This window comes from Rhinolophus hipposideros, assembly GCF_964194185.1.
Source record: "Rhinolophus hipposideros genome assembly, chromosome: 25".
Classification (NCBI taxonomy): Eukaryota; Metazoa; Chordata; class Mammalia; order Chiroptera; family Rhinolophidae; genus Rhinolophus; species Rhinolophus hipposideros.
Genome location: NC_138071.1, coordinates 20727088 through 20851393, shown reverse-complemented (window position 1 = coordinate 20851393; position 124306 = coordinate 20727088). Strand labels below are relative to the sequence as shown.

Sequence of the window (124306 nt, the reverse complement as noted above, 5' to 3'; positions counted from 1 at the left end):
CCTGGTCTTCTGGTCATTGAACGTGCTCCCATCAAGATCTTTCCGAGTTTTGAGCCTGTGAACCAGAGAGGTCAGCTAAGGGGGTGCCACATCCACAGGAGAGGAAGGTCTGCCCCATATGTTACTGACTGGGGCTGTCTATTCACACATGTTAGTTACTCACAATCCCTGCATCCGACAGGAATGAATTCTAGGAGTGCAGCACCCAACACGAGAGGGTCAGTGTTGGGACTTGTATCCGACAAGCTGCGGGTGACTCAGGGAGACATTTTCCCGCCCTGTTATGGCTCTTCTACAAGTCTCCTTGGGTGAGTTTGCACACATCTAGGTGGAATGTTTTTCAGTCCCTGTTGCAGGCTTACCTACACCCCTGACCCAATGCCACCATTTGTTCCTCTCCTGGAGCTCTGTTTGTCTCTTCCCTAGCTGCAAGCAGATCCTCCACTAAATGAGTGAGGCAGAAACAGGAAATCCTGCCCCTCCCAATCTCCGGCTATCGTCTCAAAGCAGCAGCACCCATAAGGGTGAGGAGTGGGGGTGTGGCTGGAGGAACGTGAAAGTGAAGCCTAGTCCCGTGAGTAACTGGGTGGACACCTCCACTGTGGCCCCAACCCATGATTTGCATGGACCAGCCCAGCCAGAGACTGGGAATGAAACCTCCAGGGAACCAAGAGGATGAGGGGAGTAAGATGTAGGAAAGGGGGAAAAAGACGCGTTTGGTGTCACAGACACACAATTGCATCTTAACTTTCCCGTCTTGGATTCATGTGATTCTGGCAAGTTCCTCCATCTCCTGAATCTCACCTTCCTCACCTGTAATGTAGGCATTTTAGTGCCTTCCTCACAGTTATTATGAAGAGTAAATAGACATAACAGCCAAATGCAATGTATGAGACTTGATGAGGTCCTTGTTTTTAAAAAGGGGGAAATTTAAATATGGCCTCTGAATGGCTTGCACTTGGGTAGAATATGTGTATTCGTAGGAGACACTTGTTGAAGCGAGAAAAAGTTGCACCAGATCTGCAGCACACTGAGGGTTCAACCACAACACAATTATGTTTGCACGGAGATGAGGCAAATTAAGGAAAGGCTAACTGTGGAATCTAAGTGGAAGTTATTCAACTGTTCACAACTTGTTCTTTTCATTTTGCTTAATGTTTAAAATTTGTCAAGTAAAAATTGAGGGGGAAAAAGAATAACGACAAGGCATGTCAAACACCCCACACAATGCTCTGTTCGGCAGTATTTTTTTGTAAATATTCACTAAGCCACTGGGCTTAAGCTAAGTATCAGCTAAGCACCAGGATGGCCATGCCAGCTATGATTCCAGGGATACAGCAATGATTTCCAGAGGGCTAAAGACAAACATTAAACAACAAGACAAGTATGTGAACATGTTGGCAGAACACAGTGCTGAGTGCTATGAGGACACTCCACAGGTGAGGGACAAGGGTCTGGGGGGTGAGACTGCCGCCGAGCCTCTGAGCAGATGGAATGTGAGCTGAGGATGGACCATGCCAGGGAGCTGGCCAGGCAGAACCCTTTCCCTTCCTTCACCTGTTTGTCCAGGGGCCCTAGAAAGGCCCAAGATGCCAGAGGGGTTGGTATCAGCCAAGAGCCAGGGGTGGGCATGTCTGTTTCCTGTCTGGAGCAGCCAGCCATGGTTAAGTTTACGCTCTTAGCACTCACCCAGATAGCATCATCTTCCCTGAACCAGTGAACTCTGTGGTGCGGGGGCAGGAGAGGGTGACGGGGGCGCCAGCTGAACCACTTCCTGGAACCAGCTGGTGATCTGGAGCCGGCCTTAGAGGGAATCGCCTTAGAGGGAATCGCAGTGACCCTTTACACAGGCCCTGAGAACGGCAAAGACATAACATAAGTAACAAATGAAAAGATTTGTTAACCTCATTTATACCTAAAATAAATGCAAGCTGAAATTTCGTATTTTCACCCGCCAGATTGGGAAAGACTAAGAGATTGATAATATCGAGGGCGGGTGAGGCTGTGGGAAACAACGCTCTCTCCTCCATTGTTCACTCGGCCTCTTGTGAGTAATTTGTGTAATTGTGGCTTCGTCCATCAGATGTGAAACTGGCAGCATCCTTTGGCTCCATTTTAATGAATCTAGTCTCAAGATATCATCAGAGATGTGAGTTATAAAAAACAATGTACAAGAATGGTCATTGAATTATAACTGTGGAAGAAAGAAGCAAAAGAAAAAAAGGAAAGAAAGAGAAAAAGGAAATGATAACTGTGGCATTTGCAGCATTGCAGTAATGATGTCACGCAAATGGAAAGGACTCAAATGTCTATCAGTAGGAGACTGCTTAAATAAATTAGGTCTAGGTATACATTTCATAGTGAGTAAAGTTTTGGAAATAAAAATATGTCCATATCAGAACAATATAGTTTAGGGTATGCATAGAAAAAAACACCCAGAAGAATGTACACTGAATCATTAATAACAGATCTCTGGGGCATAAAATACTGGGAACTTTTACTTTCTACAGCATGTATTTCTGTAATATTTAAATTTTGTATCACAGCACGTATTGCTGTTGTAAGTAGAAAAAAAGGATTTTAAAGAGAGAGAAGGAAGGAAAGAAAAAATGCAGTAGATATTTGTTCTTTTTTGCTGGCCAGGATCTGAGCCCCCTTGAAACGTTTTGGTAATTTACCTGCCTCAGGGTCTCCCACCACAGAAGTTGTAAATGACCTACCGTTGCCAGGGCCTCGGTAACTCTGTCACGAAAGGCGCAATGGAGACTGCTCCAAAAGCTGCTTCTCATCCCCGGAGAGCCCCGGGGAGCCCAAGACAGCCAGGTTGGAATTGGAGTTTTTTTTACCACTTGCAATCTGAGGGTTAAATGCTATGCTAACTTAAGACAAAAAGAGGGAGGTAGGGAAAGGATACTTCTGGGTTTCATGAAACCCACAGAATTGAACAAGCAAGTTTTAGGAAGGGCTGAAACCAGAGAGACTCCAGGGACCTAAGGAGGAGCTTGCGGGTCTTCTTGCTAGACAGCTGCCCTATTGTGAGTTGTGACAACTTTCAGCCCTGCATCTCTCAGATCAAGTGCTAAATTCCTGCCAGGGAGAAATCTGATTGGCCCAGGTGAGTCAGTGATGGTGAATGGTGGGGGTGCAGAGACCACCAGTGTCTGGAGAGCCATCCCCAGCGCAAGCAACCAACCGCTCTCCGCCCAAACTGTAACTCTCCAAAACAGCACAACGGCAGACGGCTGGGGGTGGGGGGAGAATGTGCGGGACCGGGGACAAGTCAGGCGGGCTCTGGGTGCTCCTTCACCCGTCTGCTCCCAGCTCTGCCTTTCGGGGTAACCACTCATCCAGGCCCTCCTGGCCCTCTCTTTCCCCCTGTGCCTGTGAAGGCGGAGCTGATGGCCTGGAGGGGAAAGGCCGACAGAACCCCAAACACGGCCAGTCCCAGCGGGTGGGTGGGCGGGCGGGTGGGCGGGGCCTGACGCAGAGGGGTGTGGCTTGACAACCACAGCGACTCCGCGGGACCGATCCTGACCAGAGACGCAAAACTGATTCTCCACCTGGGCCCAGGTGAGCTCCACGCTGACTCAGCCGGTTGCTCGGCGCCCAGGATGGAAAGGGCCGGGACGGTCCCCGGAGGAGACCAAGCCGGGGCCGAGTTCCCGATGCAGCCCTTGGAAAACCAGGTCCCGCGCCCGGAGCAACCGCAGGTCCCCGCAGAGGAGCGACGCCCGGAGAGCCCCGAGAGCAGCCCGGCTACCGCCGTGCAGGAGGCGCCCGGCGGAAAGAAGCCGCCCTCGCCGCTCCCCGCGCGCCTGCGGCTGCTGCCGCCCACCCTGGGCTACGGCGCCTTCCGCCGCCAGGCGTCCACCAGCCGGGAGCTGCCGTCCCCGGGCCCCGCCGCAGCCGAGCAGCCCCGGGAAGGCGAGGCTCCGGGGGCCGAGCTGGTGCCCTGGGCCGCCCCGGGGGAGCCGGCGCCCGCAGCCTGGGCGCCCGTGGAACTGCAGGTGGACGTGCGCGTGAAACCCATGGGCTCGGCGGGCGGCAGCCATGCCCCCTCGCCCGCGCCCTCCACGCGCTTCATCACCGTGCCGGTGCCCGAGTCCCCCGCCTTCTCCCGCCACGCCGCCCCCGCGTACCCGCTCCTGCCGCGGACCGCGTCCACGGGCAGCACGTGGGGCCGGGGCGCGCAGCCGGCTGCTGCCCCCCCGGAGCGCGGCCTGAGTGCTGAGGGCCACGCCGGCCCCGCCGAGGGGGGCGCGGAGCCCCCCGGCTCCCCCACGTGCCGCTGCCGCTGCAAGGAGCAGGAGCAGGAGGACGCCGCGCTGCTGCACCGCGCCCGGGGGGACGGCGACAAGAAGCTGCCCCGGGCGATTAAGCTCATAGGTAAGGCGCACGGGCGCGGGGAATCGGCGCCTCAGGGTCCGGATCCTCGCATCCTGAGGCCCCCCAACATTCACCCAGCGCTGGGCCTCGCAGCCTGAGGCCCCCCAACATTCACCCAGCGCTGGGCCTCGCAGCCTGAGGCCCCCCAACATTCACCCAGCGCTGGGCCTCGCAGCCCGAGGACCCCCCCCCAACATTCACCCAGCGCTGGGCCTCGCAGCCTGAGGACCCCCAACATTCACCCAGCGCTGGGCCTCGCAGCCTGAGCCCCCCCAACATTCACCCAGCGCTGGGCCTCGCAGCCCGAGGACCCCCCCCAACATTCACCCAGCGCTGGGCCTCGCAGCCCGAGGACCCCCCCAACATTCACCCAGCGCTGGGCCTCGCAGCCTGAGGACCCCCAACATTCACCCAGCGCTGGGCCTCGCAGCCTGAGGCCCCCCAACATTCACCCAGCGCTGGGCCTCGCAGCCCGAGGACCCCCCCCAACATTCACCCAGCGCTGGGCCTCGCAGCCTGAGGACCCCCAACATTCACCCAGCGCTGGGCCTCGCAGCCTGAGCCCCCCCAACATTCACCCAGCGCTGGGCCTCGCAGCCCGAGGACCCCCCCCCCAACATTCACCCAGCGCTGGGCCTCGCAGCCCGAGGACCCCCCCAACATTCACCCAGCGCTGGGCCTCGCAGCCCGAGGACCCCCCCAACATTCACCCAGCGCTGGGCCTCGCAGCCTGAGGACCCCCAACATTCACCCAGCGCTGGGCCTCGCAGCCTGAGGCCCCCCAACATTCACCCAGCGCTGGGCCTCGCAGCCCGAGGACCCCCCCCCAACATTCACCCAGCGCTGGGCCTCGCAGCCTGAGGACCCCCAACATTCACCCAGCGCTGGGCCTCGCAGCCTAAGCCCCCCCAACATTCACCCAGCGCTGGGCCTCGCAGCCCGAGGACCCCCCCCCCAACATTCACCCAGCGCTGGGCCTCGCAGCCCGAGGACCCCCCCCAACATTCACCCAGCGCTGGGCCTCGCAGCCCGAGGACCCCCCCCCAACATTCACCCAGCGCTGGGCCTCGCAGCCCGAGGACCCCCCAACATTCACCCAGCGCTGGGCCTCGCAGCCTGAGGCCCCCCAACATTCACCCAGCGCTGGGCCTCGCAGCCTGAGACCCCCCAACATTCACCCAGCGCTGGGCCTCGCAGCCTGAGCCCCCCCCCCCCAACATTCACCCAGCGGAGGGACTAGGAGACTCAGACGACCATCCCAATGCCCGACCCCACCTGGCCTCTCTCTGGCCTGGAACCAATATGACATTCTGGTCTATAATTATAATTCAAATTGTTTGCGATAAAATAATAAAACCACTATTCTTCCCCTTCCCGAGAACTTTCACATTCCCTCTTATCGTGCACAACATCTTTGAGAAGTAGAGGTGGAAGGAAATTCCAGGCGAGGGGTAGTCTTTCAGGGTCACCTGACACCCCCCACACACACACACCCACATACCCACATCCCCTGGCAGGAACACAGGGTCCTACCTGGGTCCAGGGCGGCGGGACCGCGACTCTACCCAGTGCCTACTTCTCACAGGCTCAGGCTGCCTGTCTCTCCGCGGAATACCTTTGGCCCCACACTCTCATCCATTCAGCAGCTTCTGCGTGGCGAGCAGGAACCAAACTGTGCTGGGTGTGTGTGGGTTTTTCTTTGGTGGGAGGGGCAGTAGGCAGGGAAAAAAGGAAGAGCATGAAATAGATAATAAACAACTAAATAATCCTGGACAAGGAACCCAGCAGGGAATGTTTGGTGAACTTGGTGGCATGGGAAAGTTTCCTGGAGTTAAGTAGGAATTGGGGGTGGGAGAGGTCCCTTCTACCTGTTGCTGCAGGAACAGGCCAGGAGAGGTGAGTGGTCTGCCCAGAGAGGAAGAACAAGCCAGCTAGACAGGCCCCCAATCCCAAGGGCCCATATGCCAGGGGTTCTTAAACACGGGTAGAATACAGGGACTCAGATCACTTAGGAACTTTTGCAAAGTTTGGTGTGAACACATTTTCTGCAGGATGGTGTATGATTTGTCTATGGCTGCTGTAACAAACTGCACAAACTTAGTGGCTTAAAATGACGCAAATGTATTATCTTACAGTTATGTAGGTCAGGAGTCTGCCATGGGCTCAGTGGTCTAAAGTCCAGTTGTCAGCAGCCCTGTGTTCCTTTCTGGGGGCTCTAGGATTTCCTTTCCGGGGTTTCCTTGCCTTTTCTATCTTCTAGAGGCCACTGCGTTCCTTAACTCATGGCCCGTCTGTAATCAAAACTGCAATGTCAGGTTGAATCCTTCTCCCACTGCCATCTCTCTGACTCTCCTGCTCTTCTGCCTGTCTTCCATTTTTAAGGACCCTTGTGATTACATCCGACCCACCCAGAAAATCCTAAGTAATCTCCCCATCTCAAGGTCAACGGATTAGCAATCTTAATTCTATCTGCAACTTTAATTCCCCGGTGCCATATTACCTAACACGGACATCTTAAGATGTGGACATCTTTAGGGGGACATTATTCTGCCCACCTCAATGAGTCTATAGCTTTTTAAAAATCAGGTTAATAATGAGAGAGTCTGTGACTAAAAAGAGTGGGATGAAAAGGAAGTAAGGAGGAAGTGGGGAGGTGACAAGTTCCGGTTTTTATTCTAGAAAGTGAGTCCTGATAGCATTGTGGAGGAAGGATAGGACAGGCATAGATTGAAGGAGGGCAGTTAGGAGATGATAGCTAGTTCAACGAGATAATGAAGACGTGTGGCAGAGGTGGGAGGGAGGAGGATTCGGTTAATTAGTGAGCTGGGCCACTGAACTGCTAAAGGTGTGCTACTGGGAGGAGTGGGGAAAGCTCCTATGTTGTTGCCTAGGGTAAAGGTATGATGGACCGCGTTATCCATCCAAGAGGGAGAACGGGGGAAGAGGTATGAGAGACATAAATAGGAAGGTGCTTTGGGGAGTTCCAGGTAGAGAAGTCATCTAAAGGAAGAGGAGCCAGCCACGGGCTGGGAAAAAAAAAATGCAGGTGGTAGGAAGAGACACGTGGAAGCAGGAAAAGGAGAATTTCTAGAAGAGTGTGGTCAACAGCGTCAAATGCTTGTGGAGGCATCAGGGGAGAGGCAGGTTTGGGACTGGACAATTAGTGCTATCACATTGAAACAGTGCTGGGGGATGGAACAGGAACCAGGATGTGAAGAAGAATGCGTGGGAGAGCGAGGTGTCAGAACACAATAGAGGGTGCATGCTGATGCTGGGTGCTTTGGGCTTGCGCTCTGGGATTAAGGAAGCTTGGGGTTCCCAGTGGCGGGCTGAGGCTTGGTGTGAGGATTGCTGCTTGGATGAGGAGCTCTGCAGGGTGGTTTCTGCCAATCGTGGCTGTTACCACCTGGGATCAAGCTGGTTTATCTGAACAACAGGGCAAACCAAGGCACAGGCTCCATAATCTGCCCAAGCCCACGCAGGAATGCCCTAACCCAGCTGTTTCACAGCCCCCTCCACGTGAACCGGAAAGGGAAGCCACTATGGAGAGGGTTGGAAACATCGCTGCTTTGTCTCTTCCCCTGCTCATTTGGCCAAGTGTCCAAAGGTACTGTCCAGCTGTCAGCTGGATCAAAGACTCAGAGAATGTTTTCAATGGCAGCACTTAGTCCAGGGGAGACATCTGTTTGCAGAGAGTCTAAAACTGGGGGGAAAGCCAGATCCTCAGAGGCGCTGGTTAGAGTCATTTCCTCTGGTCCCCAAGGCTGGATTACGTGTCCTTCTTCCATGCTCCCATCAGCACTGGCCCTTGGACTGCTTACTGTGGCATTCCTGGTCCCTCTTTGTAAATATCCTCCCCTGGATTCTGAAACCCCTGGCAGCATGGAAGGGGACAGTCTAGACTTTCACTGAAACTCCAACACCTGGCACATAAGTGCTTTGTAAATAATTACTAAATTAACGGCCCTAACCATCTCAAGGCACACATCAGAAATTCTTCGCCTCCAGCCCTCCCTGGGGAAGGTGAGAGGGAGTTGGATCTCAGTGGTTGTCCATCCCACTGGACCGAGGGGATGGGTGCTCAGGGGTGCGTGGTGCTGATGGATAAGTCAGGGATTCTGAGCTGGGCACGGTTGGGATGGTCTCCTTCTAACGCGTTTCCTGTTGTCTCCTCCCTCCCCAGGGCTGCCCATGTACATGAAGTCCCTGCGCTGGGCCCTGGCAGTCATGGCCGTGTTCCTGGCGGTGTCCACAGTCACCATTGTGGCCTTGGCCTCTAGAGCAGGTATGGTGCCTCCTCCCAGCCCCCTCTCTTCCCTGGCTCCACCGCCGGGGTGTCTAGTCCTTACAGCACCTTTGTGAGAAGTACAAAAGGACATCCCCACTGGGCAGAGGCAGAACGAAGCCATGGGCCTGCTGAGCAAAGATCAGGAAAAGAGCTTCTTCCTCCTGTTGGATACAGCCTGTGCTCTGACATCAATCGGATGCCAGCCCCATGGGGGCGCTTTGTGCACTGCACACATTGTACAGCCTTCCGGGGACCCTGCCCACCCTGCTCGCCACCCAAAGGCTTGCCAACTCCATGCCTCCAGATTTGCCCGTCAAGGCAATGGCCAGGTTTTGATTTTTTAACTTCCAGTTTACCCCACAGCTCACCAGTGGTCTCTGCTTGCAGGGGCCAGGTGCCGGCCATGCCCCCAGGGCTGGCTGTGGTCCGGGGAGCATTGCTACTACCTCTCTGCTGAAGCTCAGGCCTGGGAGGCCAGCCAGGCTTTCTGCTCTGCCCAGCACGCTACCCTACCCCTGCTGGTCCACACCCAGGTGAGGAGGGAGGGTGGCTGGGCAGCCTAGGCGTGTGGGTAGTACAGATTAGATTGCTAGCCTGGGAAGGAATTGGTCAAATCGCGTCCAATTCCACATTACAGAGAAAGTCACCAAGGCCTGCAGAAGTAAAGTGACATGCAGGGGGACCAGACTTCAAGTCGCCAAGGTCTTCAATTTACTCCTCATTCTAAGAAGTGGAGGTGGAGCTGGGACAGCTGGAGCAGGGACGGACGCATCCAGCCTTGTGGCCACGCACTTCACAGGGAGCTCAGAAACCTGTGCTGGCAGGTCTGTGAGGGAGACACATGTACCCTCTGGGAGGTCGTATGGAACAGAAATTAGATGTAGTGCTCATGCTAGCCAGCTACTGCGATGAGAATGCTGGGGAACAAGTCACTGCTGAAGTCGGTGATATTCAGTGAAGGCCAGAAACGTTTCTTGCTCGTTGATCTGTGGGAGGGCTGTTGACAGGCTCATCTTGGCTGGGTCTGGCAGACAGCTCAACTGCAGGGTGCCGATTAGCTGGGCTTGGCTTGAGCCTCCTGGTTGGCTTTGCTCCGGGAGCCTCTCCTCCTTCTACCTGAGAGAAAGTCTTCATGAGAAAAATGGCAGAATCAAGCACCACTTAAGGCTTCTGTTATATCTGCTAACAACCCACTGGCCAAAGCAAATAGCACAGCCAAGTCCAACATCAAAGGAATACAGTAGTATACTCCATCCCAGGGGGGGGGGGGGAGAGGAATGAATGTTTGCTGAATAACAATCCAGCCAAGGGGTTGGAGAGTAATTACAAAAAAGGATCTACAACCTGGATCCAGCTCTTGGCTTCCTTTTACTTAACTTAGGGCAGGTGCCAAGAATTTCTGTTAGCTGTTCTGATATGCATGAAAAGACAGCATTCCTTCAGTGCTTTCATAAATATTCATTGAGCACTTACTCTGTGTTTTATTTTTTGGGGGTGGGGGAGTACAGTGATGAGCCCCAACAGCCCAGCCTCCACATTTGCACAGCTAACAGAGCAGTGAGACAGATGTTAATCAAGAAATCATAGAAGTAGGTATTTAAGTACTGTACTGATCTGTGCTATGAAGGGAAGGTGGACAGTGTTCTGAGAGTATATGACAGTAGGACGTGACCTAAAGGTCAACGTGGGTGAGGCAATATGGATCTTTTAAGGAAAGGAAAAAAAAACAAAGGCCTGGGAGACTGAGCCAGGCAGCCTTCAGGGGAAACTATTGTCTCTAATAGTTGAGCCTTTTGGTGCTTTGTAATAGAAATTGGTGTATTTTCAGCTTCCTTCCACCCCCCCTCCTTGAAAACCCACTGAGCCCTCTTGGGTCTGCTAAGCCAATCACAGTTGTCCAGCTTCCAAAATTTTGTTGACATTTCTCATCTACTATTATCTCCTCCCATTCTTGTTGTCCTTACCCCCTGCCCCCTTATATTATCCTTTAAGGAAGTTCCCCTCTGTTTGTTTTGCTGAGAGTTTTAAACATGAATGAGTTTAATTTCATTGGATGCTTTTTCTTCTGTACACTGAGATGATAAAATCTCCTTTTGTTTCCTCTTTTAATCTCTTCTTGTGAATTATAGTTGATTGTTTCAGTCTTGGCCTTTTGTGATCAAGTTTACTTAGCCATGATTTTTTTCTTCCCCAAATACTTCCAGATTTGACTTGTTAATATTTTACTTAAGGTTTTCACATGCATGAAATTTTGTTTTCTTGGACTGCTCCTGCCCAGTCCTGAAATAAGGGAATTCTGTCCCATAAAGTAGGGAGGGCAATTTCTGTCTTTTTCTTTTCTCTGGGAGATGTCCCGGGAGTAGATATGAAAATCTGTTGGAGAAAATATTTTACAATAAACATAGGTTATTTTATTACCAGGAATAACGTTTATTTTTCCAAAAAAAATATGAAATGAAATTTTTTTCATTTCATTTCTGGGGAAATGAAAAGGACGCATTGTAGACTGAGAAAAATTAAGTCTGTGATCCCAATATGATAAATGTGTATGTAAAGAAAAAACACTGCAAGGAAATACACTAGTAATAATACTACTGGGAGGCAAGATTATGGTATGTTTTTCTTCTTTAAAGCTTTTTCAAACTGTTCTAAATGTTCTACAAATAATATTAGCTAGAAGTAGGGGGAAATGCTAGAGGCATGGTAGCTCATGGAGGCAAGAGATTAGGATATAACAGTTTCTGCCCAGGGCCTGGGCTGGGCCCTGAATTCTTAACATTGTGAGATGAGAACAGGCTGGGCAGAGAAACCTTCCCAGGCCCCTGCGTCAGACGTCAAACGACCCAGCCTGGTTTCATCTGCAAATTGAAGACCAGTGGTGGGGTCTGTAGAGAGTGCTTGGAGCTGGGGATGGGGCTTCGCAGGGCAGGGACTTAGCAGACCAGCATCATTTTTTCATCTCCTGAGACAGACCCACTGAGCACAGCAAATGGCATCAGGAAGCCAGTGACAGAACGGGTCCCTGTCCTCTAGGCCGGTTCAATCCAGAATGACCTTGGACCTGGGCTGAGCAAATGGCCTCCTTCTGGCTGGTGGGTGCTCACAGGTGGGGCCGGGTTTAGGAAAAAACAAACAACTAACTAAACACAGGGGATCCATCATTTGAAACACAAGTAAACATCCAGAGACTATATCACAGAGTCTGGATAAGCTTCTTCTATAAAAGCTTCCAAAAATCTCCTTGCAAGAAGATCCAAATTAAGATTTGGGTCCTGAGCGGTTGAAATCCGGAATATGACCGTGAAGCTCTGCTTCTCACCTAGGTCTGGATGAGGACCAGAAGCTCTAGGGGGTGCCAAGCCAGGGATGGTGGGGGGAATACAGGCTGGCGAAGGCCAGGCTCCATGAGCTGGGACGCAGGGACATGCCAAGGTGCCAGGAACACACGCAGCTCCAGGATAAACACGGCTCAGCCTCCCCCAGGGCTGGTTTTGCTCAGTTAGCAAAACAAAGAAAGTTTAAGGGCCACCTGTGCCATCTAAGATTCACATGCCATGGGTATAATGACAGCTTTGTTTTGTAGGGTGGAGGAAAGAAGCTACCTTAAATGTATATGTTGACTAGAAGCCACACCTTGATTTCAGAAAGATTAAAATGACTGAATACATGTCATGCAATTAAGAAAATCAAGTAATTCGGAGCAATTAAATATTAAAGCAGAAATGTATGAAGACAGAAAGTAGGTGGTTGATGGGGGAAAGGGAATGAGGAGTTAGCGTTTAATGGGTAGTTTCAATTGGGGAGGATGAAAAAATTCGAGAGATGGATGGGGGTGATGGTTGCACAATATGAATGTACTTAAAAATGCTTAAAATGGTAAATTTTATGATGTGTATATTTCTACCATAATTTTTTTTAAAGAAATGTATGAAGGCAGAGAAAATAATTTACCTGAATTTTAGGATGTAAAATATGAGATTTCAAGTAAATTCTGCTCTGGATCAGAATATCCCCCCTACACTGGTAGGGAAGTTGGAGACACACAAGCTGAAGGCGGTGAGGCCCCACGATCTCTGTGCCATCATTGCAGAGCAGTCCGTTGAGTCGGAAGTTTCTGGAATTTATAACTCTAGACATTGTTTTTCCCACACCATGACTTTTGCCGACAGTGAGAACAGGTTAATGGAGTCTGAGCTGCAAGAAGAACCGAATGGAGTGGGTATTGCTGGGTGGGGACAGCCCAAGGCTCCTGTCACTAGTATACCCAGAGTGGAAGAGAGCCAGATGGCCTGGGGCTGGGAGAGAAAGAAGGGTAGCAAGCTCTGGGCAGGCATTGCATCAAATGAGGTCACGTGTGGGGGCAGGGCACGCAGCTTTGCATACCGCCCAGCAGTTTCCCTCAGCAGAATGGACATTTAACAAGTGTGTATTATGGCTTTATACATACCAGGGGTGCCAAAAAAATGGACACGCATGACTTGCATCAGTACACATTATCACAATTTCAATCCAGTTTTTTCCTTTCTTAAAATGTGTATACACTTTTTTGGCACCTTCTGTATTAGTATCTCAGACCTCATTACAAACACCCCCATTTTACAGAGGACCATGCTGAAGCTCTGAAAGGTTGGGTCACCTGCTTAAGGTCACAGAGCTTACAAGTCACAGGACCAGAATTTGAACAGGAGGCAATCTGGCTTCAAAGCTCTACTACTCTCCGCAGTGGCAGCCGTGCTCTGAGTCCCAAGAGAAGCTCTCGGCCCTGAACCAGCAGCTGATTGCTCCCAGGAGGGCGGTGCTGGCCAGCAGGAGCCCCAAATCTGCTGCAGTCAAGGCAGCAAGACCTTGGGGCTGCCCTGCCTTCTGACTCACACCGCAGGGCCAGCCCAGGTTCCTTCTCCTCTCCAAAGCGCCCGCCCAGCCCTGCCCGCAGGCCCCAGCCTGTGGCATGGAGCCAGAGAGGAAATGGCCAGCCAAGGCAGGGCCGTATGAGCCTTACCTGTCCTGGCCACCACTCTCCACTTTCATGTGCATTCTGATCTTCGGGATCTCAGGTGGTAGGTTAGCAAGGGTAGTCCGGAGGCTGCTTTTGGCTTCACTCGGCTGTGCTCCCTTGGGAAGACACCTCTGGGGCACATCTCTGATCGGCCTGCTGGCCTGGGTGTTACCTGGGGCCCGTGGTGGTTACTGGCAGTTTTGCTGAGCTGGCCTACTGTGTGCTAGGCTCTCATGCTCCATGGTGAGAAAGACTGGCCCCCGGTCCTCTCCAAGTTCACTAATATAATCGACAAGCAAGCAAGCCATTGAAATGCTGCACGCCAAGCTCTCGACTCTGAGGGTTATGGCAGCACAGGGAAGGGCACGCATCTTGGAAGGGTCAGCACGGTGTCCTTACAGGAGGGGACCTTTAAGCTGGGACCTGAAGGATGAATGGGAGTGGCACCAAGACACAGTCATCACTCCAGTGCTTGCTTGTAATTCCCAGGGTTAAATACAGAGGTTGCATCAACTAAACAATTTTCTGGGGAAGAACGGAGCATAATGTTTATGTACACCGTCCCGCTTCTGATCTTCGCTAACATGAATCTAAGCTTCTTGGCATCAACTTGCTGGTGTGGACTGCCTTTTTTTCACTTGGCATGATCTTGGATTTCCGTTTTCTTGCGTAACTACATTTTCTATGTACTTGTCATCTTAACCAGCACTGTACTTTTCCATCTTGTTGCTGTCCCACAATTTGCCTAGTATATTTCACGGGGGTGGTTTCCACTTTTTCTTTATAAATGGCACTGTGTTATCTCTGGGTAAACTCCTCTTGTCCCCTTTATGCTACTGGCTTTACTCCTCAAAGTGGAATCATCCATCCAAGAGCGACAAGAACGATGTTACCACTAGTTATATATGTAGCACCAACATATGTTCCAGAAAGACTGGACTGGTGTGGACTGGGTCCCTGCATCAGGAGGTACTTTGTTGAGACATCTTTTAAATACAATTGAAATGCACTTTCCAAGCAAGGTGAAAATTTTAAATACACTCTTCTGCTTTACTTCCTTGTTAAAAGCAACATGATATCAAGGACAAAGAGAAGAAATAACCATCTCTAATAGCTCTCTAACGTACTTGTTTTGGTTCCTGTTCCTGTGTCTGCGTGCATGGACGTAAAAAATAATATTTGTTTTCATTGTTATAGTCCAGTCCCGACTTCGGTTCAGTTTCGTCACTTACTGTAACTATACTATACCTTCCCCCGTATCGCTCCATGGTCTTCAGACTTTAAGTGGCCTTACAGGATTGTACTGACCTGATACAACGTACTCGATGTTCTTGCCGGCAAGTGTACTGTTGGCCATCTGCTCCCAGGCCATCTCTACAGCCTAATGTACCCCGTCCCTCGCCTCCTGCCCAGTTAGGCTGTGTGCTCTTACCTGCGTGTGCTTTGTAGCCGCCCAGCTTTGCTCATGCCTTCCCTGCCTCTTCAGAGCCCCTTTGTTCCTCTGTCCACTCAGTGTGAATACCCATCGTGCATTGCTCCGTGGGGCCTGGCATTCACATCCTCTCCCCTTCAGGGCTGATAGGATCACCCCCATTTCTGGTCTCCATTCCTGAGACCAGTGCCTGGCAACCAGCAACCATCCCCCAGAGCTTTCCAATTCCTATGTTTGGGAAGAGTTGGGTTGAGCTGGATTGCCTCTCTGGCCTGGCAAGCTGGGAACTTGCACCAGGTGAGCTGTGCCAGCGTCCGGAGAATGACCAGCTGCTTTTCTCCCTCAGGACTTCCTGACCAGATACCCAGTCACCAAGTACTCCTGGGTGGGAGCCCGGCGAGGCCCCCAGGGCTGGCACTGGATCGACGGGGCCCCCCTGCCGCCCCAGCTGTGAGTGACTGGGGCTAGGGGGCCCCTCCCTCCCCAATACATTAGCCTGGGCTCCCCAATGTGAGCAGTGACATCACAGCAGCCGCCAAAAGGCTGCAGGCCTTCCCCTCCTCTGCAGACACCTCCTCCCTCACTGCTGTCCCAGGTCCTCCATCTCATCCCAACTTCAGTTCCCCAGCTCCACCCCCGGCCTGGGGCGCCTGTGGGCGCCTGAGGCCACACCCATGCTAAGGGCCTGGTTTTGTTTAGTCCCTATCACCCCATCCCTTGTTTGGGACCCCCAGCACATTCACCCAAGCAGGACTGTCATCCTGTTCTACAGATAAGGGGTGTGCCACTCAGAGAGGTTTGGTGGTTGGCCCAGCACCTCAGCTGATGAGTCGGGGCGTCCTCAGGACTCCTACCCCAGAGCTCTTCCCAAACCCCCGCCCTGTGTCATGATTCAAACAGTACCCAGGCCAGCAGAGGCAGGCAAGCAGGCTGGAGGGCCCAGGACGCCAGGAAGCCCCTTCACCCTGAGCACCCCCTTTCCGTCCTTCCCCAGACTCCCAGAGGAAGCTGAGGACCAGCCGCATCTCGAGTGTGGGGGCTTGGAGGGAGGCAAGCTCGTGGCTTTGGACTGCGCCTCCTCAAGACCCTGGGCCTGTGCCAAGGAGACCAAGTGACTTGGGTCCCAACCCACCCCGAGCCTGTTGGGGCGTGCAGCCCCCCCAGGGGACCGAGTGAAGAACTGGGGCAGCCTCTTCCCTGGACCCAGGCTGCCACGTCCCCCTACGCCATGCTCATGGGGCTCTGCCTGAGTGACCCAGGGAGCCAGGTGTTCTGTGGCCCTGGGGCCGAGTGCCCGTTTTAGTCTCCAGCTGCTGACGAGGATTTGTTTGGTGACCTTGGGATGGTTTTAAGCATTTCTGAGCCTTGGTCTCTCCTTCATTAAAACGACCGCTTCCCATTCCCTTACATGCTTAAATCACACACCCTTTCAGTCCTAGAGGAACAGAATGAATTAGCCATCACGGGTGAGCCCAACCTGGGTTCTCATCGAGCCCGTGACATGAGTTTTCCATTGTTCTGTGGCAATGGGGTTTGGCAGCAGTAACGTCATTGTTCTAAATACCATTTCCAGGCAGCTGAGCAGCAGTGCCATGGCAGATGAGACGTGGTGGGCCCGAGGAGGAAGAGGGTGTGCCCTGATGGCCAAGCCTGGAGCAATGCAGAGGATAGGAACGCCTGGGCAGGAGCCAAGGGAACATATCCACCCTCCTCCCCACACTTGGGAAGTGCAAGGTGCTGCAGAACAGGGTCCAAGAAAGGAAACTTGAGAAATGTGGGGGGGTTCAAGGCAATTCTTCCACTGCAGATGTGGGGAACCAGCGTGGAGATGTCTGTGTTGGGGTTCAGTGAAGGGCCTCAGGGCTAGAGGGAGTGCCACCAGTGGACTTGAAGGGCTTGTTTAGTCTCCCCTGTCTGTACAGACCTCTCCGATGCAGGGGACTGGATCTGCATCTTACCCCGGAGCCGAGCATGTGACACAATTGTCCAATACAAACCAATTTCCCTCTTTAAACTCAGACCATGCGTCCCAATTCCCCTTGAAAAAACCCAAATTGGTCCATTGAAAACAGTAGCTTGTACAGACTGTACAGGCATCTGGGAGAAAGGGTTATTAGAAGGTTGTAAAGGGCACACTTGACAAGCAATAAACACTTTAGAAACACGTTGGTCTTTCTTGTGGCTTTCTTATTGCAACCAATTAACCCCCGAGCTTAACAGTATGTTCGATTTTAACTCACCTCAAAGCCCTTCTCAGCAGACGTCCTGTGTGGGGGGCATCAAGCTGGTTTACTACCAGGAGCCCTTCGGCAGCTTAAGGCCAAGGATCGCTGGCTTGGGGCTCCTCGGGGCCCAGGTCCCACTTAGAGCACCTGTGGAGGTGCCCAGGGTGCGGTGTTGTGGCCTGGAAATCTGGAAGTTTTTTATCTTCACTTGGTGAGGATAGGGACTGAGAGTGAACTTCTGACTTACCACACTAGGAAGCTACTGGTTACTGTCCAAAGCTGGCAAACCAAGAAATAGCAGTATAAGCTTATTATTTACAAATACGGAAACAAATACAAGAATAAACAGCAAAAATGATTTTAAGTGGTTGCCTTAAAAATAATCATTGGTAACAGAAGACAGGATAGTGGCTATCCTGGCGAAGGGGCACCGGGGACAGACAGTCTAGGGTGCTGGAAGTGGTCTAGGTCTTGACCAGGGTGGGGTTGGGTGCATACACGTAAAACCTCATCAAGCTGTTACACCTAAGATTCAAAACTAAAACGTCTGTCTCCAAGGAACAGGAATGAGGTTACAGAGAGACTGATATTTTTTTTCTTTTTCACTGAGGTACATACGTTCTCACACAAGTTTCGGTCTCGCCTTCACAGCATGTCTTTCCCTTTCTACAAAACAAAAGCTGGAAAAGTTACAGAGCAGGTTGGTCTGCATGGAATTCCTCTGAGTAGATTTTCTAGTCTCTGCCCAGCAGGCACTGCCAAGTGCTATTGTTTGAAATCAACATCTAGTAACTCTGCCACTGGCACCGGCTTGTTTCATGGAGCTTGGAGACCAGCCTCTGACAGCGGCTGGCCCAGCAGCCACTGAACAGCAGCTCTGGACACCCAGTTTGTTAAGTACAAGGAACTCAGTCCCTCAAGTCCTGAGATTCTGATCCAGTGGGTCAGGGACCCCAATCAGGTTTCTATCAGCTTTCTTGGTGATGATTCTGATGCAGGTGGTCCAGAAACTACATTGGGAGAACCCTTGTCTAAGAGAGCCCAGATTGCCACCAGGGGGGAGAAAAGCATATGTTATTTTAAATCAACTTTTAGGTATAATTTGCACCAAAGAAAATGCACTGATCTCAGAGTACCTTTTGACAAATGTAGGCACCTGTGTAATCATTGCCAATCGAGATATGGAATAGTGCCTACACTCTAGAAAGTTCCCTTGCGCCCCTCTGTAGTTGACCCACCCTCCTCCAGCCCCAAGCAAATCTGTATTATCTCCATGGCTCAAGCTCAGCTTATTCTAGGACTTCACATGAAAGAGAAGTACTCTTTTGTATCTGTTTTTTTAGCTGAGTCTAAGGTTTTCACAACTGAACTCATGTTGCTGTGCGTTATCAGTTGGTTTGTGGGACTGGGTTAGGATTTATCTTGTCTAGTTGGTGATTACGGTTGTCTCCAATTTGTGCCTATTATGAATACAGCTGCTATGGACATTTGCATACGAGTCTTTGTGTGGACATAGGTTTTCATCTCTTGTGGGTACCTGGGAGTGGGATTACTGGGTTTTATGGTAAGGATATATTTAATTTATAAGAAACTGCCAAACTGTTTTTCAAAGCAGCTGCACCATTTTACAGTCCTACCAAACAAAACCCAAGAGTACCTGTTGCTCCACATTTTCATCAACACTTGGTGTTGCCAGTGTTATTACATTTAGCCATTCCTGTGGGTGTTTGTTGGTAACTCAGGGTTTGCATGTGCATTTTCCTGATGACTGATAATACTGAGCTTCCTTCATGAGACTCTTGGAGGGAAAACTGGGAAGTTGGAAAATTTAAACATTAGTTTTAGGGTTGATTATCAGAGAGGCAAGAAAGTTTTTAAAAAATAAAGCCTACTTAGAAATGGAGGGGTTTTACTTCAGTTTCGGTGGCTGCTGCTGATACAGCTTGGCAAAGCAGCTTTGGGGAAAATGCCTGAAGAGAGGAAAACGAAGGCCTTACTGAAGGAGAAACTAAGCAGGACATCCCAGAGGGTTACGTGCTTCTGCAAGTATGTGATTAAACTTACACTTTCCTCTATAGTCACCAGCTAACACAAAAGTATCAAAAACTGTAGGAAAAACAGAGCTATTAAGATGGAAATTTTAGCATTCTTCTTACTCCAAGCGGCTGCCCTGGTGGTTTAAGGATGACTAGATTGTTTACCCCAAAGTCTAAATACTGGAAGTATCTAAGCAACACAATTGTTCAGAAGGGTTTTTAAAGTGGGATTATGCATGTAAAGAACCACACAGTGAAGGGATCCGCCATGGTGATCACGTCCAACACTGGCCACCACTGACCCGTTGGTCCGGCAGCCTGTACTGCCCACAAAGCATGACTGCAGTAACAGCTGATAATACAGATATTTGCACAGTTAGGCAGAAAATGAGTACTACGTGCCAATTATACAAACACAATGTCGAAACCGATTTTCCATCATGTCTGAGTTTGGTGTCCAACTCCGGACGTGTCACTAACCGTAACAGGTCAGGTACCAGTCTTCCTTGTACCCACCAGCTTAACCTTTTCACCCGACTCTACATCCCAAGGCACTAAGCCCAAAGTGCCTGTAAGGATTTAGGAGAATAGTGCAGACCACTGGGAACAGAGCAGACACCAAGCAATTTCTCAGCCACCAAAGAGAGAAGGGAATGGGGCCACAGATGCACGTTGAGTCTCAGATTAAACTGTAAGTTCAATGTGTGGAACCAAATATAGCATAAAAACCTTCAATTAATGAGGTGAGTGTCCCTTTTAGATGTAAATCTGACATCACTTAGAATATTAGTTTCCATTTCTGAGGCCCACATTCCTCTGTAACATCAAATATGTCACTTAGGGGAACAAAGACAAAAATAGTTCTTGAAAGGTGATCTTCGTTAACTACACTCATACACTAATTCCATTACTTAATGTATATTTTTGTTCCTCAGATTTTCTAGAATCACAAGTGATACCTGCCAACTACTGTTTAAATCACTGGGTATACAGCTCTTCAATGCAGAAATCGTTAGTCTCATTAAGTTGGTTATACCATGTTTTTATTTCAGTTTGCTGAATGAGAAGAAATACAAAACAGAAAACAAATGAAAACCCAGTTTCTTCTGCAGGTCCAGTTCTTCTCTATAGCGGTTGTTACAGATGGCCCCAAAGTAGCTGGAATATAATCAGCAAGGGACCCCAGTGGGACAACAGTTCACCTGGAATCTTTGCAAGCATGTATTTATTCCTTTGGTGCCTTGCACGGTAAGGCACTATTAATGATGTAACAGAATAGAAGAAATGCCCACAGCAAATAGTTCTAGTGACAATTTACTAGACAAGTTACAGTTTAATGATGGTGGTAGTGATTGTTTCTTCCATTTTATTATTATTTTTTACAATAAGGGTGTAGCCTTTATACTCCACACACACAAAAATAAAACAAGAAGTGCTTATGAAAAAGTCCCTGCCCCCACCCCCCTTTTCAAAACACCCTGAACATAGCAATTCAATAGAACAGAAAAATCAAGACTTGTTTGATTTCAAATTTTCAATAAAAAAGCAAAGTATATAATGCAGTAGCTGTTCAACTTCCAACTCTAAGTAGGCACCGTTAAACAAACAAAAAAACTCCCAGTATTTAAATTCCTCCAGCACACATTCCAGTATAAATGCTCCGAACTGTAATCAGCTAGTTAATTAATAATGGGAATAGAAGTTACATTGCTTCCTGCCCCTCTTCTCTTATCATTAGAGGGTGGAGGTTCTAGGGGATACAAAAGTCAGAGGAAGAAGAATTAAAAAGGAAAATTCCCAAAGCTTCTGCTGTTTGGACTAGAAACAAAGACAGCATTTTACAAATGTTCAAAAAATCCCAACGCAGGTAACAATTCATTCACTATCACTCCTACTAGAAAGAATAAAGACATCAGCGTTGTATATAAAATGGTACGTTCAGAATTGTATTATAGGTTCACCAGAAACTATGGATGTAGTTTTAGGCTTCATCAAGGAAAGCAAGTTCAGTTCAGATCCACTGAGATACTGTGCATCTAGCCTAGCTGGACCGGTGTCTGGAACTGCTCACTGTGTCACCCCGAACAGCTGTAAACTAAACAATAGTATGTAACTCCATTGGAAGCTTAAGGATTGAGGATATGTACACAGCTAATTATATCTCCCCTGCTTCGCGCTCTTCAGAGCTCCTCCTGTCTTCTGATCTGCCATTAGCGCTCTCATAGGACCGCTTCTTATCTTTTCGATCTCTGTCACGAGGTGATCTGTCTCTTGAATTCCTGTCTCTGTCACGTGATGCTAAGTCTTGGTCTCTGAATCTTTCTTTTGAGGATCTGAAAAATATTAATTTGAGGAGCAAAATGTGTTGGGAAACCCAAAATCCAAATGAGAGAATCGGATAAATATTAAGGTATTGATAGCTGAAGATATATAGAATACATCCAAGAAAGCCAGGAGTCAGTGTTCTGACAGAAGCGCACTACCGTATCGGGTAAGGTACTAAAACCTGGAGATGGGTGAAAGCAAATAGCTAAGGGTCAAAACCATATGCTAAACTACTGATTTATAGAATATTTTCACTATCTCAGAAGCAATCATAAAGCTTCTCCGATTCATAACAAATGTATTTAATATAAAAATAATATATAGACAATACCTTAAAAAAGTAAAAGGTATGATTCAATTAAAAAACAGAATATAGATCCCAAATTGGATGGAAATCAATGCCTTACACATAGGGTCAGCAAACCTTTTTTTCTTTGTTGTCTGGCCAGAGTGTAAATATTTTCAGTGTTGAGGTCACATACAGTCTCTGTGGTATATGCTTTCTTTTCTCTTTTCTTTTCATCAACCCTTTAACAATGTGAAAACCACTCATAACTCGCTGTCTATACAAAAATAATATAGGGGGCCAGATGTGGCCTGCAGGCAACAGTTTCCCAACACTTGACTTAGATAGATAAGAGAACTACTCAATTAATGACATGGTTTTAAAGAACCATTTATTATTTTAAAAATCTGCTTTACTCCGCCTGAGTTAGCTCATTCAACCAACAGAAAAAAAAATCAGAATGGAAAACAGAGAAAGATGACCACATTATAATAAATCGATTAACCAAAACTGTTTGTTAATGTACCTTCTCTGTTCCCACACCCAACTTCAATAAGGCAAATAATAACAAAACAAGCTCATATCAAAGATTCAATCAGAAGGAAAACCAAAGGACATTATGGGGTCAGAATTAATATGGAATCTTCTATATTTTCAACATCTAGAATAAATCAGTAACATATATTACATTTATTTTGTTCTTTACAGGTGACACGGTTCTTTTACATAATTATCTCATTTAACCCATGTTCAGAATTTGGATCTCAGGCCTGATTCAGTAATACTTGCAACTTCTAAGGCAGGAAAAAACTACTACTACGATACTCAGTTTTAGAAATATAGTAAAGGAGGATTAAAACAAAAAGATTGAAAGATTAAATAATGTCAAGTTTGAGCATTCTACTTAAGGTTTTAATAACCTTAATTTAAAAATTATGTGTGAAAAAGAAAAAGCACGCAGTGCACATCTGGTTATAGCAATCCTACCCACGAGTCTTTGTAAGAATGGCACATGAAGAGAGATATAGATGCTGACGAAGACTAAGGACATGAGCTGCTGGTAAGTCCCAGAGGTCAGTAATAATAATTGAGAAAGTGACTATGAGATGAGCATCAATTAATGTTTTGAGAGAGATTAGAATGTCCTATACATAAGCAGTTCCCATTCACCATTTCACGCAAACTATCAATAATCCTAACAGAGCAGGTACTTTCACTGTCTCTACTTAGATGGGGAAAGAAAGGTCGAATAATTAGATTACTTGGCCAAAGGCCACTGAACCCAAGAAATCTGACTCTGGAGTCTGCACTGTATGTGTCTGAACAGAGCAGGAAGCAGAAAAATGCAAATGGCCCTCATTTACCAAGGGTAACTGCTGCCAGAGAAAGGTCACAAACAGAAACTACTTACATCAGAGACCAATATTTCAGTTGGGACAGGAGAACAGTAAATCATAAATGGCTACAACTAGGACTTTTACCTTGAAAATTAAACTCAAATATGTAGCAATACCTTTGTTATCTTATATGTAACAACATAGGTTTTAATAGCAATTGTTTGATAATTTTTAGTAAAAACAAAGAATGTTGCTTTGAAAGAGTAATTTGAATATCAAGATTAGAAGTGCTCTTGAGAAAAACAAAACTTTCAATAGTTTCACAAAAATAATCTCTTTATGAACATGCTGAAAAGATCAGCTTAGAGGCATTATGTAGTAAGGTGGAAAAACTTCCTACACAACTTCGCAAATGCAGGAAGCATTAGGGACTGGGATGACACAATCTCAGAGGGGCATCCTCTCCATCCTCACCACGAGCAAAGACATTTAAGAGGTCACAGACACCAGAAACAATGACAGGTGGGCAGGCTCTCAAGACGAATTGTCCAGACCTTTCATCATCCCGCAGAATGAATCCCAAAATGTGCAGTGCAGTTAAGACTCACGGATAATTTTTTTTTTTGAGTTTTCTGGGCACTGCACTGTGTGCCCAGTTTTAAGAATATGAAACAAGTGGCCCACAATCACACTGTCAGGAATTCTGTCCCGTCTAAAGTCCCTGCTCATTCTCTGTATGTGCCTGATATGCACTCTGTAGCATCTTTCTCCTCCCTGGTTTTACCTATTCAAATGTTACCTACTTTATTCAAGCTTTACCTACTACCTGAAGCCATTTTTCATTACTCTGGCATTTCCCTCATCTAAACTCCTGTCTTACTTGCTCTATGACATACCGTTTAGCACTTCATAATGTGCTACATCTTCTACCAGTCTGATTATTGTCAGAGATGTTGGTCTTGTGTTCTAGCTCATGTGAAAAAAGTCACTCGACTATGTTATATTTCCTTGTTATTTTTTACTAGGCCTTGTACAGTAGAAAGTATACAATTCTTATTGATTAAAGTCACCTTAAGAACTACTGGTTTGCTAAGAGTAGAACTTAAATGTTCTCACTAAAAAAAAGAGGTAAGTATGTGAGGTGATGGATGTGTTAATTAACTAATGGTGGGAATCCTTTCATAATGCATACGTACACCGAATCACCACAATGTACACTTTAAATATCTTAGAATTTTATTTGTCAATTAAACCTCGAAAAAGAAAAAAAAGGACCTATTTAGAATAAGGCAAGAATATAAGAAATAAAATAGTCTGTTAACCAACTTAGCTTGTGAGTGGTTTCAGAGAATGGCTAGTTGAGGGTCAAAAAAAAAAAATTTAAATGGCTTTCTGTGGATTCTGTCATGGGCTTTCTGTGGAGTAATCCATAGAAAATTTAAGACTAGTAGGTACCAGGCACTCAAAAAATGTTTATCATATATATGCTTAAGAAGAGTTGTCAAGAAAAAAATCAATGTTAAATATGGTTTATGTTCCACAGAAATGAACTAGCTTAAGGGCTATCATCTGACCTGAGTTTTAGGAATTTGGTCTATACAATTTGAGTGCTAAGATTCCACCACATTCTAATTCTTGGCCTGATTAAATATTCAGGTCCTTAAATATACTTTAGCTTGGGTCTGCCCTCCATGCACCTTTTGAATTTTCAGGCCAAGGAAGCCTAACTTCCTTAAGATTCTGAATCTGTCCTGTCAAGCTAACTGTATATAATAATGCAAATCTACAGTGTAGATTAAACAAGAATACACTAGAATGTGTCTGCTTTGAAAAAGTGCACCAGCTCAAAGAAGTTTGGAAAACAGTAAGTCAAACAAAGCCGAACAATTCTTTTAATGAAAGGACTTCTCAGAGCCCCTAATTCATCAATACATACGGAAAAGACTATTGGTACCTAAATTATTTGCCCATAAAGTACTTTCTTTTTCCAAGACACACTAAGAAGAGAAAGGCAACAACCTCTGCACAAGTTTGTTCCAATTTCTTACTCTGGCTCATAAGTATATTCCTTCTGAACTACCCATATAATCAGGGGAAAAAAATGTTATACACCCACACACAAATGTGTACATATTACCAGATGCAAGTTTCAAACCAACAGCATTCCAATTCTAAACCATAAAGGTAGTTCATTATCCTTTTACGGACACTTCAGTACCTCCTCCTGGATCGCTCTCTGCTCCTGTCTCTAGAACTGTGTCCACTTCTCTGATGGCTGCGGCTTCGGCTTCGGCTGCTAGAGCGAGATCTGTGGCGATGGCGTTTCTCCCGAGATTTGGATCGAGTTCTCCTCTTCCGTTCCCGTGACATGGAGCGAGACCGATGTCGGCGATGCTCTCTGGACCTGGATCTACAAAAGACATTAAGTTTTCAGCTTTGTCAGCACTACATTTCTCAACTACTGACGCCTCTTATTTTAAGAGAAACCATCCCTCAGTAGCTTTACTTAATGATAGTTCTATTTCAGGTCAGCTAAATCTACACTAAAATAAATTGATAGTATATTAAATAACTACACAAATTTCAAAATAAAAATTAAGCACTAGCTCTCAAAGGTTAATCAATATTGTGTAAATTTACATCAAGGATATAAAAAAATTAAGGAAACAATCTATACCACAACTACACACCAGGGCTTCTATTATCTAGAATGCTGTATGGATTTAATTTCATTTCAACTTCTAAGATTTTTAGTATGCTTTAGACAAAGTATGTACCTGATGGACATGGATAGAAGGGAGGAGAAGTATGAGAAAGACTATTGTTTAGAATAAGTTACTAATTCTCTCTGAATTACAGAGGTCACGTGACCATCAGAATAAGTTCGAATGTTCACAATATGTCTAGTCACAGTATAATCAAAACACAGTTAAGACAGTTCTCTATTCAACTGGTACATAGTTTAATTGGAAGTAAAAAACTAACATGCATATACCATTTTAGACAATTTTACTTAAATTGAAAAAAATGCATTTACGACGAGTGTATATGAGTACAGAGAGGGAAAATTATTTTGAAGAAGCGAGAAGGAAAAACACTTCTGTAGCCTCCACTGAGTCACAAAAGTAATCGTTGTACCGTGTGTGTGTGTGAGGTGGGGAACGGCATATGCACAGAACAGAGAACATTTGAGGAAAAACAATGGGGAAGAAAGGTATGCAATTTTGTTAAAAGAGTTACTTAATTTGACAGTAAGTTCAAAAGCATGTGATTCAGGTGATACAATTTACAAACAGATTATTTTCAAATGATTATTTTGTTAAGTGAAGTTTAAAAGCATTCAGCATATGTCAACATTATAGTCAACGAAAGGCCCATTTTGAGGACATAATATCAACGAGAGTTGAATAGAATATTTCCATAACTGAATACAATATTTCTGAAAAAAGGCAGGGGTAAAAGAACATAAAATTTATTCAATACAAGTTTTTCCAAATGATAATTTAACCACTCATTCTGAGCTATTATAATTAATCTATTGCTTGCAATGTATAATTTCATTTTTTAAAATTTTAGACAAGTTATTCATTTATTCAAAAAATATTTACTGGGTGCCTATTGTGTTGTTCTAGGTACTAGGGAGACTGAGTAGCAAACCAAGTCCTTAACCTCATGGTGCTTATACGCCAGAAAGATGTATACACAGTTATATAGGCAGTAAATAAAGATAGGCCAGGTAAAGAAATGATATATTAAGAAGGGTAAAAAAGGAGAGAGAAACGAGGTGGTAATCTTTTATCTAGAATAGGCAGGGTAGGCTTTCCTGACAGGACAGCATAAAGCGATGAAGTACAGGAATCAGCTCATCAGTCACCTCAGACAAGAATGCTTCAGGTAGAGGGCACACAGGTGCAAAGGCCCTGCGGTGGGAGAAAGCTCAGCATGTTGAAGGGAGAGACCTGTGAGGCACGAATGAAGTGAGGAATGGGGAGTAATTCCGGGTGTCCTACAGACAAAATGACCAAGTACTTTATCATTCAAACCATGATGTTCTCAATGATAAATTACACACAGGGAAAAAGAGCTATAAATAAATGTGCAGAGACAAGACACACACCGTGACTACCCCGGGCAAATGGATCACTACTTAAAAGCTACAGTGAGTTTTGTTCCACCTTGGGCCAGGCAGAACAACTCCTACAAAGAAGGGTAGTGAGAAGCAGAGGGCCGTTCTGCCATCAACGAGGTAGTGACCAGAGAATACACCATCAACATTCACAAGTGTCTCCATGGAGTGGGTTTCAAGAAGTGTGCCCCTGGGGCACTCCATATGTACGCATTAACAGCAGGCTCAACAAAGCCATCTGGACCAAAGGAATAAGGAATGTCCCACACTGTATCCAGGTGTGTTTGTCCAAAAAAAGTCACAAAGATGAAGAGTCACCAAACAAGCTCTATACGCTGGTAACCTATGTACAGTGGTGCCTCGGGTTTCGAATGTAATCCATGTATTTTTGAGTTCTGTTTGAGTTCTGAAACGTTCGAAAACAGCCAACAGCCAACAGGATCTTGCACGCAGCGGAAGCCGAGTGACATGTTCGACTTCCGAGGCATGTCTGAAACCGAAGCATTTACTTCCAGGTTTACGATGTTCATAAACTGAAATGTTCGTCAACGGAGACGTTTGAAAACCGAGGTACTACTGTACCTGCTACCACTTTCAAAAATCTACGAACAGTTAATGTGGATAAGAACTGCTGATTGTCACATAAAAATTACAACCGCTCCCCCCCGCCCCAAATGCTATGGGAAGAAGACTTCTGTTCAAGATAGGGGAGTAGGTAAACTCCTCCCGCGATAACATCAAAATTACAACTACATTACAGAACAACCATCACTGACAACCATCTGAAGACACGCTCAACAGAGTCCTATAAACAAGGATACAAAAGCCACTTCAAACCTAGTAGTAGGGATGGAGACTTAGCACGCGCAGGTTCCACACCTATGGTGTGGCAATTATGAAACAGAAAGGTATCTCAGCTGCAGAGATTCCTTCTGAGGAGAGAGGGCTCCCAGCCTGACATTAGGCTCCCCATAACATCTGGCTGTGAAAACCAGCGAGGATATTATGTCCAAGAAAGACAAAGGGCTACTAGAGACCAAGGCACTGCTCTTAAAGGGCCTGCAGACTCACTAACTCTGAGCTCCAGTGCAGGAGCAGCAGCTTGAAAAGCACCAGGGACACACAGAGAGGAACTGAAGTGACTACCTTCAGGGTGAGCGCTGGAGGGGCAGGGGTTGGGGGAAACTCTCTCCAGGGGTGGAAACACTAGCAGGCGCCATTTCTGTGCTCTCCATTAACCTGGCTAGCACTGTTCACCCTTGTCACCTCGACCCACCCAACATACTCACAAGCCCAAGCCTCTTCCAGCGCTTCCTCCACAGGAGTGGCCTGCATCAACTCGTGCTGCAGACTCACTCAAAAGACCACAAATCCTACACGAGTGGTGGATGCCCTAGGCTTGCGCTACAGACTTCCTCAAAAGCCTGCAAACCCCACACAGCAGCAGGCAGTCTTGATGTGCATTGTAGCTCCCAGAAAGCAGGCCTCAAGCCCAGCACAAGGGGCGACCGGTCTCAGCTTGCATTGTTACTCCCATCAGGTGGCCCCAAATCTGGCATAAGCAGTGGCCAGGATTGGCCTGTAACGTAGCTCCAACTAAGCACCTGCAAGCCTGGCAGAAGCGGCAGCCGGCCCTCGTCCACAGTCCAGCTTCCAAGAGCCTCCAAGCCCAGTACAACCTACTATGTATCAGTTTGTAGCTCCTACCAAGTGGCTTCAAAGCTGGCAAAAACAGCAGCTGACCATGGTCTAAAATGGAGCTTCTCCCAAGAGGCTCCAGACCCAACATACCCAGCGACCCGGCTTCAGACAGCACCAGAGCCCCACTAAAGCAACTCCTGCTCTGAGGGGTCAGCTTCCGAATAACAGCTTGTCGGCTGTAATCACAGGCAGCCCTCACAGCCAGTCAGCCCCACCAACTGATGTCCTAGCAGCAATTGAGACCCAGCTACAAGAAGGCGGCACCCAACCCACACAGGGGACACACCAGGAGCACCCAGATCAAGTAACCAGGGAGACGGTGCCACGGGGCCCCACAGGTCTAAAGGCCACTCTCTCAACACCGTGAGACACAGCAGATCTACCTAATATACAGAAACAAAGACAGGGAGTCAGCCAAAATGAGGAGACAAAGAAACATGTCCCAAAGGAAAGAACAGGACAAAACTCCATATGAAGAATGAAATGAAATGGAGACGAGCAATCTACCATATACGGAGTTCAAAACACTGGTTATAAGGATGTTCAACGAACTTTGGAGAAGAATATATGGATGCAGTTAGAACTTCAAGTGCTAAAAAACATAAAAAAGGGTATAGGAAACAAAAAAAATAAGAAGTCAGAAACGAAGAAAATAATCACTGAAATGAAGAATACAGAAAACACCCAATCAAAAATACAAGAAGAAAAATGAATTTTAAAAAATGAGAATAGTTTAAGGGACCTTTGGGACAATATCACGCGTAGCAACATTTGTATTATAGGGGCACCAGAAGAGAGAAAGAGAGAGAAAGGAATTGAAATCCTAGTCGAAGAAGTAAGGACTGAAAAATTCTAATCTGGCAAAGCCCAGGAAGTAGAGAATCCCAAACAAGGTGAACCCCAAGAGGCCCACACCAAGCCACACCATAATTAAAATGAAAGGTTAAAGACAGAGAGAGGTCTTTAAAAAAAAATTTTGTTTTAAAAATTTTCAGTTACAATTGATATACACACTATTATGTTAGTTTCAGATAGAAAGAGCATCTTAAAAGTTAAGAGAAAAGCAGTTCATTACATACACAGAAGCTCCCATAAGACTATCAGGTAATTTTTCAACAAACTTTGCAGGACAAAAGTGAATGGCACAAAATATTCAAAATGAAGAAATGTAAAAACTGAAATTATTCTGCTCAGCAAGGCTATCATTTACAATCAAAGGATAGAGTTTCCCAGACAAGGCAAAGCTAAAGTGCATCAACACTAAACTAGTACTACAAGAAATATTAAAGGGACTTCTTTAAGTAGAAAAAGATTAATATGAATAAGAAAATATAGGAAAGAAAAAAAAAATTCTCACTGACAGAGGCAAATAATAAAAGCAGTGGATCAACCAACTGTAAAGCTAGTATCAAGGTTGAAAGACAAAAGTAGGAAGATCATATGTAATTACAACAATAAAATAAGGGACGTACACACATACACACAAGAAGTAAAAAATAATGACAGAAACAAATGTGAAGGGGGTGAATGAAAATTGTAGTGATTTTACAATGTGTTCAAACTTAAGTGACCATCAACTTAAAATGTTTGGTATACATGAAACAAATGGTAACCACAAACCAAAAATCTACGAGATATACAAGAAATAAAGAGAAAAGAATCCAAATGCAACACTATGAAAAGTTATCAACATACAAGAGAACACAACAAGAGAATAAGAGAGGAACTACAGAAACAATCAGAAAACAATTACTAAAATGCCAATAACTTCATACTTATTGATAGTTACCTTAAATGTAAACGGACCAAATCCTCCAATCAAAAGACATAGCATGGCTGAATGGGTATAAAAACAAGACCTGTACATATGCTGCCTACAAGAAACCCACTTCAGATCAAAAGACACACCCAGACTGAAAGTAAAGGGATGGAAAAAGATAGTTCATGTAAACAGAAATGGAAAAAAAAAAAAAGCTGGGGTAGCAATACTTGTATCAGACAAAATAGACTTTAAAACAAAGATTGTAGTAAAAGACAAAGAAGGGCATTTCATAATAATAAAGGGATCAATCCTACAAGAGTATATGTAACTCTTGTAAACATCTATGTACCCAACGTAGGAACATCTAAATATATAAAGCAAATATTGATGAATGTAAAGGGAGAGATCAACAGTAAGACAACAGTAGGGGACTTTAACATCCCACTGACATCAATGGATAGATCATCCAGACAGAAAATCAACAAGGAAACAGTGGTCTTAAATGATACATTAGACTAGATGGACTTAATAGGTATTTTTAGAACATTTCACTCAAAAGCAGAATATACATTCTTTTCAAGTGCACACAGAACATTTTCCAGGATAGACCCTGTCAGGCCACAAAACAAGCTTACATAAATTTTCTTCGATCACAATGTAATGAAACTAGAAATCAATTACAAGAAGAAAACGGAAAAATATACAAACACATACAGGTTAAATAACATGCTCCTAAACAATGACTGGGTTAACAATGAGATCAAGGAAGAAATCAAAACATATCTTGAGACAAATGAAAATGAATACACAACAACCCAAAATCTATGCAACACAGCCAAGCAATTCTAAAAGAGAAATTTATTGGAATACAGGAGTACCTCAAGAAACAAGAAAAATCTCATATAAACAATCTAACCTTACACCTAAAGGAACTACAAAAAGAACAAATGAAGCCAAAGTGAGTACAAGAAAAGAAATAACATAGATTAGAGAGGAAATAAATGAAACAGTCTGAAAAAACAATAGAAAAGATCAATGAAACCAAAAACTGGTTCTTTGAAAAGATAAATTGATAAACCTTTAGCCAGGCTCATCAAAAAAAAAAAGAGGGCCCAAATAAATAAAATCACAAGGGAAAGGAAAGTGACACCACCACAGAAGTACTAAGGAGTATAAGGAAATACTATGAACAATTATATTCCAACAAATTGGACAACCTGGAAGAAATACATAAACTGCTAGAAACATACAATCTCCCAAGGCTAATCAGGAAGAAACAAAAAATCTTAACAGAGCAATAACTACTAACAAAATCAAACCAGCAATAAAAAAACTCCTAACAAACAAAAACCCTGGAAAATTTTACCAAATATTCAAATAAGAATTAATACTTATCTTTTTCAAATTATTAAAAAAAAAAAAACTGAAGAGGGAAGATTCTCAAACTCATTTTACGAGGCCTTCATTACCCTGAAACCAAAACCAGGCAAAGACACTGCAAAAAAGAAAAGTACAGGCCAATATCCCTGATGGACCAGATACAAAAATTCTCAACAAAATATTAGCAAACCAAATTCAGCAATACATTAAAAAGATCCTACACCATGATCAAGTGGAATTTATTCCAGGGATGCAAGGCTGATTCAAAACCCACAAATCAATTAACATGACACACCATATAAACAAAATGAAGGATAGAAACATGATCATATCAACAGATGCAGAAAAAGCATTTGACAAAATCCAACATCCGTTATGATAAAAACTCTCTCAGTACAGTATTAGAAGTCCTGACCACAGAAATCAGACAAGAAAAAGAAATAAAGAGCATCTCAATTAGAAGGAAGTAAAACTGTCATTATTTGAAGATAACATGATACTATATATTGATAACCCTAAAGATTACACACAGAAAAACTATTAGAATAAATGAATTCAGTAAAGTAGCAGAATACAAAATCAATATTCAGTAATCAGTTGTATTTTTATACACCAATAACAAACTATCAGAAAGGTAAATTAAGAAAATCCCATTTCTAATTGCATCAAAAAGAATAAAATACCTAGGAATAAATTTAACCAAGGAGGTTAAAAATCTGTACTCAGAAAACTGTTAAGACACTGAAGAAAGAAACTGATGTAAAAAAGTGGAAGTATATACTGCGCTCATGAATAGGAAGAATTAACATTGTTAAAGTGTCCACACTACTCAAAGCAATCTACAGATTCAATGCAATCCCTATCAAACTACCAATGGCATTTTTCACAGAACTAGAACAAATAATCCTAAAATTTATATGGAACCACAAAAGATAGCCACAGCAATCTTGAGAAAGAACAAAGTTGGAGGTATTATGCTATCTGATAAAGAGACCCCCAAAATAAACTCATGCCTATATGGTCAATTTATGAGGAAGGAGGCAAGACTATACAAAGGGGTAAAGACAGTCTATTCAATAAATGGTGCTGGGAAAACTGTATAATTACATGCAAAAAAATGAAACCGGACTACTCCCTTACACCGCATACAAAAATAAACTCAAAGTGTATTAAAGACTTAAATGTAAGACCTGAAACCATATAACTCCAAGAAGAAAATTTGGCAGTAAACTCTTTGACATTGCTCTTAGCAGTATTTTCTGAATATGTCTCCTGGCAAGGGAAACAAAAGAAAAAACAAACAAATAATCATAATAAAAAGTTTTTGCATAGCAAAGGAAACCACCAACAAATGAAAAGACAACTTACTGAATGGGAGAATACACTCCCCAATGATACATCTAATAAGGGGATAATATACAAAATATATAAAGACTTCATACAACTTAACACCAAAAAAACCAAACAATCTAATTATCATAATAAAAAGTTTTTGCATAGCAAAGGAAACCACCAACAAATGAAAAGACAACTTACTGAATGGGAGAATACACTCCCCAATGATACATCTAATAAGGGGATAATATACAAAATATATAAAGACTTCATACAACTTAACACCAAAAAAACCAAACAATCTAATTTAAAAAATGGACAGAAAGCTTGAATATACATTTCTTCAAAGAGGGCATACAGATGGCCAATAAACATGTGAGAACCTGTTTTCACTAATCATCAGGAAAATGCAAATTAAAATCACAATGAAACATCACCTCACACCTATCAAAATGGCTATCATCAATAAATAAACAAGTGTTGGAGAGGATGTGGAGAAAAGGGAACCCTTGTGCACTGCTGGTGAGATTATAAATTGGTGTAGCCACTATGGAAAACAGTATGAAGGGTCCTCAAAAAATTAAAAATAGAATTACCGGATGACCCAACAATCCCCCTTTTGGGTACTGATCTGAAGAAATTCAAAACACTAATTTGAAAAGATATATGTGCCCCTATGTTCACTGCAGCACTATTTACAACAGCCAAGATATGGAAGCCACCTAAGTGTCCACTGACATACATGGATAAAAGATGTGGTACGTATATACAATGGAATATTACTCAGCCACATAAAAGAACGAAATATTACCGTTTGTGACAACATGGATGAACCCAGAGAGTATTATGTTAAGTGAAATAAGTCAGAAAAAGACAAATACCATATGATTTCACTTACATGTGGATTGTAAAATGAACAAAACAGAAACAATCTCATAGATACAGAGAACAAATTGATGGTTGCCAGATGAGAGGAGGGTTGAGGGGGGTGGGTAAAAAAGATGACAGGATAAGAAAGTATACAAATTGCGAGTTATAAGAACAGTCATGGGGATGTAAAGTACAGCATACGGAATATAGTCAATAATACTGTAATAACTACATATAGCGTCAGATGGGTACTAGACTTACCGGGGTGATCACTTCGTAAGGTATATAAATGTCTAATCATTATGTTGTACACCTGAAACTAATATAATATGTAAACTGTAATTGAAAAGTAAAAATTATTTTTTAAAAAAAAGCTATGGTGAGGATTTCAGCTTCTATGACTGAAATGGAATACCTCTGGAAGGGCTGACATGATTTATTTCAATTTTTAAAAATCTCATTCTGATTGATGTAATGAAAAACAGACTGAGGTGAAGAAGGGGAGTGGGTAAGCACAGAAATTATGAGACCAGTTAAGAGGCTATCGTAACACCAAGAAGTGACAAAAATTAAATTTCTGGGTTGAATATCTAAATAGATTCTATGTACAAATATTTTAAACACCTTTGTCAACAAAGGGACCAGACTGCAGTAATCAACCAGTAAATAAGAAGTGTCACCACTTAATGTTTCTACTTCTCTTTCTAGATTTGAGAAACTCAACAACAATATAAATTTGCTAACACAACTGAACATATTTACTAATATCTTAGATTTTTTTTTAGTGTTTTAAGCAGAAAAACCATTGAAAGATTCTGAAAAGCACTAAGGGGCAGGCATCTAACAGAAATGGGCATCTAACAGAAATATAAGGTTTTTCAGAAGGACAAATGCTTTAGTTTACAGGGCAAAGTTCTTGTGAAATAGTTACTCTTTAGAGTTAAGTATACTCAGAAGTTTCAAAATGATGTGATTTACATAAGAGGAATGGTAAGATTTGAAAAAGAATGAGAAAGGGCATTCTAGGTGGGAATAAATTCATGAGAAAGGCTTAATCATAAGAATGAGAATGGCAAGTGAAGAATCAACATGAAGCACACCATGTTTTCCCACCTTAGATAGAGAAAAAAAAATTACCAGTTGCTAGTATAAACTATAAAAAAAGATGTTAAAAATCCCCCAAATATTAAAGGCAAAGATCAAAAGAAAGCATTATCTTTTCTTACTCTTTAAAGCTATAAATGACCCCTTTGAAGATTTTGTGATCAAAAAGCTTTATAACTTATAAAGAGATAAGTAATAAACTCATATAATATCAAGATCGGGACATAAACTAAACATTTTAGTTTCCCTAACAGTCCACCATGGAGCCCTCATTCAAAAATGTATGCCACCATTCAACCTCCTTATTCTCAACAGGTACAAACTCTTAGAATGTGTTTCTTAGATGCACCACCCAAAGTGATTTTTAAAAATCTCGTCACATATTTACAGTGAGCTTCTAAAAAAGATTTTAAAGAAATATTCTGAAATATTTTTAGCTTTCCTTCTAATTCCAGGGCGCTGTATAATTTTACTCTTTATCAGAGTAAAATTACAGCTAAACTATAGTTCATGCATATCTGCTAACCAATTTCTTTTCAAATGACAATGCTCAAATCTGAACTACAAAAGAAGAGTACTAATCCATTAATTCTCATTCATTTTATAAAGATATTTAGTCTACAAAAACGACCTTTGAAAAACACAGCTTCACTAGTTAATACTTGTATAACACCTACCTTTTGGGATTCTTGCTATGTGATCGAGACCTAAGGGGGGAAAAAAATCTATTTTTAGAATAAATAAGTGAGAATGGGTACAATGTGCTGTTAAAATTCAATTCTTCTGATACCTATTTTTTATATTAATGTTTAAATATAAGGCACGTATTATAAATATAAGGCACACAAATTTTTCCTAAATGCACCACAAATTCTACAGACTTCCCCACCTTGGCATATGAGCTCCCTTAACTAGGATACCTAGCTCTTAAAAAAGAATATGCTTTTAGAAGACTGAGAAACAGTACATTACAACTCACTAATTCTCCAGAAACCACTTCCCAGCTTGGAAAAAATTCTTTGTTATGTATATGTCTGTCATTCTTTCTTTCCCTCTGGGAACAGAGTAAAATTTCTAGGAATTGAGATGCACACACTTTGGATCGACAACTTCATACTATAATCCCTAGAACACCCAGTTCTATCTTACAACATGTTTCTTAACACAACACATGACACTCTTATATAAATACTCTTCATATTTCCTGCACACAATTAACACTCAATAAATAGTAATAGCTAATATTATGGTTACTAGGAAGTCACAGGGCTTTTTTTGTGTGGAGAACATATAGCATGGCTGTGGGCTCAGCCTGAAGTATGTTTTAACTGGTTCCTCCACTAATATCTGTGACCTAGGTAGATTGTATTATCTTCCCTCAGCTTAGCTTGTCATTTGTTTAAAAAAAAAAGGGATAGTAATGTAAATTTTACAGGGGAACGGTAAGGATTAGATGAACTAATATAGTAAATCCTTCGCTCAGTGTATTATGGCACATATTAAGCACTCAGTGACAGTAATTTTTATCATTACCTTTTTCACTACCATAGGTGGAATCCCATCTTGTCTAATTTTTAACTCATTTGTAATTTCGTCTTCCATACTTAGTTACAATATTTCCTCAAGTTACAGGTAAATTTAAAATATTTTTAAAAAAATCATTTCTGAAATACATTACATTTTATAATCAATGTTGAAAGAAATTTGCCAGATGGTAACAAAGGACTAATGACATCTACAGTTGTGAAAATGTAGTTTGGCAAAGACTTTTTATTCTAATTTGACTCATTTCAATTAAATTTTAACTTTAAGCTGAGATTTCCAATGCCATTTACACTGTCTTAAATATTACAATACTGGGCAATATTACCATAGAATCTTAGTATACACAAAACAGAACAGAGATAAAACTGTGAGGTAAAATTTACGGCAAATGAACAAACAGAATAACCGCAATTCTCCTAAAAAGGAAGATGTCCACATACAGCTTTGTTTCATTTTGTCATTTCAGTGCAAAAAAATTACCTGCTATAAGTCATGAAACACAAAAGAAGTCAGTTTAAACATCTCAGAATAGACTGACTATATAATGCTCAAAGCTTGGAGGAAGTTGGGCATGACCTATCACATATTATAAAGGGTTTTGATTAGCTTAGGCACAACATCTGCTAAAGAGAAGTTATTTAAATTTCAGAGATACAATTAAGGAAACACTAGAAATTAGTATAGGTAAATCTTGTGTGGCATACCTGTCCATCTTAATGTTGTTAAAGATATGAACATAAGGTACAAAGAATGTGGCCATCACATAGCCATGCAATTTGTTGCCAATGGGTAAATGTCACTCAGAACATTCAAACATTCTAAATATGAAGATTTATAGGATTCTATCAACTAGTGAATAGCAATATAAAATAATTATGTACATTTATCTATTATTAAATTAATAAAATTTTTAATAGTTTATAGATCCTAGAATTGAAGAAGTATAGAATGGAAATACAATATAAAATAATCAAACCCTTTATCAAGTATAACATATACCATAAAAATACAGTTCTATGCCAACCTGGTCCAAATATAGCCCGCTATGAAAATCAGAGGGCTAGAAAAGGGTTTGTTATTTATCTCACAAAACAAAGATGTAAAGCACTCTTTATTACCTCTTCCATACATTCTGAAGGAAATCACCTGGACTTCCATGGCCACAAGCTAACTTACTTGTATAAACATTGTTTGGCATGGTAACATTTTAAAGAGTAAACAAAAATTTCCCATGTCCAGATTTTTTAACATCTTGTGCCTATCACATCTCTTTTTAGAACCAAGGGATATTCAACTTCAGATAAGTGGACTATTCAACTCATTACTCCATACCTCCTCAGCTTCTCCCTTTCTTCTCTCTCCCTTTCTTCTCTTCTCTTCAGGCGTTCTTGGTTTCTTTTCTCCTGCTTCTCAGCTACAACTCTCTTCAAAAACAATGACAGTTTAAATAATATAAATGAGGAGCATTATTTACTGGGCCTATTCTTAGTGAGCATTATCCTAAACTTTACCATATCTGGTTTCCCATATTGCACCAGTAACATTAAAATCTATTTACGAACAATTCAATTTGAAGTTTTGACAGTTGTAATCATTAGGCTTATGAGTCTGGTTTTCAAAATCTTTTTCCCTTTTGGGGAACATTTTAAAAATTTCATTACCTATGACTTTTTAATATTTTTAAATCACTTCTGCAAGATTTTTCTCCTCTGAATGTTTTCTAGTATTATTTTGTATTTTTATAAGAAATCAACCGTTACATATCACTACAAATTCCCATGCTCTATGATTTCCAATATAGAAATATTTTCTGCCACTTCCAATTATCATCCTGATGTTGCTTTTAAAAACACTAGTAAAACATCAACAGTTTTGTTGCTAGGTTTATATTTGCAAAGACGCCCAAAAAGGTACCTTTTTTGAGTTTTAACTTAAGAGTCCAATAACCATTTGCTGTAGTAAAAGTTATTTAAAAATACTTACCTGAAGATCATTCTAGCTACTCAGAATACTGAGAACTCACTGTTAACTACAATATCCACTGACTCTGCTTGTGTATGCCTCCTCAGAAATACCTTTTTTTGTTTGCTTTTCTCTTCTCAAAAGCACTCAGCAGATGAGTAAGAACTGTGCTGCCTTTCTCACAACAGCCTACATATTTAAGTGACAGTGACTGTCCTTTTTTAAAATAGGTTTCATTCTAAATCCTTCTGAAATGGGGGCAGAAATGCAAAATAAAACTGTAAGTCATACAAGCTTGCTATTTAGTGAATAACTGCAAAATATTTCAAATAAATATTGGACTCATTTTTCTCAATCTTCCTTTAAAGTACTATATTATTAATGTCACAGAAAAAGATAAAAAGTTTAGGGGACTCTGTGGAAAAGAATTAGTTTACAACTCAGTTTGCAAGATTCCTAATTTAACATATCCAACACAAATTACTGCCTCCACGATAAAGGGGTTAAGTATTTAAAGGTCTGTTTCTTAGATATCCATTAAGCCAGCTATCATTGCCATTAAAATCCTACACTACTTAACATGAATTGTTAAGAGAATCACAGTCAAGAATACTATACAAAAAGACAATACAGATCAAAAGCATGAGTGGCTAAGTTGGATAAAGTGAGGGATATTAATTTACCAATGTACCTTTAATTCTTCAAGCTTCTCTCTTATTTCAATAAATCCCAGGTGCAGTTTACCCCCAAAATGATCAGCCAGTCGCCTATCATTATCATGAAGACCTAAATATGCAGAGCAGACTTCACAGACTCGGAGTTTCTGCTGTTGGAAACTGGAAGCTGGCATAGAATTCCGATAAACTTCCTAAACAAAAGTGAGAAAAACAATGTTCATGTAAACCTCACTGAAAGTCATATAATTAAAGAAAATATACTATGTTTACACCAAAAATATTTTCTCATGAATACACTAAAGCATGGCTATTTTGTCATGCAAATTATAGATTTCCCATTACCCTCATCTTCTGTCTTCAGGACTGCTCCACGGGAGATAAAATATCAGAGCCTCAAATATCTTTTGCCAAGAACTACCATAACAATTCCACCATGATACAGAGCATGACTTCCTAAAGATTTTCTCAATGTTCTGCTTTCTATAATTTTTGTTTAAAAGAAAAAGAGAAGCGGCAACCCCTCAATTGTACATCAGTGAAGGATCAAAGAAGTAAAGTCGCCATGCTTGCAGAGAAGGAATGCATGTTTCCCATGTTGCTATAGCTCCCTTCCATTGCCATCTTTCCCACAGATCATTTCCCCTCCTCTGGAAATGCGGACAGCTCATACAAATAATAAGCTTCCTACTAAAAGGAGTAGTTCTGTAAGACAAGAGATGAAGGTGCCTTGCTGAGATTTAGAAGTATTGTACTCAACCATTTTAGTTAAAGTTTATTAATGAAATAATATTAGTGAGTTTGTGTACCCACCATACCCCTTTTTCCTGACAGAATTCCTGTTTTAATTTGAGGCAGTAGCATACACAGCTAAAAACATTACATTTCCACGCTTCTGAGTAGCTTTGGCTAAGGAGATACAAGTGGGCATTCCTGGACAGAATCTATAGAAAAGCTCTTTAAAGGGGAGGCAATAGATTCAGACAAAAATCACCAAGGGATGCTAGAACCTGTGAATCAAAAAGTGATGAGAAACAGAATATTTACAGTTTCAAAAGTGTCAAAACCAAGATTCTTATTAACACAGCAACTTCATAGTGGAAAATTAGGCAACATCACCAGAAATGGGACAAATCACTAACATGTGCCTTCTGCTAGGATGTAACATTGCTTTAATGGCACTTTTGTCAAAATCTAACCGGGAAAAAAATTAGACAAACCTAACTGAAGGACACTTTACAAAATAACTGGCCTACTCATTTCAAAACTGTCAAGATCACGTCAGACAAAGATTGAGATTCTAGATTAAAGGAGAATGGAGAGATACAACTAAATGCAACACATGATCCTGGACTGGATCTTAAAGGAAATTTTCTTTCTTTTATAAAGAACATTATTGAAATAACTGACAAAATTTGAATAAAGTCTTCAGATTGATTAATAGTACTGTAGCAATGTTATTTCTTGATTCAGATAATTGTACTGTGATTATGTAACAAAATATCCTTGTTTTAGGAAATACACATTGAAGCATTTAGGGATAAGGAGGCATCATCTATCTGCAACTTACTGTCAAATAGTTTAAAGACACACACATGAGAACCCTAAAGGAAATGTAGTAAAATGTTAACACTTGGGGAGTGTGGGTGAAGGATAGATATGTGGGATTCTTTATACTATTTTACTTTTCAAAAATACTTCAAAATAAAACAATTTAAAAAAGGAAAACACAAATGTATGACACCCAAAGGCAAATCGACTAAATTTTTGTGCCTTGTTAATCCTCCTCTTTCTACTTACACGTAGAGAAAAGGCTTCAGGCTTAGTAGCCATATTGCTACTGCCAATTGATGAGCATAAAGATGAATCCATATAGCTAAGCATGGCTGAACATAAAGCTAGAGAAGCTTGTATGCCAGAAGTCATCATGGAGCTGCCGCACCAGCCTAACCTCCCTAACCCCGAGTATTTATTAAAAGAGAAAAACAAAACCCTTCTGTGGTTAAGCCATTATAAGTTTTCTACTATGTGCAGCTAAACACAATCTATAACGACCAAGTAAATTTTTTAATGCACTGTCTTTAGTAAAAATCAACTGATAATACATAATAAGCTAAAGATACTAAGCTACTATGTACATCTGATTCTTGAAAAACGGGTTTGAACTGCGTGGGTCCATTTATATGCAGATTTAAAATATATTGGAAATTTGTGCAAATGCAGTCAGGTATCTGATGAGGACCGCCCCTATCTATCAAGCTGCTGACCCTGCGCCTCGAAGGGAGAAGACAAACACCAGCTGCTAGTCTTCTGGTTGTACAACAGGACGGCCTGGACGACAAGAACTTTTGTCTGGATTGGTTCCATCAATGCTCTGACGTCAAGAAGTCCCCTGCTAGTGAGGGACTGACTGCCTTTTAACGTTCTTTGCGCTTGGACAGTGCCTGTGGCCACCCAGACCCCATGAGTTCAACACTGACAGGACCAGGGGTTTACTTGCCCCCAAACACAGTGCCTTAATTTAGCCTCTAGATCGGGGGTCACAAGGACCTTGAAGGCTCATTACACACAGCGCTCTATGGAAAGGATTGTCAACACGAGGGCAAAGAACCCCATCGAACATCATGGAAGTCTAGGATTATACCGCTGAAGATGCCACTGTGGTTACAGAAAAGGCCGTTCTAGCCATCAAGCCCGAAACGAGCAATTCCTGCTGGAGAAAACTGTCCAGATGCAGCGCATGACTTCACAGGATTCACCACGGAGCCGATAAAGGAAATCACCACAGAGATTGGGGACGTGACAAAAAATGTGAGGTGAAGGGTTTCAAGATAAGGATCTCGGAGAATTCAAGAGCTAACAGACATCACACCCGAGGCATTAACAAGAAGACTTGATGGAGATGAGCGCTTCTGGACCAGTGCCAGACGAGGAGGAGGACACAGGAGGAGCAGTGTCAGAACACAAACTGACATCAGACACCGGGCAGAAAGGGGCCCATTACTCAAGACTGCTTTTGACTTCTTTTACACCACGGACCCTTCTATGACACGGGCACTGAAACTAAAACAAACAGCGGGAGAAGGACTGGTACCTTACAGAAACCTTTAGAGAAATGAAAAAGCAAAACAGACCGACAGAAACTATGGTGTGATTCCACAGTTGCCCCCAGTTTGCCAGCCTTCTGCACCCCCTTCCACTGCCCCTGCCACCCCCGAGTCAGCAAGACCAGTCCCTCCTCAGCCTCCTCAACATGAGGATGACAAGGATGAAGACCTTGGTGACGAGCCACTTCCACTTAATGAACAGTAAATAATCTTCATGCCCCACAGTTAATAAACTTATCTGCGTTTGTGTGTCTGCGTGGAAACCTAATTAACGTGCAGCAAGAACCGTAGGAGACGTTCCTGCGCCATGATCACCATCGCCTACGCATTCATTGTGTGGATCATCGTGTGCAGGCTGGTCCCGAGTGGACAGCCTCTCCTTACACAGGCGTAAGGGGCTATTTAATATAGAATTAGTAATGTGTTACTTTTCTTACTGTTTTATAACTTTGCTTTCCAGGAATTACATTACTGTATAGCATGCCCCCCCATCTTATTATATAAGACCAGTCTTATAGTAAAATAAGACCGGGTTTTATATTAATTTTTGCTCCAAAAGATGCATTAGAGTTGATTGTCCGCTAGGTCTTATTTTGGGGGAAACACAGTAAGCTTCCGCTTTAAGATGCTATAATGACAAATTAAACCCAGCTGTATGACACAGAAGCAATGACGACGACTGCAAAAGCACAGAGTACAATCCCATCTGAAGGCAATTTTCTAAAAAAACATCAGTTAGGCTAAACAGAACAGACTTTGTTTGCAGGAGATCAGATTGTGAGCTGGGCTGTGGAGGAAAAATGACAGGAGGATCCAAGGTACTAGCAGACAGTACTGAGGGGGAAAGAGAAGCGAGCATGCTGACGCTGCATAGAGTAGACTGAGGGATATGGTGTCACTGTAACCAGGTACATGCAGAGTGTATGTGTGTGCCTGTTGTGCTGTGTAAAGACTGTTAAGTATGACTAGCTAATGTAGTTAATTTATTTACCAGTTATAAATTTCAACATTATCAATGGCTCTAAATTCTAAAAACCATTAATCCTGACACACAACCCATTAGTATAGCATGGACTAATTACATATTTTTACAATGGTTTGAATTCCCTTTAATAGTAATAACTTTGCAATAATTTCCAGTCAAATATATGTGCTTTAAGAAGTACAGATACTAAGGTTCTATACACCACCAGTAAGAATTTAGTTACCTCTGCTTCTCTTTTCTTTGCCCGTGCTTTCTCTACTTCATCCATCACTTTCTGGGATTCTTCCACATTCCCTTCAGCTCCTAGTTGTTCCACCTTGGCCAACAATTTACCAATTTCTTCATTTAACTCATGAACACGTTCTGCCTAGAAAAAAACAGAAAAGATCGTGAATAAAAAGCAGAGTAAGAATCAAAGTTCACAGTGTTCAGAGAAGACTTAAGTGAACTAAGGCCATATAAGAGTAAACAATGCTTTCTAAGCATATCATAAATGAATTCGTGGGACATCAGGATGTTTTGAGCCTGCCTGTCTTCACTTCAGTAAGGTTAAAGATACATACAACTGATCTCGATATAACTATTACTTTCCAACCTCGCTTTGGCAGTGGACTCCAAGTATAAAATACCTTTTCTTCCACAATCTAGCCCTCTGCACCTTTTCAAACCATCTCTTGGTGTTGTCCTAGTTCACAACAAAATCTGTATTTCTATTTTGTTTCCCAAATTTATCCTGTTTTCTGCCTCTGACTTTGCAGATACTGTTGCCTCTTCCTGGGATGTCATCCCTTAGCTCCCTTGCCTGTCTAGTGAATGTCTACTCACTCGACAAGCTCCAACTCAAGACTATTCTGTGACATGTTCTTAAAGATCAATCCCATCTCACCCGCACTTACATAAGCAGAGACCCATCCCCCTTTGCGCCACCTTGTATCTTTTATGATAGTATATATTATATATATAATATATATATAGCAATCTGTATGTTCTAATGGCCAACAAATAGCAACAAATAGTCAAATAGGAGTTTACAAAATGAATTGGTGAATACTCTTTCAAGCAAAGATACGGCTTTAGAGTCCAACAGATCTGGCTTATGGCCAAACCAGCTACCAGGTGTGCAATTTTGGCCCTATTACTTAACCCGAATCTACTTCCTCATCTGCGAAGTAGGGATTAGTACCTATCTCACAAAGCTGTGAGAACTGAGAAAACGTGCCTTGTACATATACTGCGCAGCACGATTGATTTTTAGTATACAAGCACGGCACTCCTTCTCCCTTAGCTCCTGTCTTTCCACTAGGATTCATTCCTGGTTTGGGATTTGATATGCCTCCTCCTCAGCAGCCGCAGCAGCACCATCATCCTGGAAATCTACTTCATCCCTATTCTTTTAATGGTACATGATACATATACAGAGTTTTTATTTTGGCCACAAAATAAGTATTCATCCTGTGTGGCCAATTATATCAGAAAGAAGGTTCTAATTTGATACAGACATCCAGTCCCAACAAACTAGTGTACCAACAATTTTTACGTCTCAAATTCCCTTCAATCTAAGATATTTGCCGCTCAAAGAAATCCCCAACTCTATTATCATTACCTTACGTCTTTAACAAAGTGGGATTTTTCTTTAAACATCTGTCATGGAATGATTGCATTAATGCCCTGCAACTCTTCACCCTTCCCTGTACCCATGCCTTTTGCTATGTAACCAAGTATACTCTGAACCTCAACTTGGACATATAACATATAACTTGGACATGTAACAGGACAGTAGCAAACACGATACACGGCTTGAAAAACGCTCATATAACTAGGCTTCATGCTTTTGCACCTCTACTCCCATCATGAGAACACAGTTCAGTAGCCTCCAGCTAACTGGAAGACGTGGAAGTGAGCCTAGCTAAGACATAACTGGCCAGTCAAGTTCAGCCTAAATCACTGACTGCAGGCTCATGGGCTAAATAAATACTGTTTTAAGTCACTGAGTTTTGAGGTACTTTTTTAAACAGTATTTTTGTAGTGATGGATAACCAATACAGTGTGAGGTCTAGCCAGTACCTGTGCATGTCCTTCAACCATGAGGTATAGATTGCTTGTACTTTAGATGACCATCTTTATAGTACCCATCTTCAGAGAACATTTTAGAACAAGTTGGTTAAAAGTAAGCCTTTCCTCAAATAAGGGAATCCATTTACCTTTGTACATATCTAAGCATTATGTTTAATGTCCTCTGAAATCTCTCTGCGTAATTCTGTCTCCATTCTACACTTTCATAAAATGTACCAGACCACACTGAATGGTATAGAATATTATAAAGTAATAAATCATCAATTAACAAAATGCAATATGCAGGCACTTCCTGGATTATCTGAACCAACCAACTCTATATAGGAAAAATAAACACACTGTGGATATTAGATAATGTTTAAAAAATTACTAACTTTATGGATATGATTTTGTGGTTATGTTTTAGAGGTGAAATGAATTTGCTTTTAAAATAAACAATAGCAGAAAGCTGACAGCTTTGAATCCACTGATTCACTATAGTTTTCCCTTCTACTTTTTGCATATAAGTTCAGAATGAAACATTTTTAAAAAGCAGTAAAGTAGAACACATCTGAAAAACACTCAAAACCGAACATTTAAAAAAACAGCAATCCATTTGGAAAGTAGACATAAGACATACACAGACATTTCACTGAAGAGGATATGCAGATGGCAAATAAGCATGTGAAAAAAATGTTCAAAGTCATTAGTCATTAGGGAAATGCAAATTCAAACCACAACGAGATAACTCTAAACACCCTTCAGAAGGGATACAATGAGACAGTGACACCATCAAATGCTGTCATGCATGTGGAGAAAGTGGATCACTAATACACTGCTGGTAAGAATGTAAAATGGGACAACCACTCTAGAAAAAAGTCTGGCACTTGCTTTCAAAACTGGAAACGGCCTTATCACATGACCCAGCAATTAAACTCTTGAGCACTTATCCTAAAGAAATGAAAACTTAAGTCCACACAAAATTCTGTACACGAATGTTTACTGACGCCTTAATGGTATTAGCCAAAAAGCTGAAAACCACCTAAATGTCTCCTTGATTGTGTGAATGATTAAACTGTGATATATCCATGCCATGGAATGCTACCCATAAATATAAAGGAATGAACTGATACTGATACATACCACCTGTATGAATCTCAAGGAAGTTGTGATGAGTGAAAAAAGCCATCTCAAAAGGATATATGCTCTCTGATTCCATTTATGTATTATTAAGTGAAATAAAGATGAAGGTTAGTGATTGCCAGTGGCTAGAAAAAAGGGGGTGGGTGGCTTTGGCTATAAAAGGGCTACATAAGGGAGTCTTGTGATGCTACAGTTAATTTAATTATGGCGGCAGTTACCCAAGTTACACATGTGATAACATTACATTACACACACACAAATGAGCGCATGATTAACTGGTGATATCTGAATAAAATGTAAGGACGGGACGGATATTCTTTGCTTTGTTACTGTACTATATAGTTGTGTGAGATGTTAACGTAAGGAGAGGTTGGAGCAGAGTACATAGAATTCCCTGTAGATGTCTTTACAATCTCTGTGAATATAATTTTTCAAAATAAAAAAGTAATAGTAGTACACTGAAACTGTATTTTGTACTATTGAAATGATTGAAATGCTTACCTTTGCTGCCACTTCAGCACTAATCTCTTCTTGAGTTTCTGCTAATCTTTTCTTAGCCACTTCTGTTCTTCGATCACAGTCTGCAATGAATGACTGCAGATGATCCATAGCCTACAAAGTTTAATTAAAAGACAATTATTGATAGAAAAATCAACTTTATTCAGAAATATCTTTACTCAAAAAATTACACTTTTAAAAAATGCTATTATGAACGTAAAATAACAAAAAGCAGATTAAAAAATGAATCAGAAATACTATTCATCTATCAAATTGGCAAAGAGTAAACATCAGTAATTCCCAGGAAAGGTAAGGCTGTAAATAAAGTGCCATTCTCATATTCTGCTGAAGGAAGCCCAAACCAGTGGCAGACTTTATAAAAAGGCAATGCGGTAATTGGTATCAAATGCCTTAAGAATGTCCCCCAACTTAGTAATTTTACTTCCAGAAATTTGTTCTAAGTAATCAGCAAGTATGGAAATATTAACATTCAAAGATGTTCTTCACAGTGCTTTTTTTAATAGTTCATTTAAAAGTAAACTTTCAAAATGTATTCCCCAAGTTAAGCAATTTGGACTTTCATGTTACTGTACAGATATACAGATGATTTGGAAAATGTTTTAATTGAAAATATAAATTTACTCAGCATATATAGAATTCTAAAAATATATAGAATTCTAAAAATGGTTGGTCAACCCAAGAATTTCTTGAAAGTGAAAAGCAGTAAAGGTCATTTAAAGCTTTTATCTGTGATGACAAATAGCTATTAACTCTTTTAATTTAAAATTCATCTTTAAACCAAAAATCTACCATATGAACATTTCCCTATGTAAAGATAAAAGTGGCATCTCAAAGCATTGGGAGAGAAAAGATGGACTAACCAATAAATAGTATTGCGTCAACTAAGTAGTTATCTGTAAAAAAAAAAAAGCTGTATCTATACCTCAATTCCTTAGACAAGAATAAATTTAAGTTGGATCCAAGGTTTAAGTGTATAAAATGAAGCCATAAAAATACCAGAAGAAATCATGTGAGAGAAATAATCATAACCTCAAATGAGGGATGGCCTTTCAAATTAATCCCATGGAGATCTTTAAAAGATTAATAAATTAGACAAAAATATTCTGAAAGGCCCATTACCACCAAAAGAGCAACAGGGGAAAAAAATCCAATGTATTATCAGAGAGAAGGGACTAATTTTCGTAATATGTAAAGTTAGTACAAATCAGCTAGAAAAATGCTAACACCCAAAGTTAGCCAATAGCCAAAACCAGTAACTGTACAGATAGTTCACTGAAAAGGAACTATAAACAGATATTAAAACATATGAAATATGTTCAAACTCACTCATAAGAGAAATGCAAATTAAAACTACACTCTATATTCCACATTTCATCTATCAAAGTTGCCAAGCAATCTTGACAACACACTATGTTGCCATATGGGAAACAATCTCATAGTATTACTGGTGGGACGATAAATTGGTAATTCTGTTTTTTGAAACTCCAAGTCTTTTTATTTTACTTACAATGAAATGTTATGCTAAATTTATTAACAAACAGCAAAGTTGTTATATTTATATTTCTCTCAGGTTCCTTATGCTTATTTATACTAACTTGTTAATTCTGATGGACAGCAATCTGGCAAAATTACTCTGTCTCAGTTATTCTATATCTAGACATTTATTCTAGACACTTCGTATGTAAAAATAATGCTTTATCATACTATAATAGAAAAAGACTAAAAAATAACCTAAATATACTACCCATACCCTTACATCCAGATGATGAATTTCTGCTGTATTTTATGCCCAGTGTGTATTAAATGATAACCCAGTTACTTTAAGGTGCTTCCCCCACATGCTTCAGCCACATATTAAATTATGTTTACATAGATGGTTTTCATTTCCATTAGCAGAAATTCTTAGTTCAGAAAAGTAGATGGAAGGCCTACTTACTGCTGTTATCTCCCAACACCTATAAAACACCTATAAATAAAACACCTATCACCTCACTGATAAAAAGTGTTGTAAGATTTATGCTCATCAGTTTTATGTAATGCTGACTGGTATGTTTTATTGAAGTATGAAAAAAGTTTCCCTATTTTTACATAAACAATACCCATGTTTGTATAAAAACAATATAGTCAGATTTTGAGCCCTTCAGATACCTAAATGGCATCTTTTATTTCCTCTAATAGTTCTTCTGTTAGTTTTACATAAAAAACTGCGTCCTTAACATCCTCCCTCTCTCCACCTGTGTATTTACAGATATAAAAATGAATATGAATGTAAAAATTCAGTAGATTATTAAATGGCCTTATATATAAACAAGAAATTAGTTGCTTATATTTACTTAAATTGATGCTTCTTTAATCATGACAACTTTATTGGGAAGAATATGCTCAATTTTCAAAAGAAAATATGAATTGCATGACTTTTGCATATTTTCTTAAAATACCCAGTTTCACTTTATTTTTAAAACTTTTATTCATTTAAGTGTGTTTTTCTAGGACCCATCAGCTCCAAGTCAAGTAGTTGTTTAAATCTACTTTTGCAGGATGCAGCTCACTGGTCCGTGTGGGATCGAACCAGCAACTTGGTTGTTAAGAGCACCGCGCTCTAACCACCTGAGCTAACCGGCTGCCCTTCATCTTATATTGTTAAAAAATATTGTTAGTTAGGACAGTATATGATCTTACTTAATTTAGTACTACCTCATATAACCAAAGGCGAAGAGCCTTTTCCTATTAAGAGAAATTAATACACATTCAAAATGTTTTATTGCAAAAGATAACCTAACCCATTAAAGCAAAATCACATACATCAAGTTCAAAGAAAAAATCTTGTTCTTTGGATGCAATTTCATAATCTGCTCTTAAAGCCAGGTCATGGACTTTCAGACATTCTCCAAGATCCATCCTCTAAAAGGGAAAAAAAGACACGTTACTGAAATAGAAACCACATTATTCAAAAACTCATTAACAACCACAGTAATCTTCAAAATACATATTAAGTCATACAGATGCTTCTTTATTTATGGACTTCCAAAGTACAAAATTTCATAGACAAGTATAAAACTTGGTGCCAGGAAAAAACACACACCAATTCTGTCTACCAACAGATGGGAACAGTGATCACTTTTGTACTTAAGAACAAATAGACAGGGAAAAGCCTGTCAGAACCTGAAAAAAGCTCTTAGCTACAACCTGCATGTGTATAACAAAAGATATGATCACCAATTTTGGACAATATCCCATGCTAAAAAGGACAGTGAATTCACTGCATTACGATTCGAAAAGACTGATATCCCAGATAAAATGTAAAAAAGAAATATTAAGTCCTATAGTTATATCTAAGAAGACAAGTTTACAAGTAACTAGACATGAGCAAAAAATTATAGAAAAATTGAAAAACTTACTAGTCAAGAGTTAAGGGGTACAAGATGGCATGACTGAGGTAAATTTATGTGATATAAAAGTAACTTACAGGACATAGTATGAACAAAGTGAGAAATCTTACTGAAGGCTGGTTTTAAAATCAAACCCATTCTCCAAAAGACACATTCTGTGTGCTAACATATTTCAAAAGGGATATAAATAAACTAGACAAATGGTCTCAAAATCAAGCTATACAAAAAAGCCAGAGAAGAAGTAATTAGATGGAGGAAAAACCAACATGTAAACCTAGTCATCTATCTACTGAAGAACTTTCAGTATGAAATAGAAATAGATTTTATTATAGCCCAAGGGACTGCAGAGTCAGAATTTAATTCTTTCCATGTAAGAAAATACTTTCTAATGATCAGAGCTTTCCAAAAATGGAATAAGTTTCCTCAGCAGTTACTGAGTCACCAGGTAACACAGAGATTCAAATATAGTTTAGACAACCATTTTTCTAGGATATTTAGGAAAGAATTCAACCACCAGGTAGCTTTTATTCTTCCAACTCTGAGATTTTATGACTATCTAAAAAAAAGGTCTCTCAAACTGCATTATTTCAGTTCTTGATTAAATAAAGGAACAAATGGGAAAGTAAGTAGACAATGCCCTCGAAGATATCCTTTGGGAAATAATAAGGAATGTTCACCTCTATTATAAAAGCCCTCATATCACACTAATGGCTTTGAAGTCTCATTGTGTTGCTGAGCATGCCGAGCTTTCCCAGGCCCCATTGCTTCCCCTCATTCATTAGTCTACGGGTTAATAAACTAAGGACTTTTCCAGTGATGAGAAACAGCAACTGAAACCTTATATAGACGTGTGGAAATTCAAAGCTGCTTATTAAGCAACATTTATTAAGAAAAGGCTGCAGAAAAAAAAACAGTAATATTCTTTAAAACAGAACATGCAGGAAAGTAAGACAGGAATAAAAGAAGTTAATGGCAAAAGAATGTTGTTACCCTCTTTGCTATACCAGCCATTTGATTTCTTAATTAATAGCATCTTAATATTAATCACTCCAACAATTCCCTTTGCATTTGTATGTATTTCCACAGTTATAGTTGCTCAGGGGAGGCCAAACTGCTTTCATAAAATGTTAAGATGTCACAGTTTGAAATGCCTTTCATCCACTGCAGTGGTTCTCAACCTGGACCTGGGCAGTTTTTAAATAATATTGATAGAGAATTTTGAAAAGAGGCCCAAGCCCTAACTTCCAAAGATTGTATTGTAAAAATCTCGTAGGGGTTTTTAATGTAAAGTGTTGAGAACCATGCACTCACTGATCTAGTTTTACTTCCCTTCTACAGAACTGAAGCCCAGACTGACTTATTTGGTTTAGATAAGAAATGTGGTTTAGATTTCTAGCCTAATACCCCTTCCACTTATTTTATCATGCTAATTCCAATTATTTCAGTACTAACTTACCATTTAATATTTTTAGATAACCATCCTCCATTCAATCTGAACAAGCTAAGCACACAGCAGACATTCAAAGCAGCTGTCTACTGCCTTTCCTCCAGTTATCTCCCTTATCTTTATCCTCTAACTGTATTTCCAATGTGTTCTCAACAAAAACTGAAGTCACATACAAACTGTGTCTCAGTGTGTTTAACCTAAATATCTCTGTTGCCCACCTAGATACCCTTTGGCAGGAATTCTAGGCTTTCCCCCTACTCTACATCACAACCACCATCACACAACCAACCAAAAGAAGAAAAGCAACTATGTGGATCAAGGACAAAATGAACACCAAAAAGGCCACAATTATATTAATACCACTGTAATGAGGGTGGAGTTTTGGTGAGGGGAGGAGAGTTGAAGTGAATGTACGCCTTGGGAGGGGGGGGAATTTATAGGCGGGGGAAAGATTTATTACTCACTAGAATGTGAGCTCCACAAGGATTCTTTTTTTTTTTTACCCATCATGTATCTGCCTTAATAAATATTTGTTGAGTGAACCAAAGTGGGAAAAGAGGGCGGAGAAGAACATTTGGCACAAGGGGCCCTGGGCTTAACAAGCAAGGCGGTGAAGATGCACCCGGGACACAAACTGGCCTGAGCTCTGGAAGGTCTTCTATAGCCTCTCCTTGGATGATCTCCTTTGCTTGGACTCCCTCCCTTAAATGTTTCGAGCGATTCCTCTCTTTTCACTATGTGCTCTGCTCCTCTCCTCCAGGAGGGAGACTACTTGGGCTTTTCACTCACTATCCTGGACCATGAGCGCCTACAGCTGGCTTTCCAGTTACATCTCCCTCACCACAGATTTTGGGGCCAAAGCCCTAGAAGGAAGGGCCTAGTGATCGTTTTTTGTTTATTTTTTGTGGCCTGGAATAGCCCTAGTGCTTATTTCTTCAGGGACCTGGCAGGACAATACGTGTAGTCAGGCACATTCTCAGAATTCTAGATACCAGTCATTTATTTTCCCATCTATATGACCACGACTAAGCACCTAGTCTGGCACTGTGCCATGCACGAGGCATATTTAAATAAAAACCAAACACGCAAGCCAAAATAAACCCAATAATCCCAGTGGCCACCGCAAACGTGAGTAAAGGCAAAGTACAAATGCCTACCTTAATGCTCTCCGTGACCCTACTCATCTAATTAAAAAGAAGCCATGTCTCCAAAGAGGAGACGTGATAGAACCACACCATGGCCAAAGATGGACCAGTCCTCAAAAGCCACATCAACCCTGACTTCATCACTGAGGGTGCAACAGTGCTTTGAACACCAGGTGCACAGATTTTTGCTGCTGCTGCTTCTCTTTTCAAGTGAGCTTCAAACTGAACAAAAGAATATGTTTGGTTATTCATTTTAACTTAAAATGACTTTATGATGAAAGCCACAGGAAGCGTTTTGAAGTTTTAATTTAACAAGCAATTTACTTCATTATTAAATTCTTTCCATGTTTGTTTATTCTTGGTATTTTACTTAATAATCAAATTCTCAGATTGTAAATGAAAAAAATGCTTATTTTTAACTGGATAAATTCAGTTCTGCATTTTGTCTTCTCCATCCTAAATCCATTTCCTCCATGAAGTCTTGACCAAATAACTGTACTTGATCCTGATAACTTCTCTTATAACCTCACAGCATTTTATACTATGTTTTACTATTTAACATAAAAAGTTGATTCTGTTAAGTGCTTTTTAATTATTCTTTTGAAATTCCAAAAGTGAATGTTATCTTCCAAATGGACTCTAAGCTTCATGAGGAAAATGGTTTATTTCTTTTATTTTTCCACCCTACATAAAAGATCAGGTTTTGTCAACCCATGACTGTTAAATAAAGTTTATGTTTGACTAAGGAATTGTACGTCTAAGAACTTGAGGAAACAATGAAATAAGTACACATAAATAGACATTGATAATAAAATTTAACAATGGTGTTTTTGATCTAAAAAATTAGAAACATTTTAAGAGCTTGGCAACATGATTGGATTATTGAATAGCCATATAACACGTAACATAGCCATGAGAAATGACGTTCTTGAAACTAAGTGGAGAAAAGATGGCAAAGACATAAAATGCCATTTTTATAAATTCAGATATTGCTGTGAGGTTGGTTGGTTGGTTTGAACTTTTTTATACTGGCTGAATTAAATGCAATGAGCATATATTTTTCTCACAATTAGAAAAATCAATAAAGCCACTTTAATTTTAGAGAAAAATATTTAAATAATAGAAATAGAGGTACGTGGAAATTATACATCAAAATCAAATAAAATGGTATTTCAGCAGACCAAATTAAAGGGTTAACTTACACATCTGAGTGTACTGCCAAGTGTAAACTAATGGCAGTAATATGAATATACCAGTGATAGAAACTGGGTATATTAACAGCTCCAAGTATTTGCAAATATTCTTGCTTTCTTAGATGTTAGGACATTTGCTCAGTTCTATAAGCTAAATCCTAAAGGGAATTATAAAACAGTATGAGAATACCTGCTATCAAGGAATTTATATTCTCAATGAAAAAAAAACATTAAACTAACAGTCGCAAATGTGGACAAAAATGTATACACAAGGATTTCATTGCCACACTGTACATGGAAAACAGAAACAAAAACTACTGACATATTAATAGTCACTGCATAAATAATTTAGGCAACAGCCGTATTATGAAATACTATGCAGTCATTTTTTCAAAACAGGAGACCAGGTATATAGAAACTTCTCTAAGACAAGAGAGAAAAATTCAAATAATATTTGTTAAAACACACGCACACACAGACATAGACACGCACACTTGTAAATGCACACAAAGGAGAGTAAAAAATGTACATTAAACTGTTGACAGGATTTAGGTCTGGGAAGGGGGATGATATTAGTGGGAAACACTCATGTTTTATCCTTTTATCCTTGAAGACTATATTGCTTAATAAACAAAATAAGACAGACTGGGCACTGATCAACTCAGAAGACCTCCCTTTACCTCTTTATTTTTTTAAATTCATTAGAGTAATATTGGTTATTAACATATAAATTTCAGGTGTACAACTTTGTAATAAGACATCTGTATACTCTATTGTGTGCTCACCACCTGGAGCCTAGTCTCCCCTTCTATCACATTGTATTTGACTTCCTTTACCCTCTTCATCCACCCTTCACCCCCCTTTTCCCTCTGTTAATCACCATTCCGTTGTCTGTATCTGTGAGTTTTTTTGTTTGTTGGTTGGTTGATTGGTTTTTGTTTCATATCCTACATGAGTGAAATCATATGGTTCTTTTTCTCTTCCATCTGACTTATTTCACTAAAAATAAAATAAAATAAAATAATAAATGGGACTACATCAAACTAAAAAGCTTCTGCACAGCAAAAGAAATCATCAACAAAAAGGCAACTAACTGAATGGGAGAAGATATTTGCAAACGAGACTTCTGATAGGGGAGTAATATCCGAGATACACAACAAACTCATACAACTCAACAACAACAACAAAAATGAACAATCAGATTAAAAAAGGGCAGAGAACCTGAATAGTAAATTTTCCATAGAGGACACAGAGATGGCCAACAGATATATGAAAAGATGCTTAACTAGTTATAAGGGAAACACAAATCAAAAAGCCACCTTGAGATACCACCTCACACCTGTTAGAATGGCTATTATCAATTAAGACAAATAACAAGTGTTGGAGAGGATATGGAGAAAATGGAACCCTGACACGCTGCTAGTGGGAATGTAAACTGGTGCAGCCACTATGGAAAACAGTATGGAGATTCCTCGAAAAATTAAGAATAGAATTACCATATCACCCATCAATCCCTCTTCTGGGTATCTAGCTGAAATTTTTGAAAATATTTTTTCATAAAGATATATGCAGCCCTACGTTCACTGTAGCATTATTCACAATACCCAAGACACAGAAACAACCTAAATGTCCTTCAACGGATGACTGCATAAAGACGTGGTACATGGGTACAATGAAATACTACTCAGCCATAAGATGAAATTCTGCCGTTTGTGACAACATGGATGGATCCTGAGAGTATTATGCTAAGTGAAGTAAGTCAGGCTAAAAAGGACAAAAACCTTTGTCTCTTATCCATTTAACTCTGAGAGATTCACTTAATCTCTATGAAACCCTCCTTTCTCAAGTACTTCAGGACTGCTGTACGGATCACATTATCGACTGACTCGATTGTGGAAGACTTTGAATATGAGTCAACACGTGCAGAATTTATTCTTAGGCAAAGAATGCTTGCCGACTTGGACAAAAATGACATAACAAAACCATGTTTTAGAAGCATTAACACCACACTACTGGATGAACTGACAAGAAGAAAGAGACCAAGGGCTGGAGAGGCTACAAACCAGAAATAAAGCCGTAAGGGTTGAATTAGGAGAAAGGAAGCGATGGAGGTAAAACAGTGCTAAAGAAGAATAAAAGCCTTTTAAAGACGGGAAGGATGTCTGAAATCAATTCCATCATCACCTCCTGACAAATACGGAAAACAAGGCTCAGAGAAGTCACAAGATCGTAAGTTAGCGGGAACAGAGTAAAAATTTGAATCCAGTCTTTAACACGGCTCAATACGCTTTCAGTAACAGTGACTCTCAATCAACAGGTTTTCACTGAATGGAAATGAAGTGTGCAGAGAAAAAAGGTCAGGGGTTATATCAAGGCTTCAAGTATTTCAAGAATGAGCAAATGATGCCACCAAGAGAATTAAGTCAAATGGGAGAGTTAATCTGTGACGTAAAGTGCTTTGTTTTGCACATGTTGAATTTGATGTAACACACTCCTCCTTGGAGCTACAGCCCAAGCATTTTTCGAGGAGACCTTCATTAACAGATCATATAGGAGTCTGACCTCCCTAGATCAAGTTATTAATACTGAAGATACTGAAAAGTATTTCTAAAAAACCGCGTCACCTGCAAAGTCATAATACATCACCATAGGAAAATTTAACGAAGGTGAGGAAGAATACTTGGGAATAACAGTATAAATTTCCATAAAATGTGCCTCAATAATGTAAATAAGAACTTGCATCACACTTAAGATTTTAAAACAAACCCCATTCCTTGGTAATTTTCTTTAACTTTTTTTTAAACCTTCATTAGAGCAATAGTTCTCTTTTCACCTAACCTGGCTTTAAGTCTTCCATTCATTTGTTTGTTTAAAATAGTAATTCTTCCAATTTGTCTTTTTATTACATTTTCTTACACTGTGTTTAAAGAGTCTCAAGTAAAAGAAAGTTGAAAGACACCAAGGAATACGAAAACAAATGGCAAGATTGAAAAAACACTAAAAGGAATAATACCAGCTGGAGAGAAAGGGAAACAAAACCCAACAGCAGCACAGAGAGCACAAAAAAACACAAACATGCAGCGAAGCATTTGAACCCTTCCAATGGCAATGTGATTTTCTAAAACAAATCATCTCTACACTGTGATCCTCACTTCTTGCACCTTCACTTTCTTCCTTCCTCCTATTTGTAAAATCTCTTTTCCATCCAGGTTCAATGCTTGCTTTACCACCCAGCTAAGAGCAAGAGAAAGCCCAGGATAATATGGGAAAAGTCTTCAAATAACAAAATCGGGATATGCGTTTCAGTTATGCCACTATTGTTTTAAAATAATGACGTTCTTCTTTCCTAATTCCAATCCTGGTGCTCAAAATGAACAAGTCAGACAGGAGTGTTGGGTGAAGGGGAATGGGGCACACTGAGCAGTAAGCAGGAAGTAGTTCCTGCTCTTCTAACACTTCCCAAATTTTTAACTGCCCATTCCCACTCGTATGTTCCAACCCCAAGTGCATTTTTCCCTGAGTGGATAGAGAAAAATAAAGCTCTTTCACCCTTTATTAATATTTTTCAAAGAATTTAGCAGGAAATACTTTGCTATATCCATTTCTAAGCCTCGAGATAAAGATATCTAGACAATATTAAAAAAGGCCGTGCCTTACAAAGATTATACTATCTACTTGAGAGGCAACATACACATAAACAAAAGAAAACAACAAGTGCCTATTCAGTAGTATGAAGGGCAGGTGCCACATGGGGTTTCACAGGCTAACCTCTATAGGCTCAGACAATGATGGACAGTAAGCCAGGCAGAGTCAAAATCTGTAGAAGAGAAAGGGTATTCCAAGCAGAGAAAAAGGAGCAGGCAAAAAATGAGAAGTGTAATGGGGAAGGAAAGTAGTGAGACAATAATGAATACATCAGTCTGGTTCAAGGAGAGGACCAAACTGATTTATTCATTCAAGGGAGAGGTAGATTGGGCCAAGGGTTTTAGATTTTTGATCATATATACAATAGAGAACCATTAAAATATCTGTGTGGAAGCAACGTATGGTTAAGTTTATTCCCATTCAGGAAAGACCGGCTTCTTTTCTTAACATTTAGATCTCTTCAAATATCATTTCATTACAAAAGTTTTTTCTAACCACCTTGCAGGAGGAGCTGCTTGCCCACTGTCCCCGACTTTCTAATTTATCTAGCCATGCTTTTTTCTCATAGCACTTAAATCACTATCTGAAATCACATTATTTCTTTCCATACTTTGGCTGTGTGTCTCCCACATTAGAATATAAGCTCCCACCACTAAAGCAGAAACCCGTGTCCATTTCTGTATCCCCAGTGTAGCACATGTCACATAGTAGGTGCTTGAGAAATACTTGTTAAGTGAATGAATGACTGCTGATTGCAGCCATCAGCACCAGTCCCAGAAAAATGAAAAAATAAATCACGTCTTAAAGGGCAATTTTTTTTAACTTTTACTGTGAATTCTCTTCACTTTCTCCATTCAGCCTTCAGTAAACTGACACCGCGTGCTCACCCTTTTCTATTTCTTCCAGTGCTGAATTCCAGTATTATTTGAATTTCATTACTCCAAGCACTATTAAACTAAATACATTAAAGGAGAAAAAACAAAAATCTATCTAAATTAGGAAAATTTACAAATTCATTATCCAAGTACGTCAATATATGTGCCTACGCATGTTTTTTAATCCGATAGACCTAAAAATGTCTATGAGATGATATATATTCACGATGTTTAATTCTATATAGGTCAAAGTAAAACACCAAATGCTTTTAAAAGTTCCCTTAATGAGTAAGAACCATTCAACTGGAGAGGATTTTACTAACTCATTTGGTCTTGCTACCTGCGTATCAAGGTAGAACTCATCACATTAAAAAAAATATTCCCAGTTAGTAAATCCATGACTTTACTTGGTGCTAGTGGTTCATCATCTGTGAAACAAAAATATGTTTCAGGTTTTCATTTATTACCATGTATTTGCTCTTTTCTGTGTTCATTGTCTACGTCCTTTAAACGATGCATTTATTAACCCAACCCTTCCTTTTGAACAAAGAGCCTCAGAGAACACACTAGTTACTTCAGACTTGTTATTAATAAAATGCAGTTTACAAAGAAAGAAACGTAAGAGAAAAAAGAAAATAGGAAAAATGCAGCTTACAAAACTGCACATATCTCTAAAAAATGGATGAAGAGTTCAGGGAATACCAAGATGATTCCTTGTTAGGTAACCAGCATTTATTGAGAAATCATTGTACATACAAACACATGTGACACTGAACTATGTCAACCAAGTACCAGACTATGAAAAACAATCTGCTTCAACAATGACTTCCAGACCTCATTCTGTTTTCTTGGAAGAACTGGTCTTTGCTACTTTCTGTTATTTCAAGGGTCATCCTAAAATAGATAGGTTCAAGATTTAAGATTTACCTCAAAAAAACTACAAAAGGATGGAGAGGACATATGTGATGATAAAGGAAATAAGGTAGCTACGGGTAAAATATTTACTGAGTTGGTGTGTGGGTACATGAAGTTCACTACATAATTCTATTTTTATTTATAGTTGAAATTTTCTATTAAAGAAGTTAAAAAAGATTCTGCCCTCAGACTGATTCTGAGGGAATCATAAACCATATTAGAGAATATTGTATTACATAATAAAAATGTAAAGTGAAATTAATTTGTAGTTGATTTATAGAGATTGGATATCAGCACTACAGTTCATCATATACATGCATGTATATTTATATTTAACCACTAATCCAAGTAAGGGACAAATATGCTGACGAACCTCAATGAGAGACATCCTAAACTAGAACAAGATTCTAGAATACATGGTTTCTGGGTTGGTTACTTAAAAAAAAAAAAGAAAGAAAAAGTCACCTTTACAAGCCTGAAGTATATTAAGTCACTTTAAGTAAACAAAACGAATGACTGAAAATATTCATAATGACAGAAAAAGGTAATTTCATAAAAGCATATGTACTCTAACTTGAATAGTTCAGTGTATTAATGTGCCAAATGCCAACAAGGCTCCAAATTATATTCAGGACTTGGTTTTTCAAGTTTTACAGTAAAGTTTTAATTATTCACTGGGAAGTTTTTAATATGTCTCTGATTTCCTAAACATCAAATATATTTTTGGTTTAGGCAGTCTCCAGAAATACTTATTAAAGGAATATATATTTTTGCAGTAACTGAGAAGAATAAAATACAAACAGCACATCTGCTTTATATAAGAACATAATACACTTCAAAAGCCCAATCTTGTAAAACTTGTGTTAACTGGCATTTTGCAAACTGGGAAACTCTAGAAATTGGCTAATTTAAAATGAAAAAAAATCATGTCACTAACCTGAACTAATGATAAAAACACTTGTTAAAAAATACCAAAGTAACCCAAAACAAACCATTTGTGAGGAATAGATTAGTTTAAAACATCTACAGACTAATTTTTCACATCTGCATGTGAACCCACTGCTGTCTTATTTTGATAAGCAACTCAACACCGAAATACTCTTCAACTCCTTATCTGTTGAAACACATTTCCCACTAACAATTATCAATTTTTGAAACTCAAAGTTAGTTTTTGAAACAGATTTATTCAGCATTCTACTTTTGGGTGTTATCAATTATTCATTCAACACAATAGAGGGACACTGTTCTAGATGCCGGGGACATATCACTGAACAAAACAATGTCCCTGCCCTTATAATGAAACTTACATTCTAGTGGCTGGTTGAGAAAATTTTGTGCAGGTTTACTTCTTATCACTTATTCTGCTTCTCCATACTTTCATGGCTCTTTTACATATGTACTATCAAAGAGACTTCAGCAGTTTTAAAGTTCAGGTTTGTATGCACCCAAGTAACTGATTTTAGACCAGGCCTTAAAAGAAAGAGTTAGAGAAGCAATAAAGGAGTTTCAATTAGTAAAAATTGCACTTTGGATAAAACCCAGAGCCTACTGGGGCACCATTAAATCAACTCAGTCAAAATAGTTTTACAACCAGTAACTTCCATCCAATCACTTCAAAAAGGCAGATAAAGTTTTACTTTATCCCTGTTCCTAAGTATTTCTCAATATCAGTTCTTTAAATTTAAATTCTATTTCTGAGCAGAGCTTCTTTTTTTTTTAAACAAAATTTCCTGGAATTTTGTATACTTCCCCAAATTTTCTATATTTAAAATGTGCAAAATTCTACTTGAAATAGGAAAGACTGGCCTATCCCCATGTCCTCAGTACATGTGATGCCTCCAAGGACATTGCAGAAATATCTGAAAGTCACTACCCTAGGTAATTGTGTTATCTAAAAAACTTACAACAAAAAACATTTCAAAAGCATTTAGATTTAAATTACTTGGAGATTCCTCTGTGGCAGAATATACTGTGATTCTTTAATTATGTGACGTCTGACTAGCAAAATTTCTCTGAACTTTAATTTTTCCCATCTACAAAATGATGACCTTACGCAAGAAAACATCATGACCTGTCAATGCTAAAATTATACTATGATGAAGGCTACAACAAAATTAGTAGTGGCCATTTCTGAATTGAGGACAGGCACATTATGAGAGTAAACATTTCCATCCCTGCAGGTCTTAAATTTCAAGCTTCTGTTACCATCTCTGACTTAGAATTAATGCTTTCTGTAAATTATTACTATCAAATATTTTTTTCCCAGATCACTAGGAACTAGATGGAAATATTTTTTTTGTTTTAAGTACTTCAATATACTTATCTTCCCTCAGGGAAGGTATGTACCAGATGTGTGTGGGGGTGGGAGGAAATGACCATTCTACCTGGGTTTTTTGTTTTGCCTAAAAGGGAATGCTGTCTACAAACAGAACAGGGAGAAATCAAGTGTGCCAAGAGAAGAAAAAAGTGGGACTAAATCAAGAAAATATTCTAGATGAATAGGAAAACAACCCAAGCCTTTGAAAAATACTAGCTTCCTAATATTCACGCTTCTTATAAAAATCATAATCCAAAGATAACATACACACACAATTATTTTGATTCTTTGCTCTACATTTTGCTTCCTCTGAATAATTAGCTAAAGAATTAGTTATACTAGATTAATAAAAGGTACAATGTCACAGAGGCATTTTCATCCAACTTAATTCCAAAAATATTCCATACTAATTGTCAGTTATGAGTACATTTTTAGAAACCACACTCACTATCACCAAGTGCTGGATATAAAGTTGAACCGCTTTATAATGAATGAAGCCAGAGAATACATCTCTGTGTCATCTTCTGCTAAAAAATATAGAATATTGGTGAATCATATCTGATAAGAGTGACAGATCTGTGGAACAAGGTCATGAAAACTAAAGGGCAACCTTTAGTTATATAACAAACAAAAAATATTACTAAATCAACGTTCAGTTCTTTTTATCCTCCATGTAATGTGTAAAAAAAAAAAGAAGAAAAAGAAAAAAAAGAGAAAAGGTCATTTTTAACGTAAAGAGGTATGAAGTGTTCGGACCCTGTGCCAGAAAAGCATTTGTTTGTTCTACAGAGATTGGTTGTTAAGGAAGTCACAGCTCTGTAATTGCAAACCATTTGTCCATAAGGTAAACTGTTATAAATAGCCCTTTTCAGTAATATAGGTAATGAGAAAGTCACACTATAGATAGTTTAAAGTTCTCAAGAATACCACTCTGCAACAACCCTGGAGTCTCACAGAGCCCTAAAGCCAGTCCTTAAACTGCTTAAATAAATTCTCAGAGGTTCACAACTACTAAACCCCATCCTCACTTAAGATAATCTCTTCTCTATCAGAATGACAAAAGGGAGATATTTCTCGTCCAGAGATTCCCTGGCTAGTGCCTTTAAATGAGCTTCCCTAAACTGTGTTTTTTTTTTGTATAATCTATCAACAATTTTAAGCCTCATCAAATTCTGTACCATGAGAAAAATGTTACCAATTAAGATAGCATTTTTCTATCCACAATTTTGAGATGTGTATTTCAGAGAGGTTAAAATTCGAAAAAAAATATGCCACCTTACAAACCCACCAGCAAGAAGTTTACAAGGAAAGTCCAAGACCAACCACTCATTTTTACTTAACATGATGGAGTTAGTATTCCCTACAGAGTAGAAAACAGACTGAATAAGACTATACCTCAGAAAATTTGTGTTTGGTCCCAGTTTTACTTTAAATCAACAGAACTGAATGATTTTGAATAAGTCACTATCATTGAGGCTAACTGTGAATCATATGCCTCATAGAATTGTTTTATGAAAAAAATGAACATAAATAGCATTATCTGCAACATACAATGTAAAACACAACTGTGATGTTAGATTTCCATTATTAATGCCAACTTGAAGACTATAACAATATGTCAGTCTTGCTATGGCTGTTTTTTATGTAACAAAAAAAGGAAAAAACTGAATTCTGCCATTTTGTTAATTAAATTTTGTTCTCAAAATTTATTTGAAGTGATAATTTAGCCATTAAATAAAATGAATTGTTAAATTGAATACAACAGTAAATGTGGAGAATCAAAGTATACTGCAGATGATTTCAACTGTATTATAGATATGAGGGTTAATTATCTGTCATACTCCTAATTCAAGTGCTCAGAAACAGGGTTTCTTGCCTTGTAGTATTACACTTTTTACAAATGTAGTACTGTATTTTTAATATAGACTCTTTTTTCCTTTTAACATTATACAGTTTCAACCGTTTTTCCTACTGGAAAAAGTCAGAGGTGTTTCCTATATTGTATTTGTCTCGATGCCTATCTGTTTGGAGCATTTAACTCTTCCTACCAAGAAGAAACCACTCATTTAGAAGAATGTAAGAAAAGGAACTTAACGCTTCTGAAAATTAAAGTTGAAAATCTTCATTTCAGTTATTTCTGGTAAATGAGAAAGTCAGCTAAATGTTTAGCCCCTTCTAGCCCTCCTCTGCCATCAGATGTAGCCTGTGAAGGGAAGCTCCTGCCTACGTCATGATTTCATCCAAATTCAAACCAAAGGGATCATATCCGTTTTTCCATTTAAATAGGTCCATCATCATGTGGTTTATCTTCCAAACTAAAATGATATTCTGAGATCAACCAACATCACTAAACACAGCATTTAAATTAAGTGAGCTGTGTATTATTAGGAGTCAGCCATATAAATAAATTTTAAGTGACAACACTACTCACACATTAGGCTGTGCAAATTTAAGTATTTACTAATATATTTTCCCTACAATGATTTCCAATATAAATATGACAAATCTTAAATGTTATGATGTTTTGGATAAAGTTTACTCTGCTCAACAGTAAAGAAAACTGTTTTTAATATAATTTATATTATTTCTGAACTGAAAGTACAACTGCTATGTAACTGTTTCTATACTCCAAACAAGAAATGTTTTTTTAAAAAATTGCTCTGAATAGAAAAAATTATAAAGGCATAGCAACTACTTTTGTGAGGGATCTCAGTTTTGCAGATTTAAATCAATCTAAACACACACACAAGGCATGCAAATCCCTTCTGTAACAGATTTTTTTAAAAAATTGGGCAATAAATTGACAAGGAATTAAGACTTTATCAAGTACTTCCTTTCTATAGAATGCCAATAATCAAATAATAGATTTAATGAATACGTACAGTCCCAGAGAGGACATCATGAGGGCAACAGTTGAGAAGGTGACTCTTGCATACTCTGTCATCACTGAATTTGATTCGTTGACGAGTAGTATCTCCTGTAATATAGGAAAGTTAATAACATTCAAGGTTAGACAACAACTGGAAAATGTTTATTTCCTGAGATCCCTCCTCCTATCACTAGCTTTTTATGTGTGCGTACACACACACACATTTATAAATCAGCTCAAGAGGGATTAGTTTTTTTCTATAATATCTTACAGAAAAACTATTTTAGACAACATGCAGTTGCAGTATGTGTACTGCACATGTAATTCAAATAGTCAAAGTGGGAAAGCAATGCATTCAGTTAAAAAGAGTAATTCAGAAAAGCATAGGATTTAGAGCAGGAATGGACCTTAATGATTATCGAGTCCAACTCCTTCACATTGCAGATGAGGAAACTGAGGCCTGGAGAGGTTAAGCGACTTGTAGCAGACCCACTAGGAGAGTTTCTACTGGTTTACAACGTTCCCTACTTGACACTAAGCATTGATTTATTTTGTAATTATTTACATTAATTGAAAAACATAAAAAGTAATCTTGCAAACATTGCATACACACTGCGAATCCCCACTGAACCCCAGACGCCATTTCTTCCACTATTTTGTTCCAGCTGAAGTGTCTCCCTTTTGCTGCTGGGAGGAGTTAGAGAGGGTAGAATAACGTGTTTAAGAGCGTACAAACCTGGAAGAAGGACTTACACACCAGTCAAACAAAGGCACATTGCCTAAATGAAAAGTTAACTGTAATGCCTCCAAAGGTCCCATACCTCCAAGTTTTATGTAGCCTGTGCTATATATGGTCAAACTGGATACATTTAAATTCATTGTGTCTTCTTGTAACACAATACACCTAAGCAAGAGAAGCATCCAACCTGCTAAACAAACATGCCTATTTACTCAAAATTTTAAAGAACCTAAGAAAAAGAAAGGTAACTAGCTCTAATAATAAAATACAGATGTTAGTTACACTTTTTTTTTTTGCTTAGAATCTCTTTGGGAAAAAAAGGAAAAACTCTTAAGGATGTTTCCTCTATGTACAGTACATAAGCCCTAAGGAATGTCGGTGTTTTGGTTTAGCCTTAAACTGATATCATCACTGATGAATGAAAACCTACTGGTGAATTACTGAAGCAAGAACTGTTGGTACCAAAATAGACTGTAAATAAAATTATACTTCACATGATGCCTGGAGCACTCCAAAAACTTTCATCTAGGAAGTGATTCAATTATTTAAATTAATTTGTTTTTCACATGTAAATTACAGAAAGATTAAAACTTTACCCCTTTAACATGGTCTCATTTTGAAGAGCTTAATTCAAAGTTAACTAAATATTGTCATTTTTAGGTGGGGTAAGATTTTGTTCAAATTGTTTTAACTTGGTTAAAAAGACTTAAAGAACATTCTGATTTGCAACCAGAGTATATAAAGATTTTTAAAAAGTGATTTACTGCTAAAATGATAGCTTCAGAGCAGTTCAACAATAGGTTTTCTAGAGGCTAATCTCTAAGTAGGTTATTTTTGACACCACAATTTGGAATAATTCATTTAGTGTTCACGCCTGCTACTATAATAAAGGTTATTTTGATGATCCTTTTTTCCTTTTAAACACAACTGCTTTTGTTCCACATTCATTAACACATCTGAAAAGTTAGCAGTAACTCACGGCTCGGCGAATGCGGGGCCTTTCTGACACTCCCTTGCAGATTGAAGTAGGCAGGCATAGATACATTGAACCTTTACAAATAAAACAAGGGGCCAGATTGTTCAGTTTGTATGCAATAGACTCTGCCAGCAATTTCAATACAGCATCTAGAAGTACATGTTGACTGTAAAGATTCTTGTATATGAAAACAAAAGTGAACAAAATCAGGGTGTTTTATTTTTCAACTATTAACTTAATGAGCACTAAGAGAAAAATATTACTGACCAGAGGTAAAAGTCCAAGGATAGAACTCTGGAATAGTGCTTCTTGGACCACCTGGGATTTTACAAAATGTTTTTAAAAAAATACATATTTCATTGAGACTTTGGTGAGGGCCTTAAAGCTCATGTTAGACTGGTAGGTATGATGATAGGCTCACACCAGAATGACAATGCTGTATTAGAGGCTTTCTGCTTCCTAACATATTAAAAAAGAAGTTTTATTTTAAATCTGTACCCAAATTATACTAAGAAATTTAAATATAAATTTTTTAAGTAGAGGAAAACAACTACCTTCTATATCTAGGAGTCTCCCTGCTACAAGTATCTAAGCTTTTCGGTAATGCAGCAGCAGTCTCTTTTCAGTGTTTTGTCGAACTACATACTAATGGCTTAAGATTGTAAACCAGGCCTTAGAATAAAATCAAGATTCACAGAAATTTTACCAAGCAAACATTTCCTCAAGTTTCAGAAATCGCATTAAATCTAATATTAAGATACATGTGCCCTGAAGACACAGCTGTCAGATAAAATATGAACTATTCCAAATACGAATTCAGCACACATTATCCCTGATGAGCTTTAAAAAAATTAGTTTCCATAAATGCCAGAAAGTATTTTAAAACAACTTCTCATTGTATATAAGTGGTGGCTCTCTACACATTTGCTAACTGCATTAAATAATACACACAGCTATCAAATATCAGCCTATGTATCACAGCAACTTTTAAAACAGTGAATTAAGACTCTTAATTTGAGATACCCTGAGGGACTAGTAACTGAGTATCTGTTTACTGATATTTTTAAAGTTTTACTTAAGAGATTTTAACATTTAAAGTAATTTAAAGTAATTTGGTAACATTTAAAGTAATTTGGCTACATTACCATGTCCATGTAGTATTTAATAAATTTGGGTTTTTGCCATGAAAGTAGAGTTTGGCTAAACCAACAAAGAATTTTAAATTAAAAATACTGGTAATTTTGGTTTCTTTCAAGATATCTGGCCCAAACCATGTTTTTCAAAAGAAACTAGGTAAAACAGTACCCATTTGTTAAAAAAAAAAAAAAAAAAAAAAAAAGGTGGGGTGAGCACAACACAATGATTAATATAGAATGCAAATATAAACCAAATCTTATAATACAAAGAATTATTTTATGAATTCAGTGTACTTGTCTTTGGATTTTCTGGGCATATAATCATATAAAAATAACAAGAAAAAAACAAATGCCCTGTTACACTAATATTGGATTCAAATGATAGAACCAAACCTATTAGTGAACACATCTTCTGTTCTAGGCAATGGGGTTACAAAGAGGCATAGAAGACACGCTCTATACCCTCAAGGAGCTCATGATTTTGCTACAGAAACAGGACATTCAAATGAAGTAACAAGTAATAATACCAGGCAGCATGATCCAAGTGCCAAATGGATGTTTCAAATAGTAGTACTTCAGGAATTCTAAGACTAGAATGACCACCAAGGACTGGAGAGGTTAGAAAATGCTTCAAATAAGACGCAGAAGCCAAAATTTGAAGGAAAGATTGGATTTAGACCAAAAGAAAGAAGAGTATTCCAAATTGGAATAACTGGAGTAACAATCTTTGACAAAGTTCACAGAGGCAGGAATAGTAAGTAAATAGTAAATGGGGAATAGTAAATAAATCATATTTGGTTTTGGCAAATGGCTTCATGTAGGGGAATAGCAAAGTTGGGGCCAGAATATTTTTGGGGTAAAAATCTGATTTCTTTAATAACTTTTTCATTTTTTGTTTCAATCCAGATTTTCAGTGTGTAAACAAATTTAAAAAAGTTTAAAAACAACGGGGCAGAGATTAGACTAAGCTATTTAACAACAAAATGACAAAATGTCCTGTGCGTAAAAACCAGGAGGTCTCTCTGCCCTCTTAACCGCCACAATAATTTCAGTAGACTGTATACATAACTACAATGCCAAGTCTTTAGAGTTAGAAACTTGATTAAGAACTTTGGCGGGCAAAGTGTTCATTTGAATGAAAGCATCAAAATTTCTATTAGTATTTCTTACCAACCAACTAACTTCAGAGTAACAAACTCTCTACCTGTTTTTTGTTCAACCCCTTCCTGAGTTTCATGGATTATAACCTGTATCAGGGAACACCTGAGTCAAGATATACAATGAGAACTATAATGCATGTTTTTCCTCTCCTGATCTTTGAGCAATGTCGCGGAGCCTAAGGTGGTACTGAGGCAGTTTCACTCAGGGAATATGAACAGACCACTCTGAAAAGAAGACTCCTGTACAAATTACACTCAAATACTACTATTTTCAAAATCCCCTTCAATCTGTTGGGAGGGAAAACAGCCCACTGTAAATCCCAACACTACCATTTTATGGTCCTGTCTTTCCTGAAACTGACATAGACTTACATTGTAGTAACACTTAAAACTTAGATGGTATCTGACATCGTTTTATATGGTGCATGCTATTTTCCCAATATCCACCCCCTCCCCTCCAGTGCCACCCACCCTCTCCCTCCCATACAAGCAATAATTCAAACCAATTTTCACAGATTTAGGTGCTATTTTAAAAACATCAAAATTTTACTTTACCCATTCTCTCCGATGCTCCCTGTATTTTTTAAAGCTGTGAGTGGATGACCATGCTATGTGATCAACAACTGTGAAGGCTAAGCAAAAGTGAACTGAGTTTAGTATTATAATTCCAAAAGAACCTTAAAGTTTGTAATATTTGACATATATAATGGTATGTAGAATCCTTATTTTACTGCATATTATCAGGCATCAATGGCAAGCAATTTATAAAAACAACTAATTAATATTTTTGTACAGGATTAGTTTAGAGCTTAGCTTATGGAAAATAGAGAGGAGAAAACTCAACAGTACACAAATGGAAGCAACCCCTAGTTCATAAATGGGGCAGGAGAGGGAAAGCCCTCCCATATTCTCCAATGTGACAACCAAAGCTGTCCCCACAGGTACACTTGTTGGGGGCCACATGTCACGGCTGGCTTGGGGCAGGGTAGGCACATTCCCTCTAAAATAAAAAACATACGCCTTCAGTGAAAAGGAAATCAGAGCTACAAAAAAGGTGTATACCTGAAAGCTTAAAACTTCTCATTTCCCGGTGCCCTTGAATCCTCAAATGCAGAGAAATGTTCCACCCTCATTACCGTTTCTTACAATATAAGCTACTGAGTCCACATGATAAGGTGGGAACTATATAAAGACCCATGGCCAATTTCTAGTCCAGTACAGGGCAGAAGGAGACCTGCCTGTCCTGTACTAGTAAACCCTTATGTCTTCATGTGGAACCAAGGTAAAAGCAGGTGACTACAGCTGCATGGTGACTATTATACTAAAGAACCAATCTGATCACTTTTACACCCTCCTCCAAGTTCCTCACCAACTCTACTAACTTCTCCCACCTACCTTTGTTGTTCCTTTAGAATTCAGTCTAAAACTCACCTACAGGAACCCTTTAGTAATTAACCTTTAAAAAAAAACCCCTCATTACTCCATTTTCCCTTAATAAATACACTCAGTTAATTCACTGCATATTTATACAGTTCAAAGTATAGGATTCATTTATAAAAGAACCCACTACCATGTCTTAACATAATGATTATAGATACTTTGAAAGCATTTAATATAAGTTGATACATGTCAAACTTTTCAGGAATATATTTATTACATAAGGAAAGAAAGTGTACTCAACCAAAAACGACAGTGGGATAAACCAGTTATGCATTCTCCCTTCCAAATGTAACATCAAGTCATTTCTTTCTAACAGAACTTATAAAATCACACTACTGTAGCAGCTTTTCTTTTCCCTAGAAAACACAAAAATAAGGGCACTATACAGTTCAGAAAAGCTACCCCTCTTAATACTTTTACATAGTTGTATACGTTTATAATTACAAATAGATACCAATTAACACCTTCATCACAATCCCCATGATAAGCCCAACATTTTAAAAATACAATGCCCATTGCAGAAGAAATTTCCAGAACAAGCACATTTTTGCTGAATACGATCAAAGATTAATAATGCTAAAATAATTTTTAAAACCTACCAGCCTACTTGTCTATGAAAATCGATGTGACAAAATTGTAAGGAACGAGACTGGGAAACAGCCTTGGTAATAAGAGAAAAGGCTTACAGGGTCTTTAAGAGCTAACAGAATGGCAATGGAAATGTGAGAACAGATACTAAAGTAGCTATATTCCAAGGGCTCTATTCCACCCCTTGCCACAACTTATCTTATCTCATATACAAGCAAAGCATCTTGGCCACTCTATGCCATCATATTTCTGGGGGAATATATGCTTTAGGAAATCTATCAATGTATTTCCCCTCTTCGATTTAAGAAATACATTAGAAAAGCTTGAATAGTTACCTAAAAATTAAGTTCTAAAAGGCGATTATATAGAATTTGTTTTATGGATATTTATGTTATAAAGGAAAGCCAGTCATTAAAAAGTTGCAGCCTGCTAAATTATATTTTGATACTTACTTGCAGAGCTGCAATTCTGATACAGTAACACTGGTACTCTGGATCATCTGGTGCTTTCTATCATCCAGAACTTTCAATACACCTAATTAGATGTAATGAAAGCTATCTCTGGCTATGAAGAAGTAGCTGAAAAGAACCAAAGCAAAAGTGATTGACTATTAAAAAGAGAAGTTCTCACAGGGTGATGATAGCTACAAAGGCTAAGCAAAGCCTCCCCAAATCTAAAGCCAACGAAAAAATAAAAAGGAAAAAGAAATGAGAATATCAAAGAAGGACAGAAGTGACACACAACTCAATGAGGAAGTTAAAATGAAAAACAGAGATTACCATGAAGGAGACTGAGCCTTACAAACTACTGAAACAGCAGAAATACTGTGTCACATTGAATACACACTAATTCACAAGGATTGCCTCTGGGAAAAGGACTGAGACTGTCTAGGGCAGGGGTGTCCAAACTGCGGCCCGCGGGCCAACTGCGGCCCACGATTCATTTATTGGCCCGCAGCAAATTCCAAAAATATATTTAGTTTACTTAAATAAACCAGGTGAGGCAATACGTACTTCACCTCTAGTGAGTGGCCCGGCTGTTTGTGTATTTTACCGAATATGGCCCTTGGTGAAAAATGTTGGAAAAAGTTTGGACATCCCTGGTCTAGGGGAACATAAGGGACTTCATTTGAAATACTTTTTTAATTGAGGGAAATACACAAAATAACATTTGTTTGTTCTTATAGGTGTCTGATTGTATTTCTTAAACTTTTTCAAAATTAGACACCTATAATCAGTATCACAGAATTCATCACTTAAATGTAAACACAACTGTTCAAGGGTAAATTCTTCACTCCTCACTAGACTTTCAGTCCCTCTAGGATTGGAGTCCCATGTCAGTACTTTATTGCAGCACCAAAAGACAAGAGAAATAAATATATCCATATTCTTTAAGAAAAGGAAAAGAAGAAATAACTAAAGCAACTAAGCAACCTGGGGTATTCAGGAAAGTTGATTCTATTCTATTACCAATTACTACACCCGAAAGCACATCAGCCAATAAATATACAGAAGACCATGTCTGGGCCAATAAATATACAGAAGACCATGTATTCCCTTTAACACTAACAGGCAAAGTAAATCATTAACACAGGAAGTTCTCAAAATACAAATACATGGTTTCTAGAATCTGAAGTGGATCAACTGTTTTCCTAGTAAGCATGCCCAGCTGTTCCTGGTCCTTATTGTAGAATCACAACCACTTCCCCCAGTCTCTTGTCCAGGGGTTATCTTTGATAAGCAGCTTTCCTCAGGACCAGGTACCTTTTCACAGTCCTACAATGGAACAGGCTGGTAAGATCCACTGCTGACCACCACAGACTGAAACACTAGTGGAGAGGTGAGAAATCAAGCTAAGAGGTAATGTCACTCTAGAAGTCTAGGTGGACATCTCTAGGGACTCCGAGACCGCTCCATCTCACAGGTGTGCATTTCTGGCCAGCCATTTCTACTTTGGGGCTTTGGTACACACAGTTCAAGCATCGTTCCTTTCACATGAATAACCAGAACAGTATTTTTCAAGTATGGGATTTGCACAATGCATGATTTAGATGTTATTTGATTTCACCAACATGACATTTTAAACACCACTCATTCACTTAACAGTGATTATTTAATAGAAAACGGTAAAAAATACTAAAGGTGATAAGTGTGGCTAACACTTGGGAAACATTTATCTAGAACAAGGCTTCGCAAACTTTTTAAAAATTTTTATCAAATTTCTTGGGGGTAACTTTTAATGTGTATCAAAGTCATGTAGAAGGCTTCTTAAAACAGATTGCTGGGGATGGCTAGTTAGCTCAGTTGATTACAGTGTGGTGCTCCTGGCACCAAGGTTGCCGGCCCCTGCATGGGCCAGTGTGAGCAGCGCCCTCCTTAAGGAAAATAAATAAATAAATATTTTTAAAAAATGCATCACAGATTGCTGGCCCCATCCCCAGAATTTCTGTAGGTCTGGGGTGGGCCCAAGAATTTATGTTTTTTATTTTTAAGGAGGGCACAGCTCAGTGGCTCATGCGGGGATCGAACTGGAAACGTTGGTGTTATGAGCACCACGCTCTAATCAACTGAGCTAACCAGCCACCCCCCACACACACTTTTTTTTTTTTTTTTTTTTTCAGAATTTACATTTCTAACAATTTCCCAGGTGATGTTAAGGTTGCTGGTCTGGGGATCACACTTTGAGAACCACTGATCTAGAAAAGTGGTCAACAAGCTTTTTCTGAAAGAGCCAGACTGCAAATATTTTAAGCTTGCCAGTCATGTCTCTGTTGCAACTCCTCAACTCTGCTGTTGGTAAGGCAGAGCAGCCATAGACAATACGTACACAAATGGGCATGGTTGTATTTCAGTAAAACTTTGTTTACAAAAAGCAGGTGGGGGCCGGCCCGGTGGCGCAGGCGGTTAGAGCTCCGTGCTCCTAACTCCGAAGGCTGCGGGTTCGATTCCCACATGGGCCAGTGGGCTCTCAACAAAAAAATAAAAAATAAAAAAATACTTAAAAAAAAAAATATATATATATATAAAAAAAAAAAAAAAAAAGCAGGTGGGCCATATTGCCCGCCCTGATCTACAACATACCCTCAAGTAACTGAAAAGTGTATACAGTGGTACCTCGGTTTTCGAACATCTCTGTTGACGAACATTTTGGTTTATGAAGGCCGTAAACAGGAAATACATGCTTTGGTTTTCGAACACGCCTCGGAAGTCCAATATGTCACACAGCTTCCCTTGAGTGCAAGATCCTGAGGCCTAGGTGTCTGTCGGCTGTTTTCAAATGTTTCAGAGCTCGTGGATTATGCTTGAAAAGCGAGGTACCACTGTACTGTATAAACTAATAGTTTAACGGAATTCAGAAGCAGCTGAACAGCTAGGTGTATGGCAGATACTATCCAAAAAATATCCAACCTGTTTCATTTACAGGCAAAGCTTTGGAAAGTTTTAAACTTTGGAAAGTTTAACTCTGAAAGAAAAAACTGAGGTCTGCAGAAAACTGAGGTCTCAAGAAGATAAAAACAAAACAATTTACCATGCATTCAGGAGATAGGACAAAAGACTCAGCAAGGGCAGTTGCTTAAATTCTTTTCATGTTGAATCACACAGATCAAACATGATTGCAGATGGTTCACAACTAAATTAGAACGCATGGTTCGATATCTAGTGAGTGGTTGTTTTTTTTTTAAGAAACGTTTCATAGACCCCTTTCTCTAGCCCACGTTAAACAGCAAAATATGACATTTATTCAGTTGACAGAGCTATATGTTATTCTCTGATTGCTTTGACTTTTCAAAGTCGTAAGTTACTCAGTTAAAACAAAAACATGAAGTTGTAGCCAATTTCAGAGTTTTTACAAACTACTTTTCTCCATAATCTCAATAATCTTACAAAATTGATGAACTCACCTATTTTGGCCATGCCTTCCAATTTCTACGCTAGCAGCTGCTAGTGCGTAAGAATTTAAACCAAAAAGGACAGAATGACTTTTCTGCAGGCACTGAATCCATAAGATTCCCATCAGAAACTTACCCTCTCTCCCGCTCCCTCATTTTTTCTCTAGCAAAATGTTTCAAACTTTATCTTTAGTTTACAATTTCTTAGTAGATTGATTAAGTTGGGTAGCAGAATCACTTGTTTCTTCAAGCACTATACTAACAGCCCTGGGCTTCTAGGATTCAGTCTATTTCCAGCCCCTTCCTGGAATCCCATTGTTGAGGAGCGCCTGCCTATCTTTGCAACCCCACTGGTTGCCTGAATGCTTAGCAACTTCCAACTTTAACGTTTGTATGAACCACTTGGTACTGAGCATCATCGGACTCACTAAACCTGACGCTGAACCAGATACCTACTTGCTCCTGAGTTCCTGCTACCCATCTGGAACATGCAGCTCAGTACCATTTATGCTAATATGACATTTTACCCAAATCAAAGCATTTACTTGCTGCTTATAGAGCTTATGCAGTGATAGACGAAATGATTTTTCTTTCGTTTCAATTTTTTAACCAAAGTAAAAGAATGTCTAAAAATCATAAAGCTTTCTTGAGGAGAGCTAAACAACTGTAGAGAATCCAAGGACAATGCAGGGTTGTGTGAAGTGATACTATTATTGTTTTCTGGGCTTCGGTAGCTAGAAATACTCAGAATTCAAAATGCAAAATGAGTTATAGGTTTGTTTGCTTTTTACATGAATTCACTGTGGGTGTTAACAAACTCGTGGATTCTGATATGCCTGGACCTCTGATTAAATCAAATATTGACTAAAACTCTGTTTAACCGTATGTTTAACTACTCTTCAACATTGTTTGTTAAAATTTCTTATACTATTAAAGAATTTACAAGTTCTAAAGATACCCCATTAATATCAAAAATAATAACTTGTATATTAAAGGCTACGCCTCCTTCACTTAAAATGAACGATCCAACTGGAATAGAAGAATGGCTTACAAGTGACCAAGAAATAAATATGGTTCATTATGTTAATGAAAGAAAATTAAAAGAAAATGCTCTCAATGTTGATGACAAGTCAAAGAACACAGATTACAGTAAAGATGACTTTATGAAGAAAATCCACTGAAGAAAAGACTACTACAGTCTTTGAATTAATACTTTATTTTGCAGAAGGCAGTAATGTCATACTGTATATAGGTTCAACAGTTATGTATCACTAGCTTATATATTAGGGACAAGTGAATGATTTTCTGAACTGCATTTTCCTAAGATGAGTATCCTTTTAATTTTACATCTCATAAACTACAACTACTGTACCATATAACTGATCAGCAAAAATATTAAATTCTGATTAATGTACTCTATTAACTGAGGAAGTACATTACCATATGTTTAGGAAGATTACCATCAAAAATAGCTAAAATTATCTGAAAGCCTTAATTTGCCATACACATTCCCTAACCACGTTGGACAACTAATGATGCTATAAAGTTCTATGCTATATTCTACATTCTATTAGTCTACCATTGTTTTTAAGGGCAGATTGTCATTCTGGGCTGCTTTAACCTTTCAAAGATGGTCTCTGATCACATATAAAGGTTATAACAAATAAGAGGTATGGAGTCCACAAAACTATAACTTCCCTAGTTTCTAAACTTAGGATATAATTTAAATTCACCCCATCAATTTTGTTTAGTTTCTATCTCTTGTACTCTGCCAGGCCTGTCTGGGGTCAGCACCAGAGACTTAACCAAAACCAAATTGTATTTGTTGGAAAAAGGGCTTTAGCTAAGGGAAATCCTTGCGATTAACAACTCAGCACAAAAGTCTGTGAGGACACTGAGTTCCTCCAAGTGTCACATAGACAAATCTCAACCTGTACTTGAATTTTCCTGTCTTGCTACTTCCTGCTTTCAAATGGGAAAAACAAATTATCCCTCTCCCTTCTTTTAATGCTAACAACTAAAACAGAAAGGGATTTATAAAATTTAATATATCTTAAAACTTCAGATAGATTAACTAATTTATATCTACTTATGGTTCCTCCCTTCTAGAAAACTTAAAAATATACTTATTTTTCCAACATATTTTAAGTATAACATAGGAAATTATTTGGTTTCCCATTTAACAAATTATAGATTTAACTTGAGGCAAAAAAGGTTAAGTGACTTACCCAAGGTTACAATTAGAGGTACAGCTGGGCCTAGAAACCAGGTCTCCTGAGTCTCAGCCCAGTGCTCTTTTCCTTAGCCCATGATGCCTTATTAGAAAAATCCAAATACAGTCAGACCCCCAGTTACATGGGTATGAGTTACACTGATTCACATATACAAACTTTATATAGTGTGACCAATGTTTCAACTCACGCGGTACCCTGCTTCCATTTATGCAGTATGCCAGGCATCGGCACGATTTTCAGTGGCACACAGGCGGTTGCCACCACCAGGGCCCTAGGCAAAATTGCAAAGAAGGCAAAGTTTGTCTTTGGCCCTCCCACCTCCCTTAAGCATTCCTCTCCCACCTCCTGGTCATCCCCCTGCCCAGCCTCCCAGCACCATCATGCTGCCCTCTGGTTCTCCAAAGCCCCCCACTTCCACCACTCACCCAGGACTATCCTTTCTGGAAGTGCCCAATGATCCAAAATTACCTCTCCATTTTTCTGCCACTAAAATTCCTATTCCTGAGGATTTCAGTGGAGTTTAGATAATCTAAATAATTTAAGTAACCCCAAATAAGATACATTTAACAGACTTAAATCTCCAAGGAGTTTAAAAAGAAACTAATTAAAAGTTCTGCTTTTGGGGAGTGGAAGACGGAATCAATCTTTTATTGGGAGCAGGGAGACATGAAAGGGAAGCAAGGTTTTCCCAGTGCCCTGGGCCTCCTGTGCCATTTCGGATTCCCTAACAGACAGGACACTGAGGGTTGAGGGCCTTATTGCCACCTTGAGTCCCACTATCCTAGAAGACAGTAGTTGCTTTATAGTTAGTCTCTAGGATTAAAAGTTAAAAAAAGAAAAAAAATGGACAGGGCTGCCTCAAATACCTCCTACCTACCTTTTCCACCTCTCTCCTACCTCTCGGATCCCCAATTCCACCTCTTAGTGCCAAGAACACAAAACAGCATTCCCTGTAAGCTGTTCCTGGGTCCAATACAAAGCTTCCCATTATATGGTTTCAAATTACATGGTGTTATTGAGGAACGTATCCATGCTCCCCTATCCCTGGATAACTTGAAGTTGACAGTATGCTAAAAAAGAACAATCCTAATTATTTAAAGATCCTGAATCATAAAATGAAATATGTAAACTCATTAACTATCTGGTAAGAAGGAAAAGAATGTTCTGATTATTATCTTGTACATATAAAAGAACTTGGATATCTAAGAAAAACATTCAATTCTTTTCCTTGAAAGCAGTATGTTTCTTACTTTTGGCCCAACAAAGCAGTGACAATCCAGTCATTTCAGCTAAATGATACTGTGGACTCATAAACATGAATTCATTGGTAAATTCTCTTAGAGGCAAAAAAATCCCGTAATATAAATTTATTTGTATACAAAACAGAATGGATTTTAAGAAATTCATGTTTCTGCTGACTACACACAGAAATGAATACATTTACGTATATATATTATACATATATACATACTGCAAAGCTCAGTCAAATATATTACACGTGTTATATGTCTGACTGAGCTCGGCAATACTAGATTAGGTAGCGGCCTAGTTCAGAAATTTGTCAGGTGATGGTAGTGTGCTTTGATCCAACTACCCTCCCAGCAAAATTAGGAAATTCAATCCATTCAGGAGGTACCACAAATGGTATCCATCTAGAATGAAAAGGATCATATAAAGCAAATCTTTAATGATTTCTATCATTTTATTACGAAGATTAATTATTCTGTCAACTAAAATCCGGGAGTAAGCCCCTTCCCAATACTGTTTTCATCATGTAAAAGGAGCAATGTGAAGACATGCTGCACATATAAAATGACCACTCTTATCTAAAAGTGAAAAAGGGTAAGTTTCTCCCGTGGCATTTTTCATTAATGTTAACTTTCAAGTGTTTACTGCACAAATAAAATTCATTTCCTTCCCAGCCTTCCCCTCCTCTCTGCACAACCACAAGGAGGTTTGCCGTCTACATCTTTGTCCTACAAAGAAAAGTTCCCCATACGGGTTTTTATTAAAACTGAACTGTGAATACTGAAAAGCCATTCTAAATATGCATTGCCAAAAATATCTGAATTCAATAAATTTTTAAAAATCTACTCACATATTTTGCTGCAAAGCACTCAAGAAAATTAAAAGAGAGCGACTTTAAAATTTAAGAGTGTGCCTTTTCTCTTATGTCAAACAATTTCAATTACTTGTTAAGAAAAAAGCATTTCATTCATGGCTAAGAAACTATTTGCCTGAACAAGCCACATAAAAAAAATAAACAAGTGTTTTATTTTGCTTTTAATAAAGTATTGAACTAGGCCTTTCCTCCACATCCGTGTGGATTTGAGCTGAACTGGAAAGAGTACACTACTCATCATCATCAACAAAAAAGCAACAGCATTTCATCTTTTGATTTAGAAATTCTCTTTATTATAAAAGGTATCCAGCAATCAGTGGTTTTCTACACAAAGTCTAACCTAAGGACCTAACAGAATCGTTGTTCCCCTCAATCCTACTTCACGGGGCATATTTTCAAAATGGCTCTATGTGGGGCACATGCAAGATTTGTCAATATTTACTGAACAAAGCCTCTATTAAATTGTCTAACAAAATGGAGGTCTCTCGGAAAAAAACAGGCCATCACATTTTTCTTTTCACAAAATGGGGCCAAACACACCCACTTCAAGAAACCATGGTTTGGGTCAGATTTTTCCATAAGAATGGTTGTTTCTATGGGGATCGCGAGTGCATTTCTGGGACGGGGCTCACAGAAAAGGTTTCCTCCGGACCCAGAAGAGGGGGCGGGGGAAGTCCTCTCTAAATACTCTGAAGGGCGGCGGCGAGGGAAGATGCCACAACTCAGGGTTAGGGATTAGTTCAGGGGGCGGAGGCCCTAGCGGTCCGCAGGTACTACTATCCCGCCACAAAACTGGCCGTCGGACTACGAGAGAGAGACGTGGGGCTCTTCCCGTCCCAGCCAAGTCAACACTGAACGCTCAAACTCTCCTTTCTGTCTCCAGGCCCCGCCTGACCCCATTGGCAGCAGTTCCCGCCAATCCGCTTGGTCACCGCCCCCCCAGGCCGCTTGCCCAGCCCTGATTGGATGGGATGGGAGCCGGGACCTCGTGTTACCAATCTGGGAGCCCCTTACTCAGCCACACACACACAAGCCCAGGTGCGCCCGCGGAGCCCCTTCTCCTCGCCTTCCCCATCCCCTCCCCCACCCCCAGAGCACTGGCAGAGACTTACCGTCCCGGGAGGTGCCCATCAACTGGTCCAGCATTGCGCGCATCTGGGCCTGCGCCGACATGGCGGCGTAGCGGGCAGGCGGACAGGTGGGGGTGGGGCGCAGACCGGGCCCTTTCGGGCGGGGGGGACAAGGGGAAGGGCCGGGGGAAGGTGAGACGCTGTCTCGCTCGGTTGCCGCTGCCGCCTCGAGGCGTGCGGAAAAGGAGCCGGAGGGGTTGCAGGAGAGTCCGGGCTGCGCTCCTGACGACGACGCGTACGTGGAAGGCAGCAGCCCCCGAAAACGACCCTCGTTCCCTCACTGTCCGTCCGGTTCCTGGGGCAGAGGCGATACGGGCTAAGCAAGCTCTCGCCTCCAACACCGCCACCCGCCAGAAGCCGTCAGCCCCCCCCTCTAAGCCGTGACGCCGCTCGCCACCGCCGTCGCCGCGACGTGAGCGCGCACGCTTCTCACGCTGAGTCGTTTCCCGCGGGGGCTCCACCAACTGGCGTCCAACTGTAGGTGCTCCGCCCGCCCCGCCCGGAGGGTGCCACCCTAACGGCTCTCGGGCGCGTGCACGCGAGGTCGTCCCATCCCCTCCCCCCTCCCCGATCTCGCGAGACTCTGGTGCCTTAACCGACCCTCGAGCCGCATCCGCCTGAGGCTCTAACCCTCAAGTTCCCGGCTGTAGGTTGGCTAGGGCCGCGCGGCACGACGTGGTAACGAACCAGACCCAGATTGGCGAATGTGCCTGAGGGTTATTAGCCTGAGTCGTAGGTAGAGACCAGCTCCCTCTTTCCGACTGAGGGTAGCAGTCTCAGTAGCCGGCGTGGGCGCATTTCTGACGACTGCTCATGACTAACTCGTTTTCAGGGACCCACCCAGCATCGTGTAGGCTCAAAACCTTTTTCCCACTGCTGCCCTGCCCTCTGCAAAAGGAGACCTGACGTCTGGGTCATTTCCCTTCTACATAGAGGCTTTAAGCCCCCCAGAACTGGGAGAAGTCAAATTCAGGAAATAACACCCGGAATTCATACGCTAGGAAAGAGGCGATCTACCCATTCGGAGTGATCGTCGTTACTTGTAATGACAGCGGGAAGCTGTTAGAAGTTAGGCAGTGTCAAGATGAAGCGGTGTTCCGAGAAAGGAAAGGAGGTGATTCAGAACCCTGGTGGCCTGCGGACTCCCCGGGTCCTGCGGCAATCGAATTCTTACTCTCACGTTTCATGGAAAGGAGGAGATACCAAATGGGCCAACAGAAAATGCCTAGCCACAGCCTCGCGCTGGTGTTTTACCTTCTTTTCTGTATTAATTCCTTGGGATGATCGTCGGCAGCTCCTAGATACTTTGAAACAGCGGCACATTTTTTTTTTTTCCCATTAACATTGTATATGCGTGGCCTGGGAACTTATCATTTATTAGCAAGATCAATAGAAAATTAACACGAAATAGCCATTAATTGTCCCTGGATCCTTGAAAACGCACTTCGAGGCAACAAAAATTTTAGAACCACATGTTCTTTAGTAACGGACATAATAGTTTCTTTCCAGTTCTTCAGATAACTTGAAAATCAAACATCTGCAGATACTGGGCATATCATCTGAAAACTACAACAAAAGACAAATGTTCAAATGAATATGTCCTAGAGGGATGCACTATTCTATATATAATATCTTTAGGAGGAGGATATACACTAAACTGTTGAATAATTATGTGTTAGTGAAGAGATTTTAGTTTTTATCTTTCTGGTTGCTTACAGCGCATTTAAACAGCATCTGGTGGTGGTGGTGGGTTTTTTTAATAGTCTGATATTCACTGTTTTTTAATGAACTATAGAAATGATTCCCTGAAAGTATAGTCTTGATATTCACTGTTTTTTAACTGAAGCATTTATAATCGTTTCTATTCATGTAATTAGTCATGTTTGGTTTTAAAGTTCTTATTTTTGTCTCTTTGTCTCATCTGTTTTACTTTTTCCTTTTTCTCCCTGTCTTTTAATCATTCCTTTTTTTTTTAACCCTTTCTAGTACTGTGGAAGTTTTATTCTGTTTTTATTCTTTTAGTGGCTACCCGAGACATTGTAACACACATTTTTAACATGTCAAAGTCTAATTTCATCAATACCTTTACACTTGCCCCCATTTAATAAATATCATTACATTTCTCCCTGAAAAAAATAACACGAAGAACCAAAAAAACTCCATTTACCTTCTTCCCAAATCTTACGTGTTTTAGTTCTTTTTTAAAGCCAAGTTTCATATAATCGATGTCCATTTACCTCTTTCTTTGCTCTTCATTCCTTCTGGAATCTCTTGCCTTTCCATTTGGGATCATTTTCTTTTGTCTGAAGTTTATAGGACAGGAGTCAACAACCTACAGTCCACACATCCAGCCTACTGCCTATTTTTGTGAATAGTTTCACTGGAATACTTCCAGGTTCATACATTTGCTGTTGTCTCTGCTTTCTTTTACTCTACAACAGCAGAGTTGAATGGTTGTGACAGGTACCATACCGTAGGACCTACAAGAGTAAAATATTTAGGATAAGGCTCTTCACAGAAGTTTGCCTACCCTGCTATGGTTTGCTTTTGTTTCCCTGTTAGTGAGGAACTCTCCCACTTTTGTTGATCTGAAAAAGATCTTCATTCTGCCTTCGTTCTAGATGAATATTTTTACTGGGTATATAATTCTCAGTTGGAAGTTATTTTCCTTCAACACGTAGATTCTATTTTTCCTGCTGCTTTTTACCTTCCATTTTTCCTAAGAAGCCGGTTCTCTGTCACTCTTCTGACGATAGTTGGCTGCTTTAAATTTGTTCTTTCTGCCTTTGGTTTTCTGCAATTTACTATGACATATCTGAGTATGGATTTATTTATTGTGGTTGGGATTCATTGAGCTTTTAGAATCTGTGAACTGACATCTTCTAACAATTCAGGAAAGTTTTAGCTGTTCTCAGATATTTCTCACTCATCAAATCCGGATTTCCAAATAAATGTATATTCGAGTTTTCACTGTATCCTCTATATCTCTTTACTCTTTGCATTTTCCACCTTGTCTTGCCAAGCTTTCTTTTGTTCTGACAAATTTTATAGTTCACTTATCTCCCTTCAGCTGTTAGTCTGTTACATTCATAAATTTAATTTTTTTCAGTTCTAGAATTTTTATTGTGTTCTTTTTCAAATCTATGTCATTTTTTATATTTTCTAGTTCCTTGATTAAATTCCCAAGTTCAGCTGTTCTTTGACCCGTTTGGCTGTTCTTTGACCCAAACTTGGAACTCCACGTTGCTAATTATAATATCTGAAGTGTAGTGTTTTGTGGTTCTTTCTGTTGTCTGTTGTTTCTGCCAGTTTTTACTTACGGGGTGTTGTTTTCTTATGTATCTAGTTATCTCTGTGTGATGAATATGTATGTGAAAAAATATGTATAGGAATTATACATTTATATTTATATAATTTATACATGCTAGCTAGTCACTAGACAATTAAGAATAGGTACAAGTAACATACACTTTTCTAGCAGTCCAGAGCAGACAACTCTTCATTTTATAGTAATTTATAAACTAAATATGGTAAATAATTAAAGGCTATATAGTAAAATTTAATATTGCAGTTCTTCTGGGGATCAGTACATACCTACTATCACATTTTATAAACATGGTTCCTGTTAATTTAAATGTAGATTTAAAAATTGAAATTCTGGGAGCCAGCCCGGTGGCTCAGGCGGTTAGAGCTCCGTGCTCCTAACTCCGAAGGCTGCCGGTTCGATTCCCACATGGGCCAGTGGGTTCTCAACCACAAGGTTGCCAGTTCAATCCCTCGAGTCCCGCAAGGGATGGTGGGCAGCGCCCCCTGCAACTAAGATTGAACAGGGCACCTTGAGCTGAGCTGCCGCTGAGCTCCTGGATGGATCAGTTGGTTGGAGTCTGTCCTCTCAACCACAAGGTTGCCAGTTCGACTCCCGCAAGGGATGGTGGGCTGTGCCCCCTGCAACTGGACCTGGAGCTGAGCTGCGCCCTCCACAACTAAGACTGAAAGGACAACAACTTGACATGGGGAAAAAAAAATAAAGTCCTGGAAGTACACACTGTTCCCCAATAAGTCCTGTTCCCCTTCCCTGACTAAAAAAAAAATTGAAATTCTGTGTAAATGACGTGTCTTTAGTTGAGTGAATTAAAAATTTACCTTACAAACAGAATGTGCCTTGGATTAGCTTGCCTTTAGTTCAAAACTGCAGATGTCTTTTTCCCTCACATAATCCTAGTATGTGAACCCTTTATTCTTATAATGTTTGTATTTGTACCCCTAACACTCACACACACAAGGGACAAGCAAAGTACCAATAATGCAATACCTTACAGCCAGAAACAGTTCTAGTCAAACTGCATAAATATCTGAAGTACATGGAAAGGAGAAATAGCAAAATCCGAATCTGAACTGAGAGCTAGTTGATTGGTCTATTAAAGACAGAGGCATTAAAAGCAATAAGCATATACAAACCATGTTGCTTGAAAAAGGACACTCACTTTTTTAAGAGTAGAAAGATAAGGATACCTAAGCCAATGTGGAGCACATAGTAGACATTCAAAAATGCTTGTTGAAGAGGAAAGTGAAATTTAACCTGAGATCTGCAGAATGAATTAGGAATTAGCTAGGGAAGAGGGGTATGATTAGGAGAAAGAGCTTTTCATGCATAAGGAACAGCAAAATACTGAAAGACGATGGCTCCTAGAACTGAATTTCAGTCTGCTAGACTGTCAAATATAAGCAGAGTTAAGGCTGAAGAGATGGCAAAGGCCAAATCCTGGAGGTCCTTGTTGAACTTTGAAGTGTAAGCCAGAGTGACAAGATCAGATCTGTGCATAATGGAAAATGGATTGAAGAGAGCAATTTGGAGTTAAAGAGACCAATTAGGGAGAGCAATGGTTCAGGGAAGAGATGCAAAAAATGAGGCTGGACTAGGGTAGTAGCCACAGAGATTCAAGAGATTCTTAGGAGGTAGAATCTAATTAATTTAGTACTTAACTGAGAATGTGAGGGGAAGGCAACAGGCTAGAACTACTCAGATTTCTGACTTGCGTGACTGAAAGTGTCAATGAACTGACAAGGAATACCAGAGCAATTTAGAGGGAAAGATGATGAGGTTCCATTTTGGATGCATTGCATTTGACATTACTTTGAGACATCTAAGGGGTATTGTCTGCTAGGCAGCTGGACATACAGGTATACAGCTTAGCAGGGAGGCCTGGACTGGAGTTAGCCTCTTGATAATTGAAGACTTGGAATAGATGTGATCACCCAGGGAAAGAATGTAGATTGTGAGGTAAGCACTTAGATCTGAACCCAAGGAACACCATCATATAAGGGATACACAGAAGAGGAAACTGAAGACAAATGGCCAGAGTAAGAGATGAAAACAGAGGAATATTGTATCATGAAAGCCAAAGGAAAAGGAAGGGTCCCTAGAGTCAAATATGCTGTAGAGATGAAACAAGGAACGATCCACTGGGTTTAGTGGTCTAAAGTTCATTTGTAACCCTGGAAGACGTTCTGGTAGAACAGAGGGGCAGAAACCAGACTTCAGTGGACTGAGGATAAATGGGCAAGAAAATATGCAGAAAGTGGATATGTGCAACAACTCAGATTATTAACCCTAAAATCAGTATGCCGAGCAAAAGAAGCCAACTCAAGAGTACATGACTGCATTTGGATGAAATAACTTGAACAGGACAAACTAATCTATGGTGACAGCAAACAGGTCAGTGGTTGTCTGGCACAGGTATGGGGAAGGGAAATTGACTGCAAAGGGGTACAAGAGAACTTTTGGGGGCAGTGAAAATGTTCTGCAGCTTAACTGGGGTGGTTACTACACAGGTGCATTCCTTCATCATTATTCATTGACCTGTATACATAAAAAGGGGTATATTTAGTGTATGTAAATTATACCTCACTACAACTTATTTCGTTAAGTTTAAAAAATGCAGAAAATGGAAATAATTTGTTCATTGAATATATTGATCCCATTAGTTTGTGAAGAGGAACAAGAGAAGATAGTATCTAAAAAGGCATTTGAGTTACAACCAGAGTACGTTGTTTTTAGAAAGAAGAGCCTTGATTTATGTGAAATATATGCTAAGTGCTAACAGAATTCAGGGAGAGGAAGCAATTGAAGGTAAAGGAAAGCACGTAAGAGACAGTAAAGTGAAGGAATGACAAAACAGTTACCACATCAAAAATGAAGAATAGTGAATTAACACAATGTCACAACCTCCAACCCAACCCCCTAGTTCTGGCATCTTCCCAGTATAGAAAGATTACCATTAATACAGTTCATTTCCAGAAGCAATTCCTTCTATTTCTAACATTAAGTTCAGCTAATGCTTGATGGTAAGAACGTTAGTAAGAAGTATAGGTTGATTACATATAGACAGAAATGGCCTGAGCGAATTATTTAAACCATAAGAAATAGTTTATGTATACTTCAGAAGACTGGTGGCAATAGAGCTTAGAAAGATGGGTTCATGTTAAAGAATGAAGAGTGCAGAAAAAAAATGAAAACAAGATTTTCTTTTTGTCAGGCACTCATGTACTACGCAAATGTTTTATTTTAAAAAACTTCTTGGCATTTCCATTTTACAAAAGAGGGAACAAGCTCAAGTCAACTTACCTGCCCAAGATTACACAGCTGGTAAATTATGAAAGTGGGATTAAAATCTAACTCTAGATGAGTTCAAACCCATAATAAACATTTCTTACCTTGTTAGGCAATTCTGTGTCAAATACCTTTCTTTAAAAATGTTATTGTATGCATCGTATTGTAACAACCAAAGAAAGAAAACCATCAACTTATACTAATCATTTGCTTCCTTTTTTTTGTAGCAAAACATCTTCAGATAATATACCCATGTCCATGAAATAAACCGGGGGGGAAAAAGTATGTTAAACATTTCTAGTTTTTGATCTGTTCAATCGAATAAATTCTTGTTTGACCTCAGTACTATTAATGTTAGTATCTTAGGAGAAATGGTATTTTGAAAAGCTTTATGAATAGTTCTGTTCAGATTGTTCTCTTCCTAGTGAGTAGAAGCTAAGGGACCCATGCATTTAAAACACTGATTGAATAATGCCGTGTGTAAGTCACTGTGGAAGGTGTTTTGGCTAAATGAGGCATGATCCTTACCCTTACAGTTTAGGGATAAAGAGGTTACAAGACATGTTCACAATTATAGCAGAAGAAATTGACATACCACCAAGGGGGCACAGATAAAAGAACTGTTGGTATTTCACAGAAAGAATAATTTTTATTTGAGGAATTCAAGATGTTAAAAGCAAAGGGGCCATTTAATAGACTAGGTTAATAGTTTAGCCAAAAGATTATCAGTGCTTGAAGTATGAGAGAGGTAGTGATTGAGGGGGCAGAAGGATGTTAGAGCCATTGCAGAAGGAGAAATTGCTCACTGATCAGATGTGAGAAATACAGAATGAAGCCCAAGTTTTTGACTTGGTCAGCCAAGTGCGTGGTGGAGCCTTTCACCCTGACAGAGAATTCAAGAGGAAGTGCAATTTGACATGAAGAATAGAAGGCAGGACATAGAAGTCAGTGTGCTCATTCCTTCTCCCTCTCCCTGGTCTTCCTCCCAGAGGCCTGTAGTTGAGTGGTGGCCACGTTCTACCTAAGGGGTACCTTGGTCTGGCCCAAAGAGGTAATAATAGCACCCCACTGTTGCTAGGCTTTCTTGTTGACCTTAATTCAGGCCATGTCTTTATGTGTCTCTCCATTAACTCTCCTTAGTAACCCTATTTGAGTGTGCCATCTGTTTCCTACCAGGAATTGTAACACATATTTGTGTATTTTTAAGTAATGTATATATGTATAATTGTATGTTTGTATATGCACAGGAAATATCTGGAAAATGCACACAAAACTCCTAGTAATAGTTTCCACCTGGTAATGGGAATGGGTGAGGGAGTGACAAGGGAAAAGGAAAGAGGGCTTTCATTTTATGTCTATACCATTTGAGTTGCTTAACCATAGTCTTGTGTTACTTTTAAAATAAAAAAAAGAACAGTTTTAAATCAGCCTAGTGTTAAGGAGTTCAGTCAATTCACTGAGAATAAAGATAAAACCTCCCTGAGAAACACTTGGCCAACAAATTACAGAGAAAAAACCCTAAATTTAAAAAAAAATTTTTAATGATAAATACATATTGATAGAAATAATAAATTCTTCTCTGAAGGCAGCATCCACGGAATCTCCCCATTTTCATGGCTCCCAGCCCTTCCCTCCGGGCTGCTGGGGCAACGTGAGACCCACCAAGCCAGCTGACTCTTCCACCGAGCGCTCACCCTTGCCGTGATATTCCTGATGAAGGGCCACATGTTGGCGGACACTGCGGAGGAGGCAGAGGTAGGTGGCAGCTTGGAAATGAAGCTCATGTTGGGCTCTGCACAACTTCTCACTGGTGACCTAGAGAAGTAGCAAGGTCAGATACTGTGGTAAGAGCCCAGCTACAGGGCCACAGAGAAAGATTTAACAAACAAGCTTTCCCTAGAATGAAAGTCAATTCCACAGAGGAAATACATGTATACGTATGTATATATACACACACACATATATACATATATACACACACATATATATGTATATATACATGTATATACTTATATAAGTATACACATATATACGTATACACATACGTAATATATATACGTATACATACATACATATATATGTGTATATATATATATATATATATATATACTTAATACATATATAGAGGAACTCTGTATTTGTTGAGTTTATCAAAGAGGAATTTTACAAACTGTTTCACTGAGGTGTGTCATCGAGTGACCTCACATTTCAATACTGGAAAAAAATTCATCTGGTTTCAACTGTCTCATTATACAAAATAGGAAACTAAAGCCCAGAGAGGCTTGGTGATTGGTTAATGGCAGAGGTGGGGAACTATTATCAGGTCACTGATCATTAATGTCACCTAGGAAATATAATGTAGAACTTTCTCTCCTTCATACAAAACGAAGGGTTGCTTTTTATGTTACTGTGGACTTTGGTTAATGTGGCATATGACTTTCATTTCAGTGAAAATTTAAAACTTATTTTGTCTGAAAAATAGCTTTGTCCTCAACAGTAACAAAATAAAGGTTTTATTTTGCAAATATTCGTATTACTTAATTATACTCGCTCTTACAAGTCACTTATCCATCTGAAAAATCTGGATTCTGATGACCTTAAGAAGCTGGAAACTGCATAGCCATTCTGAAGTCCTCAGTGACTCCAAACTCTTATTTTTTCTTCACCACAATTTCCAGATGAAGGAAGTCAATCCAGTGCCCTTTACTTGACTAGTTTTGTGTTCTGTGGTGGTGAGAAAGGGGCAGGAAGGGTGAAATAAAGATGGGCACATAGCCTGAAATGACTTAAGGAGCCCTGTACAAGTGTGGATTAATCTCTGGCGCCACTGCCTACAGAATCCTCTTTCTTCGACCTTTCTTTATTTAAATATCTAGGGTTGTAATCTGAAAAACAATGTGTTGTTTATGATCTGCAGATCATAAGAGGGGAAAGGGTGGTAGATGAGGGTAAAGGGGATCAAACATACTGTGATGGAACGAGAACTGACTCTGGATGGTGAACACACAATGTGATATATAGATGATGTATTACAGAATTGTACACCTGAAATCTATGTAACTTGACTAATAACTGCCACCCCAATAAACGTTAATTTAAAAAAAAAGATCTGCAGATCACATATGTGAAAATGCCATGCATTAGCTGCTCAAAAATAGAATTCATCTGCTTTAATCAATTAACTTTTCATAATTAAAAATTTATGAGATTAATACCAATGTCAAACATCAACAAAGGGTAATATCCATCGCTATTATATATACCTAAATTCGCAGGATATGAAATAGGAATTCTATGTTAGTGTAGGACCAGGAATAATGATCTTAATTCAATTAGGCCTGAATCGTGAGTCGGGAGAGAAGGGTCAAGAATATAACACAGTAAATGAAACACAAGAGACCAAAAGAGATCAAATGAAATAGAAAACTCTATTTTCCCTGAGGCAAAAGGAGAAGTTCCTCCCTAACTGAACCCCTTCAGCCTAGGGAAAGAATAGAGAAGATGGGCAGAGGTGATTATTGAGTTAACTTTGAACCAGCAGGAAACAGAAACCATTCCCCATATCCGTATGTGTATTCTGGAATTTTCAGTATGAATTTCAGATTTACTTCCGAGGAATTTTACAGCCATTACCAAGCCTCTCTTAAGGACAATAACGTGGTCTCCATAACGGACAACTATAAACACATTACATTCTTAAAAATCTTAGAATAACCTCCCATACATTTAGAATAAAATTTAAATTCCTGCCTACCACCTACCTCATCTTCCTTCACTTCACCCACATCTCATGCTTTCACCATTCTCAGCTGTTAGTTCTCTGGGTTTCCCCTTATGTAGCTTCTGTACTTGGACCTCATCTTCCCGTCCCCATTTGCTTGCTAACTCAAATGCATCCTTCAACTCCTTGCTTCATGCCGTTTCCTCCTGAAAGCCTACCCCTTCTTTATGTTAGGACCCCTGCTGCCTACTCCCCGAGACTTATTTATTCTAAGCGCTTGGTCATAGGGATCTTCAGGTGGACTGGAAGCTTCTTAGAAGACAGGAGGGACCCTGTCGTTTTTAGCCAAGTTCCTAGAAGTTCCTAATATTGTGTCTTTGTAACAACTGGCTGAATTTCAGTTCTAACATTTTGCATTCTCATTGCCAGTGGCTCAGAAATGTACCCTTGTGGATGACGGTTCTCCCTTTTCCCGCCCGGCTCAAAGGACAGTAAGTTTCCTTCCCTAAAGCCCAAGCTGACTCTCCACTTTATTATTTCTGGGAGAGGTTGCAACTTCTGTCCCAGCCAGACCCGTAACTGCAAAGACGGTAATTAATGGGGGACTCGTATTGGGGAACCTAGATTCTGGTCGTTGTTCCACGCGTCCTTGCACAGGTCAGGCCCTGAGCCTCCGCTGTCCGATCTGGAAAACGAAGCTGTCTTCCATCGTCTCTTGCCCAAGGGCGATATGGAGTGTGGATCTCACCACGAAATTTCTCAAGGATGGCCTCCCACATATTTCTATTCATCTGCTACCGGGGGAGAAAATGCCTCTGGTCCTGTATCGCGGTAACGACGTAACTCGCAGTACACCCTCCTTACAGGCCTGCAGCCCCGCTCTACAAAGCCCCACTTTGTAAAGTGCAGAAGGGGATGCGACGTAAGTGCAACGCAGCTCCCGCTCCAGGCCTCGCCCGACCCTCCGCAGGTCACTGCAGTCTTAGTGTCTGTCTCACAAACCGCTTCTCGGACTAGCTCTCCCAGGGGCAGGAAGGGGCGTGTGCGGGGTAGCTGCGGCGGCCAGCGGCTCGCCACCGCGCACGTGTTTTCTCTTCCCCCCGTTTCCTCCACTTCGGCTTCCAGACGGTCCCCTCCACACGAGCAAACACAGCCAATGACATCCTGGGAGACGGTTCCACCCCCGGGCGACATCGCTGCCCGCCGACCCCCGGTGAGTCACGGGCTTAGCCCGTGGACCAGAGCCGAGGGTTTGCGCTGATTTGGCCGCCACCGGGCCTGGGTGGGAGACTCAGCCCCAGACATGCAGGCGACGAGGCCCGGCGCTCCCTGCCCCCTGCATTGCCCTACTCGTCCTCCCAACCCGGGGACACGGGCTTCCGTACCCGATGTGCACGGAACGCCTTCAGGAGGTACCGATAGGCTGCGGTGTCGCGATAGGGTCGGCCAGTGGCTGCGTTCAAGTAGCGCAACTCCCGTAGAAGGCCTCGCAAAGTGCGCGCCGGAGACCCGAGGGCCGCCATGTTCCCGTCCTTCGCGCCCGGGCCCTGCGGCGCCCCCCCCCAGCCCAGGCGCCCCCCCCAGCCCAGCCGCGTGATGGTTCGGCCCGAGTCACACCGCCGCCCCCTAACGTTGCGAAGCAGTGGAACGTCCCACTCCCCTCCGCGGAGGCGTCGTAATCCAGCGCCGAGCGGCGCCCCCGCCAGTCAGGGCAAAGGCATCCTTTCGCGAGTGCGTCATTTAGGACGCCATTAACTGAGTCTCGAGAGGATGACCTGGTGGGGTGCGGGTGTCGACGTAAGACAGAACACGCTGAGGAGATCCTTTTTTATTTCTACAGGGGCTAATACAATTCAACGTATTGACTTCCCAGAGTCAGAGAAAGGAAATGGGAGGATGCTGGTTCTCGTAAACGGAAGCCCAACACCTAAGAAAACCACACATGCGCTTCTCATCTTTAAAAAGTAGAACTACGTTTGCATGTTTCGCTACGATGGTTTAAGAAAGGAAAAAACGCATTTCAAAGGCAAAAGCTCAACCACCCCAGATGGGACTCGAACCCACAATCCCTGGCTTAGGAGGCCAATGCCTTATCCATTAGGCCACTGGGGCTTCTGTGAACGACGCCTTCAAACACCGTATTCAATTTTTTCACTTTGGTACGTCACTGTCACTTAAATTTCTTAACCTATCCTGGGAAACTACACCTAGTACCAACGTGAGAGGCGAGGCATGCTGGGAGTTGTAGTTCAGAGACCAAAAGCTTCGCTACAGCTCGAAAAGCTTTACCCTCGAAATAGCATCGCTGCGCCCGGCGGGGAGCGCGCGCGCGCACGGTTTTGCACACGTGTTTGCCTGCGTGGTATTCTCCGCGCCTGCGCGGAAGAGGGCACACGACGTCGCGGAGCCCAGAGCGCTGGGTACACGGGCGGAATCTCCGAGACTCGCCCTTCGATCCGCTGCTCCTTCGGGTTTTTACCGGAAACAGTCGGCCCCTTCCGGTGTTGCGGCTTTCCGGCCTGCGTTTGCCCGTAGCCCGCCGTTAGGTGGCGTCCGCAGCGGTCCTTTTCTGTTTCCGGTTGAAGCGCTGAAGCCATTTCCGCAGAGCCGGTGGCGTTTACGTTGCCTTCAAATTGGCGGCTCAGTGATGAACGTGGGGCAGGGGGGAATTCGTACTGAATGCATTAGGTATTAATTAGAAATATTTAGGAGTTAATTTAGTTTCCGGTTCTATTCGTAATTGTACAACTAGGACAAGTCACTTCTCTGAAGCCCAGCGACCTTAACTCTTGTTTAAAATCGGTGGCTCCCCACGGCCCCTAAAATGAAGTTCATACTCCTGAACTCTGCCTAACTTGACCCTTTCTTACATCTCCACCGTCACCTCTCACTGCTCTGTTTCCTCTTACCCTCTGTTCCGGGTATCTGAGCTCTTACCCGCTTTATTTATTCCCTCTGCCTGAAATGGAACCATTTGTATTCATATTCCCACTTACCCTTTGGGCTTCGGATTTCCTTGGGAAGGCTCGCTCAGACACTTCTCTGGGCCCCCGTGTTCAGTATCGCAAGGTTAACAACGCTCCAGCTCTAGGCTGGTTATGTGGCTTGACGTTTCGAAAGCTGGATTGCCGGTGTCTCAGCGCAGTCATCTTCCGCGTGACCCAAAATGCAGCTGCTCAGACTCAGCAATGCCCCCCGTCACAGGTCTCTCCTCTGGGGTCTCTGTCAGCGTCTAGCTGTGGCCAACTTTGGAATAACCTTGTATATTTTGGCTGGAAGCCTGGTATGTCCAGAATCAACAGAAGAGGAAACTACTACGACTTAACGGATGAAACTCTGCTTGTTACATTCATAAAACATTCATGTTATCATTTTCACAAGCATCCGACTTTAAAAGGTAAATATGCAGGAGGGGTTGGGGAGAATGCTGGCAGTTACTCTCCTCTCAATACAGATTTGTTTAACCAGCTTTCTAAGATGCAGCACATTTACACCAGCCCTGAGGCAGCGGGATAATTTACAGGAAGTACGTCTTCAGTGACTTAACTGTTGATAAGTTGGGGTAAGAGGCAATATGAAGTAATTCTGAATTCCTTTTTACTGAACTACCAAGAGACATTTCTTCCACCCTAAGCCATTCTTACACTAAGGCAGAGTAATTAGATAATCGTAAAATGTTAGTTCTATGTCGCCGCTAGTCTCCATAGACGGCCCCTTCCAGAACAATCTTCTCTGTAACATATATATGTTGCTCCCTACATCTAGAGATGAAGCATACTCCCCATCCCACCCACACCTCCCCTTTTGAATCTCAGCTGGCCTTGTGACTACCTTTGACCAACAGAACGTGGCAGCAGTGAGATCCTGAGACTTCTATGGGATGCCAGGCCTTAAAAGTGACAGCTTTCACTTCCTGTTTCTTATCTAGCTACCATGCTGTGAAAACCCCCAGGCACATGAAGGAGTACTGAGACAGCCCCAGCTGAGCCCTCAGTCATAGAACCGATTACCAGCCATGTGAGTAAGCCATTTTCAATGTCCCAATCCAGTAGCACCCCAGATGATTACAATCTTAGCCAGCATCACATGGAGCAGAGAATTGCCCAGGTAAACCCAATCAATTGAAAGAAACATTAAATGGTTATTGTTTAGGCATAATTCCACTGTTTTGTAATTACTGTGCAGCAATCGAAAAGCCCAATCGGTCTGAAACAATTCTTAGAGACAATTTAGCCAAACTTTAACATTTTGCTTTAGAAAATCTTTATATTCCTAGTGCACGGCTACAAACTCAAAACCCTACAGCAGAAGCCAGGCAGATAACACAAGAGTTAATCAGGCCAGGTGGGTTCCTACCTCCTCCAAAGAAACTAGACTCTTCAGCTCAGTCTCCTTGTTACAAAGTAGGAGTGTGGTCTCAGTGTTGCCAGAGCTTCTGATTTTTCAAGAGAAGTAAATCTAGCATTTTTATGAAATGCTGTAACTTTTAAATGTTAGCACTCAGTTTAAAACAGCAGTTTGTCAAAAACAAACTTTTGTTGGCTTTATATAACCTAGGGTTGCAAGGGTGCAGCTAGGTCTCAGGGTATTTTACAGGCAATGTCTTATTTGACCTTCACCAAAATCCTGTAGGTAGTACTTGATTTTACCCACCTCCAAATGTGGGAACAAGCTCAGAGCAGTTTCGTGGTTTAGTCAACATTACTAACTGGTTAGTGGTGAATGAAGCTGCTGTTTGACCCCAGGCAATCTAATTCCAAAGTCTATTTAAAAAATTTGTGTTTAAAGTTTTATAGCAGAAAAGACATTTTTCTTAGAAAGATGCTGGCTGAATTTCCTGGTAAGGCTAGAGATCGGGCTTGGAAGCTACAAGCCAAGAACCTCACCCCAAATCCTGCCCCAGATCTGGTCCGGTGAAAACACTACCAGGTACAGTCACGACAGCTTGCAATGCTGACACAGTGACACTGGACAGGGGCTGGACACCAGCTCCGAAGCTGCCTATACCTGGCTTCTCTCCTTCTACTTGTGTCAGAGGATTAAGTCAGCAGAGTCATGTTCTGGGCAAGTACTTCTAATTAGCATAGCCTGGGCCATGTTCCCATATAATGGTCAAGGGAAGCTGGGAAAGCAAGTATTATATCATTCAATGAATTTTATTTGCTATGAGTCAGGCACTCTTCAAGATGCTAGGAAAACAAAAGCAAGTAGAATGGGCAAAATTTGGTATACTCATGAAGCTTCCATTCTAGAAAGGTAGACAGACAATAATCAAATAAACAAGTAAAACATAACATTTGTGAAAGGGTGGTAAGTGCTATGTAGAAGAATAAAGCTGGGGGCAGAGGATTGGGACCTGCTGCTTTATAATGTATTCAGGGAGGTTCTTACTGATAAGGTGACATTAGAGCAGAGACCCAGACGATGTGAGGGCATTTTCAGCTAGTGTGTGTGTGCGCAAGTGTTGAGGTGGGACAATGCCTATACTTGTAAGTGGAGCGACCCTACCTCTGTTCCCCAGCCATTGTGAGGCCCCAGCTATTTTGTCCTTCAAGCTCTGAGGGTAAAGGAGTTGTTTGGGGACAAGCTTTCTATGCTCAGTGAAACTGTGGGAATAGACCTGAGAGTCCAGTCTTTACAACTACAGTAATGACTGGCTACCTGGCCATGCACGCGGGAATTTGAAGAAAATTTTGGTGGGAAAGAGCCAGAACTAATCAAAATGAGTATATCTGAGAGAGTCACTTCCATCAACTGTGATACTATCGATGTGTCCTAAAGCACTTATTTCTAAACTTTTTTTTTTTTTTTAAGATTTTATTGGGGAAAGGGAACAGGACTTTATTGGGGAACAGTGTGTACTTCCAGGACTTTTTTCCAAGTCAAGTTGTTGTCCTTTCAGTCTTAGTTGGGGGGCGGGCAGCTCAGCTCGAGGTCCAGTTGCCATTGCTGGTTGCAGGGGGTGGAGCCCACCGTCCCTTGTGGGACTCGAGGAATTGAACCAGCAACCCTGTGGTTGAGAGCCCACTGGCCCATGTGGGAATCCAACCGGCAGCCTTCGGAGTTAGGAGCACGGAGCTCCAACCGCCTGAGCCACCGGGGCAGCCCCTCTAAACGTTTTTGATTGTGTGTATCCATAGCTATAAAAATCTTGTGCCTCTGCCATAAATCTTTGTATTTATTTTGAAATCACATACATGTACTACTGAATCAATGTAGTATGTACATTTAAAACATGCATAAAATGGAAATAAAAAGGATATTTTACAAGTGAAATAATATTTTGAAAATATTTTTATTTATTAACAGTAAAAAAAGTCCTAATTTCTCTCAGTAAAGAAAAGATTATTACCGTTTATTGAAAACAATGTAATTCAGTTTGTTTCATTATTTTGAAAATCCTGGTTTTTAACACATTATTTTGGACAACAAAATCACATAGTGATAAACATTTCTAAACATCCATTTTCAAATTTCTCTCTTCATAGCATGAGTTTCTTTTAAAAAGGCAGTTAATGCCTCACAGCTTTAAGAAATTACTTTTAACTTTTTAAAAAGGGACCCATTAAGTATGTTTATTTCTTTGAAAATATCAGCTGTATCTATCAGGGCTCAGTCAGAAAGAAACCACTGCAGGCCTTTCAAGCAGAAAGGATTGAGTGCAGGGCATTGAGATGCTAATGGCATTATTAGAACTGCAGGAGTCAGGGAACTTGCCATTAACACTCAGCAGTTCAGAGTGTTAGGAGGTTGCTGCTGTTTACGTAGGTCAGAAAAATGCAGGGAACCCCCCACTGCTGATCAGAGCTGCCCCAAAGTACTGAAATAGAGGCCCGATAGGAGGTCAGTGGGAGGGTACGGTAGGACTGTATGTCTACCATGGCCTACCATTTTGCTAGGTGCTGCCAGAGAAAAAGAAATGCCATTTTTCCTCCCACCAGTGAAATCTCACATGAACACACTAGCAGAAGGAAATCACATCCAGAGTCTTGAAGGAAAGGAGATTGGGAAATGTAGTTTCCGTAATTCTAGGCCCTGTAACACAGAGAATAGCATAGAAGGACGTGGAAATGAACAGACACACAGCAACATACTCCTGATAGCCCCTTGTCATCACAGAAGAGGACAGCAAATGAGAAACACTTGCCTGTTTCATAAAAGGAAAATAGGTAATTAATTTTGAAGTTTGACCACTCTTGTAAATATGTTTCAGCAAGATAATCACTCAATCTCTGTGGCTTATACATTTCCATGGCTACTTCCCATTACATAGTAGTTTTGCTCTTTAAAGGTCTGACATTTAATCAAATTTATCTTAGTGATAACATCCTGTCGCATATAAATTGCAGTACGTTATGATACTCAGAAGTAAATGTGACGATTAACGAGCACGCTGGACTTGCTAGATGCAAGCAGAGAGCAATTTATTCCGCTCACCATGGCTGCTTGTGACCCTCCTGGTTCTTCTCCTTTCTCTCCAGCATGAAATCGTGGGTGGTTCACACAGCTTCTCCAGGAAATACCAGGACAATTAGCCTTTTTTCTTTGGTTTTAAAAATTTCCAGTCTAGATAACATTGAAATGCCAAACTTCATCCAATAAAACTTGTCCCCATTGTCAATTGAGGCTGCCAGGGGATGAAACACGGGCAGTGAGGGTTGGAGGACATGCCAATCTCTCCATCTGCCCGATCTGCAATTCTGCCCTTTCAAATGCAACCTTTTTGCGGATCTAGGCTTTGTGAGGTATAAACAGAAAGCAACTGTTTTCTCATGCGTGCCCCTACAAACATGCTGTAATATTTATTCTTATGCCTGGGGGAATTTATAGCTTTTTCCAGTCTCCTTTAGGTAACAAACAAGTTAAAGAGTTATCGTCATCATTTTAAAAATAGTCTCTGTTTTTCTAAGTATTAACAAGTAAGTCTCAGCCAGTGTCATATCAAAACTTCAAATGTTAATTTAAAACTTCTCCTTTCCTCCAGCCTGGAAATCTGCGGGAAAGTGGGTTTCGTGGTCAGTGTCATTTCTATTTCTCACGCACCACCTCCTCCCCACCTGCCAGTTGCTGTTTTGGGCCCACTCTCCTGTTGTAGCCATGGAAGGAAGAAGAGCTAAGGTCTTGATTGCTAGAATTGTAAACGGGTGTTAACATCCTCTGGGAGTAGCCAATTCCAGTGCTTTTCTCATAGGTGCTTTCTCGTGGGTTCTCCAGAGTTTCTCTGTCACTGGGGATCTCTCACCTGTAATTCCCTTGTAGGCCATGCCTTCTCTCCTTACTTAGGATTCCTGCCCCAGCCCCTTAGTTTCCAGCAGCGCCCCCTCCACTGAGGTCATTTCCTCCTTCTAGGTGTTCCCTTTGGTTGCATTCCTTCTTCAAATGACCACATCTGGCTCCCTCTCTTGAGAACCACATCAGCCCCACAGGAACTCAGGAACTTGGAGAGTGCAAGCCATTCCAAATGCAGCCTTTTCTCCTCTTCTGTCTTCTCCAGGAGCTGGCCACCTACAGTTCGTCTTTAGCCTTTTAGGAGTGAGTCAGACACCAGTCCCTGTGTCCCTCAAACTCCACAGGCGGTGTCAAGCTCCCGAACGGTCCTCTTGAAGTGCCCCCTCCTTTGGCACGAAGCGGAAGCACCCCCAACCTCTCCTGCTGGGGAGGAGGGAAATGTCCAGCACACTGACCGCTGCTTCCAAAGCAACGCTCTTACATTCTGTCACGTAGCCTGGAGGTGGCTGTTGAGCTAATGCTTCCCAGCACTGAGCTAGGCTTCCCAGCTTCACAATCTCTTAGCGTGTGGCACAGAGGTGATCTAGCTCCTCCTCCCTTTAGAATGTGGGTGGGCTTGGCACCTAGTGCTTTGTTCTCAGCCTTTGGGGTTTCTGGTGAAACTGACACAGAGAGAGTCCCATTTGAGTAAATGAAGTTACCATTGTCAACCCCTCTTCCTTTAGGGAATTCCTGTTCTTTCATTAGGACACCTGATGCACTCTAGGTGACATGGGACAGTCTGACTTACAAACTGGACAGTGTGAATATACAGTTAATATAGAACTATTAAATACTCGTATATTATCAATTATAGTTTTATATTAATTACATTAATGCTTATATGTTTATATATAGACGTAACTATTTTTATGCAAAACATATGTAGGACTTTTGTTTTTGACATTATGGAAGATTAGATGCACAGGGAAATCTCTCTCAATATATAAAACCCCTTACACTATTGGGTGAAATTTTAACAAACACACAGAAAAACTTTTTCAAAGCATGACTGAGCTGTAAAGTAAAGGAAGCCAGAATAACCAGAGGTCAGTAGGGAGGAGGAATGGGTAAGAAAGCATAGAAAGCAGCATTTGCTTTGAGGATATCTGCTGATCCCCAGTGGCCTTGAGTCTGGATTTTAATTTGCCTTAGGAAGTCATAAGGAAAGAAAGCCTCAGACTAGCATGGCGAGAGGTCAGATCATAAGCTCTTGCAAAATGATGGAACTCCCAATGATTGACCTCATTGCTGGGAAGAGGGGAAAAAAAAAATCCCTGGCCTCACCAAAAAGAGACTTTTCTGACTCAAACTCAGCTCAGGGTGGGGTGGCAGGTGGGGAACCTTCCACAGGAATTCTTAAGTCACATGCATTTGTGGCTGAACTTCATCCTATCTCTGTAACCCCCGAATCCTTAAGCTGAACCCTGAATTTGAAGTGGTTCCTAAGAGTATGGAAGAAGTAAACTCAAATACTCTTTAGAGGAATACACTTTAAATCCAGGCCTCACAGAAAGCTCAGAGCTCAAGTTCCAAACTGCAGGGATACATAATAAAATGTCACCAAACACACAGAGAAATAAGCCACTGGGAGCAAATCAGTAGAAAACAAACAGCAGGACTGGACCCAGAGTTTGGTTCAAGGTCTGCCTCTGGTGCCTGGGGACTGCTGTGGGAAATGCCCGCTGATTCTCCCCACCCACTTCTTAAAGCACATGCTCTAGGGCCCTGACCTTGGTTGGCCTCTCCTCTTCGTACACCTGTCACCAGCTAAGAAAGCTGATAAACTCAGGAGAAAACAAGCTCACAGGTAAAAATAATCAAATATTTGAGGAGTACAATCACAACAAAAGAGACAATAAATGGAACAAACTGTACTAGACAAAGCAGAATGGGAGAAGACAGATCAAGAACTTACAATAAGCACAAAAAAGATCCTCACAGAGTTGAGACGATAATAAGGAACAAGCAGTTATACAGAACCAAATGAAAACACTGGTATGAAATATGTAATAGTTGAACAAAACCAATAAATTGGATAAAAACAAGAATGGCTACATAGCTGAGAAATGAATAAAGATCTAGGTCAGCTCAAGGAATTCTTCCAGAAGTTACTGGAAAGAGATGGAAAATATGAACATTATGAAATTACTACTACTACTTCTACTAATGTCAGTATCTGTATGAGTCCCAGAAAAAGAAAATGGGTTTAGGGAAGAGAATATTTAAAGAAATCGTAAGTAAGGAATTTCAAATATTAAAGATAATATTTGGACTCCACTACAAAGGTCTCATGGAGCACCAAATAAAATACAGAAAATAACAAACTTTGATACATTACAGTGAAATTTAAGAACATTATAGACAAACACAAAATTCTAACAGCTTCTAGAGAGAAGGGGCAGATAGTTCACAAAAGAATAAGACTTAGATTGACATTAGTCTTCCTAACAGAAACACTGAAGACAAAAAGCAATGACGTTATATTTTGTAAGTGATGAAGGAAAATAACTTAGAATATTATGTCCAGATAAACTATTATTTAAATGTGAAGAATCAAAGATGATACATTCAGACGTACAAGACCTTAGAAAGTACAGCACAGAGGCTCTTTGAAAACTCTACTGAAAGAAGTACTCTTATATTTAATATACTAATATAAGTAAATTATACTTAATATACTAAGTATTAACAAGCACATGAAAAGATAACACCATTAGTCATTCAGGAAATGCAAATCAAAAGGAACGAAATATCACTTTATACCTATCATGACAACTGTAATTAAAAAAAATGTAAAATAACAAGTGCTGGTCAGGATGTGAGAAATTTAAATAATTATACATTGCTGGTGGGAATAAAATGGTTCAGCTACTGTGGGAAAGTTTGGTGGTTCCTCAAAATATTAAACAGAGTTACCATGTAGATCCAGCAATTCCAATCCTAGGTATACACCCAAGAGAATTGAAAACATACGTCCACACAAAAACTTGTACACAGATGTTCATAGCAGCATTATTCATAATATTAAAAAAGTGGAAACAAACAAAAAGTGGAAACAGCCCAAGTGTCTATCAGCTGATAAATGGGTAAATAAAAATGTGACGTATTCATACAATGGAATATTATTCAGGATATAAATAGCTGGGATATCAAATTTAATATTAGGGCAAAAACATTATAAAGAAAAAGGAGGGACATTATATATTGGTTAAAAAAATAAATAAAAAATATACAACCGTAATGAACACATTTGCACCCAACAGAATTCATGGTTCCTTGAAAAATTAATAAGAACAAACCTCTGGCAAGACTGAATAAGAAAAAGGGAGAAGATGCATGTAAAAAAAAATAGAATAAAAATAGGAAAATACAGATACAGCAGAGATTATAAGAATAAAAATAACGTGTTATGAATACATTTCTAAGAAATTTTCCACAAGTGTTAATCATATATGGGTGTTACAGTAAAGTACTTGAATTCAACTCATACTTATGATCAACATTCCCAGAAAATTAGGAATAGAAAATTCTCTTAACTTCATAAAAATTATATACCAAAAATCTAGAATAAACACCATACTGAATGGAGAAAATTTAGATCTTTTCCCATTAAAATAAAGATGCCACTTTCAACACTACTGTCAAACATAGTATTAAAGGACCAGTCTAATGCTCCAAGATGAGACAAGACATAAAATGTAAAAGAATTGGGAGAGATAAAACTGTCATTATTTGTAGCTTATATGAACATTTCCGTAGAAACACTAATAAAATAATCAGATGAGTTATTAGAATAAGAGCATTTAGCACAATACTTGGATACAAACTCAGCTTTCAAAAATCAATAGCATTCCTTGATGCCAGCAAAAAACATGAGAAAATACAACAGAAAATGACATACCATTTATAAAAGCTGTATTAGAAGACATAAGAGGATTTGAATATACGAGTGAGGTAATTTAACAGAGTAAAATTCTATTCTTCCTATACTACTCCATAAATTAAATTCAATCCCACTAAATATTTTAGCTGGACTTTTTAATAGATTTGAAGATTTTCTTCTAAAATTTATAAAGGGGATAAAAATGCAAAATTAGCAGAGTCAACCTAGAGGAGCAAAGAGGGAGATTCACCTTACCAGATACAGTAGTTCTCCCTTATCTGTAGGGGATATGTTCCAAGATCCCCAGTGGATGCCTGAAATCTTGGGTAGTACCACACCCTGTATATCCTGTTTTTTTCCCTCTACATACATGCCTTTTCACTTAAAGCACCTTCCTGCTTCTCCTCGCCATACCCGAATTGCCAGCATCACTACTCTTGCACTTTGGGACCATTATCAGGTAAAATAAGGGTGACTTGAACAGAAGCACTGCCATACCTTGACAGTGGATCTGACAACTGAGACGACTACTAAGTGACGAATGGGCAGGGAGTTTATATACAATGGAGGTGCGGAACAAAAGGATGGTTCACATCCCTGGGTGGGATTGAGCAGGACAGCGTGAGATTTCGTAACGCTACCCAGAATGGTAAGCGATTTAAGTTTGTGAATTGTTTATTTCTGGAATTTTCCATTTAATATTTTTGGACTGTGATTGACTGTGAGTAACTAAAAACACAGAAAGCAAACCCGTAGATAAGAAGGGACTACTGTATTAAGGCATACTGTAAGTCTACAGTAATGAAAAACAGTATGATACTGGCCAGAAGTAAATACAAAAACAATGGAACAGAATAAAGCTCAGAAATAGACCCTTGCACATACGAAAACTTGACATGTGATAAAAATGGTACCAAAACTTAATGGGAGAAGTATTGATTTCACACAACATACAAAGGTGCACAACAGCTGGATCATAAATGAAAAAGTGAAAGGTAAAACGATAAAACTAATAAAAGAAACTGTAGAAGGATATCTTTGTGACCTAGGGGTAGGGAAATATAACAAACCCTTCAAGACACAAATGTAGGCAAAAAGTAGATAGATTTGACCACTACAAAAGGTTTTCTGTTCAACCAAGGATGCCATAGACAGTTAAAAGACAGGTAAACAGATTAAAATATCTGACACATCTAAAACTGAGGCGATTATGATCTCTAACAAAAACATGTAAAAGGAACTGAATAATGAGCAGAGATGAGCAGATAATTCACAGAGGACTACAGCCCGTCTTGCGGTTCTAAGGAATTGGAGGCTAGAACCCAGGCTGCTACCTCCAGGGGGACGGATGTATGTATGTATTAAGATGTGAAGGATTCACAAGGGAATACTACGCAGCGATAAGAAGCAACACACAAGATGTACAAATAGCAACTCGGATAAATCCAAGAAAAGTGCAAAAAGGTAGGAAACTGCAAGATTTAGAGCACAGGACCATGTGTATACATTTAAATTGCATACACACAAAATAACACTACTTTAGAGGGGTGCACGCATAACAAGGGGCACATCAAAAAACGAGTGGGTGCTTATGGGACAGAGGGAAGTGGGGACTAAGGAAGGAGAAAGCTAATTTATAATAAAATGAGGGAATGAGTGCTTGTACTGAGTGATGATGACCATGTACTAGGAATTGACGAGCATGATTAATGCATTGCTTTGCATTTTTAGAGCAGTTTCCTTTCACTTGTTAAGCCAGGGGTTTGATACCTGCGATGAAAAAATTTTAACTGATATTTATCCATGCCTGTCCTTTTAAATATTGAACGATTTTTTTTTTAAACACTGTGGCTTCACTTACATATTTTGGGAAATTAGGAAAACAAGAGGAAGCATGAATTTAAGAAGAAAAAAGGTAGAAATAAGACAGAGTAATAGTAGCCACTATTTATCAGCTTTTATGTGCTAGGCACTTTGCTAGGTGCTTTCCATACCTTGTGTCTAATTCAACAACAAACCCCGCCACTGGGTATTATCACTGCAGAAATTAGGACACAGACTGTCGGGGGCTAAGCTTCTTGTCGAAAATGCCACAGTTTCCTAGTGAGGTCTTGGGAACCGAAGTCTGTCTAATGTCAGCTCATTCTAATTCATGCTATGTCACCCTACTAGAAAAAAGACTGGGGAAAATAATGAAGGGACACACACAGGGACAGAGGGAAGAGGTAAATATACAGACACAGAAAAAACAAGCTATGCCAAGGCACATACTGAGAAAACGCGATCGTTTTTGAGGTAAGGACACATGACATACCAAGGTCTACCTGTATCGGAAGGGGTTGTCTCTGTCCTTTGAAAAGCTCACGATCTCATTTGCAACGTAACTCAACCCTTGGTGTACCCGAAATCAGCTCTTCTGCTTTTATTTCCAATTTTCAAAACTCTTTCATAAAAGATTTATTTTCTCATGCATTTTTCGAAGCTTATCGTGATATGTAGGAATGTCAGATTCTAGACAGACTCTCGGATCTAGTGTTAGGTCATTATTATCCGTGCCAAAATGAACTTCTGATTGTCCGTTTGATATGCACACACAGACTATAAATATAGACAGGATATTACAGTTTGACCTGTGATAGTAATCTAAATGCCCATCAATAAAGAACGGATACAATAAATCGTCGTGATACTGTAACTATGGAATATGATGAGCTGTCAGAGAGAAAGAAACAGACAGCCCTCTATGTATTGATGTGGAATAATCTCCAAGATAATTTGGGAAAATGCTAGGTACAGTACAGCAGATAAGTATGCTTGATTTGTTTAAAAATCAGATACATATTTATACTTATAACTGGAGAAACTGGTAGCAGTGGTTGCTCTGGGGAAAGAAAATGAGGACCATGGGTAGGAAGGAGATGCTTTCCACTCAGTCTCCCCCATGTACTTGGTAACTGGGTACTTTTTTTTTTTTTAACCAAGTACAAGAATAATCTTTTCCCCAAAAACGCTTTATTTTAAATCATGTGCTTCCTAGTGTTTTCCTCTAAGCCAGATCCAATTTAGGGATCTAGTAGGGTCTGAGTGGAATAAATTTTCTTTTCCCTTCTCTCAGTGATGAGACAAGAGTTTCCTTACCATTTCTTTCTCCCTTTCTTCAACCAAGTCCACTGACTTGTTTCTTTCAAACAAAACCAATAACCAAAAAAACTTACTCATGTTATCCACGTTCAACGGAAAATACATTTAAGTAAAAGGATAAGGAAAAAGCATGCCTACCGCCACTCTTTGTATTTCGGAATGTATGTCCTATGTATTTTTCTGTGCCTAGGTGCGTTTTACATTTATCACTGCTCTTTCATTTAATACATGCACATCTTGGTCATATCTTATTTAAAAATTTATTATTACTTTTATTTACTTAACCAATCCCCTCTAACATGGCATTAGCCTATTTCAAACTTTTATGAGCAACATTGAGACAAATATCCTTGTACAGAAACCTTTGTACGAAGTCCATTTTCCCAAGAATAAATTTGCAACAGCAAAGTAGCTCCACCACCAATCTAACTTTGCCTTCACTCTCCATCTGTAGCTGCTGGTCCATGCACCCTTTTCATAACCAGCCACAGACACTTCCCTGTGTCAAAGCTCAGGTCTGAGATGATTTCTTGCATATGCAGACAAGTGTAAAACATACTTTCTACTTCATATTTTTTTCTATACTCTCTTGAACCACCTCACCTTTTGGATACCTGACCCCTCAATTCAACTCTTATAGAATTGGCTGCATTTCTCTAGCGGCTTGCTTCTTGGCTCTCTAAACCAAGAGACTGGTATTTATCCCTTGGTTTTTCTGAAATCCTTAACTCCTTGGACCATGGTTTTTCTTGAAAACGTTAAAAAAAAAGTAAAGAACTGGCATGAAGGATAATAAAAGCTAATATTTGCCTAGTGCTTATGTGTCATTGTGCTAAGTGTTTTACATGCCTTATATAATTTAATGCTAATTGGAGTTACATGAAAAAAAAAATTCCATGGTCTAATAAGGGGGAAGTTAAGGGGTTTAAAAAAAATCTTAACAATGGCACCTTTAAGATGTTAACTAACATTTACAAGATGGCGACAACATAGTTAAGTATAGTCACATTATTTCACCACAGGTTTCTTGAGGGGCTACTACTCCCAAGAACACACTTTCACAAAACTGTCCTTAAATATTGTCAGTTTTTTAGTAAAAGCCTTGTAGCCTACCCTCCTCCCTGATGCATGAGGACCATGCCTTTTAAAAATTCTTCATCTTAATGACAACGCACTGAAAATACACTTATGTGAAAAGAAAAATAGAAAGCACTCATAGCACCACTCTGTATTTTCGCACATATGTTCTTTTCTGCATATACTTATACTTTTCCTAGGCTTCTAGGAAAAAAGCTTTACTCTTCAAGTAAAGCTTTAAGAGATGATCCGTTTTGCAGATAATTGCCGTATCTACGTTTCAAGCACTGATCCTGGTGGCATCCTGGAAAACACACACACACACACCCTAACCCACAGGGAGAACATAGTGAGCCCGCATTCCAGGACGTCCACTGTCTGGCTGCTTCTACTCATCCCAAGGCACACACCTCACACCAGCCTGCTCTACTTCCTGCTTCTTCAGGGTCACTCGGGACATTCCCTTTCCCTTCTTCCTGGCCAAATCCCACTCCTCCTTGGAGGCCCTGTTCAGTTGCCATCCACCTGACAAAGTCTTCCCAGATCGCTCTGGTCTAGTTTCTCCCCTGCTCTGACAAAATGTCAGGTGGCAATGGAGCACACCTTTGTGGCAAATTTTGAATTGTTATCTTTTAACTTGTCATATGATTGCAAACTCTCAATATATTGAGGGTGGGGGCCGTGCCCTTGACTTCTGCATCCCATAGTGCCTAGCGCAGGGCGATACAGACAACAGATGTTTAACTGCTACTGAAAGAACGAGACAGTAAAATCCAACTTAGCCCAATAATACAACAGACACGAGAATAATATGTACATTCCTCTTTATTTAATACAACGACACGTAACACGTACAAAAAGAAAAAACAATCATGTAAAAGGCCCTGTCACAAAGGATAGACAGGAAACATCTACATTAAATCAAATAAGGCTCCTGCTTCAAAACAGGGGTTTGCTAGCTACACCTGGAATATGAGCAAGGCTGTTGCAAAAGAAAAGGAGAGAAAAGAACGAAAAGAAAAGAAATGCCCTGCACTGAAGGAGTATATCCATGGGGTTTTACTAAATTCACAGATCCACATTTAGGAATGTTTAAGCCCTCTCACAGATCCAGAATTCATCAGCGTTTTATGAAATGTGTGATTTTTATTTATTTTTTTTTTTTGGTTAAAAAATTTACCTGTCCTTCTTCTTAGAAAATAGTGATAAGAGCTCTCTAAAAATTAGAGACCAGCAAACCACCCATAGTTTGGAGAGCATTACCATTACATTTCAAAGGGTGTGCAGAACTCAGAATGCAAAGGCAAGATGGCAGTGGGTAGAAGTATTTAACTTCTTAGTCGTTTCCTGGTAGTTCCTATTTGATAAACCACTGGGAAAGACAAACTGGAAATACCCAGGCTCAGTGCAGGGTTCAGCAGCAGCAGTTTGTCCATATTCCCGCTCTGTTTAGAGCCGGAAATTAAACAAGCACCAGTTCGTCCCCAAAGAGCCTTATACAAACACACACACGTACCCACACACATCCACAAGTCATCACCCCCCTTTTATTTAAATTTATTATTATTATTTTTTTTTTACTAAAATAATACAAAAAAGGGAGACAGGTATATTTACAAAAATCCATGGCTGGTACAGTACATAATTTTTAAGACACACTAAATGCTACAATCTTTCAGGTCCTGAGATTATTACAAATATCAACTCAAAGCTGTGTTCAGGTCCAGTTTTAAAGGAAGAAAAAAAAACAACCCCAAATATTAAGTCACACACTTATTTAAAATACAGCATATCCCTTCAAGTTAGCAAAAATGCACCTCCCTATGAACAAATGCAATACAGTAACCAGTGCTTTCACCCAGAGGAGCAGCAATTATTCAGGCTCCTTCTGTCAAGATCGGTTGTGAAACATGCTGGCATCTCTATTGAGCGTGGAGGTGGCTAAAGTAAGAGGAAGATGTGTAACTGGAGGGAAGTTCCTCTGTAGAGTGAACATTCACTGTATAAATAAGCCCTGTTTTTCCTTCTGTTACCAAACAAAAGTCTTTCCCTTATCAAATTTATACTGTATAGGTTGGAAATATGTGCTTAGCCAGACTAAAAATCAGAATCCTTATTTCCAATCAGTTATAGCAAATAGGTCTGAAGTCCCACAATAATTTTTACAACTGCAAATAAACTTTCTTGCTTGTAATAAAGGAGAGAAAACACTCATCACTTAGTTACCTTGGTAGACTTTGATTAACACATTATTTGGGGCACAAAATTTTCACCAGCCAGAGATTTCTTTTCCTCTTCTTTTAAGCTTGACAATGTATAGCAAGCAAAACACAATGGCAAGCTTCAGATTTACATACTCGTTCAAAGAACAATTTGTAATTTTGATACTTTCTATAATATAATTTTTCAATGACAGCCAACAAAGGACATTACAAAGCTGGAATCCTTTCTCTGGAGGCTGGCCGTGGATCAGAGGAAATCATTTGTAGGTTGGAACCTACCTCTACTGGTGGAAGGGACCTTTGTTTATCTGAAAGTCTCAGAAGGTATATGTAATTAATTATGTAGGCATAGCCAGGATTTAAAAAGTGGGCCAAAGTTGGCCAACTTTCCAATTAACTATCTAAAAACAGTAATACCTTTGTTAACTGAGAATAACTTCTTTCTCTTTTAATGCCTCTAGCCAAAATTGGGGTAATCCTTGGTCATTTTGCAGGTACGGGAAAGAAAACCCAGTGTGCTGGCACAGAGAACACTACCCCCGCAAGCAGCAGAGATAAACAAAAAATGAAAGTTTATGGCTGCAAGAATAGAAAATACAAGATAGCTCAGATCTGACAAATTAAGGGCAGGTTGTCACACAGGAAGAGATGCCAACGGGCTGGCCTTGGTTACTAGCTCCTAAATGTGCTTAGAGGCTAGATGGAGCTGTTGAGTTCCAAAACAGAAGTATTTCCACGTTATCTCGGGTAATGGTCCTCCTGTTTGAATTTAATTAGGTCTCCATTAGTGCTCCATTACAAAGTATTTTTAAACTAGATTTAAGGTAAAATAGAATTATATTATTATTAGGAAAATGGGAGCAAATAATGTAGAGTTTCTGAGAAACATAAAATTGGTACTAAGGATTCATATGGCCTATTTGACTCAAACCTTTGCAAAGTAGGTTTACTCCAGGGAAGTATGAAAATAAGCAAGGCAGAGGAGTATGAGAACTACGAGTCCCTAACTAAGGCCTGCATACTCTTTTGAAGAATTTTGAAAAGTATCCAGAGAAATGAATCCATGAAATGTGGCTATTACCACATTATAGAGAAACCTATTGTTTACTACAAAGGAGAAGAGAAAAAAATTCTGGTCACTAGGGATAATTCTAAATCCTGGACATATAGACCCCCTTAATTATAGAGATTTCTAAAGTATTCTTGACCTGTTTGGATAACAGTTTGGAAAAGAATCAGAAATTTAAGTACTAACCCACTATGAACTGAAAATATGTAAGAAAGACTGAGAAGTAGAAGTACTATAGTCTGAGGAAATTAAAGATCACAAACAGTTACTTTCAAGGAAATGATACTTAGGGAGTATTTGAGAAAAAAGTAATATCAAGTCATTCAAAGGCAGTCTGCTAAAAATACTCTGAGTCCCCGTGTTGAGTCTGTGCTTGGATGGACTGGTCTCCTGGAACACGCCTATAGGCTTTACTTTTGAATTCAATGGGGACACAGGATGGCCAAAGGGACTGAGAAAAGGAGGTGACTGACCAGTTTATTCCTTCCCCCCAGACTCTTAACAACATGCAACTGATATTCCAGTGTAGCAACTGGTTGATGAAAGGGTTCATTTAAGAGCTCTGACTGGAGGAAACGAAGAATGAAGACGAAAGGAAATGAAGAAAGAATTCAACATTAATATTCAAAGCTATTTTTAATTAAAATCTGACCATCTGTTCAGCTCTACAAACCTGAACACTGTGCCACACATCTAAAACTTTCTCAGAATTGAACACTGGGATGATTTATCTTAACAACCCAAAGATATTCCATGATTGTAACTATTGTTTTGCACCAGTGAAAGGATCTGTACTTAGTTTTTCAATATAAAGTTCACATTTTAGGATAGAAGAACACATAAAATATCTCTATTTTATGCTTCTGTTAATTTTCCCTAGAGGAACAAAAACACACATTCAACAAAACCCTTATATCTTGTATCTTTGGGTAGAAGTTTTAACAGCTGTTATTTAAAGAAGGGAAAAAGAGGAAAAATGTGGAAAATAAAGGGTATATTTATCTGCATAGTTGATACTTTGAGGCTACTAACTAAGGCCTTATCTGGAAAAAGCAATAAAAAAATCAAAAAGTGATTTTTAAGGAAAAAACGTCCTATCACTAGAGATTCAAGGGGCCTTGACCAATTTTGGGAATTAACCCAGTGCTTGGTCTGCTTGGGCCTGGTGCTTTCTCCTGACTCCATTGAGCTGGATAGTTAGTTCATTCCTCATCCCCTTACACTTTCTTTTCTGATCCTGAATATGTGCTACAATTCAGATCTACGCACGACCCCTAACAATTGTTGCTCAGCATTTAGCCCTAACTAAAAACGCAGCATCTATTTTTTCCTGTTGTTGTTTTAAATGATAAAAGGAAAATTCTATGAATTAGTACCTAATACGCTGGGATAGAAGGGGGGATAAAATGATCTTCATTTCCTCCTAGGAGTTGGGCAAAACATGTTTCCTTCTATCCCACCCTCTTCGCCCCTGACCCAGCTAGAAAGTGAGTTCTGCCTCCCCTCTCCCATTTTCCTACAACCTGAGCAGTTGATGGCTCCAACTCTTTCATGGGTAGAAGAAGCATAAATTACAAAGGTAGACTGACTAAAAGTGTACCCAGCTGACTGTGTGTCGTGCTTACCCCTCAGTTCAAAGCTGGACAAACCTATAGTTACAGAAATAGTACACAATGTCTGATTCACAAGAATGAGGAGACTCCCGTTCATTTTTAGAAAGTTAAGAGCATAATTATCCATTACCAAACAACCACTGTAAGACAATCAGATTGAGAAGATGGAAAAGCGAGGCAGATAAAACTTTCAAGATCATTTATCAACCCCAACAACCAGTCATCCAAACTTTACCTAGCCTCAACTCCGCAACCTTGGGAAAAATGACACACGTAATAACACCATAAAAGGCTAAAATAAAATCTATGCATAATTAAGAAGCTTAGTGTTATTCCCCCCTCCCCACTTATTAACCTGAAAGTAACCATTTTACTCCACCACAAATATAATGTTTAAATAACAAATATGTATCTAAATTAGAATTCCAGTGATTTTTTTTAAATTTTAAAATCATATGGTGCTTTTATACCCATTTTTTAGCCTTTGCAGGAAGATGATAATACTTTTTAAAAATTATATAGAACATTTTAGAAAAACTCAAATTATTTTTGAAATAGTAAAGTCTCTGATATCCCTGGGAGGTAGGTGAATATTATTATACCCAATATTCTAATGGGTAATCTGAGGCACGAAGGTTCAATGATATTCCCCCTAAACATAGTAACCCAAGAGTAACACGACTGAGCAGCGGCTGCCTGACAGCAGTTTTGCTATCAGGTAACACTACCAGGAGCCTCTGTTTTCCTTTTAGCCACCAGTCTCTCTTTCCAATTAAAATGTATTTAAGAGGGGGGCACTTATTAGATATTTGAACTGGGTCTTGAGGATTGATTCAACTTAAGACTCCTTTAACATGTCACAACTGTTTCCCACAAAAAACCAAAAATTATGTTATTTTGCTCAAGGAGGAATCTAAATAACCATAAAAACAGATTAAGCCAAATGTAATTACCTGGCAAATGAAAACAAAACTGAAGTTCTCTCAAGAATGCTATGGGTTACATGAGTGTTTTCCTCAGTATCTGAAGTCTTTCTACTTCTATTAACTTTCTGACAGATATGCAGCTATATGAATTCTTCAAAAATCATTTCCCAGAAGAAAATATGATGCATTTGTAATGTTGACAAAGTTGCGACCTTCCTTGCAAACGTATTCAGATACAATACCATGATTCTAATTACCTCTAGCTCTTCCATATCTTCCTGCCTGCCCTAGCACACCTCATTGACTTGACCCACAAAAGACTCTTGTTATTCCAATGCTTTCTCCAATATTACTCATGCCATGTGAAGAGCACAGAGCAGTGGGCTGCCTCCAGGAATAGTCAACGAGTCCACTAAATTTATTTTACTTGTAATAACTGACTTATTTAATACATATATATGTATATATATATATATATTTTTTTTTTGTTAACTTCTACAAACAGATATTTAAAGGGGGAAGATAGCATCTTGTGAAAAAACAATTTCCCGCCCATTAGAATCGACTAAAAGTAGTGGAATAAAGAGGGCAGAAGTCTTGCAAACACCGAGGGGAGTGTTCAAAAAGGACGCAATGGTACAGCAGCTCCGTTTTATCTCTATATTACACGTGTCGACATATATATACACATATATATGTATGTCTGCATCTTACACACACATCCATATACATCTCAAGAAAAGGAAGACTAGCACAGCATGACATGACGTTGGCAAGTTCGAGACTCGTCCTCCTGAATCCCCTGACTTATTAGCCTGTACTTTAGGATATCAGAGAACAGTGTCAAAAGAGGGGAAAAAACAAAGAAAATAAAGGCACTTAACAAAGACAAAGGCCTGAATTGAGCTTGTTTTAGAGGAGCAATATAAGCATTTTACCAGAGCTAAGAAATGATTTACAGAGTTAAACTTTCCCCCACAAATTTTATCAAATAAAATTGCATAACATGTTTGTAATCAGTCATTTACCTACTACTGCATTTTTCTTCTGCTTCATTATTACAAAAACAAAAGCCCCCCCAAAGAAAAAACAAAACAAAAAACAATCATACATGCACAATAGAAAGTAAAAGTGCCCCTTCTGAGAACATAAGGTCAGCAGAAACTACAGTCTGAAGCACAGGGAAAGTTCTTCAGTTTGGCTTGATTACAGATTTTTCTCACTCTTCTATTACTAATTTAAAACAAAAACCAACGAACAAAACAAGCAAACACAAATTCAAAACCTAAATGATGATACAAAGAATACAGGGACCAGTGTGCTTTTATGGTACACTCCTAAAATAAAGTATCCTAATTCTATACGTGCGTCCAATTATATGACAAGACCTTCTAAAAATAAAGAACTGTAAATTAGGTTAAAGTCGACCAATACAGGCAAAGTTCATTTTACAAATGTAGCAGCAAATCTGATAGATAACTGGAGTTCTAAGAGATGATCCCAAGGGACAGAGTTCTCATATTCAATGGCAGTTTGAAAAACAGTAGAATTTCCATTTCAGAAAATGTCTTGAACCAAGTAGAGGTGGAAAGGGGTGGTAGAGGGCAACCAGAGGAGAAAGACTAGAGGTGTCTGCCCTTTCCAACCCTGGGTAGTAAACAATTTAGATCTGCTTTGGGAAAAAAAAAAATCCTGGGTTAAAAATCTTTTCCAATAAGTTGTTTTCAGACAGGTGTCAAACCCACAGTATTCAAACATGTACGTGCCCCGTTCTTCCTTCTACCTTGGTGATACAAATAACCCTATTCAACTTCCATGATATTTTTAAAAATGTTATTTGGGCTAACAACATCCATCAAAGGGGTGGTAGGCATGAAAGCATGTATCAATACAATCCTGATTTCCTCAGACTATCAGGACTTTGTGACTTCAGATTAACCTTACTTCTCCCAAAACGTTTTTCCTCACGCTGTTTTCAAACCTTGATTTTTGGTACCCTCTGATCTCAGAAGCATAGGAGAGTTATAGTCAACGTATAATGGAATTATTGCTTGCATTGATTTTGGAGGCTCTGAATGAGCTTGACACTTTGCTCCCAAACAGTCTCCAACTGGGGCTCAGCACTGCTATCTTGGAAGACAACCCTGCTGACCATTATTGCTTGTGAATACTGAGGATTAGCTTGTATGTACAGTAACAGCTTATACATCAGGGAAGGCAATTTAAAATACGAGACAATTGAAAACAGCTTCATTTTCCTGAATGGAGAATGCCGCCCAGGGGGAAGTAAGTGTGAGGCTTACGTTTGCTCTGAGATGCTGCGAATGCTCTTCAGAAATACACACGGCTCTATAGCCTTTCCAACGACTCACCATTTGAAAAAATAATGTAGTTTGACTTTTAAGTGCAAAAATACCATATGAGTCACAAGTCTCTGTGCTAAAAAATAACCAATTTATATGTTTGTTTTTTAGTAAGAAAAACTGTAAAGATAGATGACCATATAGTATGAACACCATTTTCAATGTTATGATCTAGAAAAGAAAGTTTTATATTTACATGTAGGACCTCTTTGACCATACTTATCTATTAAGAGAAACAAGGGTGTTTGTTTCATTTGTACAAAATAAAAGGGTAGTCTTGATCGAAATGGATGTAAGTTAGTGAAAATGTGGTGGTGGGGAGTGAGGTGAGGATCTGGTAGCAGTCCCCAAGGGATCAAGGCTGAAGAGAATAGAACATAATCTCCATATATATTGACTTCTGAGAGCCAAGAGCCTTCAGATATTTTTAACAGCTAGTTATAAAATGATACCGGGGGAAGAATGGATAATCCTGTTCTTCTCCAATGATGACAGACTCATCAGGGATCTTCACATAGCATGATTCAGAATTGATGGATTTAAGAAATTAAAGTGATTATTCCTTAAACTAGTAATGAATTTATATATGAATAAATATATGTGTACACACACACACACACATACAAATGAACACATGCACAATTATCAGCAGGAAGAGATTAATGTGTACTGACCTCTCTCCTGGTATAGGCAGTAAAACAAAGGCTAGCTTCACAAGGGAAAACTCCTACATGGTATTAGCAAAGACTTTGCCCCCCCAAATTAGACAAAAACAAGAAGTATGCTACACTGGTTACTCAAGAATTGGGTAATCTTCCCTAATTAAAAAACCAAACAAATTCGAATCAAACATACCCAATTCAAGTCAAATCTCTCTGCAACATCCCAATATCCTTCCAAAACAACTACCAGGGTTGATACAACATTCTTATTTGTTTTACTGGTAAATTAAATTCCCAGAGGCAACTAATTATATCAATGATCCCCTTGAAATAATCCTTTCCCCTTACTGTAACAAGTTCTTGGAACTAAAGTTTTTAGTTATTTATTAACTTTTTTCTATGAAGCAAGCCAATGTGACTTTGAAGTCAAAATATAGGTTTACAGATCTGAATACATCTGTGGTAATTTATTCATAGTCCTATAGGCTATTTGGGACTTTTGCTTATAAAAGGAAAAAAGGGCCTGGTTAATACTCTTATTTGAATCAACTTAAGGGTATAGGGTGATTTGTAATGAAAACATGCAAGAAATCTTGCTACTACCAATCTGATGCTACTTTTTAGGGTAATCTGTCATTATAAATGGACCAAGCTTACACCATTTTTGGGTACAGTTTGAAAACAACTGAGAGAGAGAGAGAGAGATACTAGACTGATGATGAGGCATAAAAAAATGAAATAAATGTATCCAAACAGAACCATAAATTTCTCCTTTAACATCCTTTGCTGAATATGCTATTTGCATAAGGAAACCATAATCACCAAGGAGTCTTATTATGTGCAGGTTTACTCACATATTGATATTCTGAGTAAGTATTAGTAAATACTCCAAACCTATTTCAGTACACTGGATATAGGGAGTAAAAATACACTGTGACTGTTATAAAAAATAATCCCTTGTCCACATAATGATTCTAACGTTATTCCTCCCTTTAAAATACTATCTTAAAAATTCCAAAAATATATATATGCTATTTGAATGACAAATGAAGAAACATATGTAGTAGTACACACTTATACCTGTTTATATCAATATTTAACAGTCACCTGAAGTACCACTAGATAAAAGAACAGAAGAAGTTGTGAAGTGAGGTGAAGTTGGGGGAAATTTACAAATCATAGTGGTAGGCCTGCAAGGGCTAAGACACCAAAGTCTCAGCCCTACGTTAAGGATCCCCATTTCTCAAGAGAAAAATGCGAACAGAGTCACATTTTAACATCAAGAATGGAAATAAGAATTAACCAGTCCATACCAGATGCACAAATCACCTGAAGAAGAGAGTTAAGTACCTGCTTCTGAATGGAAGATGAAATTGACCCTTTTACAAAAAGGGGATATCTAAGTTTCGTCTGTTAAGAGCAACAGGCTCAATTTCTTGACTTTTAAAAATCTCCATGATTTAATAAGAATATATATCACTGTGCTAAAATAACTTTCCTGAAGCATCTTTAGTCCACTGATTTTCATGGGGGAGTTGCTACACACTGGAGAAGATTCAAGTCTGTTCAGGAATTCTGAGGGTAATATTTACTCAGCTATTGTCTATATCAGACATAGTGTCATTAATTCCTTCTGTGGCAAATTTGCTGCATAGTCCACTCAAATAGACATGATCATTACTCCTGACAAACTGGCCTAATTCCGATATGTTGACTTTTAGTATGCAATGGTGTCTACAAGTGTTCAGATCCAACCCCCAGGATGGATGGAGTTTACCCAAATCCTCAATTTCTTTCTTCCTCCACGGGGAAAAATGAAATTTTTGTACTTCTGTGGGTTTGACAACTGAGTCTCTTTCAAGTCAGTTAACATGGTAACTTTGTCTTTCTTTAGAAGAGACCAAAGGTCACTAACTTTGCAAGAAAGTGTTTCCTCCTCCTGCACCTAGCTTTACTCAAGTAATGTTTTCTTTTCCTTTTCCTCCTCACCACAGTGCTTGGGACGAGAGAATGTAAACATCGACAGAACAGCAGCCCTATGACTACATGAGTACTTTCCCATCAGGTAGGTTCCATCAGCCAGCTGAGTGTCCCATCTCCTTTGCTTGTTGGGAAGTCACTGAGATTTCCGTGGTAATTTAGTGTCCCCTTTACTTTGGCCTCCATCTAAGAAAAGAGATGTTTAAATTGGTACGGGTACGCATGTTATAAAAAACAGATAAAAACAAACAAAGCAAAAAGAATAATTAACTTTAAGTTTTCATGTGGATGACATTGCTAAAAAGATAACCTTCAATATCGTACATCTTACATGCTATAGCATTATAGAGATTGAGAAATCATAGGAGATAAAAACTCAACAAGAATGATCCTCTTATCTCAAATGACTGTGGTTCAATTGGTTTTCAGTGTCCTACAAACACTACTTCAACAAGTATTTATTATCTACCTCGTAGCCAACTGTGCCAAATGCTGTGAGGATTATAAAGGAACCCAAAAGACATAATCCTCACCTTCAAGGGACCTACCACATCTTTTGATTCCTTTAGAAGACAAGGTCAGTTTTATTTTCTTTGCAAGTGAAATTAAATTGAATGCCCTAACATAGCATTTGATAATTAATTCTCAAGTATTTATGTAAATGAATGGGGCACAATGGTAGTGAAAAATCCAGCTGAGTCTGTTTTAGTCCTAAACTGGCAAAAGTTGTGATAGGGACCAAGTCTGTCATTGGGACCAACGGTTTCTAGTTTTACATATGACTTTTACTGGGAAAATGTGCTTACTCTATTTAAAAAGGGCAACAGTAGGGTCCAGTGACTTTGAAAGCCAAAAAAATATAAATGAAGTCTCTAATATGTCATTGCCTTAATAAGAAACATGAAGTCCCCTCACCCCCCCATCCCGGCCTAACAGAAAAAGTCAGGGGAGGCATGGGAGAAATACATAGGTAAAAAGGACAAAATATTGTATTATAATAACAATCTTAAGGCGGGAGAAGATCACAGTAATCACACTGCTAGGTCCACTCATGTGATACCTAAATTATTCTGGCAGAACATAAACAAAACAACAACAAAAAAAACGGTCTCTACTGAAGAAAAGATGTTATCAATGAAATGGGATGATTATTTCAAAAGCTGTATAAGCAGAATACTATTAAAATAACTTCGGTACCAACATCTAAGGACTGGCTTTTCCATTTATAATGAGATATTATATACTTGCATTTGTAAAGAGAAATGATTTAACTTGACATGTAATTAAATTCATAAAATGGCAAGGTTGGATTTTGCTCAAAGAAGCTTTGGTTAATTAGCAACATAAAATACTCATAATAATTGCACTGTGAGTCTTTAGACCAGGGTTTGGCCTAAGGGCTAAATCTGGCCTGCCACCTCTTATTATAAATAAAGTTTTATTGGAATCCAGCAACACTCATGTTATTAATACATATTGTCTATGGCTGTTTTCATACTACAGTGACAGAGTTGAGTAGTTGTAATAAGATTGATTATATGGCCTGCAAAGTCTAAAATATTTACTATTTGGGCCTTTATAGGAAAAGTTTACTGACCCCCGTTTTCAGATAAAGTTAGAGAATTAACATTAATTGAACACTAAGGTACCATGCTAGAAGCTTTAAATACATTTTCATTAAATTCTCATTTCATTAAATTCATTAAATTCTCATAGGAAGCCTATTAAGCACATCTTGTGCTGGTTTACAAGTAAGAGAAGTGATGGTCAAACAAGAAACTTGCTCAAAGTGGTAGTCCTGAAATTCAAAAATCCAACCCTGATTCTCAAACTCAGTGTCTTATACTTTAAGATGTTTTTTTTTTTTATTAGTTTCAGGTACACAAGACAAAGTAATACTTAGACGTTTATCATTTATATCCCTCACACTGTGTGAACCCCTCTCCCCCATCCACTATCCCTCTGACATTGCACAGAGCCATTACATTTCCATAAAATGTTTTTAAAAGGAAAAATTGTAAATTTTTTCATTCCAATTACTTGGGAACTACTGACAGCCATATTTCCTTTCTCCCCAGATAACATAAGAGAATTCATATAAAAGCTGGACTCCTGGGGTTGTGTTGAACCACGAGAATGCTGTTTAATTCCTCGCAGGCCCACACCAACGTGCGCCGCGCACACGGCCCTAAGCTGGACTCACCGTACCCAGCGCTGTCAAAAGCCAGGGTGGAACTGCGTTAGTCACAGGGCTATTTTCCTTAAGCATTAAAACCGAATCAAGTTCAGGGAGATCAGGACTGCTGACGCTTATACCTACTTATGATCCCCATTTGCACAACTGTGGTGTTACATTCACTCTCTCAAGGTGTGAGTCAGAGGCAGCTTACCACTTAGGTTTGACTGGGTTAATTACAACCTGTTGCCTGGGGATTGCTACATAGCTCCCATTTCCACACTGTGGCCAACTGTAAACTTGTTCAAAGATAATTTGAAATGCAGTAGCCAAAAAAAAAAAAAAAAATAGTGAGGCTCCAGGCAACTTCCAAAGTTAAGAGGGTAGCTGGGCCATTATTTCTGCTCAAAAGATCCCGGAAATGGCCTTCAGAATAGTATCAGCAGTCTACTGAGGTCAACTGCTGGTGAGAGTAGGAACATGGCGGCCATGGGTTACGCCGTGTCAACTACCTAATTTAAGATTTCAGAGCGATCTCGTTGGGCAGCAAGTATATAAAGTCTGGATCATGTTAATTTAATCACTGCCAAGAGGCAGAAAAGTTCAATAGTTAAGAATACTGGTTGTGGAATCAGATTTCCTGAGCGTCTAGCTCAGATTGAACAATTCAGTGTATCATCTTGGGCAAGCCGATTCAGTTTCCTGATCTACAAAATGGGGATTGTTATCTCATTCACAGGCCGGCTGTAAGGATTAACTTAGCTAATACATGTAAGTAGTCACAAAACTATCTGGCACTCAGTAAGCTTCTTTCAATTACTACATGTAAACTCTTACAATTACCGGACATGACTTTTGCACACTGTCTTATGAATCCTCTTCTTTGTCATCACTTCCATACAACACACACCTTCAAAAAGGCTCTCTTCACATGTAACAGAAGATCTCATTTACTTATTTCCTTTCTCTTAAAAGAAGTTTGTTGCTAATGAGGATTCAATCATATGAAAATCTGCTTTTTCCAACCTTTGTCATTCCATTCACATTGTTTGCAGAAAAGATTTCTAGTCCAATCTACATAGCTATATAAGCAATAAAGAGATGAAGAAATAGGTGGCTTTCTTACCATTAAATGTTTGCTGTAAATGTGTAGGCAGAGGTGAGTGGGAAAGTGTTGCTGCATGCTGAGCTCCTGGCTGTAAACCCTTTAGTAAATCTGAGAGGAAAACAGACTTGTCAGTGATCTTCTTCAATCTGATATGAGCCCTCTTAGATCAAAAATGAAAATAGTTTGACTTTTCTAATGCAAGCACAGCCCCTGACTTCAAAGACCTTCTTAGGATACATACATTAAAAAAATTTATATACATAAATGTATATGTGTATGCAAATAACCCAGCAAATTTGACTTCCTCTTATTATAAATTTCATTAAGATAGAAATATGGTATCGTTGTTCATTTAGAAACTGTCAATAAACTCTCAGAATCCAGTGCTTTGACTTATTACATACAGGTGAAATAAACAGCAGTTCCCTGTTCTGTCCTGCTCGGCGTCCAGGTCAGTGAAGGGCCACTTACTGTGGGTCAGGCTGTGGTGGAAGGCCGCTGAGGTAGATCCCGTCGTAGCTGTCACTCCAGCTGTGTCCGTTCCAAAGCCAAGTAGCTCCAAGGGAAACTGGAAGGGCATGGTCACTGGAACAAGGCCACCCAGCATCCCAAAAGGAGTCATATTTTGATTTGTTACAGACAAAGGTGATGTCATGAGAGTCAGAGGTGAGGCATTAGCCAATAATGACGCTCCTGCTGTGGACTGCAGAAACCAGGGGTCAAAACACGTAAGAAAGCAAACCTTCACCCTGAGCTGATTCATTTCATATCCTCAAGGGCACGCCTGGGTCTTACCTCTGCTCTAATGGACATTTCATGGGACAGAATGAAGACTGTGGCGAAAAATGTATTTCAAAGAGCTACCAATATCGGTTTTGGAAATAAGTCTACACTCAGCTCTTCGTCATATTTACATTCTTGCTTATTTTAATGCCGGTATTAACATCCATTCACTCTTAATCCACTCATTTCTAACTTAGATTTCCACCTTTGCTCCTCGCTGCTAGACCTGAACCACTAGCAATTAATCCCACACCATTTCAGTTTGGTCCCTGCAAATGCTCAGCTCTTTTACTATTTGTCTCACACTCTTTGTCTTACAATCCTTGTAGTTGCTATTCCACACTTACTCTCCAGAGCCAGCTAACTTGACATCCGTTACTTTGCTTGTTACGTCTTATGGAGATGAGGCCACCCTAGACGTTCTGCCACAGCATCAGCCTACCCTGCCTCTTCTCCAAAAGTTAACCAACCACCTGACCTATGTCATGACTCCCACCTATGCAGAACTTTCTGGTCCAAGTATGTAGTAGTACTGCACCTTTTCCACGTTTCCTCTGCCTTCTCATAAACAGAGGCCTCTCACCTCCTTTTACAACCACAGTTATTCCTGGCTCTTCCTCAACTCCTAGAAACAGCCTGACTTACCTGTATTCCTTTTATTATCAAACTTATTGAATGATAGCCTCTGTTTTCCACATTACTTAGTCTCTCTTTAATCCCTAGAGGCTGGTATCCATTTCTACTACTTTTCTGAACTCAGACACCCTAAAATAAAAGGTAAATTAGAGGGTGTCGTGACACTCCCCTACCTGGGCTTTAACGCTATGTTTATGAATGAAAACACTTAAATCAGAAATATGCTCACATTGATGAACTTTTATTGAGAAATTAATTAAATATACTTCATAAAGCTAATTTAACTCTTTGAATAATTTTCTATACCGCAGTTAAAGAATTTTTCCCATTTTGACTTATTTCTTCTCTATGTGCACTTACCAACAGATTACAATAAATTTTTCTCAGTATCCGATATGATCTATTACAGTTTTTGCAACTGAGTTTTCTTTGGTAGCCTTATTTTACCAACTCTCAATTTCCCCGGCCAAATATTTAACATGTTATCTAGTACCAGGTTTATTTTATGTGTTGATTATTCTACCAGTAACATTACTAATGAATAAAGGGTCGGTCATTTCGTTTCTCAGTTCATGTATGAGAAGAATGTAGGTGATCTGCCCATACATATATGCCACATTACATATACTTATACATTTAGTGGTCCATGCCACTGCTGAACAGAAACTGAAGAACACCTTCAAGAAGCTTTCCTTTCTGGCTTTGCCACTCTCTCCAATAGCCTCCCCTTTCATTATCTCCTTTATTTTTAAACTCTCAAATTTATTATCTGTACTTCTACCCTCTCATCTCAATTTCAGTGCTGTACATCTAGAAGTTCAGTGAAGAATTTCACTCAAAACCTGGCATTTCCGCAACTGACCTCATCATCTCCTGCAATGTCAACTGCCATCATCAACAGTCTCAGTCTTGCCCACCACTCAGGCTTGAAACCGTTGGTTTTAGGCATCATAAAGTGAAGGATAAGGTGAGCTCATGAGCAACACATCCAGTCTTTCTTTTTTTTTTTTTTAATCACAACTTCCTCTAACACTTAAGCACAAATCTTGATCACTTTATGCTTGGACTTGACTACTTTCTTAGTTTCGTCTTTCTATTGTGCCAATCATGATATACAAAATGGGTGCATTAAGGAAAGAATTACTAAGTTAAAAATAATAATGCTTTTAAGTAATTTGGATAGAAAGGATCCTGCACCAATTTAAGAATTAACAAGAGTCCTTTCTTCTTTTTGATCATAATTCTATTGTAGTCTCAGGGTAATATGAGGCACACTCCAA

General features: G+C 39.9%; 4 protein-coding genes and 1 pseudogene across 8 annotated transcripts in view; 2 read left to right on the top strand and 3 right to left on the bottom strand.

The window, feature by feature from the left end:
* Positions 1-3548: 3548 nt before the first annotated feature.
* KLRG2 (killer cell lectin like receptor G2) lies at positions 3549-17268 on the top strand. Of its 3 annotated transcripts, XM_081038708.1 has the most exons (5): positions 3549-4386; positions 8570-8671; positions 9062-9207; positions 15449-15552; positions 16097-17268. In XM_081038708.1, the coding sequence occupies exons 1-5, from the start codon at positions 3612-3614 to the stop codon at positions 16215-16217; spliced, it is 1248 nt and encodes a 415-aa protein (XP_080894834.1). In that variant the 5' UTR covers positions 3549-3611; the 3' UTR covers positions 16218-17268. The 3 variants fall into 3 exon arrangements, with proteins under 3 accessions (XP_080894834.1, XP_080894836.1, XP_080894835.1); XM_081038710.1 differs by lacking the exon at positions 9062-9207; XM_081038709.1 differs by lacking the exons at positions 15449-15552; positions 16097-17268 and adding an exon at positions 9312-9498.
* A 668-nt stretch (positions 17269-17936) lies between these two features.
* On the bottom strand, positions 17937-81220 carry LOC308492946 (putative RNA-binding protein Luc7-like 2). Its single transcript, XM_081038477.1, is given in 14 exon segments — positions 17937-21696; positions 25530-25721; positions 36267-36296; positions 38467-38558; positions 39788-39964; positions 44086-44229; positions 47559-47669; positions 50379-50477; positions 65385-65479; positions 65985-66008; positions 66011-66058; positions 67090-67160; positions 77721-77804; positions 80768-81220. Coding segments are annotated over 13 exon segments (1299 nt in total). The 5' UTR covers positions 77759-77804; positions 80768-81220; the 3' UTR covers positions 17937-21518.
* On the top strand, positions 26513-28072 carry LOC308492827 (large ribosomal subunit protein eL31-like; annotated as a pseudogene). The gene is made up of 3 exons: positions 26513-26525; positions 27476-27784; positions 28016-28072. The product of its transcript is annotated as a large ribosomal subunit protein eL31-like (transcript).
* A 7694-nt stretch (positions 81221-88914) lies between the features above and the next one.
* Positions 88915-92668, bottom strand: FMC1 (formation of mitochondrial complex V assembly factor 1 homolog). Its single transcript, XM_081038478.1, has 2 exons — positions 92502-92668; positions 88915-89210 (listed from the first exon to the last, which is right to left on the bottom strand). Exons 1-2 carry the CDS (start codon positions 92637-92639, stop codon positions 89007-89009), a joined length of 342 nt encoding a protein of 113 aa, XP_080894604.1. The 5' UTR covers positions 92640-92668; the 3' UTR covers positions 88915-89006.
* Positions 92669-97401: 4733 nt separating this feature from the next.
* Positions 97402-124306, bottom strand: part of UBN2 (ubinuclein 2) — an 80557-nt gene continuing 53652 nt past the window's right edge. Inside the window, exons 15-17 of one of the 2 annotated variants that reach the window (XM_081038401.1) lie at positions 122079-122310; positions 121626-121715; positions 113809-118509 (exon numbers count right to left, since the gene is read on the bottom strand). In XM_081038401.1, the coding sequence (XP_080894527.1) occupies positions 118460-118509; positions 121626-121715; positions 122079-122310 (372 nt within the window). In that variant the 3' untranslated portion in view covers positions 113809-118459. Of the gene's footprint in view, positions 100008-113808; positions 118510-121625; positions 121716-122078; positions 122311-124306 lie in introns of those variants that run through there. The other variant, XM_081038402.1, reaches the window with a different exon arrangement.

What these genes read in the sequence shown, in the direction of transcription:
- KLRG2 (XM_081038708.1), top strand. Translation starts at nt 3,612, where the DNA reads ATGGAAAGGGCCGGGACGGTCCCCGGAGGAGACCAAGCCGGGGCCGAG. An exon ending in CCGGGCGATTAAGCTCATAG is followed by an intron (nt 4,387 to 8,569) that starts GTAAGGCGCACG and finishes CTCCCTCCCCAG; the next exon opens with GGCTGCCCATGTACATGAAG. An exon ending in GGCCTTGGCCTCTAGAGCAG is followed by an intron (nt 8,672 to 9,061) that starts GTATGGTGCCTC and finishes CTCTGCTTGCAG; the next exon opens with GGGCCAGGTGCCGGCCATGC.
- FMC1 (XM_081038478.1), bottom strand. Translation starts at nt 92,639, where the DNA reads ATGGCGGCCCTCGGGTCTCCGGCGCGCACTTTGCGAGGCCTTCTACGG. An exon ending in AGGCGTTCCGTGCACATCGG is followed by an intron (nt 89,211 to 92,501) that starts GTACGGAAGCCC and finishes CTACTTCTCTAG; the next exon opens with GTCACCAGTGAGAAGTTGTG.